The 144,179-nt window shown below is 39.9% G+C and overlaps 1 protein-coding gene across 1 annotated transcript; it reads right to left on the bottom strand.

The window, feature by feature from the left end:
- Positions 1 to 18,328: 18,328 nt before the first annotated feature.
- SLC7A11 (solute carrier family 7 member 11) lies at positions 18,329 to 93,345 on the bottom strand. The gene is made up of 12 exons (XM_084627144.1): positions 92,837 to 93,345; positions 89,720 to 89,846; positions 84,937 to 85,052; positions 75,715 to 75,840; positions 67,746 to 67,845; positions 62,347 to 62,391; positions 31,737 to 31,860; positions 30,393 to 30,496; positions 29,549 to 29,645; positions 26,350 to 26,499; positions 24,356 to 24,533; positions 18,329 to 19,712 (listed from the first exon to the last, which is right to left on the bottom strand). Exons 1-12 carry the CDS (start codon positions 93,111 to 93,113, stop codon positions 19,645 to 19,647), a joined length of 1,512 nt encoding a protein of 503 aa, XP_084483270.1. The 5' UTR covers positions 93,114 to 93,345; the 3' UTR covers positions 18,329 to 19,644.
- Positions 93,346 to 144,179: the final 50,834 nt, after the last annotated feature.

Genomic DNA, 144,179 nt, shown 5'->3' on the forward strand with positions numbered 1-144,179 from the left:
CACTTCTGAATCTGTAGCATTTTGTGATGACTCTATCAATTTTCCTATATTCCATTCCAGCACAGTGTGGAGAGGGCTAATATTTCTCATACCAAAAAGTCCCTCTTTGTACATTAGAAAGAATAACAAAAGGCACAAACAGAAATTTTCTTTAGAGGTTACCTTTCCACTGCCCAGCTGATTATATGAATTCCGTTATAATGTTTTAGTTGTATAAAATATTTAGATGATATAAAAGCTACACAAAATTAGAGGATTGCCAAGCATGACTTGTAGTAGCCAGGTGAGCAAGAATTAAAGCTTGTAAATGGAGAAGAAAATGTCACAAACATTTTTGTGTAAACTGTGTCCCCTTTTTTTCCCCTAAAAATTTCAAATGTTGATGAAAATTTTCATTCAGCCCCAGTGAATATGTACCAGGAAAAAGATGTATGGTATTGAACTCATAACTGAACATTTCCTGACTTTCTATTATTTAGAACACCTTAAACAAAAACATTTTAATAATATCCTTTTAAATTGTAGTCCATTGTTCAATCTTAACTCTGTCTGAATATATTTTTAATGTGTGATTATAATATTGCCTGTTCCAGACACATTCTACTTTGTGTGCCTAAACTGAAGAGGTCAGAATATCATCTCTCTGTGACTCTACACCAGCTCTGTCCTGTTGGGGCTTCTCCGTTTCTGTGACAGTACAACTCCATCCCATTTCTCCTGGTTGCAGCTATCCCCAGGGCCCTTGCAGTCTGGCTCAAAAGAAAAGATAATATAGCCCAGAGTTGGAAGGAAAGAAAGAGAGAAAGAGAGAAAGAAAACGGGATTTGCAAAAGCTTTTGCCATTTTTTCAAGGTTGGGCCTCTTGCCCCTAATAAATTTGAAATATTTCAACCTACTTGTCTGAAGCTATGGTATCTTATCCAGGGAGTTGCAGTAATATATGCAGCTCCCTTGGCTCTGCCCCAGCCCATTCACACCTCCCCCAGCCAAGAGAAATCCCCACTTCTCCACCTCCTCCTCCCCTGTAGATCTCCCCAATCAGGGCCTAAGTGTGAAAAATTGCCTCAAACCAAATACTGGAGTCTTAATCAGGTATGTTATTGCAAGAAGCCCATTTTAAAAGTTTTCTGTAACTAAGTCAGTTGGAAGACAAATGCAAGTTGTAGAGACCAGCATTGGGCTTCCTTTAGTTAAATATACCCAGTGAAGAGATGTTTAAAACTAGATACTCTTTTAAGGAAGCACACAGCACTGCTACACCTATGGCAGACTCTGTAGTCATGATACACAGCGTATAAAAATATAGCAAGCTTTGAGCAAACAGCTTCCACTCCAAATGAAATCAGGAACCACCCACCCAGGTGGCTCCTTTATGCTTAGACATCCATCAAAAGAGTTGTATTTTGCCATACTGAGATGCAAATCTTAGTAAATAGCAAGTTCATGCCAGATCATTAACATGCTATCAATTTTTGTAGTAGTTGACAATGTGTTTCCAAGGTAGTATACATTGTACGTTGGCTTGTCTCTGACATGTCCCACATTTCCTCGTCGCAACAACTTTCATGAAGCTGGTGCACATAGCTGGTGTGTTACTTCTTGGTTTACAGAGACCTATAGTGGCATCCAAAGAAGAGGAAAAATATCTTTATTTTCTTTGCTTTCTATTTTAAACCTATCCGGGAGGGAGGGACCTAAGTATGTTAACAGATCTGGCATAGCTTCACCTGTTCTCTGTTCCAACTGGCAGTCATACAACGTTAAGAGAAAATGCTAAAGTGATAACTATTAGAATCTTTCAGTCATAAGAAAACATGATACAATACACCATAAAAGGGTTTATACCTAGAAATAAAAAAAATAACTATTTAAACTCATCAATATTATGGGATTTTTCTTTATACTGACAAATTCGAATTCATTGCATATAACTTCTCTAGATTTCCTGAACAGGACAGGCTTTCTGTTATAAGCTGTTATGGCACAATGTCAGTTAGAATCCACAAATAATTTTGACACCAATACATTCTGCAGTGAATTGCTATGCTTTTTGCCATAGAAGCCAAAGGATTATATTGTATAGAGACATTCAGATCCAAAGAGATCTATGTATATAAAAATAACAGGGTGGGAAACTTTTAATATTAATGTTAGAGGGCTTTCCCCTCACCCTCTGCCCTGGTTCTTGTCACGCAAACAGAAAGCAGAAGAACAGAAGTCTGAGTTGCTGGCAACACGATGTTTATTGGGGTTAGTTTCCAGGAAGCATGTCCATAACTCTGACGCTGCAGAGCCTTGTTTCGCAGTGTCCCATTCTCCCCCACTCCTTAGCAGGCATAATTATTCCTGAAATGCATGCCCTCAGTCCCATCCCGTACAATTTATGGTCATGTTCCATTTTGAGGGGTTGTGAGTCTGAGGTCTTTGTCCCTCCTCTTTTGTATTCCATGGGAGGGATAAGGTTGTGCAACGGTCAGGGACAGGCATTTTTTTCGCCTTTTAGTGTTTTATACCTTCCCCCCCAAAACCCCACTTGCCCTCCCAACTGGTTGCTTGACCTTGCCATGAGATAGGAGTTGAGGCAGTCTTAAAGTGTGCACTCATAAATTATCCTCCTACTATGCTCAGTAGAACTTTAACTGTTCTTTTCTGTTCCCATTATACTAACAAACACATCTGGCTAGGCAGAAGCAACATACACAGTGTCTTTGTCCTTTGTTTACACATATGAGTTAGGATCCCTTTGTCCACACATATCAGTAAGAATATAAGTGTATCAAGAATCAAACAGGCAAACAAGACCTAAATTTCTATCTCAGGTGAAACTATAGGCCTGAATCCTACATTGTCACTAGCACGTCTAACAACTAACATACAATACATTCAACAATATTAAAAGTTCAGATTTTAACAAAGCATAATATCAAGCCCTTTCAAATTGTTAATATAAAATATTATTTTAAGAATAATAATTTGTTAAGTTAAATTTGTGTCGGGTTTAAAAACCAAGCTAGAAGACACAGAAGTTGGATTTCTCAATGAATTTTTTTCCGAAGAAGGAGTTCTTCCACTATACAGCAATACCTAAGAAAAACTTGTAGACAATACGAAAGGAGGCTACTTACTAAGCAACTTGGAATGATACTGAGAATATCTGACAGAAAGACAACTGGAAACCACACGCAGGATTTTAAACATTACCAATTGATAAACATGGAGATAATGAGGGCCAGACAAAATTGAAGAGAGAGAAAATTTCCTGGACCATCTCAGCTGAATGGGAATTGTTGCTTGGAAAACCCATTAGATGTGGCACATTATAATATATGGCAAAACCAGCAAAAACAGAGTGTGACAAAGTTCCTCCTCTACATTGGTGGGTCTTGCGCATAGTGGCAGATTTGCTCACCTCAGAGATTCAAGACAGCCCTCAGTTTGGTCGTTTTCAGTCCAGGTCAACTTCTCCTGTGTCTGACCAGGAGTTGGGAGGTTTTGGGGGAACCTGGGCCCGCCCTCTACTCCGGGTTGCAGCCCAGGGCCCTGTGGACTGCAGCTATCTAGAGTGCCTCCTGGAACAGCTGTGCGACAGCTACAATTCCCTGGGCTACTTCCCCATGGCCTCCTCCCAACACCTTCTTTATCCTCACCATAGGACCTTCCTCTTGGTGTCTGATAATGCTTGTACTCCTCAGTCCTCCAACAGTATGCATTCTCACTCTCAGCTCCTAGTGCCTCTTGCTCCCAGCTCCTCACACACGCACCACAAACTGAAGTGAGCTCCTTTTTAAACCCAGGTGCCCTGATTACCCTGCCTTAATTGATTCTAGCAGCTTCTTGATTGGCTGCAGGTGTTCTAATCAGCCTGTCTGTCTTAATTGTCTCCAGAAGGTTCCTGATTGTTTTGGAACCTTCCCTGTTACCTTACCCAGGGAAAAGGGACCTACTTAACCTGGGGCTAATATATCTGCTTTCTATTACTCTCCTGTAGCCATCCGGCCTAACCCTGTCACAAGAGTTACAGTAATCAATTCCTGAAACAACAGAAACAAACATTAAAAAAGCAGGAGTATTACGGTAGCGATCAGATCTAAGTTTTATTAATTAAGAGAAAGGAGTTTCTAGTTAATGTAAAACCTATACTTATGCCTATATCTCAGATAACTGTCTCTGTAATTATAACCTTTGGTCTACTGAACATTACCAAGGCATAAATGGTACCCAGTACACTAGTTAGAGAAAGACTAGTCTCATTTTTTTCAGTATCAAACAGAAATACTTTCCACAGATTAAACTTAGAATGACAGACTGCATCATCAAAACTTTAAAAAGTGCTGTCAGCAGACTCAGCTTTTGAGTGTGCACTTTGAGACCTTAAGCTTCATTCTGAAAAATGAGAATCTAATGCTCCACTTAAAGGTGGTGGTCCGTAGCACCACTTATAATCAGAGCCAAAATATCTGACGTTGAACACCCAAAAACAGAAGCAACCAAATTCAATGGCCATTTTTGAAAATGTAGCTTTGTTACTTCATAGTAAAATTTTAAAATTGAGATGTCATGACAAGAGCTGGATGACTCATGCAAAAACTTTGTGAATTCACTTTCTATGACCATTTGAGCAAATGTTTACAAAAAGTGGCTTACCCTCATCAACTCATGGAATAGAAACTATATCATGTGACTTATTTGACCAATCACCACTGTTCATATTTAGAATGTTTGCCATCAAATTAAAAAATTCAAAAAGATATTAAATAAATTTGAATAACAGGTAAATTCCAGGCAGCAAAAATATGTTCACAGATATTTTATGAGCAGAAAAAAAGAGATAATTCTATCAAATAATTTATTCTGAGTTATTTGCTTCCATAGCTATGATGAAACATGGCAAGGAATAAATTGGTACCATACACACTAGTACTAGACAGTGTTGCCCAAGCGTCCTTCAAAGAGTGTAGTTTCACCTGTATTCACACTGAACAGTTCATATCCTTCAAATGGAAGATCATCAGCTATAATTTGTACTTTGTTAGAGATCCTTGATGACTGGAACCAAGATTACCTCCTCATGACAACTGAGGTAGCCATGAATCTAGGAGCTGTGTCAGCAGCATCAAAGGCTGGAGAGATGTGTGGACTACAATTTAACCTTCAGCAATCAAGGATTTAGACTCTTCTCTGTTATCTTGAAGAGTCCTGCCTGCAAACTTGGATATGGAGTCCCAATTCAGATCATCACAATTTTGCCAACAGGGCCTAGTCATTGGTGATTCTTATTTGAGGACTTGATGTAGAATCATTTTTCCTTCCAAATAAATCTGGTTTCTGGGGTTCCTTGTCTCAAGGTGTTGCTTTCTGTTGGCTTTGCCTAGCTTTAGCCACTGAAACAACCATTGATCCAGGCATGGGATGAATGTAAAATTGCTTGAAGCCCTGTGATATCATTTGGTAGTAACAGTCCCCCTTTTTTTTATGTTGGTGCCAAAGAAGCAGGTGTCTGCCAAAGCAATTTACCTAGATCTTCATGGGCATTGCAAGATGCTCAGGAACAGATGTGTGAAAGATGTTCAGGAGCTTGTGTGAGTTTTTTCCTGGACCACCTCCATTTGGATCTCCAATGTGTCAGCCATTCTTCATAGTAGTGCTGGGACACTTTGTAGTCATCAGAGGTTGAGGTAGATGCTGCAGGTCTCATAACTTCATCAAGAGATAAGATGGGTGCTGGGGTTCGGTCTTCTTCTGCCTGTGATTCTTCATCAGAACCACTGTCTGGTCAGCTGGTAGTGGGGCCAATTGGGCCAGCTGTAATATCCTTTTGTAAGGTTGAAGAGAAGAGGGGGGTGGATACCAAGGAGTAGTTTCCCTTTTCAGGCTCCTGTGTCTAGGATAATAGGGATAAGCCCTCAACTGCTTCCCTAGGGTGCACTGGCCTGAATATCTAGACCCCAGAAAACAAACTGGTGATACCTTCCCTATTTCACTATTATTGTCATCTGTGTTTGCTAGATTACAGGCAGAGTGTGCCTACCTTTGCTACAATCACACCTTCTCCTGCAGTGTAGACAGACTGTGAGAGACAGTTGTGGTCACCCTGACTTTGTGCCCTCAGCTGGAAGTATGAAGGACTCTCAGGGCCCCCAACAGAATCCGAAAGAATCCAAACTTTAGTGCACTGGGTGCATATGCATCAAGAATGGGATTTTCAAAAGTGTTCAACATTGGCCTACCTTGGCTTTTCTTTGAATCCAACAGTAAGGCTCCCACTGAGAGTTGAATTAAGCCAACACTGTGCACTTTAGAAATTGCCATCATCTAATGAAAGTAAAGATCTGATCCTGTACTTTCTGAAGTCAATGGATTGATTTCAGTGGGTACAGGATTGCTGTTACTTTACATATATCATGTCCAGTTTTACCCCGTTTGTCAGGATTGGACAATCTACTCTGATTTCACTGCTGTATTAACAGCCTGCTGCTGCCCCTGCACAGACACTCAAGAAGCAGCCCAGCAGTGAAGATGTTAATATCAGAGCCTTCACTCCAAAGTTATGGCAACAAAGTTCTCTAGCTGCATTTCATTCACTATTTCCCTGTTGACAGTAGCCTACCGTTCACAATTAGTCTACCGAATGCTGATACTTGTACGTTTCCTCCACCTGTAACTCTCTCCTGTCCCACCACACACACATCCAATTTTGCTGGAGAACAAGGTTTTATATCAGCCTGGAGAACTGAGTTTTATTTTTAACTGTTTACAACAGAACTTCAGAAACATGCATGTGATCTGGCAAAAAGAATTGAATACAAAACCCATATTTCAGCTGCCTTCCTAACACTGCTGCTTACCCTACAGAAATTGATTCTGAATATTTGTAAATGAAATAAGTATTCATGAAAGAGCCCAGACTGAATAGCCTTAGAGACTGATGGCTTGATTTAGGCCCAGAACACAGTTAGCACAAGCTATGGCAAGGTAAACTCTGCAGTGCTGCCCTGCCAATGTTCCACAAAGCTTTCATGGAAAGATTGGCTTCAGCTGTAATTTGGTAGGGATTCTGGCTCTGATCTAGCAAACCAGTTACTCATGCTTAAAGTTAAGCATGTGAGAATTCCCACTGACTTCAGTAAGATTACTCACAGGCTTAAGGCTAAGCATATGCTGGATTGGGTCACGTATAGCCAGCCAGTCTCTGCTGCAACTATCATATGGATGCCACTTAGTGCCAATTGTGAAGGTAGTGTAATGACTTTCAGTTGCTGCCACCATAGTCTGGCTTCAAATCAATGATCTAGAGTCAAAAAGCTCCCTCATTATATTATCTGAACAGTTTAGTCCTTGATTTCATCCATTTTAATTTCAACTGTGAAATGAAATAAAGAAATGAGGTGTTAGCAGATGGTTGTCATACAGTATTTGCTAATGTTGAAAAATATGATAAATATTGTACACATACAGCATACAAAACTTATTGCATTGTACTACACTAGAAAAAAATGTAGACGAATATGTATATTCCTAGGGCCCTCCCAAATTCACAGCCATGAAAATCACGTCACGACAGTAAAATCTGATCTTGTGTGTGCTTTTTACCTTACACTATACAGATTTCAGGGGGGGTGGGAGGGAGACCAGCATTTCTCAAATTGGGGGTCCTAACCCAAAATGGAGTTGTGGGGGGGGTGTCACAAAGTTATTTTAGGGGGGGCTGCAGTATTCTACCCGTACTTCTGTGCTGCCTTCAGACCTGAGCGTCAGCTCTTGGCCAGCTTAGAAGTAAGAGCGCAAAAGCAGCACAGAAGTAAGAGCAGCAATATCACACCCTGCCACCCTTACTTCTGCGCTGCTGATTTCAGACCTGGGCGGCCAGAGAGCGGCGGCTGCTGACTGAGGGCCCAGGTCTGCAGGCAGCAGCGCCAAAGTAAGGGTGGCAATGCCGTACCGTGCCCTCCTTCCTTCTGTGCTGCTGCTGGCAGTGGTGCTGCCTTCAGAGCTGGGCTCCCGGCCAGCAGCTGCCGCTCTCCAGCTGCCCGGCTCTAAAGGCAGCGCCGCCGCCAGCAGCAGCGCAGAAGGAAGGAGGGCACGGTACGGTATTGCCACTCTTACTTCCGCGCTGCTGAAGTAAAGGTGACAATACTGCAACCCCCCTCCAATAACCTTGCAACACCCCGACCCCCACTCCCCAACTCCTTTTTGAGTCAGGATCCCTACAATTACAAAACGGGGACATTTCAGATTTAAATAGCAGAAATCATCAAATTTATGATTTTAAAATCTTATGACCATGAAAATGACCAAAAGTGGACCGTGACTTTGGTAGGTCCCTAAGGGCCAAATTTTCAAATGGGCCTCAGAATCTGTGAACATGCATCCACAGCTATCTATCTATCTATCTATATGAAGTAGAGTCAGGATTTCTGCATCCAGTAGTTAGGCTCACAATTACCTGATATGCAAATTAACTTTTTGAGAGTGCCTCCATTTGTATGAATAAAACACATGTGCACATTTGTGTGGTTTGAAAATTTGGCCCTAGCCATTCACACAAAAACCCACGCAACCTTTACTTCTTTTTTTCTGTAACCTTTTCAATTCTCTCTGCCATCTTGAGTCAGGTTGCACCAAGTTCAGAATCCCAGGCCTACATTTTGTGCATGATTTAGTATATTTGGTAAGTTCACCAGAAGCTGGTACAGTTCATTATCAGTAGAGATAAACAGGTGCAAACAATACCAACTGGTGTTTGTAGTATCACCAAAACTATCCACAGCCAGTGTGAACCTTCCTATGCTGTATTGTCATTGCTGGATGCTTCACTTAAAGTTAAACAAAATCATTTAGTGGAACTAAGCATAAAGTTGTTTAATCAGTTTTATTAAATATTACTGAAGAGGTAAAAGGTAGGTTTACCTGCAGGCCTTTGAACATGTACTCACCGTTGTTTTGGCTCTTTACTAGTAGTTCCCTTTTATTAAAATTATCAATACAAAGGTTGATGGGCCATTATTGCTTGCTAATTTAAGATTATAACAAGCATCCTTATGTCTAGCCATGGCCATTTTTTTCTGCAAAAACAATGGCATATTCAGTGTGGCAAAACTGGTTTAACACGGATATTTCAGTGAAAATGATCCAGTCAACCACCAACTGGATTACAAAGTCAAACCGCACAGCTGGATAGAAGACGTTAGCAAATCAATTCATTCTGCAGTGCAATATTGTGCACCTTGAATTCCTCTTCTAATGGACGAAAGTATCACAAGCCACTGATGGCCAAGAAGTACCCTTTTCTAGGGGTATCTCATTATTAACACTATTATTAGCACAGAAAAAGGAAAGGCATTTATTTTTATGATCCTTCTAGTCATGTATGAGAAAATTAGGGCCCATCTTATTTTGCCCATTTACTTTGAGGAATAGGGGATATTTAAAAAGGTATTGAGAGAAAGATTGAAGGGGGCTATCAGTGCTTTATTGTGCTGTTTTATAATGTCATTGTTAAAAGCATTTAAGTGTTTGTCTGGATTATAAATTAGTTGCAATATGCCACTGCCAACTAGGTTTGTGTCTGCTTTGTGTTGTTGGAGTGGGGCACAGAGCTTTCCAGTGATTCGGGCCTAATACCTTTTCCCCATTTTTTTTTTAAGTGGCTGGTGGTTATATGCTTTCTGCTCGTCTTTTCCTGCATATCAGGGATGGAAACTTGGATAGCGCATCAACAATGCCCCCATTCAAGCTTTGCCTTAGAAATATTATTAAAATAATGAAACCAATGCATTAAAGGATACTTTACTGATTTTTTATTAAACTTCCAACACAGAAATGCGTTTCTACATAACTAGCTTTAAACAAATTATAATTATAATTTATATATATATATATACACACACACACACACACACACATAAAACCACATATACAGTGTAAGAGGAAGCCAACTAAAAGCATTACAGAGTGAGTATACATACATTTCAAATTCTATTACATAACAAAACATGTGAGAGAGATCATATTGCACCAATCTATCATCTATATGTTGGCACGTACATAACAGTTTCCAATATGAGCACATCTACCAAATGAGCAACAGTATTACAGTTACACAAGTCACCCATACATAAACACAGGCACGAAGCCTGACACCATAGTTCCTGTTCCACCTTCTGTTGAGGGCAGTTGCTTAGCTGCAGAACCTATTATTTCAAGTATTGAAGTTTGGTGCAGACATCATTGTCAGGAGCCCACCAGCAACACAGCAAAACCTAATAATTGGGACAGCGTTGTCTAAGATATTTACTCACCGAGAAAAGTATCTCTAAATAACAGGTAGAAGGAGTGCTGGGCTTCCACCTCACTATGTAGCCAGTGGGTAATGCCATTCCATTTCTAAAAGTAGTGACATAGGTGAACATGGGTAATGGGCATTTTATCCCGCACATGTCCACTTTAGATAAAGCTTTATATTTCCCACCTACTGGATTGCTCTAAAAATTATTTTAGATTTTGGAAAAAAACTTGAAACTGTTTTTTGTTTAAAATATGGGTTAAGGAATAAAATGGGTTCAGGTAGATTCATTGTAATTCGTAAGAATTATCATGAGCTACAACCTGAAGCACTTCAGAGTTCACATATCGCCACATAAATATGGCACCAGTACAATACTGCAAGCTACCCTGCTTTTCACCACCCAGAGTGCCTTTGCATGATCTGAAGCAGAAGCCAAGCTGTATGAGGTTTTCAGTCAAACCCAGCCTTGTCAGAAAGGTAAGATAAATCATCTCTGGCAAGCTGACAGTACAGGAACTGATTTATCCTGCCTTTTTCTAATTCATATTTATTATAAAATCCCAGGTAGCTAGACTTTAGCATCAATAAAAACTGCTGCAGTTTTGTTCATTGGTGTGCTGTTGTATGTTGAACAAACATCAAATCTCATGACATTTAATGATTTATTTTTATATCTTGCACATAAATTAGCAAACAGAGCTATGAAATATGAACAGCAACCAAGGTAATTTATAAATATTGAGTTTCACTATGCAGTATGTCACCTAAAAATATAGTGAGAACTCCCTAGAAACGTCTTTCCCTGCCCCAAGCAGCCAATAGTCAGAATACCTGAAAGATTCGAAAATACTGAATGCAATGCCCCAAGTCTCAAAAAATTCTAAACCTCTTTCCTTAAAAATGAAGGGAAAATTTCTCCAATGCAGCCCATGATATTTGAAAACATGCCTGAGTCAATGCACCAAACCCTACATTTTCACATGCAAATGGTTAGCTTGGTCTAAAAGCAAGGCTGAGCCGGCTAATTGGATCTTATGCACACAACTGCCCATTTTGCATGGGCAAGTGTAATGGTATCCATGCCCAGCTTAAGAAGCTAATTTTAAAAATGTGACCATAACTATAGTTTTATCATTTACTAATTTCCTAATGCACATTTAAAAATGAATGTGTGTAAGTGGCAAAAACTAGGCTGAGGTCTATCCTTGTCCTTATATCTTTCATAAGTGAAATGGGCTAGCGTTGGTCATGAATTAGAAGTGTAGCAACACATGCAAGATACTCTTCAGAGGCTTGGAAGCCTCTGTTTGCAGTATCTAGGGAAGAGTTGTTATGGAAGTGCTTGAAATCACGTCGTTATGTGAAAGTCAGGAATATTTCAGTTTGGGAAGAAACACTATTTCAGCTGGTATCTGCTATCTGCCGCAAAATGTTTAAAACCTATAGGAGGTGGGTGCACAGGTTTAAATGAACGGCAGATCTCATAAAATGTTCACTTGCAGTAGAGTCACTAAAAGGAGATGCTTTCCCTGGCTAGATACTTGTAATCTCCAAGTGAAGTCAGGGTGCATCTTGAGAATGTAGGAGAAAGAAACAGACCACCACAGGATGTAAACAATGTAGCCTGATGCAAAGGCTCGATTTGAAAAAAATCACATAGTTTTCCAACAAAACAGCTGCTGAGATTCTTACACAGCAAGCCTGTAAATGAGTAAATAATGCCCATGACATTCAACAAAATTCATTGCTTCTACCTGGCTTTGCTCTAAATATTGAAGTGTTTCCCCCAATAAAATGATTCCATATTTACAGAAGTGGGAAAATTCTGAGTAAAATGTTTGCTGCATATTCAATGGATATCACACCCATAAAAACTTTACATATTTTTTCTTACAACGGCTGTGTCAGGTATAAAATAAGAAACATACAAAAATCCACAGTCTAAAGAACTTCACTTTGTCTATACATAGAGCACAGTTTCCAGGCTATGTCAATCTGGCACCTTTTATAAACACTGTGCTCACTTTAAATCCAAGATCTTTTTTGATACTTTTATAACCATTAAATGTGCTGAGATTGAGAAAGAGAAAGTTCACTTCAAGACTTATTCACTCATCCATACAGTTCTCCGTCTACTGTGCTATGCATATGCATTGATTAGTATCCCTAGAAGTCAGCTGGATACCACAATTAGGCAAGCAAATCTTGCTACTAGTAAATTATACAATGTACTTTAGATCCAATTACACAGTAATGACTGAGTAGCAGATAGTTACTGGCAGCTAAAACTGCCTCAAATGGCTTTCCCTGAGGCAAAGCCAATGGCATCAGAAAAAAATAAAAATTGTCCCAGAACATTTAAACCCATACTTCCCATCCCTGAGGGCGTAATACTCAAATCAATAATTTGATGGAAAAAAGTTCATCACACAAATCTGTACAGAACTTTTAAAATGCAATCATAACTGTTAGTTTTAAAAACCAATTGCATCTTAGAACTCAGGAATCTAATCCATTTTAATAGAGTTCACCGTGGGCTCAGAGATGTGTTATGGTTATGTTACTTCAGGTTCATTTACTCTACATACACCTCCAGATGTATTCATTCTAAATGATGAGACAGGGTCCTGGAACTAGGGGTGCTGGGAGTGCGATAGCTCCCCCTGGCTTGAAGTGGTTTCCATCATATACAGGGTTTATAGTTTTGTCTCAGCATCCACACTCTAAAAAGTGTTCCAACGCCACTGTGGTGAGATCCTGGCTACATTAAGCAATGGGGTTGGGTGGAAAGGGTTTTTTCCTACTTCAAAGATCTAGCTGAATTCTTGGGAGTGGAAAAAGCTCTGAAGAAATGCCTGCCAGCTGGAAAATTTTGTAGCTCTCCATGTGAGAGAGAGAATGCACAAGAAGAATGTGTTATAGGCACAGAGCACTGGCTAGTTACAGATGTTTTGGTAGCAACTTTAGATCCTCAGACTGAAAATATTAAAGACCAGTTTTTGAACATAATATTATCAGCATTCATAAAGTGTTTAAAGCGAATTGAAACTCCCTACTCTTTTGCAATATAAGCCTTTATTGAGAACTATATTTTAGCTGTTTGGGACATTTAAAAGAATCAAAAGAACCCCCACCCCATTGTGCTTGAAGGAAAAAATAACTTAAAATATTTTAGGTTAAATTCCTTTCAATAAAAAACAAGACCAAAAAATGTAAACAGGAATTGGCAAGTCAACTGTAATTATACTTTCCTGGAGTTCCTTGCCAAAAAAAAAAAAAACATAAAGCAAAATCCAGTCTTGGACTAGCAAAGTTTGGTAACAAGAGTGTCCATTGGTCAATGCAAAAATTTATAATCAAAGTCAGCACGCTACTAAATTGCACTTTAACAAAAACTAGGTGAACAGAAAATACATTCAATTATGACCCAATGTCTGCAGAGGGCTGAACCCTAACTCCGAACCACAAAGCATAAAGTCAAATGACATTATCATTCATGTTTTTCAGCTTCATGACACAATTGTCATGCCAGATATGACAGCTAAGATATCCTGCGCCAAAAGATATCCCAACATTTGAAAGAAAGAAAAAATCACAGTCCTGAACGTAAGTCAGAAATGCCAACGTCAGTTCATTAAGTCCTATCTTAACATCAGTAACAAGGTATTTAAGGCAAGGCCAACCATTACAAAGACACCATCACTACAAAAAGCTGAGAGAGAGAGAAAGCAGGGAAGTCTTCCAATAAACATATAAAGCAGAAGTGACCTTTCATTGCCCAGTGCCCAGCTCTAGCTCTCAGTTAGCTGTCCTACCCACTTCTAATCACAAGAACTGAACAAGATCAAATGTCTTCTACCTACCTCTTAAGTCCATTCCTACCCTATGTAATACTCAAATCAGTAAGTAAAGATCATTGGATACAATGTTTGACATGGACTTTTCACAAACCATGACATATTTTAGCTGGAATGTCTACTTCGTAAATACATACCACCTTATTGACCAAAGCTAGACTATATACTAATAAAATGGCTGTGTTTGCATTGCAAATTATGAAGCCATAAGATAATATGCAAAGTCCCTTTCATCTCACTGAATGTTATGAAAATTAACTACCCATCATACTAACACAAATAACTTAAAATCTTTCCCCTTAAAAAATAATACTAGAAACTTCATGGTTAAAATTAGGGATGATTTGCATTTGGAAATAAAAACAAACAAGCACATACAACCATCCAGAAGAGCTATATTTCTTTGCCTCTTTCTGAAGTTAAAAGAAATCAGAAGCTTTTTTAAAAGGTGTGGAGTTTGGGGGTGAGGGAATCACTGTTTAAAACATATTTTTCCTTTTCTAAATTCAAAACTCCATTTTTTTTCAAAATGCAAAATTTCAACATTTTTAAAATGTGAACTTGCTCCATAGTTGGTGACCAAAAAAAAAAAAAAAAAAACCAGGAGAAAGTTTCCAGGAAAAGTTCATTTAAATTTGTGTTCATTTAAAAAAAAAAAAAAGAAAGAAGAAAAAAAAAGAAATTTCATTGAAGTTACAGGTTTCAGAGTAGCAGCCATGTTAGTCTGTATTCGCAAAAAGAAAAGGAGGACTTGTGGCACCTTAAGTTGGTTAGTCTCTAAGGTGCCACTAGTACTCCTTTTTTTTTTATTGAAGTCACAAAATTCAAAAAATTTAACTGGTTCCAGTTAAAATAAACTTATGCCACATTTTGTATACAAAAATATCTACAGACTAATTACAGCCCTCAAGATTAAATATATCATGTGACGGGTAATGCCAAAATGGAGTTTATAATGGAAATGCTTTCAAATCCTTTATTATACTGTCTGTAATTATATAGTGCCTTGTTTTGAAGTTATTTCTCAGGCACAACTCCTGCTAATATCAGCTGGACCCTTAATTGATTATGTCAAATCAGATATGTATTTATATCAGATAATTGTAAATGGGTTTTGTGACTATGTATTAGTAAAAGATATTACTTGATCTGCACAAATCAAAGTAAAATATTTGGAAATCTCTGTGCATAAAGTAAATTATCTCTACATATTTACAAAAATATAGCACAGACATTTTCATTTGTCTAGTAGCACCATTGTTAGTATTTAAAAGTTTGTTCATTGAATACATGAATTATGGAAATATATACACATATACAGTATATACTATATGCTTTTGGAACTGAACATATCCATAAGCTGTGTTGCGGTCAAGATTTTGGTTGCATAAGAAGTGTTAGGTATTTGGAAAATATATAGAAATACGTTTTTACATTTATTTCAGAAAAATGCTACAATGTTGCATGTTTACATAGATAAAAATGTATCTTAACATCTTGTCAACATTTATAAACATTCACAGTCCAGTAGTAACAATATTTAGATGTGAATGAGGGATTCCATATACACATGCAAACTGATTATAAAAATATGGAAAGAATCTGTTTTTTCATTTCAAATATGGACTTACTATTTTCTGTAAAACTAGCTAATAAAAAACAATCTTTCCTGAGCCTATTCTCTATGCTGTATTAGAAGTTATAACTACTCATAGATGGTGGCAGTAGCTACATAATCTCTTTAGGAATTTATTTGGCCCTTATCTTAGAATTGTAGCACCAGTCACATACATCTCTATACTCAAACTGTAAGTTGTTTGGGGTAGGCACCGTCTTATAGTTGTGTGTTTGAACAATGCTTAGTTCAATGAGATCCTGATCCTTGACTGGGGACTTTCGGCACCTCATTATCCGGAGACAATGCCGTAACAAATAACATGCAGATATTCATAATTGACATTAACCTTCACATACTTCCTCTCCTGGTTAGTGCATCCTAAGTGACCATAAAAATGTAGGGTTGAAAGCGACCTCAAGAGGTCATCTAATCCAGCCCCCTGCACTGAGGTAGTATCAAAGAGCAGATTAAGATTTTGCAGCTGCTAGTCACAGTTTGCAATATAAGGTGATTCTTCATTGCTTGTATCCATGTAATCATTTACATCTGTGCAAAGCACTGCTGTTCTGATCTGGTTGTGATTTATACAGACTTTGCATCGGTGTAAATAAAAACACATGGTGCTCAGGCCCTAATGGTCTATTCTTGAAGGGTGAGATTATCACAACCAGTCCAGCTCCTGCATGCTGGGTGAAGGAACAGCATAAAAGGGGATCTACAAGCCCTGGATCTGAACAGGAGAGAATATCTCCAGTGCATGAATGTAGTAAGACAGTCTCAGGCTGTTATATGAGAGCCCCTTCACAAGGTCAGGTACAGACGGTGAGAGGCTAGGGATGGGAGAGACATGTCAGAGGTGGACCTGCAGCATGGAGCACTGCAGAAATTCTGGATGACACTGGTGCCCATAGGCAGCTCTGGGCAGGCTGCTGTATCTTAAACATGCCTCCAGGGCCATTTCTGCCCCCAGAAAAATCTGGAATAGAGTGGGTGCAAAGGTGGCTTACCATCACCATGGTTCCCCCTCTCCCTAGGCTGTGAGCTATATGCTGTGCCTCCATGGGATGCAACTCAATATCTCCCTTGAAGTCCTCTATGCTGAAAAAACTATCATTCTCACTGACTTCAGTGCGAGGTCTGCCTGCATAGGGAATACCAGATAGAGCCTGAAAAGACCAACACTAGAAAGAAAAAGCACATCCCATATTCCCAGCAAGAGGTGTTTTGACAGTAGCTGGTTGGTAAAGAGGTTTGAGAGTAAAAAAAGGAGGATAAAAGTTGAAGGTCCTGATTCTTATCCACACCAGTAATAGTAGGATGCAAATCCTTACCATAATACTAGTTCCATTGCTTTGAATGGGTGCATAATTGGGCCCTAAATGAGAAAAGTCACAACGTAAGTTTAGCATGCTATTTTAGGGGATCTTTCTTGAAGGACTTGAAGATGACATCTTAGAAAGGTCAAAAGCAGCATTCCAAGGATTTCTTTATATTGTCTACTTCCTTTGCTTTGTGCAGTTATACCCATTGCTTCAGGACCCAATACATGTCCTTCATTCTGACTTTTTGTAACTCAATGGACATCTGATTAAAATATTTTTGCATTAACATTGCACATATTCATGGAATTGAATCATTAATTAGAATCATAAGCACCTGTGTGCCATTTTAAAAATCATTACGTTATTTCACGTTATTTTTCTTTTAAATATACAATTGCAGTAAATTCAATGATTTCTCTTAAGACAAAGTACCTGCTTGTGTGAAACTAATGCTACTGAAAAGTAATGGCTGAAACAGGCTCTCTTAACACTTCTAAATTTCAGTCTCTGTAAGAAGAAAACAAAAATAATACTATAGTAAACTTAAAGGAACCCAGTCAACTTAAAAATCCGTCTGAAAATATTTGTCTATTGTAGTTGCAAACAATACTTAAGGTTACTATAACTGAAAGAGATCAGCGGAAAAATATTGTCCTCTCTATTTACTTTGTTCATTTGACTGCACTTAGAGGAAACAGTAATACTAACTGCACACAATCTAGTCAATTAGTGCACCTTCCCTATTTATGTGGGTCTTTCACACAAACACAGGAGAAAAAAAACTGCACAAAAAAACCCAGGAAAATGTGATTGTAAGACCACAAAAACTGGCAGGAGACCTCAGAAGCATGTGCAGTGAACAGACTTTAAACCTCTTCTTTTTAAAAATTGATTACTTCAAGTTGACAGCATCCCTTTAACTGTAGAAGTTTAGATAGTTCTAGTGTTTCCCTCCATATATATAAATTAAAAGATTTCTGTCTGTTTCATGAAGGTTTTGAAGAAACAATTTATCTTCTAATAGGCAACAGTTTTAAAAGTAGATATTTAAATATTTAATTACGGGGTTTTTTTTCTAACATATTAACAGTAACATCTTATCCTAAGGCTGGAGTAGTCTTTGAAATATAGAACCACTTTCTTGAGCATTTAAAATATTTCAGTGTTCACCTACTGTGCAAAGTATTATTAATAGGAAAGGGCAAGCTAAGTCACAACTGAGCCAAACCTTAACCCAAACCACAAACTGGAAAAAAAAACGCACCAAACTGTTTTGATTCTGAACCAAGTTTTGCCTTCAATTTTTGCAACCCAATTTCCTCCCTAATTTCTAGTTTCAGTTGAAACTGGGAACCAGGAAGTAGGTTTTGTAGGAGAACATAATTTGCTGAGATTTGCTGTGTTTAAGAAAACATCCCACGGTTTGTGTACATATCCAATTCAACGTTCCAAACCTTCTCTAATTCACCTTTCACTTAGTATGCTTATTCCAAAACAGCTGTCCTTTCTTTGACAAAATTCCCATTGATTCCATAACTGGTGGTACTTCCAATCACATCTGTTAACCAACTGTTATTGTCTTTAATGGGAGCTTTGCCTAAATGAGGACTGCAGATCCACATTTTCCTAGACTACAAATATCCATGTATGTTCAGTGGTTGAATTTCAAATGTCTCAACTGATTTGAAAGTATTTACTGGACTGAGAGATATTTCTTACATATATACTGTGGAATACCGGCAGAACCAATGATAACTTTCAGGCTTGTAGAAACTTTTCAAATGCATCAAATTATTGCCTCAAACCTAAAATTTGCCTTCCCTTTAGCAGAAAATCAATATTAAATATCAGAATCTATTTTCAATTACTCTATTGAAAAAAACTCAGGTAATTTAGCAATCCTACTAGGCCACCACAAAGGTGGGTGAAGCCACCCTGTTTGTATGTGAGGAACTGAGGTGCTGCTTCAGTTGAGACAAGAGAAGTAAGATATGGGTGAAGAATGGAGGGAGAGAAAGAACAATGTTGACCCAAACTTTTAGCTAAGGAGCTTTACCTTGCCCTGCTTTCCGGCGAAGGCTAGGTTCTTCATGAGCAGGGTGCAGGATACACTGTTCACAGTATATCTGATTACAAAAACATTTCCAGAACAAATGTTCATTGACAATGTAGTAAAATCCCCAATTTGAAGAACCTAAGGTTTGCTAAAATATAATATTATAAAAGGGAAATACTAATGAGATTTTTCATTTTTTTTCCTACTTGTCCCCACTCTCCTAGAGAGACAAGATGGGATCGATGTCCACATGAGTGCTGTGGCTTCTGTTATTTTACAGCACAGAGCAGATGTACTTTCTACATATCAACTCCTTGTACAAAAGTTTGAAAATGTAAAAAGAAATTACAGCTCTAGTAACCAATTCTTTTCCAGGCTTAATTTTAACTGTGACTTGCTCTTGTAATTCACTGAACTTCCAGGGAGGGGGAAAAACCTCCCTATCCCAATGCCCCAAGCTGAAATGGGGCACTCAGGCAACACCTGCTTCTTCATGATGTAAGTGATCACGATTTCAAGCCATCTTCCGTTGGGACAACCTCCAGGATGATTTGCAATGTTTCAGTTACCCTGTCTGCAAAGATAAAAGTAAAGAAACTGGAGATATGTGGGAAGCAATCAAGGAAGATTTTCCTAGAAGAGCTTTCAACTCACCAATTATGTGTGTTCATAAGTATTTAGATGTACCAGTCATAGCATCATAAGGTGTCTCATTTAAAGAGCCCTACCACTGTGTTCCTTTTCTAACCACATTTTGCTCAGCTCTGTGCCAAAAAGGGACAATTACTAGGTATAGAAAGGTTCTTATTTGTTGGAGAGACTTCTATTTAGACATTATCTCTAGAGAGTTGACTCTCTACAGTTGTTCAGCTCAAAACAAAATAGTTAATGTTGCAATAAAGGTCCAAATATGCTGAATGATGCACCCATATTCTGTGTCAGAATCTGCTTGACCAAAATAAAATATTAAATATGTGCATGTAACGCCTCTGCACTGGTTTAAACATGTTACAAGTCAGATACAATTTTATATTTTTCTTTGTGACCTTTGCTATTATTAAAGAGAAGAGTCATGGATTAGTGGGATTTGTCCTTTGAGTGGTGTGCCTGTTTACACTGTTGATGTGGGCACCAATCATAAATATTGAATACCAAGGAAAGATTCACTTCTTCTTCAAAGTTCATCTTAAACTAAAAGGCATCCTTGCCACTCAAGGGCCTGATTCGCCGCTGCCCAGCACCTTGTGTAGTCATTTACACCAGGGCAAAATGAGGGCACTAGGGGGGGTAACACACTACCATTCTGATTTGTTAGTGTTTCACACTCACTCTGCACTGGTAAATGACACAAGGTGCAAGACAATGGAGAATCTCTCTCTGTGCAGCTCTTCTTCTCTGCTCTTTTTATTTGGGGCGGGGAGGGGGGCGCAGAGGTTTCATACAATATTTAAGGGGAGGAGTTTTTTCAGAAGAAATACTTTGCATTGTAGCCTGGATTATGGAAGTGAGAAGCTGCAAGCACTGAAACACCCATGGTACTTTTGTGCTTTAAGCAGTGGCTAGAGATATTGGGCCTGATTCTCATTTACACTAAGGCCCTTTATACCACTCTGGCACCGCAAGTTATCTTTGTATCCATTGTAAAGCCCTTTGTGCGCTTCCAGGGCAGTTTAAAGGACCCTGAGCATAAACGAAAGTCAGGCTCATCTGGACTGCCTTCATAGGCGAGCTCGGAGTCGTTATCTATAACCACAGAATAAAGGCTGGGAATGGGAAAGAAACCTCACAGTAACAGCAGTGATTCACTGGACATGTCGATGACAGGACAAGGGGCCTGCTGCTGCTCTCTAGCATAAAGCGGAGATGAATTCCTGTGGAGCCCAACCTCATTAACTCAACAAGGAGAGCAGCACTGAACATATCATGCTACACCTTGAATGGGCACATGGCACCCTCTAATGTCTAGAAATAGCAGGTAAAGAATGGGATGGATTTTACAAGTACAGCATATCTCTACCCTGATATGAGCTCAGCCCTCAACATTCAGAGCAATTGCTGAATTTTAAATTCCTCAAAGGTTGGGGGATGCTCAGCCCATTATAAAGAGACATTGATCCAGATTTAGGGCTGTGTAACAAACACCCCCAAATTCATGTGTTTTGGCTCAGCTCCACCTCTGATTTCTGCTACATTCTTTTCATTATGAATCTACTTTTGTAGGGTGCCCCTTTTCTTGGATCTTTGGTTTCAGGTTAATTCTGTCAAAGGTAAGAAAACAGCCAGGTGCAGATATGATTTGTCCAAGCACATTGTGTAAAACTATGTCTCACAAGTGTCTGATACTAGTGAAATATTAACTGCCTGGTGCAAGATTAAAAGCCATTTGGGAGTGAGAGAGCTAGAGAGAGAAAGTGAACTCAAACATCCCTCTGGCTACCTGCATTGGCCAGGCATATTAACTTCACAGTAAGTGAAGTTATTTTTATGAAATACGGTAACTTGATAAGTAAGATGAATGCTCATGTTGCAGTCTCTGTGGGAGATCAGCTAAATGCATTATTCAGATCTCAGAGAAGCATCCTAAATAGACTTATTCTGAAACAGTACATGTGAAAAATGCTCTTTGGTCTCGACAGTGCAGCAGTATCAACTCCTGCAAAGTAATATCATTTTTAAAAAATGACTCCAGGGATATTTCTCACTGCCTACTCTGAAACAAAGCTGTTTATTTAATGAGTGGGTTATCACCTCCTCCCCACCTCAAAACTCTCAGCATCAGTTTTCTCTAACTACTATTGTTACTATAGGAATAACACAGGGAAGCTGAACAAGCTGTTTCACCCATATTGACAGGTGTCTGCTGCTTTCCCCTCTGAGCCAGTACTGTGCGTCTGTATGTGTTACACAGGCATCTGGCTTGATTTCCTGCATGAGGATCCGGTGTTCTCCAAAGGGCTAGAAGAATCAGCCACACTGTCACAGCTGGTAGAAAAAGCATAATGTATATCCAATCTCCCTTAAAGAGAATATTTTCCTTTCACCTGAGTAATGTAGTTCAACACTGGCATCCTGTGGCCGCAGAGTTTCAAGTAACTATGTTGCAAAACCTCAGAGCTTCTCACCAGAAAATGCAAACAAATATTGTTGGTTTATTAAGAAAATATTTTCTAGTTCCTAAACGTCAAGTCAAAGAAATCATAAACTAATGTGGACATCTCCGACTCAGAATAGGGCTGGTTAATTGCTGCTGGGAGGCACAAACTGGCCTGTCATTGGCAGAAGTACATGTTGCATGCACACAAGATACTTGTGCTACTTTATTAGGACAAGCTCATTTTAAAGGTCCAGTAAAGCCCAGTGGTGTGGAGTTGGGGAGAGCCCTTGATTTTTTATTTTAATAAACTGTAGTGGGGAAACCAACTTCTATTCAAATCTCTAGCTTTCACCAAGTGTCTGCAGCATAAGGTAAGCTTTTCACCCAGTTTTGTTTAACAAATTGCCCACCGTTTCTCAAATCTCTTAGGAGATCTTGCCTATATTTCTGTTTGCACTGAAACTGTCTCATGATAAAACCTCACAAAATAGGGATGAGTAACAAAAATTAAAAAGGGAGTGGGACAGCATTTTTTAAAATTAACTGTACTGTTTTTTCGTCTCTAATCAAAAGAGATTCAGACAGCTCTTCCCCAACACATCAAAAGTTTCACAGGTTTTTGAAAAAATTCCAAAAATAATATATAAACAATTTTCCTCAATTAGATTCAGATGTAAAAAAAAAGAAAAAATACAGCTAAGTTACTTCAGGAAAATATGTTGGAAGTCATTCACAGAAAAGATGTAAACAACCATCATGACAATATGTCAAACATAAAGCATTTTATCCCATAACTTTGCTTTTTAGTAACCATTAAGAATCAAAAAGAAAAGGAGGACTTGTGGCACCTTTATTTATTTGAGCATAAGCTTTCGTGAGCTACAGCTCACTTCTTCGGATGAAGCTTATGCTCATATAAATTGGTTAGTCTCTAAGGTGGCACAAGTCCTCCTTTTCTTTTTGCGAATACAGACGAACACAGCTGTTACTCTGAAACCTGTCATTAAGAATCACATCACCATCTAGGATCCGTTTTAATGAAGGATTAATTAAAGGATCCAGCACAGTTTACTTTAAACAAAGTCCTACTGCAGCCCATAGGTGTTTGGTTTGAGTAGTGAGTGTAGAATCAGACCTACATTTAGGGCAATGCTTTAGTTGTCAGAAGCTGTTGTCCTCTCAAGGAAACATTTAATCTATTAGAACAGGCAAATGACTGTAGGAGGAAGGTCAGTAACTTAACTGGGATCAGATACCTGTGTGGTAGGTGCACAGGGGTTCAGTAATCTGAAATGTCTTGTTTAAAAAATGCTTGTCTGTCTGATTGGTTTAAAGAATAAGCATGCTGCAGACATGGCCATTTAATTAGCCGGAGTTTAGTTTAATGGTTACAGCATTTGAGTGAAAAGCAAGTGGTTCTGCTGTCCCTGGAACAGAGTGGTGACAAGAATCGAAAGGCCTTTCCAGTTTGGGGCTTATCACAGTGTGGCTGACCCTTTAAGGGGAGTTGGGTCTCAGCCCCATCTGTGACATACTTAACTTGCCACCCCAGGGGAAAATGGGTCATATGACTCAATCAGGCCTCTGGAATAGATAAGGGAGAAGCCTGGATACTCAGATGCCAGAGGAGAGATGGAAAGAGAAGGGAGGCCTCCAGGAAAGAAGCAAGTCTTGGGAGCTGCTGCTCATTAGAGAGCCATCCCATAGGAGTTCAGGAAGGACTAAGAGGGAGAAACTGGAAACAGCCTGGGAACGGCTGAAAGCTGAAGTGTGTCAAGTTGTATGAGTTATTGAAATTGGACCAGACCCTAAGAAAGAAGGGGCTGGGCACTGTTTGATATTGGCAAGACGACTCTGGCTTTGTGTTTATGTTTGTACTGGTATAGCCTGGAAAGGGTGGTGTTTTTGTTAATTACTTAGCTGGAGGGCTAAATCACAGCAGCAGCCAAACTGGGCTATGGAGTTTTTGAGCAGTCTTAACAAGGGGGAGGGGGGGAGTGAGGCCCAGTGATAAGGGCCACCCCATGCTATGAGAGAGTGTTTTGGGGGTGGCAACCCCATTACAGAGATCGACTGAAAAGTTCTGAGAGAGAAGGAAGAGTCCCACATTAATGTGGACTTACCTAAGAGCCTTCTGAACCACCTTGGCTTCTTGTCCCATATGATAAAGAGGTAGTAGGCGGGGACACCAGTCAGGGTTATTGCAAAGCCTATTCCCGTATTGACAGGATCAGAGTAAAGTGACAGTGCAACCATGAAGAGGCAGGTGAAGGAAAACAAAGCTGGAATAAATAGCGGCACCTGAAACACAGGCCAAAAAAACCCCCAAAAAACGTTATTACTTTCCACTGACCTTGGTTATTGAATGACACTGGTATTTAATGTTCCATGAAATATAAATTGGATAAAACACAGCAGCACACTATGGTTCTGCAGAAATACTAGTGTTTTGGAACATGTCTTTGAAATGTGAGTAACTAAAGAATATAAATTAAATACAGTGTGACACAGTAAGTTCTACAGCAGTCTCTTAATTACACACTAAAACACCACAGCACTTTACATCCTTTAAAATGTAAGAGTCATAAATATGTTATATTACAAAAGTCCTTCCTCTAGTCCTCTCTTAGATAAGCAGCACTAACTATAGTAAAGATTTCTTCTTTGATAATTACCTATTACACTCTATTTTAAAATAAAGCAAAGCGCTCAAGTCACCAGCTGTCTTGTAAAATTATTAAGTACATACTGATATCCTTCCTAAGGTACAAAACAAAATCTGGCTGGAGGAGCGCAAGTTAAATTGTCATTTGACCACGGATAAAAGATATTTGATAGCATTAGGTAACTGACAGTTACTGAAGAAGTATTGTGCTTCTGACAGCATGACTGATTATGTTATCAATGCCATTCTGAAAGCAGAAAAAATAGCAATTAATTCTCTCAACTTTCGAGGGTGATGCTGTAAACTGTCTTTTCACCTCTTTGAAGGAGGTGCATGATGGTGCTGCTAACTAGAAGCCTACTGTAATGGAGAATTCTCAAGAGATGATCCCCTTGCCTTTAGACATTACCAATTCTCTATTGTACCCTGTCAAAGTGTTGTAAAAAAGAAATCACCGAGAAATGTGCTAAGCAGCTACCCTTCATTTATACGCCTACAAGAATGCAACAAGGCAAATTATTTTCTAAGTTAAGATAAGTTTCTTCCTCATATTTAAATAGGGATAGGTTTTTGCTACTCTTACTCATGCTAAGTACTGTCTTGCTATACAAGTAACCTCACTGGGAATATTCACATAGTAAGGTACTACTTAATATAAATAAATGTGACAGAATCAAGGCCGAAATAACTAGCAGGCCAGATGGAGCAATTTTTCTGGGTGCAATTTAGTGCTCAAAAGTAACTGTTGTGGGTACAAATACCAGTAATTTAATGTCTAATGACCTGTTTGTACCTGAAATTGGTGATTAATGCCAAATAAGGCTCTGCAGAGAGATTAGGAAAATAAAAATTAAAAAAATACCTTCTTGATGTCTAATTACCAATTTTTGTTCCTGACATTAATTCTGGTTGCAAAATGTAGATGACGTTGTTTCGGCCTGCAAACCAAAGGCCAGACTGAGGCCCAGCTGCAATGCCCCCAAAATACTGGCAGTTTGAAAGATACACAGCTGTGTACAATTAGGAGGCATCTTCAAACAGTTTGTTAGATTACAGAGCAGTCAGAACCTACTACCTTAGTTCCTCAACATGGTGTGAGCAAAATCGATCAAACACCTTCATTTTCACACACGAACCTAAATATAAATATACAACTGCTTCTCCCCAAACCCCATCAACAGTGAACAAGAAAGACTTCTTCTCTAGAGAGAAACATGGCTAGATTAATATATTTGCTCTTCATCAGAGATCTTGTAGCGAAACAAGCTGGGAATTCTAAAGTTAAACATTTAAACTACAGTAAAAGAATCAATTCTGTTAGCATCGGTTGCCTGCCAGCAGCTAACATTTTACTCCAGAAAATCTGTTCCCTTAACATCAGTCTGTGGACTAGGCAAGGGTTAAGTACAGGGAGAGAGATTTATGTAAAAACAGTCAGATTGCTGAAGTTACCTTGAAAGGACGAGGCATATCAGGACGTTTATATCTGAGATAAATCAGCCCAACAACTACCAGCCCAATAAAAAGCCACCTGGCGAAACTGAGGAAGTTCAGGAGGCTGTACAGATCCCCAGTGAAGAGCATTATCATTGTTAGAGGGTGCTGCAAAAGAAATTCAGAGCATAAGAGAGACTTAATGCACACACTTCTTTTATTTATATCATCTTGTATTTATAGTATGACTTTCGTCCCATAACCAATCACAAACTACACACATACTGCACCTCTGAAATGCAATCACCTCTGGAGTGGAGAACAGCAGCTAAATTGTCACCCAGAAGGATGTACACAGCAGGGGAAGGGGAAATTTTGGTCAACACCAGGAAAGCCCCTACTCTTATGAGAAGTGCCCTGAGATCTTTAATGTCTACATAGAGCACACAGGAACTCAGGTTATGTCTAAACTAGACTTTTGCACTTTGGCAGTTAATTAAATTTGCAGTTCCTAATATGTTTGTAAAAACTAGTGTAGAAACTCCACACACATTTGTTCTAGGCTACAAACTTTTTTTTTAATCAGAGGGATCAGCCTAGGTTAAAGAATAAACATTTATAGCCTGGATCAAATGGCTGGGGATTGTCCACACTCGCTTTTACAAGCATGTTAAGTATCACAATAATGCAAGGTAAAAATGTCTAGTGAAAACCAGCTCTCTGTTTTTATGGTCTAATTCAAAAGGCACAGCCAATTTATCCTTTTTGGAATGAAGGGCTAGGTCAACCTGGCTATAGGCTATGTGTTGACTGCCAAACAAAAAAGTAAAAAATCCTAGTGGAGACAGGCTGTGTAGTTTTTACTGAGATGTAGTGAGGCAAGGTCAACCCTGGGTGGGAGGTGGAGGCATGTAAGGCTGGCCTTGCCTAGCTAAATTGTGATAAAAACTACCTCTACCTTGTCTCCACTAGGATTTTACAGTGAGATAATTAACTTGTTTGGTTTTTCAGTGAAAAAAACTAACGCACCACACATAGATTTTTGGCAGTAAAGACCTCTTTGGGATTTGGACAGGAAGTGTAAATATTTCAAACATGGGGCTTACCCCACTGAACACCCCCTCTGACTTCCAGCCCATTATCATTTCCACAGTCCCCCAAATGTGCTAGTTTTTTTTACAAATAAAAGATACAGGATAAAATCCTCACCTCATGAAATCAATGGGAATTCAGCATTTGACTTCAGTGCGGCCAGGATTTCACCCATAGACCATGCCCCCCTAAAAATCTAACTTTAAGCATGATGCTGCAATGCAGGGAAACCAATGGTGGAGGACAGAAATAGGGGTAAGACACAAAAAAGGCTACAGATAGGATCACATGGTTACTTCAGCTTGTTATATGCACATCTTGATATTAAGAGTTCCCCTAGCCACAAATAAGCTGGCATGTAATAAGCAATATCTTCCTTTCTTCACTTTGTGTACTGAGCCTCGAGCACTGAATGTGCTCATTTTCCTCCTCTCCCCAAAACAAGCTCAGCCCTCTACATAACACACAACAGGAAAACGAAGAGATGCTAAGGGTCAGGGCAGAAAATCATCTTTGTAACAACTGCACTTATCTCTAGGATGGCATGAACAACAGGAAGAGTCTGCATAAAAGCCATCTTCATATAGAAGCATGCTGCTTCTAGAAGGAAAAGTAGTGTGTGTAACTGGTACTAACACAATAAAAGGGAACTCAGGAAAGCTGCACCGTGCCAAGTGCTAAACAGAAATGTAAGTCACAAAAGAGTCAATAAAATATTTAGCAAAACAAATGGAAGATTGCAGGGTAAACCAAATACATTAAAACATTCTCCCCCCCCCCCCCGCCCCCACTTAGGGAACCCAATTTTCAAACTTGGGCACCTAAATTTATGAATAAATGAATAAATTTAAAATTAAACATTTAGCATATGGCTCCACTGCAATTGGATGTGTGATTGCAGCACATGGAGACATATCTGAGCTAGCTTGAATCTTGCTAGGGCAGGTACCAATAACAGTGAAACCGTGGCAGCGTGGAAGCCAGCACAATATGTACCCAGCCTCCCTAGCAGGCTTGTAATCAGGTAGCTAGCCCATCCTGCTGAGCTCCGTTGCTATTAGCACTTGCGCTAGCTAGACTAAAGTTAGCTTGGGTGTGTCAGCACGTGCTATAACCACACCTGTGTCTGACTGCAGTGTAAACAGACCCTTAAACTGATATGTGCACATTTAAAGTGAGTATTTAGGCACCTATTGTAAGTGTTTATTTAGGCCCAAATCCTGCTATCTGATTGGATCAGCAGACTCCCTACACCAACATGGAGTCCCACTCAGGTCAGTGGGATTGCACATGTATACAAGGGTCAAGCCATCTGAAGCAGGGCCATTGGTTCCTCAGGGCCTGATGCTGAGAGGTGCTGAGTACCCCAATTCCCACAGAAGACTGAGTCCTAAATGGAAATTTATTTACAGACATAACGTTAGGCAACTGAGTTTGAAAATTAGGGCCTGAGTTACTGCTCTTCTTTTTTCCTAATGCTTTCCTGCATAAATTAGTCTTCAGTGTGAACACAGAGCCAACTTTTAGCTGTGAGTCTGTCTTAGGAATTGGTAACTGGCCCATCACTATACTACCTTGTGCTTTTCCTTTCTTCTCATAGCCCTTTCACAATTGTTTCTCTGTTCCCCATCTTTTCAGACACGTTCTCACAAAGATTAAAAAGCAATCACTGCACTGCTCAGGGCTCCCCCCTCCTACATTACCTTTGTGTATCATGGTTTGCATTTTTCACATTATGGTGCTCTCAGACACTACTGTTTAGCTATGCTTCCAATTAAGTGAATTTGAGTTTTATTTCTCTACTTCCTTTTTCTATGAGAATTCATGTCACTGAAAGGGGTCCAATTAATCACTTTCTTTCAACTTTCCAAATCCTTAGAAATAAAGTGTAATGAGACAGGATTTAGGTAGCAGCCACAAAGAGCTAAGTGCTACCATCAGAAACACAGAGGAGGAGGCACTAGAATAGATCACTTCAATGCCTACATTCCTCTGCCCCTCACCAAACCCCAAAATCTAAATAAATAAATGAGACTCCAGCAGTGCCCCCAAGTTCTGCTTGAATCCTCCTGTGCAAGCCTGTAATACAGAATATTGCGCAGGAACATTTGGTTATATGATTTACCAAAACAATGATAGCTGGCAGAGGAGTGTGCTTGCGGACATGAATCATGGAGAGAATTTCCGGAAGGTGACCCTCACGGGATGCAACGTAGAACATCCTGGTGAGAAGTAAATGTGGACAGACTTTAAATACACTCTATTACAAAGAGAAGTCAAAGCAGTTCACTAGAGATGCAGAACACATTCAAAGTTATCCTCAGCAGCTCTACTTATTTTTATTGAAGACATTCAGATTTTATAAGATAACAGAAGCCCATACTCAGAAACCAAAGCGAAAGGCTTATAACCATTCCCCATCCCGACATTATCAGTCTTTACCAGCAGTTAATATTAGTGTTTTCTCACATTTACCCTACCCCATAGAAATAAAGCATCAATTCATTAGGTATTACATTAAAAGGATTAATTTTAAAGCAATTCACAGGGCTTTAGCAATGTGATAGTAATGCCAAACATGATAAAAGACTATTGTAGTCAACCTCTCCTGATAGTTAAAGGAATTAATCCGGGCTTCATTTGCCCTTCTTGGTTTTGGGTCATGCCTTAACTAGTTCAAAAAAGAACAAGATAAGTTCATGGAGGATAGGTCCATCAATGGTTATTAGCCAGGATGGGTAGAGATGGTGTCCCTAGCCTGTGTTTGCCAGAAACTGGGAATGAGTGACAGGGAATGGATCACTTGATGATTCCCTGTTCTGTTCATTCCCTCTAGGGCACCTGGCAATTGGCCACTGTCAGAAGACGGGAAACTGGGCTAGATGGACCTTTGGTCTGACCCAGTATGGCTGTTCTTATGGTCTTACCCACCTCCCCCACACACTCCAATAATACCTGGATCTTCTCACCTGGAAACTGCAAAGACACCACCATTCATAGATCCAAAGCAGGAAAGGGCGACAAATATTGGAACGGCTAATGAAAAATTTCCCATTAATCGTTCAGCAAAGGTCTGGTAAAAGAGAGCAACATGAATTAACAGAAAAAATAATAGTTTCTACAAGATCCCATTCTATAACTTTCTGTGACATTGTACTGCACATTTGTCATCTTCTCTTCACTGGTGGGATCCAACTTACTGTGGACAAGTGTCTCCCACTCATACTCAGTGGGTAGCACCTTATTCAGACAGCAAAGCCTTATTTCAGTGTGGCTACTTATCAGTTAAGGTACTATTTCATGGAAGAGGGGTAGACTCTGCCCCTAATATTTGTTTTAAATACTGTCAGCTATCAACTATTCATTTACATTCTATGAAGGAGAATGGATGTCTAATCCACATTTGTCATACATATACAAACATGCATAATATTTTGTACAATGATCACCACACTGAGCTTCCAAAAAAAAAAAAAAAAGTACTTGTGGCACCTTAGAGACTAACAAATTTATCTGAGCATAAGCTTTTGTGAGCTACAGCTCACTTCATCGGAACGATGAAGCTGTAGCTCACGAAAGCTTATGCTCAGATAAATTTGTTAGTCTCTAAGGTGCCACAAGTCCTCCTTTTATTTTTGCGAATACAGACGAACACGGCTGCTACTCTGAATACTTAGCTTCCGTCATCCTACAGTCTATAATAGCCAGTCACATCTCACTCTCCTAGGTCATTACTATAAGAGTTTTGTTTCTTATCCTCATGGTTTGAAGGATCACACAGATTCTGCCCGTGATTTTCTGTGGTCCCACGAAACATTCTGCTGCTAGATTTTATAAATGTTACAGAATTAGTCATTTGAAAACAGGGTGTTCAGATTCTCCTGTTGAAAAAACCCTTAGCTGTATCAATATTGGCATGTGGTTTTACACTTGTTTATTGCAAGACAGATGCCAAAAAAATAATTGACACCACCACAGTTCAGCAAAAAACTTAAACCCGTACTTGACCTTAAGCATGCACTTAAGTCCCAGCAACTCTAAAAAGTCAACTGAATAGGGATGGGCTAATGCTATCCACAAGTTTAAATTCATCCCTATGCATCAATAAGGAATCCAATAAAGTCAATGAGACTTAAGCCCATGTTTAAGTGCTTTGCTAAATTGGGGCCTTACAAGGGTGTTTTTGTGCTTCATTATAAGTGTCCCACTTTTTTTATTCTTATTTTCAGGGGGAAATGATCATCTTTAACAGCAGCAGATCCACTTTAACTGTAGCCAGATCTATACATTTGTATTTTTCCTCCATAACTTACCACTGCCACGGCCCCTGAATTTAGCAATTCCTCAGGGCTGATTGTAGTGAAATAGGCCACATTTGTTAACACATAGCCAACTGTGACAATAACCATTGAAACGCATATTGCGAGTGGTATGTTTCTGGAATACACAAAGAAGCTCATTAGTTGCAATCTGCTAGTCATTCCCTGAAAATGAAGCAAATAAGAACATGAGAAAAAGCCATTTGGTCTTTGTATCCCTATATCTATGATTGGCATGAACAGATGAGCAGTTGGTGATCTAAAAAATTATAACTAGAAGCTACAGGTAAAAATAAATAAATTTATGTTCCATGTCTCTAATTTGAATCAACTATTCAAATAATACATAGTCGGGCATATTCTGCCCTCAGTCAGGCATGTGCAACAGTGCCCTCAAAAGCTCTACCATGTGCCAACTGGCATTCACACCCAGGAGTGAAATTTATGAAGATAACTGAAGATTGAGTTTGCCTCAGAAATAGCAGCAATAAGCATGAAAAACCTTGCTATTTTATCAATATGGGAGAAGGAACAACATGTTAATAAACAATAATAAGAGCTTTGTATTTTACAACACTTTTGATCCGAAGCTCTCAAAGGAGCCAGTGTCATTATCCTTTTTTTTATTTTTTTTTAATTAAGGGAAACCAAGGTGCAGAGGCAAAATGACATGTCCAAGGTCGTGCCAATGGCTGAGCTGGGAATAGAAATCAGGTCTCCTGAATCCCAGTCCAGTGCTCTACTCAGTAAACAACACTGCCTCCCTTAAAATGACCTCCTCTGGTTCAGACCAAGAAGGGATTCAGCTTTGAGAAATAATTAATCAATCCAAGTTAACAGGAAGCAGCATGGTAGATACAGGATATGCATTGCCTTGAGAAGGGGTTGCTCCTGCTTCTTGGCTATTCCCTTCAGTCAGGAGTAAAGCTAGGTGAAAACAGATTTTTTAAGTTCACTGGCAATTCTAAAAATCAGGGAAGAATTTGTTTTGGGTTAACCTGAAATGGAATATTTTTAAAAATTTTCAGCAAATTGAAGAAAAAATATAATTGTGTGTCCAATCAACATCCTATTGGGCTCAAAACAAAACATTTCAGTTTTGAGCTTTTTTGATTATTTTGATTTTTTAAAATTTTGAAATAAAAATTTGTTTTGAACCAAAAAACACAAACAAAAAACATTCTTTCAAAAATGGCAAAACAAAACATTTTGATCTCAACGCTTTACTTTTGATGGGATCAAAAGGTTGTTACATGTAGCAATCTTCTGTACGAAAAACAATGGACACGGTCAACTATGGGAGGAAAGAGGGAAGATCAGGAGTTCTGGATGATCCACAGAACCTGCTAGCACAAATCCCAGAAGAAATAAAATCAGCTCCCTCAAAGAGCGCCTTTGGGATTCAACACACTGACCCATTATGTGTTGTTTTTTGTCATAACTCTTGCAAACTATATTGCCACTCCTAGGTAAGAATTTAATAAGGACCTTCTTTAACATTGTAGGCTGCTGGCCTGTCTTCCACAAAGGCTCTTTTTCTCAGAGCTTAATTTATTATTCAAAACAAAAACACAAAAAAAAGTTATTCCCAGTCTTCCTATAAGCTATCCTGGAGCCCCCTCTCCAGTGCCTACCACAAGAACCCATAGGTTTGCCAATTTTGGTTGGATGTATTCCTGAAGGTTTCATCACATGACATAATCTTTAATTAAAGATTCATCTTTAATTCCTGGAGACTCCAAGACAATTCTGGAGGGTTGATAACCCTAGGAACCAACATTCTTCATGTGGTGCTGTTCCCTTGGCCCAGGGACTTCCACCTCCTCCTCCTATCACTACCACTATCACCATCACCACCCAGCTCCTGGCAGCTCTCCCACCATCTGAGCCATTTTCTGGCTCTTATAACTACCTCGTGCCCTTCCAGCTGGGTCTAAGAATCCCTTCTACCAGGCCCAAACACCTGTCCTTAAAGGGGTCTGCCTGAAAACAGGACTGGCTGGCTCTAGGCCCCCTGGCCTTTAAAGGGGCAGAGCACCTTGTTGCAGGTACCTTTACAGACCTTTCAAGTTGAAAGGAGGTTATGGAATGAGATGTTAAAAATGCAGTGGTGGTGTACACTGTTCCCCATCTTAACTACATTAGAAACCATGGTGATGAGTACTATAGAAACTAGAGAGATCATTAGGATCATGTAGCAATGATTGCAATATGATGGACATTGTGGCATTGCATAAGCCCAATGCTATTACAGGAAGAGGCCCACAGTCTCAGGTAACTATAGAAAAAGGGAACCCATCAGATTGTATATGTCACTCAATGCAAGACACAATGGCGGGGTGGATAGCACACAATACAGAATTCGAGTACTGGTGGGAAAGTCATGAAATTACTGCATTGTTACCAATATATATGTCCTCTACTTGCTGGTATAATCTCCTATTCTGACTTTCTTGAGTTCAGGCAGCCAAAATCTTCAACTACCTGAGCTAAAACTGTCTGCTCTTCATCTTGAGTACTTATCAACCCTTAAAGAACCTTAGCACTACAAGGTGCCTCTAATTCAGATCTCAATAAAATGTCCTCTAAAATAAAATGGCAGTTCAAAACCAAAGAAGTAAAAAGCACTTTAAAACCTGAGAGTATTTAGCACACTGAGTCCTGGCTTATTTATGCTGAGTACCACTAAAAACTCTGCTGATAGCAACAACAACAACAACAACAAAACATAACTAGTCAGCAAGTGCCGTTCATTACATTGCCTGAAGATTGGGAATCATCATGTTCCCAAAAGCCTTGAGCAGAATAAGAGGCTTGGTGACCTCTAAGTTCTTAGTGCTCTTATGTAAAAGTGCTTCATCTATACCTCTTTTTTCTCTCCCAACATGATCAGGCCCTTAGGGGGTTGCAATACATTATCATGTAACACCAGTGAGTGCTGCTTGTTAGATGGCTGCTTGCAATGGCAAATTTTGACAAAAATGACGATCCAGTTTCATGATTTAACTGATGAGTAATCCAGCCCTGGTTGACTTCTCATTGACGCATCAGTTCAGAATTGCATTTTGTGACTTAATCATTGTATAGCACATCAAGCCAGATTTGAACACTATGTTAAAATACTAAGTAGGAGCTTTAAAAGAGTCTTTTCTACTGGTCAAATTGGAGAGAGAATTCCCAGCCTGCAATAAGATACCTTTATTCATCTCTATCTCATAAAATTAATCCTTTCACCATTATGTGAGTAGCTATAATGCCAGAAGAAAAACTGGAGTTACGAAACAAGTGCAAGTGAGCATGCTCAATGAAGTAAATTCACTCCGGATACACTGGATCCATATTAATACTCCATATTATTGGGCATTTGTTTACACTGCATTTAACAGGACCCATTATGTACTATTTATCCATAAGGTCATATGAGAGACATAATTGTTATCTATAAGGCATTGAAAAGCTTATGAAACTTAAATCGACAAAGGAATTTACGCATATAAAATCCAAATTTAGGTACTACTGAGATCCACAAAACCCCTGTTCAGCTGTCACCAAATGCTGAAGGCACCTGAATTCATTTGTATCTACATTTTCAGGGTAAAAGTCCCTTTGGCACCTAAGTTTCTGCTTCTGGGCATGCTGCCTGGCACAGGCACCAGGACACCTATTTCACAACTAAGCCCCAGCATGATCTTCAAACCAGGTGCTTATAGGCAGGGAAACATCTATCTTGCCTATGGGGCCTGAGCCAGTAGGAGTGCTAAGAGCATGCCTGACTCCTTACAAAAGAGCCGGGGAGGAGGAGGAAGCCTCTGATACAGCCTTTAGGCCAATGGTGAGGATACAGCAGACACTCATTAGTAGCAACATAACAGTGTCCTTTTGCTATGTTGTTCCAAAGTGGCTGTTGCTGTTATGGGTAGTGTCGACAATTCACAGTAGGGAAAGTGTTCCCAGGGGATATGTTGCTTGTAAGTGGCAGTTGCTCTTACAAGGTGTGGCTGCAAACAAGTATCGATCTCACCTAGGATGTGGTACTCACTTGGTTCAATTCCTTCTCTGCTTCAGGAGTAGGGATTTGAACAGGGCTTCCCCACCTCTCAGGTGATTGCCCTAAATACTGGACTATAGTGTCACTCTCACTCTTTCTGTGGGCCAGTTAATATTTAGGGAACATTCAAACATCTGGGTGCTTATCCCAACCGAACCAAGCCTCTACACTTTTTAAGATTTACCCATGACTAGTTACTATTGAGGGGCAAATCCCACCTTCCTGCCCTACATATGGTGCAGTTCCAATGCAGGAACAGGGAAGTCTGAATTGGGGGTGTGCACACCATGTGCTCCACGGAACACAAGTGAGAGAGGCTCCCTGCATCCCAGAAGAATTAGGGGGTAGGAATGGAGTTGGTAAACCTGTAACTGTATAGATGCAAAAGTCATTCATCTTCCCTACTGTCAGAGCTCCACTACTTAGTTATGGACCGGGAGAGAATTTCTTCCTTCCTGGAGTCTGCGGACCTCCCTAGGTCACAGCCCAGTTACTCAGGCTATACACTGGGTTTAGGATTTGATCCTAAGTGTAGCAAAATCATAGCTCATCCAGCAATCTGGTCTGCTACTGCATTACTCACTGTAAATATTTTCAAGAGAAACATACAGGGAAGACACAGTAAGGAAAAGATGAGAACCTGGGGATAGGAAGAGCAACTTCAATAAGTCAGGTTATGAACATTCCCAGAGGTCTACAGCTCATATCCCAGCTTTAATGACAAGCTTTATAACAACAAACTGTCAGTGGTCAGAGCTGAGACCACTGCAGGCTGCTCTTTCCACGAAATGACAGTCATACAGTCAAAATATGCTCAACAGATTGAGCTGAGTTCACAGTCATAACATATGGTGCGTCTCCGCACACCGTATAGCTCCGCAGCCAAGCAAAAAGTCATTTCCTTGTATTCACTTTAAATGTAGATTTTACTAAAGCCTTAGCTCAGCCCACTGTCCAGGGAAAAACTCCGTACACAAAAAAGTGAGGCTACAGGCCTGCAAGAAGATGTGAAAAAGGAGCAGTTATAGATTAGCAGCTGAATAAAGGCAAAGGAGCAAATATAAAAAGCAAAGTAAGAGAAAAACTACAGTAAAACAGGCACACACAGAGAAAAAAAGTAAACAGAATATAGGAAATGCAGGATCTTAAGCAATCAATGATTTGCTCATACTCCCTTACATATCTTTGGTGGAATAGAATGCCCAGGAAAAGAGAAGAGCTCACTTATGGGCTTATCCAACCTACAGAGTTGTACTAGTTCAATTTCAGGTGGGATTTTAAACCTACTTACTGTATTTAGTTCAATTAGTGCAAAAGGCTATGTGAACCCTCTTAGTTTGGCTGAAACCAGATTTATTTCAATACAGTTTAAATTGTTTAGGAGCAAGTTTAAACTGATCTGAAGTATGTCACTCTTAAAACAGAAATAAGAATGTCCACCTCGGGGTGTGCACTGGTTCAGCTAAATCGGTTTAATTTAACTGGTGCAAATTTTAATGTGGATAACATATATGAAAGCAAAGGCAATTCTGAAATGAGATGAAGGTTTCAGTCTTCAGTAATGCATGCAACAAACAGCCATTATCTGCCAAATTCCTATCTGTCTAATGAGAGTGTATTACCCTTACACTGCAGCAATTTCATATTAAATTCATTGATAAAAGGCACAATCTCTCATAGAACTCTGCTCTCCCTTTCATATGATAAGAACATGATAAGTCAAATTTCCTACATAGTCCAGCAAAATTGCAGATTTTTACTCTTCAAAGCTAATATAAATTATGGACCTGATCCTATCACTGAAAGCAATTGGATTTGAGTTCTTGATTTTCAGGGGAGCCGGATCAGATCCATTGTTTGCAAAACATAATGCAACTCGTCCAGTGTACCAAAATAAACAAAAAACAAAGCAAATTACTTATTATCATTTGGGTAATAAATGTACTATCTTGTAATAATGGTGAAAGCAGTTAATATTACTGCTGAGTAAACCCTAATGAGCAGAAGTCTTAACTTCTTTCAACATGGCTACAAAGTTATTATGGCAGGACATGAAGTTTGGTTTTCATTATGCAGTACTGTACATACTGTTTATTTCTTTAGTGCTGAAAATTTACCATCATAGGCCATTCAGGTTCCTTTATAGGAATTACCCTTGTGCAATGATATTTCCTCAGGGAATCACTGAAGTCTTTTAAAAACAGTTCTGTAAGTGCATTGCTTCCAAATTTGGACAATTTAAAAATTGTCTATTACATGGGTAGTAGGGCCACATTCATGGTGGGAGACGTCCAGAAGACATTTGTGCTACAGGTTTCCCCCAAATAATAGTCATGGAAGAAAATAAATGCAGCACAGAAAGGGAGCAAACATGTGACTAGTGCTTGGAAAGAGTCAGGAGCTCAGAAGGAGCCAGGAACTCAGTGGAAGCACAGAGGATGCACAGGCTAGGAGTAACATCTCTGGGGTCTTAGGTCTGTATCCACAGATTTTCAGCCTATGCCTGCATGCATGAATGCATCAAATCCACAGACAGAACAAAAGGATGTGTAACATTTGCAAGTCTGCATCCACAGATCTGTTGGTATTTCCCATGAAGAATGGGGGACATACAATATAACCCATTATGGTGAAGGAGAAATCAAAATGATTCACACCTGTCCTGTAAAGTTTAAAAAGGCTGCCATCTTCATCTTCTGTAGCAGGAAAGGGGGTGGGGATGTAAAACGGACACAAAGAACTGAAAAAGAGTACCACCTCCCAGGGCAATCGAGCACAAATGGGCTTGAAGTTGTGAACTTTTTGTACTGTGTGGTTTAGAACCCCAGTTTTCACTGCTTCAGATCCTGAGTGAGCATTTTTGAAAATACTAATGGGAACATGTGCAATAATTTTTAGGTTTGTAGCCTTGAGCCATAAGTGATTATTATTTTGATTATTGTAGGGAACATTGTGTGAAGAAAATCACAGCTCTTTTCCCTTCAATGCCTGTTAATATGTTTCATTCCCAGCATCCATATGTTCTGAACTAGGATGGTTATTTATGGTCTTGCAGCTCAGACAATCTTAAATCAAGTGAGCTCTATTCATCGTCTTTTGATCATGACTTTCTGTGGAGAGAAAGGGTAGGCCATTAAGCCACAATTTCATTTGCACCACCCCATGTGCCAAAGAAGTTATTGCTAGAATGAGAGTTAAAGGACCTGATTCTCTGCTTCACTGTATTAGTTTTATGCTATTGATATCAATGGAGATACACCAGCATGACAGATGTAACAGAGTAGAGAATCAGGCCTTCTCACTTTCTGTCACCTAGCAAGGAAAGCAAAATGCTTTTAATTACTTGCTTTTTGACTCACCTCACTTGGATTATAATTTGTTTCATTTAATAAAGGGCCTGCTGCATGACTAACTGACTTGGACAGGTCAAACAATGTTAAAACAGTGGATTTAATTCACTACTCTGAATTTTTATTTATTTATTTGTTTTACAGCTGTGGCTTAAAATGCTCTCACAGCCAGAACTCAAGACCTATAATGGTACCAGCTGTAAGGGCTAAACACTGATCTCCACAGCATATTGTCCAAACCAAACATTTTAATCTCAGGACTGAGCAGAAGTAAACATGTCAAAAGCCTTTGGCAGGTTTGGTGCCAAGTGCCCCATTCACACTGGTTATTTTTAACATGGTTTAAACTTGACTACAGCCATACCATGTTCTAACCCAGTTGGCTGGCCAGGTTGCACATTAGAACACACGATTCTAAATATGTTCAAGCCCTGGCTGCCATCTAGTAAAGGTGGTATCTTCCATTAAAAAAAAAAAATTTACAGAGGAATGGAATGAACTCGTTCAGCTGAAGCTTGGTGTAACCAACTAAAGAGGGTTCATACTTTTTATTGTTTTAGACCATAGAAGGCAGTAATGATAAATTGTTCAACTTTTGACATTTTTGCACATTTACACTTTAATCGGCTTTATATCATGTTCATAATGAAATCCCTCATCTTCCTGCACAGAATGGATAAGCACTCCTGGTATTCTCAAGAAAACATCAGAAGTAAATGATATATTAAAATTTAAGGCCCAGATCCTCAGCCGTGAGTGAACAGCACACAGAACATCTTCGGAGTGCATGTGTGTAGTGGGGCAAGTGTGTAAAACTGGATTTGAACCATGTTTGTACTCCCCAGGTCCTGAGCAGACTGTGCAATAGCCTGGTCTTCCAGCCTCAGACAGACTGTCCTTAAGGCTGCCCTAAATTTCCGTATCTGCCAACAGGTCTAGAGGGAAAGCCTTGGCCATGACCCCTTTGCAACCTGGATTTTACAACCCTAGGTCTCAGTTTTATCTTCTCCTCAGCTGCTACAGGAAATGCATAGACACACACATACCAATAGAAGGCTTAAAAAAATAGAGGGGGGCAATTATATATTAAAAATGAGAGAGAAAAATATTTTATTGCACCAGGTTCTCATATGACTTCAGAATGATTGAATTTCTGAACTCCTGATTTATGAGCAGGACGTACTGCCCCCAGCCAAAATCATTTTTAGTATGAAAAGAAAATAAAGAGAAGTCTCCTGAAATTCAAGTCAGATTTAATATCAAACATAGCACATGAGTGCTGGGTGTGCTGCCGCACCCCCTGGCTTGAAATGGTTTCCATCATATACAGGGTTTACAGTTTTGTTCTATGGCTTTCAGCACCCCCCCCCCCACTATAAAAACTGTTCCAATGCCACTGACATAGCAGCAGCCATATTCAAGTGCTTTCCCATAAATCATGAAGATCACACTAGCCAATGAACTGGCAGCCACGGGCATGGAACTCAGAGGTACAAACAAGGGGATCTGAGCTGGGAAAGTAGTTGCTCTGGATGTCTGAGCCAGTTGAAACCAATTGCCGTATAACTATAATGTCATTGCCTGGGAAGAGAGATGGGGCAGGGGACGGGTAAGAGAGGAGTATCCCATTTAGCAATACATTAGCTGTCAAATCATCTGTCTTTGTCATAGTAAGGATTGGGACATCTTGACTGTGAAAGGATTTGGGAACTCACATGCACTGATCTGAATGTATATCTATTATCTATATTGAGGACACATGTTTCTGTTTTATGTAATAGCAAATTGCACACTAATACCTCAAGTAATGTAATGGAGCAGACTGGCTAGGCTCCTACCATTCTGAAAATGAACTGCTGAAGTTCAGAGTCTTGTAACAAGCAGAGTGAATACAAAACACTTCGCTCAGATGCTACCGCAGAGGTGGAGGAGAACGGTGCCCTCTGCTTCTTGCATCTGAGCTTTTTAGGAATCATCGTTGTTAGCATTTTAATAACCTCGTTTGGTAACAACAAAGGATGATATCTTAGGTTCACAAGGTAAAAAGAAAAAAGGAATCAGACTTTTCATATTCATTAAATTCTTTGACATTTAATTCTTAACAGGAGAGTTTCAACAATGACAAGGATCATAAAGGAACAATTTGCTGCTGTATGTTACCATTGATATTTCAGCATGAATTGAAATAGCACTATTCAGTGATGAAAAGAGCAGCTACTTGTAACAAAGAGCGCCATGGAAACTGGAATATAATTTACCAACAAAGGCTGTTCTATTATAGGAATTTAAAATGAGAAAAATGGTAACGCAAGTGCCTTGAGGGACATTAATTAGTTAGCACTTTTCAAAAATAAGAGAATTTTAAAGAAAATTAAAGGAAGACATCTTAACAGTATTGCACTGTGACGAATGGGCTTATCTAGCATGTAAATAACTCTCCCCCAAGAGAGCAAGGAAATGAGATCTTGCTAGATATATTGCAGCAAACTTACTATGTGCACTGCATGCTTTATGCAGCACCTAGAAATAGGTACTGTAAGAAATGATCGAGTTCTCACACAGCACACCAAAGCCAGAAAATTCCAAGTGTGGTCTGAAATATGCTCATGCATATATGGTATGATATGCCGTGCACGCTGCAGACTGACTGGAGATCCCTGAAATGAGTTTAACGGGGACTTAAGATTCATCTTTGAATTTCCTTGCTTTGACTTTTGTGTATAGATAACATCAGTTCAATACAACAGACTAAATTCTGCTCTGTTAAACTTGTACAGCTCCACTTTTCAACTGGAGTTGCATGGGTGTAATAGAGAGTAGAATATGCCCATATTTTAATGACAGGAGAAAGAGGTAGATACTGGTCTGAATTTTGAAAGGCAACCAGTGATCCTGGGTACCTCAGTTTTTGGGTGACCAAGCTGAGTGATCTTAAAGGGGTTATTTATTCTGCTTTTAACCTTTTATGAATGTCAGGCCCCTTTAATGAATCTCACATTTGGCATCCAAAAAGAGAAGACATGCCAGATCACTAGTCACTTTTGAAAGTCTTGGCCATACTGTCAGTAAGAGCCAAATGTGACCTACAGTATTTCTAAACAAAAGTTACAATCTTTTTGGGGATTGTCCACTGGTTAACCCATGTCTATGGCAAAACAAAATGATCCACAGCTCTTTCACACCAAAACTTAAACAAAAAAAAGAGTAACTCCTCTTTAAGATCCACAATATGTCATGCTATTCTGCCTCAGAACTAGCATAGATGAACACCAAAAATAAAAATCAAGTCTCTCAAAAATGTGCAAATATTTGTGAAGCCAACATACAAAGTAGTACACGAACATAGCACACATTCTAGTGCTCCATAACAAAACAGCTCTTACTCAGATAGACTTCAGGAAGCACAAGTTACACATTTGGACTTACTGGAGGGGAACGGGGAAAATGTTAAGCAGATGGAAAAGGATAAACTTTGGCTTTGATCCTACAAGCAATTTAGGTAATTGGAGTAAGTGCAGAGCAGATTGCAGAACTGGGGCCTTGGTGAGAAAAAGTGTTCCCACAGACCAAGGGCCGTTCAGTCCAGTATCTTTTCTCCAACAGTAGCCAACACAGAAGCGTCAGAGGACAGTTTAAGAAACCCTATTGTAGACAGTTACAGGATAACTGCTCTTACAGAAAAAATCCTTCTAGTTCTCAATAGATAGACATTGGCTTAAGCCCTTGAAGCATGAGGATTTATATCCATTCCAAAACATAAAAAATATATTTACTATGACGACTCTGGATATTGTTCATATCCATATGAATATCTAATCCTTTTTAGAATTGTGCTGATATATTGACTTCAGTGATATCATGTAGCAATGAGATCCATGGGCCATTTGTGTGTTGCAAAACTATTTGCTTTCTATCACTTTTGAATCTGTCACTATTCAATTTTACACAGTAGCTCTTTGTTCTCATATCTTGACACAGGGTAAATAAAATCACCTTGTCCCCTTTCTCTATACCATTCCTTATTTTATATCCTTTTATTGTGTCTCCTCCCATTTGCCTCGTCTCTAAGATAAGCCAATCCCAGTCAACAGTTCAAGCTCTATTCATTTAAGAGTTTTACATGCCCTAATTATTCTCATTGCCTCTCTTCGAACACCCTCTAATTTCCCACCCCGGCCGCCTTTTTTTTTGTTTGTTTGTTTTGTTTTTTTGCTATGTCCTTGTCAAGATAGGGTAATCAGAACTACTTTTAATACTTCTAAAAGATGAGTTAGATACTATTGTAATGCACTCAAAAAATAATGACATGATAAAGATGCAAGTAATAGTAGTACTTAACCCAAAAGTCCCATAAGTTAATGAGAATAGATACAATAGATCACAGCAGCATAACTTGCAAATACTATATTTATTTAGGTATTTTTGTAAATGCAGATTATTCACTCTATAGCTCTTCTGGAGCTGTTAAGGTCTTATATTAATCCACTTAATTCACAGTTCATGGACACAGACTGTAATGTAAGGTAATGACTTTCAGAGATAAAAATCTTATGTAATGTTAGTTAACAATAGCCCTTTGTTTAAAGTGCCTCTATCATTGTTCCTTTCTTTAAGATTCCAAAATATTGAAGTCCAAACTACCAATGTATCAGTCAAACTGTGAACTAAGAGCTTAAAAAAGGTCAGTATACAATGCATATGTAAATCTGAAAGCAGTATCTACTAATTCAAATTACATTTGTTTTGATAAGACTACAATGTAACTTAAAAATAACTTAGCTGTTGATTAAAGTAGAGTGAATAATGAACGCATCTGTTGTATATTTCATTCAGATAAAAAAAGTGAAATTAATTGATCAAGTTATTCAGCTAGCTTTACTGCTGACTCAGGTAGAATATGTGCTTCTTTTCTTCTGTATGTGTAGGGAGGCTATCCCTCACATGCAACCAGTAGGAAATAATTCCTCCACAACACACTTTGATACACTAAAATACAGATTCAACTAACACACCACCTTCCCCAACCTAGCTATCAACATACTACCATCAGAAGCAAGCGTTAACCAGGAGATAGGGATGTTTTCAATGAATCCTGGTCAAAACAGCAGCAAGGTGCTTCCCCAAGCAAGGTTCCCTAGTTGTCTGTGTGGAAAGTGTGCACTAGATCTACCCAGCATCATGCTGAACTTGCTGGGTAGATCATGTTGGGTATCACATTGAGAGTTTAATTTTATTTAAAGCCAAAGCATGAACCAACTCCATATACTTTTGTGAATCACTGCAAATCAAAGCCCCCCATTACTGTACAGGTCTGCTAAGAATAGAAACACAAACATTAATGTGAGAGAAAAGAAAAACTACCTTTTTCAGATGGAGCTATTGCAAACTCCCGTTGTCTTCCATGGACATTGGAGCGTGCCCTTTGAATGGAAGTTATGCAAATATATATTCTATAAAACCGTTCATAAATATTTGCATTTTATTACAGATAACTTGCCTGGTTCTTAGTTCAGAATGTGATCAGACACAACTGGCAATCAGATGTACACATCTGGAATTCTTTAATGTTAATATCATACTTGTTGTAGCTGCTCCACTCCACAGAAAACCATGTTGTGTGATTTCAAAAGGGGCCAAATCTTGCAGTCGTTACTCAGGCAAAACTCCCACTGATTTGACTGCATATATTACACATCTCTGAACCCATCTTAGTTTAAGTGAATTCAGTGCTTTGAAAGGTACCAAACTGATAGAGCCTTTTGGTCAAACCACATGCGCTGTGACAGATACACAGGACAAGAATGGAGCAGGGCATAAAACACTATAAAGTGTACAGAAGGCTCCAGAGGATTTCCACAGCGTCCAAGATACAAGCCATTCAACTAAGATACACTCAACACATTTGATGAAAGAATTTAGCTCCCAGTATTTACATGAGAGTTCACAATGGCCATGTTCTCTCCTATATAAAAAAAAAAATTCTCACAGTTCTGGAGCTTTAACTTTCCACCTGTCCTGCAGGAGATTTCTAGTTTTTCAGTGTAAATCCCAGTAAGAAATTCTGAGTTCCTATAAAAAAGGACACTATCTTCTTGCTCGAATGGTAACAGTATAAAGCTTGAGGATTTCACCTCAGTGAAAGATAAAACTGTGAAAATATACGAACATCTTCAACTTGTCACGGGACTTCAGGTGTCAAAGAGGCATGAATGGGGCGAGATGTAGGTATATGAAAACGTAACAGTGAAACTTTCTAGATGTTAAGTAAAATAAAGCTAAGATTGAAATCCTGACAAATACCCAGGTGGATTATGGGTAAAAGGTTTTACTTCTCTTAGCAAGGTGGATTTATTGTAACTATGCTTCACATAAGCAAACAAAAGAAAAGCAAACACACCACACACTCAGCAGATTAGCACATCAGTAGATGAAACGCTGGGGCTTGACACAAAGTAAATGGAGGCACAGTGATGCACCACATCACAATGCAAACAAAACATGAAATACAGAGATAAGCCAGAACTGTTAGCCACTGACAATTCTGACAATAAATACAAGCAACATCTCTGAGCCACTAAACCAGCATAAACTGTTCGGTGTAAACTTTTTCCCCTCAAGTGGTCCCTTTACTTCCAAACCTGGAGTTATTTTGGTCCCCACCTTTGGAGAAACTTAGAAGTTGTGGAGATCGAGGGATGGGGAAACTGAGTTTCCTTGTATTGAGTTTTTAAGAATAGTGTCCCCTCAAGGGGAAGGAGCTTGGGGCTTTATGGATTTGGCAGGGGGAAAAGCCTCCCAACACAGTGGATGTTAGGTCTTACCACTCAGAACTTCATGGATGGGCACCTGACTCATGTGGACCTGTTGGCCTTACCTTCCACCAGTAGCGTGGCACATGCTGGAATCACGCCATGATTGTCTTCAAATATTATAAAGCCTCAATGGAACTGTCATATTGAAATCAGAATGGTGTGCAAGGGACAATGCACTTCCCCCTTTCTTGTGGGCAAGGGGGATCATCCCAGAAAATAGCCATTGATTCCTGGTACTCCATCATTATCCTGACCAGAAACAGTAGTTTGGTATCTTATTACAGTTCATGCTCCTGCTTGACAACTTGTATCACTAGCCAACCAGTAGGATCATGCCTTTCTCACCTAATGGAAATTACATTTCTAAGCTTCCATGCATTGTTCTGCAAATGTATCCCTAAATAAACTGCACTGACCAGATTAGAGTTACTTTCACTTATAATTTTGAAATCTTTACATGGTTTAAATTGTTTTCAGAATCTGCTTCAGGATTTATGTGGCTCCCCGGAAGGTCAATCATTCCCGTATCCATCTCAGCTTATGCCATTTACCCTCAGCAGATGAAGATACCTAAACAGAGATGGGAACCAATTCTTGATATCTATCTTAACCACATCTTAACAAAGAGGTTTCAGAGTAACAGCCATGTTAGTCTGTATTCGCAAAAAGAAAAGGAGTACTTGTGGCACCTTAGAGACTAACCAATTTATCTGAGCATAAGCTTTCGTGAGCTACAGCTCACTTCATCCACAGTATGCATCCGATGAAGTGAGCTGTAGCTCACGAAAGCTTATGCTCAAATTGGTTAGTCTCTAAGGTGCCACAAGTCCTCCTTTTCTTTTAACAAAGAGATTGTTCTCACAGCCTGCCTCCTCTCCCAGTGTGATTATACAGATCACTTACCAGCTCATTCACAATCTCTTAACATCCTTGTGGCAATTACAATAATTACTTCTGTGGGAAAGTAATACTGAAAAAGACTTATCAGCTTCTAATGCAGTAACTGTTGCACCCTCCTTGAAAAAGAGCTAATCATGCTTTCTGCTCTTCCCGCCATACCCATTCCATCTTTTGTCTCCACCTACTCCCCTCTTCAAGCTTCTTGGCTGCCTGGTCCACTTCACCTCTTCTTCCCCTGCACATGTTCCTCACTTCTTGCTTCCCTTCTGCCCCCAGACATGTTGCCCAACCATCTGATCCTCTTCTCTCCTTGCTTCTGAAGTCATAATATCTGGCAGCCTCATTCCTTTCTTCCCTGTATATTCCTCACCAATGATAGCTGGCAGCTCATTTCCTCTGCTCCTCCTCCTCTTACGTAGCAGCAACTATGTAGGACAGGCAGTTCCTTCTGCTTAATCCAGATGCTTTTACAGGCATCCACATTCTGCTTTGCAATGAAGACCCTAGACTCCCATAGAAGCATCTGGAAACAAGGACAGCCAGCATCATGTGACCAGCCATCTCTGTGTAAACCACCACCATGTGTCATCAGTGGTTGATAGACTATAGACTGGGGCTCATTAACTCTGGTTACAGAATGAGCCACATCTGGGAGAGAGAGAGTAAGGTGATTATCCTATAAAGAGCAGCAGGAGGTTGCAATGAAGGGGAGGGGAGTTGTGGCAGAGTTTTCAGAATGAGGAAAGGCTCTGTCAGGGATGACCCTGAAACCAGGAGAGTTGTCCCAGGCAGAGAGGCCTGGGACAGACCTTGACCAAGCAAGGGAGAAATTGCAAAGGTGACAGGTGGGAGAGCCTGAAAAGAGGAGGAAGAGAAACCTTGTGTTGTGAGGACCATGCATGGACTTTGGTAATCTGAGTTTTATTTGCAATTTATGTTATATTAATAAACCTCGTCCTCAAGGAGAGGTATTTTTGACCCAGAAAAAGGCCTACACATTCCAAGAGGGGAAGCTGATGCAGGCTGCCTGCAATGTGACCGTTGGTCATGAGGGAGCAAAAGGAAAGTGGCTGGGCCTGGTTACTGTACCCCACAAACAGAAACACATACCTTGGCCAATGTCAAATACAATATCATGGCCTTCTCCCTAGCAATTCATTTGTCCCTTTCTCCTGTTCTTTTTCCCCCCAGTTACATTTGCCCTATCCCTCTTTTTCATTGGACAACCAACAGCCTTTGTTATTCCCATGCTTATACCCTTTTAAAACATCTGCATTGCTTTCCTAAAATGTGCAAACTCATAAGTCTAACAAGCTGACATGACTTATGATTGGATCCTACATCAGTCAGTTAGGAGAGAGTGAAAAAGTAATAACCAGGCTAGAACTTCTCTTTTTATTAGGATACACATATCTACAGATGTAAATACATGACAGCAACACTGATAAAAGCAACCCTGAGCCTATCACATTTATTTTTTGATATCCCTTTGTTCCTCCTTATGTGTCCACACATGGTAGGTGCCTGATGCTAAGTCTTATTGCACAGGAATAATAATTTTAACTATAAAACAATAGTTGTATCTAAACAGTCAGATAAGGTTAGGTCTTCAAAGCCCAAGGATCCAATCCTACAGTCTTTACTAATGTTTAAATGGAATTATTATGTGTGGATGGATTTCTCACACAAAGATTGTTTGACATTTTGCCCTATTATAATTGGAGAAGCGATCTAATGTTGCTATTTGATAGTGAATTGGTGCATTTAACCTATTTCACTGTAATTTTATGAGGCATCCCTGTTGTTCTACTCCATGTTAAAACATATCTCTGCAACATTTATAGAAGCCACAGATTAGATCAGCCTCGATCCTGACTGATACACTCATTCATTGATTGGCATATCAGCTGAGTCTTTGTCACAAATAGCTCTTACTGGCAGCCAATCTACTAAACAGAGCATCACACTTCTGAATTTTTACATTAAAATAGAGAGACAATGAAGTGGATATAGTAGGCAGAAGGCCAGAAAGTCATCTGATTTTAAAGTACTAGTGGGTTGTCTTCTCAGAAAACCAATTCAGAAGTCACATAGGTTTTCGGAAAACAGCCAGTGGCAGAGATTACTAATGCCTTAAGATGCAGCTAGAGATAATTTCTATTTCCCATGGCATGGGAAATGACTCTCTGTGCATGTTTCCGAACCAGCTGTAAAAATGACTTGGAAAACTGGAGGAAAAGAGAAAAGCCATGCAGAAGCGATTAACCATCACAGATGTTACAGTTTGAACTAATAATTATTGGGCTGATCAGTTTCTAAATGTGCAGTATTTAAATATACACACAAAGGGACAAATCCTGGAAAGCAGTGCACTGACCCAGCAGCTGGGGTTTTTCATGGGGTAAGGAAGAAGAATCATCCTCCACCGAACTGCAGCCTGTACTGTGGCCTGAGGCTGCAGTAGCCTTTATGCTGCCTGCACTCTACTCGAGGGGAGAAAATGACAGGGGCATTCATATAGTGATTCATTGTCCCTGCTCTCTCCCAGCACATCACCTTCAGATGGACTCATATCACTATCATGTGTATGTGTCATAATAGCCGAGGTGGAGGAATTGCTTTCCAAACCGAAAAAACTTTTTTGTACACATGTTCTGGGCCCACAGGAGTTGAACTGCATGACGCAAACTGTGCTCCCCAAATTCTGCCTCTGACCTCTCCCAAACTGGCAACACCTCAGTGCAGTGGGCTCTGCTACAGCCACAGAGCAGAAAGCAGGATTTGTCCCATAATATCAAGGCTTTGCATTAAACAGATAAAAGCAAGGGAATTCAGAGTTAGAGGGCTGAGTTTGCATCCTTAATTTATCATGTTGTAGATAATAGGTATCGTAGCTCACATTATGCCAGGCCACAAAGTGTTCTGAGAACGCTAGTCAGCTGCAATGGGCAAACGTTTGTAGCAGGAGGATTAAGATGACCAGGCAGCCCAACTCTGAATATGTCGAAAGGCATTTTTAACTGACTCAACAGAATGGAACAGACACTTTCACCAGAAAATTATTCAACTGCCTAGATGAGCATGGAACCTGAGAAATATTCCACCGATATATATTCAAGCCAGTGGGCAGATAGTTCAGCCAGGACACATAAAATAAAGCCTCAAACAATGGTTCAATTCAAGTCCCTTTCCACTGAGCTGCTTTATTAATACAAAAAGGATACTAAATAAGAACAAAGCAACTTAGAATGCAAGGCCATTCCAGCTTTCAGCCTTTTTTGCTCTTTCCTTTAGTAGCCTCCACTTACAGCTGCCCTGTTTCCCCACCTCAAATCACCCATGTGAGAGGTAGGGATGTCAAAGGTTCTTCTTAGAACTCCTCACATCTGAGCCATAAGGAGTACGGTCAGTCCTTGTCACAATTCATGCATATGGGCCGCAAATTGCAAAACACAAATCACTGTTTTTCAGCTGCTTTTTTAAAAAATGCCCCAAAGTCTTAACTGGCCTGCATTTTAAATTAACAACAGTCAGGCAATTTAGTCCAAAAATGAAAGCATTTTGAAGCTTCAGAAGCTATGGAAAGCACCTGAAATGAGTCAGGATTTTTATTTTTAATTGCACTCTCAATTTTCAAAGAGCTGAACAGATTTCCCCCCCAATCTAGGAATGAAAGGCCAAGTCTCAGAAAGGAATTTATAGGTAATTTAGGAAGACCTAAAAATTGGTCGATATAATGCAAATGCAAACATAATTTTAGCTGTATGGGGCCAGCCAACACTCTCAGCAAATGTGCAAAGGTACAGGAAAGTTCACTTTAGCAAGACAGATTCTCAGACTGGCAAACCAACTCTCCCACCTCAAGCAATCATGATAAATACCTAGTCCATGACTGAATTACATGCATGTGTCATTTCGTTGTATGCATTTTCAGAGGCTTCATCAGGAGCAAAACCAATGTTTACTTTCTAGGCAGGAAATTCCACCAGTTAAATTCATCTGCTTTGTTTGCCATGATCAGCAGATTCTCTTACTAGTTAACGAGTTACAGGTACATGAAGATTTGATTGTGAAACCATTACTTCAATTTTCCAGACTCTTCATGGATAAAATAGCATTGTAATCTTAAAGACAACAGCAGACCACCCCTTCAGCTTCTATCTCTGTTAGCAGCAAATGAGGTAGAGGTCCTACCTCTGGATATCATCTGGAGTCAGAAAGGCAGGAAGTATCTGAACCACAATTTAGTATCTCTCTCCGTTCAGAGCTCTTGGTACAGCTTAGCTCAGTATATGATTATTATGTATCATTTTTGCACAGAAGTGCCCCTTTAATGAAGCTATAGGAAGTGAGTTATGCTGCAGACTATGGATCTGATCCAAAGCTCACTGAAGTAAATTGGAGACTTTCCAGGAATCCAGGTATTTCAATGGGCATCGAATCAGGAGCAGCATCTCAAAGTTCTGCAGAAGTTGATGGGAGTTTAAGGTCCTGATCACCTTGCATTATTTATTCTAGGGCTCTACGTGAAATTTTAGAAATATAATTTCGAGAAAAACACTGCTCTGTTTTTCTGTAGAAATATTTGTTTTTTTCTCAATGATTCTGAGATAAAGACTAAAGATTCCAAAACAAAATATCACAAGACACAAAAAAGTATACTGAGGAAAAATGAAGGAAAATATAAAATTGCCCTTCAATTTTTACTTGAGGGTAGCTGGACACCTTATAAATTCACACCATCCACTGGGCTTTGTAAAGCATTTGAAAGATTAATACAGGTCACCTTTGATTACCTCATGATAAAATATTACAATATAATCCTATAATTTCTGTACCACTTATTTGGCACTTTGGCAGTACATGAACAAAGTGACTTGGAGCCAAATGTATCTGTTATGCTTATCTGAAGCAGACTAATGCAAGAAGGATTTTGATCCCAAGGAACAGTAACTGTGTTCCTCCGTGCAAGATATATTAATCTGGGTACAAACTTCCAAAGAGAGGGAAAAAAATAGAGCTGCCTAACTGCAGTTTGAGAATAGCTCTGCTGTATTTTACTAGAAAAGAAAATTGCATCCATTGCATCCACAGCCCTACGACCTGATCCTGCAAAGATTCACACATGTGGCTACATAGACTATGAGTCACCCAACTTACATCACTGAACACAAGTCTAGGATCAGGGTCTTAAAGTGCATAAAGGAGGAGCCATCTCCTTGTGAATAAACTGTATAAATTATTTGAACACAGCTTTTCAAAATCCAGACTTTTCAAACCTAGAAGTAGCAGCTAGTTTATAAATATAATGCTTTGTACTACTATTCATTTTTCATCTGAAGATCTCAAAGCACTTTACAAACATTAATGCATTAAGAGATTGATTCGATGGGCTTCAAATCAGGCTCTAAACCTTTTAAAACCTACATGAAGTAAGATATTATCCCCATTTCACAGCTCTGTAAACTGAGAAACAAAGAGCTTAAAGCCAACATTTTTAAATTGAAAAACTCCATTTTAGGTACCTCATTTTCATAGATGCTGCGCATGAACAACTCACATTGAAGTCAATTGGAATTGTGGGTGCTCCATGTAACCCAGACTTACACAGTGTTTTTATCTCTCTTTCTCTCTTGTGGTTATGCCACAGAGAGAGGTTAATGGACCTGCAACAGCTTTGCAGTAACAGCTGCATTTTCTAGCTCAAGTAGTAGAGACTCATAATTTTAGATTCAGAACTTCTGGGTTTGAACCCTGCTGCCCACAAGCCATCAAGGGTATTGACTTGTTGGTGACAGCGTGATTCAAGTTATTGACTTACATTGACATTTTGGAGCATCACACTGTGCCATGTCAAATATTAAAAGGCCACAAACCACACATGTGTTGTAATTTCACACACACATTTTTGAGACCTCTCTCGTTTCATTCATCTGTGACCATATCATACTCAGACATTTTTGAAAAATTTCCAGGACAGTTTTTCCCCTTTCAGTTTTCATTGATGCTAGGTGTGACATTCAAGTGTTAATTAATACAAATTGGATGCAGACCATATATTAATTAAACATGACACTCAAATTATTTAAACCCAATACAAAAATCAAGATTATACAAAGCATTTTGGTACCCTGCTTTTCCAAAATGACTGATAATATCAAGCCTTGGTAACTTGCTATAAGTCTACTGCTTCTTGGCTCCTTAGAAAAGAAGGAATAAATGAAGTGAAAAGAACACTGGAAAAGTCTAATAGACAAACTGACTAATCTCAGACCCCAAGGTCATAGCAAAGCAATTCATTTCTTGGCTTTTCCACAGCACAAGACATGATTTATCAATCTGAGAGCAGGCTTACAAACACTATACATCTCAATAATACATCCTTTGCACTGTGTAACTTTTTAAACAATGATAGATTGCCTGTGTTGAACCAAAGTTATATTACAAACAGAAACAAAATATTTGCAACAAAATGACCCTTAAAAAAAGAAGTATGCCAAATATAGTTAATCACAATGGCTAATTGTGCCATTTTAGAGCATAGAAGTTTCCTAATATATATGCCTCCAGGGATTTTACCAACTTCACATATTGTTACACATCAGGACACTAAACAAATGTCTTCTTTTCTTCATCATTTGATGCTGCTAATATTGGATACCATTGCAGTAGATTTGTTTTTTAAAATATAACAATAGTAACAAACAACCACGTATATTTCCAAAGAGAAAGGATGGTTTTGTGGTTAAAACTAGATTGTGACTCAGGAGATCTGGATTTAATTTTCAGCTACACCACTGTCTTCCTATTTGACCTTGAGCAAGTAGTTAATGACTGAGTCAGATTCCCATCTGTAAAATGGGAATAATACTTTCTTCTGTCTTTACTATTCATACTCTAATCTTGCACTGTGACTCGTGCAGGCTCGGCAGTCCACTTACATACATACGTAATGCAGGATTGGGGTTTTAAACTATCAACAATTCTGAACAGGGACCATCTCCCAACCTACTATCTGTTTGTGCAGTACCTGACTGAGTGGGGATCTGATCTTGATTGGGCCCTCAAGGCACAACTCTAATGCAAATACAGACTGATAATTTCTATAGCATTTTTCATCCCAAGGGCTCGTAAACGTTCTTTACAAACTAGGGTTCTGATCCTGAAATCCAATCCTTGCTGAAGGGCGACAATGAAGGGATGGATATCTGTAGTTAAGGTCTTGGCCAAAGACTATGAGGCAGTATAAGTTAGCGCAAAGCACAAAATAAACCTAAAGACCATATATGAGATTAATCTGAAGGTTCAATGTGCCCAATTTCCAGTCCTCTACATTTTACTTTCTGATACTGCTTCCTCTGTCATTTTTAAAGTAACAAGCTTGCTTGCTTTCAGAGTACCGGTTGTTAGCTCATTAACCGGTTTTTCAGTCCTGACAAGGCCTGATCCTTATCATGTATGAAAAAATGAAGAGAACACAGCTGCAGATGGCATGGTTGCATGATGTAATTTTTAATGAAGTTTTACTTTTAGGGTTATTCAAATATTTTTATCTTGAATAAGAATCCTTATTGACCCAGTACATATATGTAGAAGTTAATTTTACACTGCAGAAAAAGAAAAGATTTCACTGCAATTCCAAATATTCTTGGTTAACAAAATTATTTCAAGTTATTAAAAAATGCATAGTTGAGCAGCTGAACACTGTGACCTCAAAGTCTGCATGAAGCGATCATTAACCTCCATGTTACTTCAGGTCCCATTAGTACACTAGGGGCTTTGCTCTTTACACTTGTGCTTACAACAAATAAAGAATGAAACTCCAGGCTTGAGAATAAGGTAATTAACAGAGTTTCACTAGGAAATAAAAAACACACCTACCCTTAAATCTTTAAATGCACTTTTCAAAGTAAATAAGGGGTATATACCGTGTCTGAAGTGGGACTCAATGCTCCTCCATCCCAAGGCCAATAGTATTTTCAGTTTTAAAAAGTAAAAAAAAGGATTATCACGCATTTTCTTTTGGTTTATTTTCTCTTCCACTGTGTCTTCTGTAGCTTCAAGTATCTTTCCCCCCTCCTATTCAGCACCTGTGTATTCTCTATCACTTCTGTCTATCTGGGTTTTTACATCAACTTGGTATCCGAGTGCCTCAGGCTCAGAGGATTTAACCTATTTAAGGCCCTGATCCTGCAATTTGTTGCCCAAGTGCAGACAGCTGCCCCCTGCACAAATTCCTGCTGACTTTAAGGGGGTTTGTGTGGGTGCAGCGGGCCTAACCGTGCACAACCAATTGCAGACTGTCTCGTACACACACAGTTCCCAGCTGGAGGAGCTGTGGGGTGGCACGTTTTGGAGTTATTTGTTAATTATTACATAGAATTTTCTAATATATTTGATACACCCCAATAATGTTCCTGGTCCTGTACATGACACAGAAGAGAAGACAATCTATGACCTGAAGAGTTTATAATCTAGAAGACAATCAAGCAGCTGTCTGCATCTCCCTGTGCTCTTTAGCATGGACTCTAAAGTATTGGTCCGTTCCACTCACTTCATAATGCAGATATGGAGAGGGATTCATAGGATGAGCCATTGAAAAGGGGACTATGCACCAAATATGGGCATTTGACAGCTTTGTTATAAGGACGGTAGGTGCCCTAACATCTCCCTATTCCTAGTGATGTAATTAGTTAAATTCTCCACAAAACTCTTTAGGCACATTTTGTTGCAGGCTGGCAGAAAGCTGGTTGACACTGTTTGAGAATCAGCTGATCATTCACCCAAGTACCAGCTGCCAGTTATTTTACATGCTCTGCCACACCTAGAAATGCACAACTGTGACTGATTCTGAAGCAAACATTTACCTTGGCACATCACAACACAGAAGGAATCACCGCAAACTTCCTTGCTCCTGAAGTAATTTACATCTACAGCCATTTACAAATATATTACAAATTACACACCTGGAGGAGTCACAAATGTTAACTAGCTCAAGGCACCACCCTTAGTTTTTGTTTAAATCCCATCATGTAATACCACTCCAACACTGACATACTATGTGTGATCTTTAACATAACACTGATGGAAAGGATTCTAAGCAATGTCAGCATCACAGCTCGAAGACTTTATAAATAACAGCATGGCCTGACAAATACCCATCACCAGCTGCTGTTTAGGGGCCTGAGACTCAATGCTCATTGAAGTCAATGGAAACACTCCCGTTATTTCAGGGGCTGTTGAGTCAGCCCCTATTAATATTAGTCAAAGCTATCTTCAAAAGCCCCCCCCCCTTTTTTTTTGCCACAATAGCTAGGCAATGGTATCTTTCTACTCTATCTCTGGAGAAATTTCAGATGTAGAATTCCTCTCAGTATGCTTAACAGCAAGCAGCATCTTTACAATTCAGCCTTCATGCAGCAAGCGAATTTTAAAAAAACATCCATTGTTTAATTACTTCTGTTTCAGGACTGTTTAATGGAGTCTAAAAAGCCGCATTCAGCATAGCACGTAATAATTTGTTTAGTCCAATTGTGTTTTGATAGTTATTAAATAATGCATTGGAAACCCTTGTCTTTTTCTTATGTACTTCTACATTCATGTGGAGAATGTGCCATCAGATGCACAGTAAACATAGTAAACCTTCCTTTATCTCCCATGCAAAAAGCACCCTGACTAGGAAGAGTGATAAACTGATGCTTCAGCAGCTTTGTAGCATGGAGGAAGCAACCCTACACATGTAAAGCTGAGCCCCTTTTTCTGAAACTATCTTTTAATGGAACACATCAAATCAGCTGGACTATCAGAGTTCTGAAACAATACAGATCACCACAATTCTTTGGTCTGCTCCAGCTGTGCAAAGCAGCCACAATACCACCTTAACCAGCTCTCTAAAGATTCTCCATAACTAAGGGGAATCCCGCAATGGATGTTCCCATGAGAAAGGGGGTATACCTGGGGCAGCCTTAAAGCCACCTTCATGCTCCCCTCTTCCCAAGTTGTACTGCGTACACCTCAGCTGCAGATAAGGATCTAGCCCACTATATGTATACTCTGTTGGAGGTAATATTATTTTTATTTGTACTTTTAAAGAAAGAATAGTGTCCCTTATGTTCTAACCAGCAGAGCAGCAATATGCTCAGAAATACATAATACCTGATCTCACACTCATTTAACCCAATCGCAAAAAACTTGTGCTGACCTAAACAGAAGCAGGACAGTTCCAAAATTATCCATAACAAAAATAATTAGTAATATTGCTTAATTATAATATATTCTTCAGTGTGCAAGTAGTAATATTGCTTAATTACAATATATTCTTCAGTGTGCAAGTTCTCAAAAGGAGACCAAAGCCCTGAGGTAAGTGGGAAAGCGGGATACCGGGAGGAAGCACAGGCAGAAATGTCTGTGAGGGGAGGGCTCCTGCCTCATACTGGGAGTGAGGGGCGATCAACAGGTTATCTCAAGTGCTTATATACAAATGCACAAAGCCTTGGAAACAAGCAGGGAGAACTGGAGGTCCTGGTGATGTCAAGGAACTATGACGTGATCGGAATAACAGAGACTTGGTGGGATAACTCACATGACTGGAGTACTGTCATGGATGGTTATAAACTGTTCAGGAAGGACAGGCAGGGCAGAAAAGGTGGGGGAGTAGCCCTGTATGTAAGGGAGCAGTATGACTGCTCAGAGCTCCGGTACGAAACTGCAGAAAAACCTGAGTGTCTCTGGATTAAGTTTAGAAGTGTGTGCAACAAGAGTGATGTAGTGGTGGGAGTCTGCTATAGACCACCGGACCAGGGGGATGAGGTAGATGAGGCTTTCTTCCGGCAGCTCACGGAAGCTACTGGATCGCATGCCCTGATTCTCATGGGTGACTTTAATTTTCCTGATATCTGCTGGGAGAGCAATACAGCAGCGCATAGACAATCCAGGAAGTTTTTGGAAAGCGTAGGGGACAATTTCCTGGCGCAAGTGCTAGAGGAGCCAACTAGGGGGGGCGCTTTTCTTGACCTGCTGCTCACAAACCGGGTAGAATTAGTGGGGGAAGCAAAAGTGGATGGGAATCTGGGAGGCAGTGACCATGAGTTGGTTGAGTTCAGGATCCTGACGCAGGGAAGAAAGGTAAGCAGCAGGATACGGACCCTGGACTTCAGGAAAGCAGACTTCGATTCCCTCAGGGAACAGATGGCCAGGATCCCCTGGGGGACTAACTTGAAGGGGAAAGGAGTCCAGGAGAGCTGGCTGTATTTCAAGGAATCCCTGTTGAGGTTACAGGGACAAACCATCCCGATGAGTCGAAAGAATAGTAAATATGGCAGGCGACCAGCTTGGCTTAATGGTGAAATCCTAGCGGATCTTAAGCATAAAAAAGAAGCTTACAAGAAGTGGAAGGTTGGACATATGACCAGGGAAGAGAGTAAAAATATTGCTCGGGCATGTAGGAATGTTATCAGGAGAGCCAAATCGCACCTGGAGCTGCAGCTAGCCAGAGATGTCAAGAGTAACAAGAAGGGTTTCTTCAGGTATGTTGGCAACAAGAAGAAAGCCAAGGAAAGTGTGGGCCCCTTACTGAATGAGGGAGGCAACCTAGTGACAGAGGATGTGGAAAAAGCTAATGTACTCAATGCTTTTTTTGCCTCTGTTTTCACTAACAAGGTCAGCTCCCAGACTGCTGCGCTGGGCATCACAAAATGGGGAAGAGATGGCCAGCCCTCTGTGGAGATAGAGGTGGTTAGGGACTATTTAGAAAAGCTGGATGTGCACAAGTCCATGGGGCCGGACGAGTTGCATCCGAGAGTGCTGAAGGAATTGGCGGCTGTGATTGCAGAGCCATTGGCCATTATCTTTGAAAACTCGTGGCGAACCGGGGAAGTCCCGGATGACTGGAAAAAGGCTAATGTAGTGCCAATCTTTAAAAAAGGGAAGAAGGAGGATCCTGGGAACTACAGGCCAGTCAGCCTCACTTCAGTCCCTGGAAAAATCATGGAGCAGGTCCTCAAAGAATCAATCCTGAAGCACTTGCATGAGAGGAAAGTGATCAGGAACAGCCAGCATGGATTCACCAAGGGAAGGTCATGCCTGACTAATCTAATTGCCTTTTATGATGAGATTACTGGTTCTGTGGATGAAGGGAAAGCAGTGGATGTATTGTTTCTTGACTTTAGCAAAGCTTTTGACACGGTCTCCCACAGTATTCTTGTCAGCAAGTTAAGGAAGTATGGGCTGGATGAATGCACTACAAGGTGGGTAGAAAGCTGGCTAGATTGTCGGGCTCAACGGGTAGTGATCAATGGCTCCATATCTAGTTGGCAGCCGGTATCAAGTGGAGTACCCCAAGGGTCGGTCCTGGGGCCGGTTTTGTTCAATATCTTCATAAATGATCTGGAGGATGGTGTGGATTGCACTCTCAGCAAATTTGCGGATGATACTAAACTGGGAGGAGTGGTAGATACGCTGGAGGGGAGGGATAGGATACAGAAAGACCTAGACAAATTGGAGGATTGGGCCAAAAGAAATCTGATGAGGTTCAATAAGGATAAGTGCAGGGTCCTGCACTTAGGACGGAAGAACCCAATGCACAGCTATAGACTAGGGACCGAATGGCTAGGCAGCAGTTCTGCGGAAAAAGGACCTAGGGGTGACAGTGGACGAGAAGCTGGATATGAGTCAGCAGTGTGCCCTTGTTGCCAAGAAGGCCAATGGCATTTTGGGATGTATAAGTAGGGGCATAGCGAGCAGATCAAGGGATGTGATCGTTCCCCTCTATTCAACATTGGTGAGGCCTCATCTGGAGTACTGTGTCCAGTTTCGGGCCCCACACTTCAAGAAGGATGTGGATAAATTGGAGAGAGTCCAGCGAAGGGCAACAAAAATGATTAGGGGACTGGAACACATGAGTTATGAGGAGAGGCTGAGGGAGCTGGGATTGTTTAGCCTGCAGAAGAGAAGAATGAGGGGGGGTTTGATAGCTGCTTTCAACTACCTGAAAGGGGGTTCCAAAGAGGATAGCTCTAGACTGTTCTCAATGGTAGCAGATGACAGAACGAGGAGTAATGGTCTCAAGTTGCAGTGGGGAAGGTTTAGATTGGATATTAGGAAAAACTTTTTCACTAAGAGGGTGGTGAAACACTGGAATGCGTTACCTAGGGAGGTGGTAGAATCTCCTTCCTTAGAGGTTTTTAAGGTCAGGCTTGACAAAGCCCTGGCTGGGATGATTTAACTGGGAATTGGTCCTGCTTTGAGCAGGGGGTTGGACTAGATGACCTTCAGGGGTCCCTTCCAACCCTGATATTCTATGATTCTATGATTCAAAGAGATTTAACTGTGTGGAAAGTCTGGTGGGGATTTTGTGTGCGTGCACATGTGCATTTTTAAAAGAACACCTCATCTATATTGATAATAGCCATATAACTTACAGAGCCAGGAGAGGAATAGTGTCGAATACAAACCCTTGACCACCTCACCTGCACTCTGCCCACTAATGCATCTCCCCAGGACTTACAGTAGCATTCCAGACACTTGAACATAAGCAATAAGACTAATAAAAAAAACTGCTAGAAAAAGGTTCTTTTCCCCCACCAAACGAAATGTAGACTTCTCTCATTCTTTCTCACAAGATTATACTGTTCTGATGAATATGTGTGTGTGTTGTATGTGTATACACACATACACACACATGCACATATGTCAAGGTTCTTTCCCCACGCTGAACTCTAAGGTACAGATGTGGGGACCTGCATGAAAGACCCCCTAAGCTTATTCTTACCAGCTTAGGTTAAAAACTTCCCCAAGGTACAAACTTTGCCTTGGCCTTGAACAGTATGCTGCCACCACCAAGCGTTTTTAAACAAAGAACAGGGAAAGAAACCATTTGGAGACATCTTCCCCCAAAATATCCTCCCTCAAGCCGTACATCCCCTTTCCTGGGGAAGACTTGATAATAATCCTCACCAATTGGTACAGGTGAACACAGACCCAAACCCTTGGAGCTTAAGAACAATGAAAAATCAATCAGGTTCTTAAAAGATGAATTTTAATTAAAGAAAAGGTAAAAGAATCGCCTCTGTAAAATCAAGATGATAAATACTTTACAGAGTAATCAGATTCAAAACACAGAGAATCCCTCTAGGCAAAACCGTAAGTTACAAAAAGACACAAAAACAGGAATATACATTCCCTCCAGCACAGCTTATTTTACAAGTCATTAAACAAAAGAAAATCTAATGCATTTTCTAGCTAGATTACTTACTAACTTTCCAGGAGTTGTAAGGCTTGCATTCCTGATCTGTTCCTGGCAAAAGCATCACACAGACAGACAAAACCCTTTGCCCACCCCCTCCAGATTTGAAAGCATCTTGTCCTCTCATTGGTTATTTTGGGTCAGGTGCCAGTGAGGTTACCTTAGCTTCTTAACCCTTTACAGGTGAAAGGGTTTTGCCTCTGACCAGGAGGGATTTTATAGCACTGTATACAGAAAGGTGCTTACCCTTCCCTTTATATTTATGACAGCATACAGCCCACAAGTGTCCATTTTACCATCTTTACATAGCTTTTCCCAGGTTTTCACAGCTCAGAAGCCAAATGACTTATTTTCAGAATCTAGCCATTTTTTCTTTAAGGAGCATATTCATTTGTAATTATTAGGGGCAGACAACCAATAAGAGTCAAAAGGAAATCCATACAGTTTTTTTACAGGTGACCAGAGCGACAAGCTCATATTGGTTGTGAAAGACTGACACACGCTCACGTTGCTTGTTGTGTTACTCCGTGGATAACATTTACAGAGATAACCCTATGAGTGTCAGATCCTGGGTCTACAAACTCAGGCTTGTGGGGCTCAGACTACAGTGCTAAAAACAGCTGTGTAGAAATTGCAGTTCAAGCTGGAGACTGAAGTCCACCTCCCTCCCTAGTCTTCAGAGCCCGAGCTTCAACCCAAGCCCAAATGTCTACACAGCTATTTGTAGCGTCATAACATGAGTCCCACAAGTCCAAATCTGTAGACATGAGCTTTGAGACTCACGGCAGTGGGTTGCTACTTGCTCTGTAGATATACCCTGTGTGACTAAATCAAGTTATTCTTTTGCTGAACTGTAGAATTAGCTGTTTAGAACACTATTTAAACAACAGAAAAATTGTCACATAATATAACATTCAGAAACATTCTTGGGCCTGATTCTCCCTAGGAGGACACAAATAACTTCCACTGAATGAAACCATTGGTAGTTATTCGTATCCTGAAGGTGAGATTCAGAACTCTGGAGATCTACTTACTCTTCTGCTTTCTCTGCATATGAAAGCAGAATGCACATTGAGGTCACCAAGGGCCAGAAAGAGCAAATCTTCAAGCAACAGCAATTCAAATAGATACCAGATCCGCTGGAAAAAACAACTTGACCAGCATGCAGTTTCCAGGGATCATTGCTTTTTCTACAGCATTTTAACGTTATGATCATTTTTAAAAGGAAAGGGGGGGGAAATAAGGTACCTACTTCTCAGGATTTTCCACTTCTTCAGTAACAAAATTGAGGTAAAACCTAGAAAATGAGAGAAAAATTTTACAAAACTTTAGTGCATTTTCATCCTAGATTAATTTTCCAACAGTCATGTAGATGTTCTTAATTCATTAAACAGACCTGCCCATTATCACATTTTCTTTAGAGACCTACCTTTGCAATTATACCGAGGAAGTAAATCACACCTATTTATCCTTCTGCCTTCCTTCCATTTTGGAGGAAAAGTTGGCTTGCTAGTTATCAAGGAGAATACGACACCAGACAAAATCCTACACAATGCCAATGTGGACTGACATTGCACTTAGGGTTTTTTCCCAAGCTCACATACTGAAAAAAGTGTGGCCAAAAATCCCCCTTAAGCCACATAAATCTCAGTCTTAGGCCCTAGCCTTAAGCTTGCATTTGAGAGAATGTCTTATAAATGTTATATCAGTGACCTTGACCAGGCCTTTGGAGCAACCAGAATAGAAGCAATTTCAAAAGAATCCATCTCAGACTTTAACTACAACTTTCCAGTATTGGCTAATGTCATGTATATAGCCAGTAACCAAGGTCATTAATCCTGCGAGCTATGACACTGACCACTGCATGATCAATGAGGCCTTTGCACTCCAGTGTAAGAGCTAGACAAAGCTGTGTATCTGCATACATAAGGCTATGCAGAGGCCATAGTCCTACACACTGAGCACTAGTAAGTCTCAAACTTCTTGAGTAATTGTTCCCTAACTTGCAAATGCACAGAGTAAAAAAAGGGAGGGGGGAGTAACGTAAGGATGTTGGTTTATACCTAGTAAAGCAGTTAGCTACGTGATCATCTCTTAACTCTCATTCCAGCTGCTAGACAAAAATAATTTGGTGGCCATGCAGCAGCTCTCTCAGTAATGCAAGATCGTGTTTCCCTACATTCTTTGTTCTGCTTCTCACCCACCACTGATATACACAATACTCTGCTCCTGCACTATGCAGGATAAAATTCCAGACATAGCCAATAAAACATCCCTGCTCTTCATTTTACTACTGCCTCTTAGGGCGCATATTAAATTCAGCCAGTAACCTGGGTCACAACCATAGGCGCCAACTTTTCCTGGTGCCGGTGGGTACTCGTGCCTTCCCGCCCCCAGCCCCAACTCCACTCCTGCCCCACCCCCATTCCAACCCCTTCCCCAGAGTCCCCGCCCCAACTTCACCCCTCCCTGCCCCATTGGACTCCTTCCCCAAATCCCCGTCCTGCCCCTGCCTCTCCCCCACCTTCTCCCCGCTCCTCCTCCCCTCCCTCCCACAGCTTGTTACATCCTGAAACAGCTGCAAGCACTGGGAGGAGAAGCGGGGAAGTCGTGCTCATGGGGGGAGGTGGAGGTGAGCTTGGGTGGGGCAGGGAGCTGCTGGTGGGTGCAGAGCACACACCAATTTTTCCCCATGGTGCTCCAGCCACGGAGCACCTACGGAGTCAGCACCTATGGTCACAACACCAAATTTTGCCCTGCTTCTTCACAGTTATTTTATTGGATTAAATTAGCCACATGTGACTAACCCAGCAAGGCTAGTGTGTGACATACCTCTTAGTGCTCTGGTCTGTTCTGCTCTAAAGCTATCAGTTTGAGCTAGTGACAAAGAGAGAGAGGTAGCTTGGAAGAAGCACTGGCAAAAGTTAGATCTGATTCTGTTTACTAATTTTGTAAAGGGCAAATAAGGACCTAGGATTAAAAGTCGGTAGCTGGGAAAGGCAAGGCAAAAAGTGATTACTTTTATTTTAAATGTACGTTTTGAGGAGCTCAGTGTTTTGGTTGGGAAAGGGAGGTACCTAGGTCTAAGAGGTATAAAGATAATATTTTTAAAACCTATTTTACAGCCTCAAGGGTGAGTAATGTCCAAACAAGGGGTTTTCAAAAGTAGCAATAAAACAAAAATTATCATTAAGGGGAGTATTTTAAGCCAGAGTCCATTTCACAGGTAAATGAGAGAAAGAAATAAAGGGGGGGGAAGGGAAGAGAGATTTCATATAATCAGGAAGATTTCTTTCAGCTTTCAAAATGCCAGCTCTATTTTCTGAACCTCTTGATTCTCTAGGGTGCCCCCCACACAATTGAATGTGTTTTGTTCAGTAATTCACTGGGCATGTTTGTAATGCCCTTCTACAAAAGGGGAGTTACAGGCTGGCAGAGAATTCAAATATCTGACTCTACCCATTGCCACCCCTCCCACCTCCAAAAAAAACCAAACCCTTCTCATTCAAGCCTCATCCTCTGTATAAGGCAAAGTGTTTTGGTGCCTGTGAGCAGTGTGTAAATGGGGAAAAAAGGCTTCCAAACAGTTCTCAAAATAAACCCTGTCTGTGCATCGCAGTACTTTTTAAACTCCAGCTGCACAGTATATAGATATTGCACACTGTGGAACACCTATAGAGCATAAATAAATTATAAGGAAGAAGCTAAAAACACCAACCTGTTTCCAGCCTACAATAGTGTCATTAGTGACACGGAGAGAGAGAGAACTTGGAGGAAAGTTCTGAGTAAGATACTTTGAGCCAGATTCTGATACCATAGTTCACACCGACTAGTACTTTACTCCCACTAAAATGACGTAAGGTGCTAGTCCACAAGTGCAAAATGGTCTTATATCACTACTTTGTGACCTAGCTAAAGTTATTAATATACCCTTCTAAGCACTCAGTTTTTACTTGTCTTTTGGGCTACATTTTCTTAAAATTAGAGACCGAGGTCCAGAGGAAACACAATTCCTCTTGCAAATTGTTTAACTGCCCATATAAAACAGTATTTGTGCATGCAATTACCCATATATTTAACAAAGGGAATGTTTTTTCCTGCTTTGCTTTTAATTAAAATGGATTATGAGAATTAAAGTATAGTCCTCCTTGTTCACTTCAGCTCCATCCTGAGGCCAAAAATGTAAATCAATAATTATTTTGAGCCAGATTCGTCCATGCTTACTCACCTTACTCTGCAAAAATACTCTCTTTCCTTGATGGGGCTACCCACAGAGTAACTACTGAACATAAGTAAAACCAGCAGAATCTGTCTCTTAATACATCACGTAATTCAAACTAAGATATACATGAGGTGGTTGAATTCAGGATCCCAACAAAAGGAAGAAAGGAGAGCAGCAGAGAGTCCAGGACCCTGGACTTCAGAAAAGCAGACTTTGACTCCGTCAGGGAACTGATGGGCATGATCCCCTGAGAGGCTAATGTGAGGAGGAAAGGAGTCCAGGAGAGCTGGCTGTATTTTAAAGAAGCCTTATTGAGAGCACAGGTACAAACCATCCTAATGTGCAGAAAGAATAGCTAATATGGCAGGCGACCAATTTGGCTTAACAGAGGAATCTTCAGTGAGCTTAAACACAAAAAGGAAACTTACGAGAAGTGGAAACTTGGACAGATGACTAGGGAGGAGTATAAAAATGTTGCTCAAGCATGCAGGGGTGTAATCAGGAAGGACAAAGCACAATTGGAGTTGCAGCTAGCAAGGGATGTGAAGGGTAACAAGAAAGGTTTCCACGGGTATGTTACCAACAAGAAGAAAATCAAGGAAAGTGTGGGACCCTTACTAAATGGGGGAGGCAACCTACTGAAAGATGATGCAGAAAAAGCTGAAGTACTCAATGCTTTTATTTGCCTCAGTCTTCACAGACAAGGTCAGCTCCCAGATTGCTGCACTGGGCAGCACAGTGTGGGGAGGAGCTGAGCAGCCTCAGTGGTGAAAGAACAGGTTAAGGACTATTTAGAAAAGCTGGACATGCACAAGTCCATGGGACCAGATGCAATGCATCCTAGAGTGCTGAGGGAGTTGGCTGATGTGATTGCAGAGCCATTGGCCTTTATCTTTGAAATGGTGATCAAGGGAGGTCCCAGACAATTGTAAAAAGGCAAATATAGTGGCCATCTTTAAAAAAGGGAAGAAGGAGAATCCAGGGAACTACAAACTGTTAAGCCTCACCTCAGTCCCCGGAAAAATCATGGAGCAGGTCCTCAAGGAATCCATTTTGAAGCACTTGGAGGAGAGGAAGGTGATCAGGAACAGTCAACATGGATTCACCAAGGACAAGTCATGCCTGACCAACCTGACTGCCTTCTATGATGAGTTAACTAGCTCTGTGGGATGGGGAAAGTGGTGGATGTGACTTTAGTAAAGCTTTTGATACGGTCTCCCACAGTATTCTTGCCAGCAAGATAAAGATGTATGGATTGGATGAATGGATTATAAGGTGGATAGAAAGCTGGCTAGATCGTCGGGGTCAACAGGTAGTGATCAATGGCTCCAGGTCTAGTTCGCAGCCAGTATCCAGTGGAGTGCCCCAGGAGTCGGTCCTGGGACCGGTTTTGTTCAACATCTTCATTAATGATCTGGATGTTGGGATGGATTGCACGCTCAGCAAGTTTGCGGATGACACTAAGCTGGGGGGAAGAGGTAGATACACTGGAGGGTAGGAATAGGGTCCAGAGTGACCTAGACAAATTGAAGGATTGGGCCAAAAATAATCTGATGAGGTTCAACAAGGACAAGTGCAGAGTCCTGCACTTAGCATGGAAGAATCCCATGCACTGCTACAAGCTGGGGACTGACTGGGTAAGCGGCAGTTCTGCAGAAAAGGGCCTGGGGATTACAGTGGATGAGAAGTTGGATGAGTGGACAGTGTGCCCTTGTTGCCAAGAAGGCTAATGGCATATTGGGCTGCATTCGTAGGAGCATTGCCAGCAGACCAAGGGAAGTGATTATTCCCCTCTATTCGGCACTGGTGAGGCCACATCTAGAGTATCGCGTCCAGTATTGGGCCCCCCATTTCAGAAAGGTTGTGAACAAATTGGAGAGAGTCCAGCGGAGGACTATGAAAATTATTAGGGGCAGGGGCACGTTACTTATGAAGAATGGCTGAGGGAACAGGGCTAATTTAGTCTGCAGAAGAGAAGAGTGATGGGGATTTGATAGCAGCCTTCAACTACCTGAAGGGGGGTTCCAAAGAGGATGGAGCTAGGCTGTTCTCAGTGTTGGCTGATGACAGAACAAGAAGCAAAGGTTTCAAGTTGCCATGGGGGAGGTCTAGGTTGGATATTAGGGAAAACTATTTCACCAGAAGGGTGGTGAAGCACTGGAATGGGTTACCTTTAGGGAGGTGGTGGTATCTCCATATTTAGAGATTTTTAAGGCCTTGCTTGACAAAGCCCTGGCTGAGATGTTTTAATTGGGGTTGGTCTTGCTTTGAACAGGGGGTTGGACTAGATGACCTCCTGAGGTCTCTTCCAACCCTAATCTTCTATGATTCCATGATACAGGACATGTCAGTCATTTTTTACACTTAGATACATGGCTTTGTTACAGCATACAATCTAGAATACAAGTGGACATCTTTGGACTACTTACCAGCCTGAATAGGCATACATTCCTGAATAAAAAGCAAGAGGTAATCCCATAACACTGGCATCATTCCCTGCAAATGCATCTTTAAAGTGCTGTGTTTCTCCTGCAATAGAAATGATACTTAAATATAACCTCTGAAATATTCACTAGACAATAAAAAAAATTACCCATGACTACTGCATTGTGACCATCTACTCTCCCTTTCCCTCTTCAAAAAAAAAAATCACATCATGGAGAAGTTACTCACCCAGATAGTTCAACTGACTTCAGATTCTGCTGTTGACATCAATGGGACTATCTGGAAGGAGGCACGCCTTGGGGCCCTATTTTACCCCGGGGTGTCTGCTACTTCCCACCACCCAACACAGATGTAATGAGGTTAAGTGGTGTCCGTATAAAATAAGTAAGAACTACTAATTATTCTTTAAGAAAGGCTTTGAATGATTTTTGACTATAACAACAGCATAAGCAAAACAAGAAAAGGAAAACCAAAGACCAGCACTGAATAAGGATTAATACAAAAGGCAGATTATATTGAAGACAAGCGCAAGTACATGTAATATTGTGGACAATTTGCGAGTTCCTGAACAGTAACTTTCCATATGCTGGTCCTGGCAGGTTATAATAAAAGCCCTGAAGAGAAGCATAAGTAAAGCTCTTATTCACCATGTCAGGGTTCCTTCCCCACTCTGAACGCTGGGGTACAGATATGGGGACCTGCATGAAAACCTCCTAAGCTTACTTTTACCAGCTTAGGTTAAAACTTCCCTAAGGTACAAACTATTTTACCTTTTGCCCTTGGACTTATTGCTGCCACCACCCAGCATCTAAGGGATATAATTGGGAAAGAGCCTGTTTGGAAATGTCTTTCCCCCCAAAATCCTCCCAAATCTTATACCCCCCTTCCTGGGGAAGGTTTGATAAAAATCCTCACCAATTTGCATAGGTGAACACAGACCCAAACCCTTGGATCTTAAGAACTATGAAAAAGCATTCAGATTCTTAAAAGAAGAATTTTAATAGAAGAAAAAGTAAAAAGAATCACCTCTGTAAAATCAGGATGGTAAATACCTTACAGGGTAATCAGATTCAAAACAGAGAATCCCTCTAGGCAAAACCTTAAGTTACAAAAAGACACAAAAACAGGAATCTACATTCCATTCAGCACAGCTTCTTTTCTCAGCCATTTAAAGTAATCAGAATCTAACGCATATCTAGCTAGATTACTTACTAATCTAAGACTCCATTCCTGTTCTGTCCCCGGCAAAAGCATCACACAGACAGAGAGAGAGGCTTTGTTTTTCCCTCCCCCCAGCTTTTGAAAGCATCTTGTCTCCTCATTGGTCATTTTGGTCAGGTGCCAGTGAGGTTGTCCTAGCTTCTTAACCCTTTACAGGTGAAAGGGTTTTTCCTCTGGCCAGGAGGGATTTTAAAGGTGTTTACCCTTCCCTTTATATTTATGACACACCAGTTTTATATTCCTGGTGACAAAATATTTTAAAGGCAACAGAACTATACGTATAAGGAGCTAATGAACGACAGCACTACAGCATCTGCTTGGGTTACTTAAAAGACAAGCACAAATGCATCCAAAGCTATTATGCATTAGCCACCTACTATTGATTTTATACTACAGTATTGATACGACTGTGATCAATTTGGCTTGAGAGACCAGACTTCTATTACTCCGTAGACTTACCCTGCATTCGTCCAAAAATATGTTACCCTTCAGTCGGCCGTTTTCTGCACTGGCCGGGTACAGACAGTTGAGAAGTGCACGTCCCTTCGGTTCAGGGGGTGTGGGTCAGGTTTTCCTTATGACCGAAAATACACATACACACACAGTCCCGTGCCTTCATCCTTTTTATCTGGTCTAACGGCCGTGTTTTAGAACAGACCAACCAATTAGGGTGGGCCACATTGTTTATGTGGTTGCCCTAGTTGTATAGTTGATGTGTAATTAATTTTTATGTCCAATTGTTAGTTATTTGTATAATTTAGGCCTATTTATTTTCTGTAGCCAATTAGATTTTGAATGTGGGTAATTTGGGGTTGATAAGTACACAGGAGTCAGCATAAATTGCTATCTGGTTGCAGTTCCCCCCCTCCCTCCTCCCCCGAGCTGACACTTGCGGGAAAGAGAAGGTTCAAATTCTGGATTTGAAATGTCTGGCTCAGGCCAAATTCTGCCACTGGCTGCAGGAGGCTTTCAGAGGCTTCAATGGGAGGTCCACACAGTCATGTAACATCAGAATTTGATCTTCTGTGTTTATTCTATTTTCTTTCTTGGGCTTGATTCTGAGTGCACTCACAGTGCCTTAACTGCACTCACTTCAGTGGAGCTATTCCTGATTTACACTAACACAAATGAGAACAGAATTAGGCTCTTAATTTTTCCTAATTATTCTCTGTAATTATATGTTAAAATTTAAATCACAAAGAACACTGCCAGCATTTCACTTATAAACAGCATTTTTTGGAAAACTGAATTGATAGCTAAAATCTGTCCAGCATTTAAGCTATTAGCATCCAGTAGATTTCTACCACATAATATTCATAACCATGAGTCACATTATACTAAGCAAGAATTATACAGCTATCTATCCAAACACTTGCGGGTAAACATATTGAAAATAGTACCCAGGAGGTGACTACAGACATATCGTAATAGGCTGTGTGCTCATATTTTTCCACAGATTGTTCTAAAGATTTTCCCTACTCAATTTCCTGTACAGATTGTTTTGAATGTACTTCTGCTCATTTTAAAAAGATAATAGGGAAGGGGAGAAATTGACAAAACAAGTTCTTCCCTGTAGGCACATGTACATTCATATCTCAGGAATGCAGGGTTTTGCTACTCCCCACTTCACAAACATTCACATTTGGTAGATGCGGTGAAGAGTTTGCACACAGAAAGAAAGGTTTGCTTATAGATCCATCGATTCTATCGGGACAGGAATATTGTAACCGAATCTGCTGGGGGAAACTGGCACTGCAAATGTGTGCTGTAACTAATAGCAAGCTTTATGTGTGTATCTGTGCAATTCCCCTCAAGGAGAATTCATTCTTCTTCATTCACTCTCATTCTCTGCTATAATGTTACCAGGTTCAGTGTAGCTCTAGCCCATTGTTATGTGCTACATTTTCTAGGAAGTTGTAAGCCTACGCAGTATTCTGTTCAGTTTCCTAATTATCAAAGGGACAAATCCTGAACTCCTTACTCAGTTTTCACTCTGTCTTTATTCATTTCAAACTCCTCACTTGTCATGTTCCTGTCGCAGATATGGACTGGCTACAGCGCTTGCTTATACACACTAGATGTGTTTATACTTTAATACTCTGTCAGGTATGGCTGAGGATAGCTTTAAATAACGTATTTTCTCACACAGCGCCACCTAGTGGCTGAATGGTATAATACAGTACATGGTATAATAATTTAATAATTAGCATTCCATTACATCACTGAAGCTGATGTGAGTTTTGCCTGAGTAATGACTGAAAAAAATTGACAGCAAGATTCTGCCAGCCTCACTCACAATGAGAAGTGCCTTATTCTGTGGATAGCCTAACTAACAGCATAGGGAGGGAGAAGGTCGTAGGGCTGTGAGAGGATAGCGTGGACAGGAGTGATTCAGGGGGACACAGTTTAGCATAGCTGGTTTGATACACAAGACAAAAGCACCATGGGAAGCCAATGATGGGGGTGGGTCACATGGGGAAATCAATGGTTCTACTCAACATAAGTAAGGGTAATTGGATCTAGCCCTGAGCGAGGAGCTCAGGATTTGGTCCGCTACAAGGATATTAAGAGATGAGTATTTTTTAATGTGAAAGTGAGAGGAAGGAGGAGGAGCAGCTGTGAAGGAGAAAACAAAACACATGAGATCAGGAATCTGTCTAGTGATTAGACAGAGACCTAGAGTGGGAAACTTTTGTTTAAGAGACAGTCACTGGCTAAAGAGAATTTTAAAAAAGTGAGCCATCTATGGCCCTGAGAAAATCTGAATCCACTGCTCTGTGAGCGTGTGTGTTTGTGGTGGGGGGGAACAGTGTTGTTGAGCTCTTATAGAATGACTGTTTTACGAATGATCCACCAGTTGTGATGAATTGTTCAGATTACATTTGGGCAGGCAATGATTAGAGCACCTTTCCTAGCCCTTTCACTTGCTCGGGTGAGCACTGCTGTCCTGTAAAAGAGCTTCTCATTGACCTGGGGCATTGCTGAACATTTTTGCTGCCCAGGATTCAGGATCAAGTTCTTTATAGAATGACTACTGTGTTGATGACCCTCAACATGTTAAATCTGCTTTGGTGCACCAAGTGGAGGAAACCTCTAGGTCCAACCTCTAAAAAGGCACTGCATCATTGTATTGTGAAATACATAAGTCCTGATAAAGCACAAAAGAGGTCAATGACTATCCCCTGCATCTTATGTAGTTCCCAGTCATCGTGACCTTTTGTGTCACTGTTCTCCAACTTCAGCAGCCCAAAGAGTGTGATTGCCCATATGCAACAGACTTCTCACCTAAAAAACCTCACAAATCATTAAGAAAAAAAGTCTCCAACGATGGGTGAGTGGTGAAGTGTCAGGTGTAGCTGAACACTTGGAGTCACAATCACAAACTTTTACACAGGTGACCTGGGACTTTGGTTGCTCAGCCTTGAATCCTGGGGAGCAAGGATGTTCAGTAACATCTCTCTTGTTTTTCCTACAAAACAAGAGCTCTCTCTGTGGTTACATGGAACATATAGACCCTAATGGACAAAGATAGCCCATCAAGATTTGAAAGACGTACAGCATTACTTGCAAGAAAACCTGCTAGAAATAGCAACAACATAGCTGCCCTCAGCAAAACCAAACCTGAAGATGAAGGCTCCATAATGAACTAGAAGGTGGCTACAGCTTTTTTTGAAAAGGGAAACCAGCAGAAGATGACAATTGATGGTGCTGGTTTTGCCATTAAATATAGCCTCCTGAAATCACTGAGATACTTACCTGTGGGCAAAAAAACCCACCTAATTACTCTACAATTTTCTGTTGGAAATTCATGATATTGTGACTCTTATCAGTGCTTGTGCTCCAGCCATGAATAATTAAAAGAACAGTTCTATTCTGATTTGGATGACATAACCAAATTTATATCCAGTGAAGTCAAACTCATACATCTGGTAGACCTTAATGCCAGAGTTGGAAAAGAGAAAAATTAACAAGTGTGGTCTCCTCAGCAAGTGTACTGAACATGAGTTTGTTATTATGGACACAATCTTCAGGCAAGCTGACAAATATGAAACTTTGTTGATGCATCCAAGATCCAAGCACCTGACTGACTATGTCATTACATGGCAGAGTCATCAGGGATATCAAGATCACCACAGCAATGTGAGGAGCAAACTGTTGGACTGACCACAGTATGATCAGAACCATTTTCAATTTACACATTATTGCCCCTCATTGAAACAATACGGAATAGATCAAACCACAACTGAATATAGCAAAGTTGAGACATCCATTTCATCAAGAAAAACTAAGGGAAAACTCAAAGGAAAAAATTGATAGCATTATATCATCAGCTCTCATTTTGCTCCATCAGCTTGTCGAAATAGTGTCAGAGAAGCTTCCATCAGAGACCAAATGAGGATTTAGGTTGGGTCAGTGCACCATAGACATGATTTTTGTTGTGAGATAGATTCAGGAAAAATGCATTCAACAAAACATGGAACTGTATGTTGTCTTCATAGATCTAAAAATAGTGCTTGACAGTGTGAACAGAAATGGCCTCTGGAAAGTTCTAGAAAAGTTTGGCTGCCCAATTCATTAACACCATATGTCAATTCCATGAAGACATGTCTGATCAAGAACTCTCAGATGGTGACCTCTCTAAATCATTCCCCATATCTAACAGGGTGAAACACAGCTGCATACTGGCACCAGTACTCTGTGGTCTCTTCTTTGTAGCCATTCTGAATTATGCAAATGATAGCTGTCAAAAAGGCATATACATAAGGTACATAACTGATGGAGAACTCTTCAATCTCTGAAAACTTGCTGCAAAGACAAAAGCCCTTGAGGAACTCATTTGTGAAGCTCTCTTTTGCAGATGTTTGTGCTCTACTTAGTCACAGTGAAAGTGACCTCCAGCTCATCCTTGAGAGGTTCTCAGAAGCAACTAAACAGTTTGGACACATCATCAGCCTGGAAAAAAATGAAGTCCTCTTCCAAACAGCCCCATCAACCACTAAGCCAAACATCAGCATCACTGGTACAAAACTAAAGAATGGCAGTAACTTTACATATCTTGGCAGTAGTATCTCAGACGATCATTCCCTGGGTCAAGAAATATCAAACAGAATACAAAGGCAAGCCAGTCTTTTGGAAGACTTTCCCATAGTGTACTCAACCAGCCTACCTTCAAACTGTTGCCAGAACTGATATACAATTCTGCAGTGATAGCACCCTTTTATATGGATGTGAAACATGGACAGTTTACTACAGACACATCAAGCAACTTGGAAGCTTTTACATGCATTGTCTTTGTTCTATTCTGTAGTTCTGCTGGCAAGACAAAGTGTCAAATATCAACATCCTTGAGAGAGACGAAACAAATAGCATCAAAGTAATGATTATGAAAGCTCAGCTAGGATGGGTGGGTCACATTATCAGAATGGGTGGTAAAAGATTCCCCCAAAAGAGTTCTTTATGGTGAGCTGGAACTAGGAAAGTATAGGAAAGGCAGTCAACATAAATGCTTCAAAGATGACCTTAAGCAGAATATGAACTCATAGGTAGGTAAATATGGATGACACAGCCAACGACACACCTGAATGGAGAGTAACTATCAAAAAATATTGTAAACATTCTGAGAAAGACAGATGTGAAAAGCAGATTGAAAAAAGGGCCAAGCATCATGCCAAGTTTTTCAGCAGTATTCCTAGATCTGCTCAATACCTTGCTCCTCACAAATTAGACTATACAGCCACAAGAGAATACATGAGATGCCATGACAGATATGATGGACAGACATACTGTGGTTTTGACTCAGGTTTGAGGCTATGCAGAATATTGTAAAAGTATCCTCCTGAACTGATAGCATATGAAATTCTTGCCAGATAGGATCTACCAATGAGCTTATTAAAATCAACAGCTCTTCTGTCTCCCCTACTCTGAATGACTTTTATGAGCTTTGTTACTGTAACATGTAAACAATGACAATATGGAGAGGCTTGTGAACTCTTCAGATTTCCTTCACTGGGTTTGTATTAGCCCTGCTGTCTTGGTTTTATATTTATTCTTTCACTTGGTATCAGTAACGTGCATGTAGATGAGCATCAAATACAATCACATATGGGCAGGTCTGCTAGTTTAAATATCTGCAAAGGCCAACATCAGGAACAACATCTTTCTCCCATGCAGATTCAATGAATAATCACCACAATATTTTAAACAAGTATTTTAACATTTGGGAGCTACAGTGCACATTTTGATATGCTCATAACGTTGTGAAAATTATGAACCCTGAACATTCCTGTTGCTAATTCATAATATAGTAGTGAACAGGGCTAAGCGTTAATGCAGTTAAAAACAAATTATCTAGGCCAGACGATTCTTAATGTCCAATTTATTAAAACATTTAGAGGAACAAGACATGCCCATCTGCCATTAAAACTGATTCTGTCCTTTCTACAGAGAGTTTTCACTTCAAATAGAAGTTTGGATACTGAAAGGAGCAATTCTGTGCTTCTTAATTTAACATGCTGGATCTCGACTCAATACTCTCATTGGCATGCTGCTGTAAATACCAGTTCATCCCAGTGTAGTTCCACTTCCAATCAATTGCATGACAGTACAGAGCTCAAGTTAAACAAGCAGAGACTAATTAAGAGATTTTGCTGGTATAGGCACTATTTGGTGGCAGTGAGGGTGGGGGAAGGAAGAGAAAAATAATTTAAAAAGCATTTACTTTTCAGTTCATACCTTTAATTAGCTGCATAACTCCAGGGACTATAATTATCAAAATTGCTATGAGCTTGCAAAAGGTAAGGAAAATCTGGATGCGAGCACTCCAACTGACACTCATGCTATTCAGGACCATTATCACTGCTGCAAGAGAAGAAGAGGGGAGAGTTAAACAGAAGTGCTTATCCCACTGAAGGCATCGTAAACAAGAAACTGAACAACGCTGAACAATGGGTTCTTACACATGAAAGAAAACACAAACATCCTAATAACTTTTTCCCTCTGTTACCGCCTCACCTTTCCCCTCCCCATCCTACGCTAAATGCCTCTGCTGAACCCATCTTTCTGTCCCACTGCTCCAACCATCAATCTCTTCACTATCTGCCTAGCTCTTTCCACCTCAAATTATAGCTCATCACTTACTCAGTGTCAGAATTGTAAACTGTTGGTAATGGATGGGCTGATATAACACTGCTTTTGATTAAAAAATTAATTGCACATCCCATCGCTCTGGGCCTCAGTGTTAATGTTGGCTTGATTGTAGATTTGCATTTTTAAAACATTAATTAATAATAAAATGAAGGCTTCTCACTCTCACTTAGGCCCTGCATAAATTTGCCCCTTGCTTCATCTCTGCCTTTATTTCCACTTACTCTTCTTCTCACTATTTATCCTCTTTTAGGACCATATTACAACAGACACAAGGGGATTAGGATGCAAAGAACTTCCCAGCCATCTTTGGGAATTCTAGCACTGTTGGTGGTGCTAGGCGCACAGAGGCCTTGCAGTGCCAAGTTTGGGCCTGTGTCCAGCTCATATGCAAAGACAGAAGAAGGGGAAGGAAGGATCCTTTCATCCTCACCCCCAATTGTGTGCCCTACCCACCATAGAATATCAGGGTTGGAAGGGACCTCAGGAGGTCATCTAGTCCAACCCCCTGCTCAAAGCAGGACCAATCCCCAACTAAATCATCCCAGCCAGGGCTTTGTCAAGCCTGACCTTAAAAACTTCTAAGGAAGGAGATTCCACCACCTCCCTAGGTAATGCATTCCAGTGTTTCACCACCCTCCTAGTGAAAAAGTTTTTCCTAATATCCAACCTAAACCTCCCCCACTGCAACTTGAGACCATTATCCCTTGTTCTGTCATCAGCTACCACTGAGAACAGTCTAGATCCATCCTCTTTGGAACCCCCTTTCAGGTAGTTGAAAGCAGTATCAAATCCCCCCTCAATCTTCTCTTCCGCAGACTAAACAATCCCAGTTCCCTCAGCCTCTCCTCATAAGTCATGTGTTCCAGTCCCCTAATCATTTTTGTTGCCCTTCGCTGGACTCTTTCCAATTATTCCACATCCTTCTTGTGGTGTGGGGCCCAAAACTGGACACAGTACTCCAGATGAGGCTTCACCAATGTCGAATAGATGGGAACGATCACGTCCCTCAATCTGCTGGCAATGCCCCTACATATACATCCCAAAATGCCATTGGCCTTCTTGGCAACAAGGGCACACTGTTGACTCATATCCAGCTTCTCGTCCACTGTAACCCCTAGGTCCTTTTCTGCAGAACTGCTGCCAAGCCATTCGGTCCCTAGTCTGTAGCAGTGCATGGGATTCTTCCGTCCTAAGTGCAGGACTCTGCACTTGTCCTTGTTGAACCTCATCAGATTTCTTTTGGCCCAATCCTCCAATTTGTCTAGGGCCCTCTGTATCCTATCCCTACCCTCCAGTGTATCTACCTCTCCTCCCAGTTTAGTGTCATCTGCAGACTTGCTGAGGGTGATATCCACACCATCCTCCAGATCATTTATGAAGATATTGAACAAAACCGGCCCAAGGACTGACCCTTGGGGCACTCCACTTGATATTGGCTGCCAAATAAACATGGAGCCATCGATCACTACCCGTTGAGCCCGACAATCTAGCCAACTTTCTATCCACCTTATAGTCCATTCATCCAGCCCATACTTTAACTTTCTGTCAAGAATACTGTGGGAGACCGTGTCAAAAGCTTTGCTAAAATCAAGGAACAACACGTCATGGCAAGTACATTCTGGTTCTTAATGACTGACGCAGAAGATGAACAATGAAGCATCTAATTCTATCCCAGTTATTCTAGCTTATGTAATGATATGCCGGTAGGAAGAGAGGAGATAAAGCACTATTAGTAAATGAATAATTATAGAGCACAAATACCTATTGCTAGCCAAAAGAAGAATTCAGTTTTTAATCCCTTGCTGGAGAAAGGGGTTAATGAGACAGTGCAAGCCTATCAATTGATCCTCTCTCTGTTTCCATTTAGAGGGCCTAATGAATCAGCTTTACATCAGAATGCTTCCTTACTTCAAAGCCTTCTTAGGAGCCCTGGTTTATCTGGATTACCAAATATCTCACACACCGCTGGATTTATAAAATCACAACTCAGGAGTGGCCATCCAGAGCCTGAAACTTGGAGCTTAGCAAATATGAATGCAGGTGCTGCAGGTCTGGCCCTGTACAGACTCTCCAGATGCTAGAACTGCTGTTTCATCATGTGTCTTTACAAGTCAGCTCTAGGGCTTCAGGTGATGCTTAACCAGCAAAACGGAGCAGGGTTTTACTGTACTTCAGAACTGAGATAGTCTCTTCTGGGTTACCACAAAAACAAAAGTGTCTGACTTCTGCAAAATCTCCTTGTAGTCAGAATATTTTGTGTTTTGCTTTATAATTCTTGTGTGCATACATTGACCTGGCAACACATATAACGTGCTGGGAGACTGATTCACCTCGGTGACACTTGTCACTGATATAACTCAAAAAGAAAAGGAGTACTTGTGGCACCTTAGAGACTAACAAATCCGCAAGTACTCCTTTTCTTTTTTGCGGATACAGACTAACACGGCTGCTACTCTGAAACCTGATATAACTCAGTTGATTTAAGTGTTAAAAGTTCCTCCAGTTCTAAAGTGGAGTAACAGAGTTCTGAATCAGGCCGTAAATCCTTACATATGTTGGATTGACTTGTTTGTTGATCAAATACTCTTTTATATTGTAAATTTTCGCAGCTACCCTTAAGCATTTAATTGAAAATTCACCAAAATACATTTTAAACAGCTAATATACCTGCACTGTGTAAGTCACTAAGAAATCCAATGCCAGGAGCTATTCAGTGGTTTATTTCATATTTTCTAGAAATTTCAGCTTATATTTGTATTGTGGCTCTTGCACAAGACAAAGCACAGGCAGGGGGCACAATACAAATATAAGATGAAATGTTCAGCTCAGTATTGTAAACCTTACATTCAGCTCATGTAGAGTTCAAGTTCCATGCCAGGAACATTCAGTTACACAACTCAGCACAGAGTAAGTAACATTTTTATCAGATAGCAAACAGCTAGTAAGTACTAGAGCTGAGAGAATGATAATTTCAATTCACACATGTTATGTCTACACTGCAATAAAAGACCCGTGGTATGGCTGTGGCTGGCCCAGGTCAGCTGACTTGGGCTTGCAGGGCTCGGGCCACAGGGATACAAAGTTGCAGTGCAGACATTCACTGGGGGGGGTCTCAAGCAAGGAGGGGTTCCAAGCCTGGGTTCCAGCTAAAGGCTGAAAATCTACATTGCAACGTTATAGCCCTGTGACACCAGCCCCATGAGCTCAAGTCAGCTGACACAGGGTCTGAGGCTCAATACTGCAGATTTTTTATTGCAGTGTAGATGTACCTCCTGGTTTAGCTCATGCACAAGCCATAAATTCGTAGGTGGGTCGTGTTTTCTTGAACACAATCTCCTCTGTTTGTGGCCACATTTGAAACTCACAGATCTTTCTTGTGATCTCAGCCAAGGCAAAACCAGAAATGGGGTAGTTAGCTACTTTGTGGCTGCTTAGTTGTGGGTTTGCAGTTGAACAGGAAGAGAGAGAGAGAAAAATGCAATTAAAGACTGAACATGCATGATTCCAGTGTTGCAAGCAGATCTGTTCAGGCACAGAAGATACTTATGCTACTGCAGAGCCTGAGTGAAGTCAGTGGCAATCTGCACGAGCCTAACAGTACATCTATACTGCGGTGAGGAGGTGCGATTCTCAGCATGGACAGACAGACTCACACTAGCGTTGCTTGAGCTAGTACACTAAAAGTAGCAGTGCGGACATTGAGGCACTGGCTCGCGCTAGCCACCCAAGTCCACCTGACCCCTGGGTCTGAGCTCAGGTGACCAGTCCAAGCCGCTGCCCATGGCACAATGTCCACACTGCTATTTTTAGCATACTAGGTTTAGCAAAGCTAGCACAAGTCTGTCTACCTGTGGTTTTTGTACCTTGTTTTATAACAGCAGTGTTATTTTAGAGGAGAGAAGGGAGAAGATAGTGGAGAATAGAAGCCATGAAGGAATACCTGAGCAGGATGTGGAAGAGGATATAACAACTGTGCCAATTATCAAGATAGAAGCTGTAACAAGGGTGATTATGCAGCATCAGAGTGGTTTGCTTCCATGCATTGATCCTGCTGTCCTTTGCCACCATGACAATGAATTGCGGCCTGGGGGTTCATAGGGCATAGACACCTTGAGAAACACCACCATAAACTGTTTGCAGAGGCTATGCTACGGGACCGAGGTAATGCTAGTGAATGGCAGAAGCAGGCAGTGCCAGCCCGGGTATAGCAGGCACCTGTGGCACAGTAGGTGACCATGGAGGGTGAAAAAAATGGCATGAATATACAATCAAATGTGATGGTGACATTTGTCAGCTGTCGCTTGCCTCAATCTGATCCTTCACACTGTCATCGCTATAAAAAGTACAATAAAATAATAAAAGCCAACAGGAGAGCAGCAGTAGAGTTAGATCCTGGTCTATTTTCCACAGAGAGTAGGGAACAAAAGGGAGCCAGCTACACCAGCTTGTCAGGCTTTTATGGCCTAAGTGCTTGTGAGAGGAAACAGCCCACATTAGCCTAAATACGTTGCTATTTGCACATCTGTGTGCACCAATTGAAAAGGAGGCACAGAAGGCCTAAATCTTGATCTGGAATACAAAAGCAGCCCAGCCAAGAAAAGTCTTTATTTAAGCTGCTTATCTGCCAAAGGAACTGATTTAGTCATAACCAAGGCTGCGTGTCTGTCACAGAGATCTCAGAAGTCACAGATTCTATGTCTTTCCGTGACCTCTGCAGTGGCCAGTCCAGCTGGCTCCAGGGCTGCCCAAGTAGATCAGGCAACCCCTGGGCCAGTCACACCGGCCACTGCTGGGGCAGTTTGGATGTGGATGGGGGCTCAGGGCTGGGGGTTGGGGTGCAGAGCGGTGCTTACCTGAGGCGGGGGGAGCTCCCCAAAAGCAGCTGGCATGTCCCTCTAACTCCTAGGCGGAGGTGCCAGGGGCTCTGCATGCTGTCCCTGCCTTGAGGCACCAGCCCTGCAGCTCCCATTGGCTGCCATTCCCAGAACAATATTACTAGTGTTTAGGAAGGGGTCTATATCTGGGGTATTTGATGATGGGGCAGAACTCAAAGACAAGGGAAATTTGAGTCCTCTCTAGGGTGTCAAATACTGGGAGTAGCCCCAAAATACACATAAGCAAATTAAAAACACTTAAATCATACATGAGCAATTGATCTGTTCTCAGACTCATAGCTTTATATATCTGAAGCCTCTTTACCTGCTCATCTGATATGGAGACGAAGTGAAGTGATTGCATATACAGTGTAAACTGTGCCATTTCTACTCAGGTTACATAGTAATAATACAGTTCAATACACTTATGTAGTGTAATTTATCCCAAAGAATGCATTATATATATACATACACACACACACACACAGAGACCACTACACACTGTGTGTATATAGCATTTTCTCGCTCTCTGATTGTGCTAGAATTGAAACTGCATGTAATGTAGGCCTTTTGGCCCTGCAAAGTCTGCAGTCAAGGGACCTGTGATTTGGGGGAAATACAAACATGAAGGAGACTCTCAGCTTTCATTTAACAAGAAAAAGTGTGTTTCTAGCCCTCCTCCTTGCAAAGGTCAACATGAAAAACACAAATTGACATAAAATTATTGCTAAGTTTGAAAGGAAGAGACAGCTGGATTCCATTTCTGTAGCAGACGACTGGGGTAGAGCCAGAGAAGAATCCAAAGATTATCCCCCATACGTTCACTTTTTATGTATAATGAATTGGTTACATTTGCGGTGTTCTCCCAAAGAATTGTTTCACTAACATCACTAAAATCCTTAGGCTGGCCCTGCACATAGAGGCCTGATAATGGTGGGCAGTAATTGATTATGTTGGTAGATACAAGTAATTTGCTTCCAAAATATGCCCAAAATTGCTAAGGTTTGGTATGACTACAGGGGGTATTTTGTGTCTAGCATGCTCTTTGGAGCTATAAAATAAATAAATAAATACATAAATAATGGAATTTTAAAATTGATACGTTGTCCAGGAGCTCAGCTTTAGCTCTCATCTGAAATATGAGAACTGCAGCAGCACGGTGCCCCCAACACAATATAGGAACACAGTTTTAGTACTGCTCTAAAGGGAACTACCTCACTTTCTGAACCATTAACATAATTGTGGACTTTTCAGGGAATGTTCCCATCCAAATACTAATCCAGCCCAACCCTTATCATCTTGTAAATCTTGCTTGCTGAGAAGATCATAGAGCAAGATGGTAAAGCTACAGAACAAAATCTCTCGTATTACTAACACATAGTTCCATGATGCTTCCAATTATTTTATTCCCATCTGAGATAATAAAGATAACTTGGGTGAGCCAGAGAGCTGCAAAGAGCAGTCTTATCATTCTGCATAATCAGCCATGGCGGCAGACAGAAAGAAGAGACACAGAAGTGGGTGAGAAGGCAAGAGATAAGGTAGCTGACTTGCAGTTTGACTTTGGCTATATCAAACCCTCGAAAGGAAACAAAGACTCCAGTCTGGATAGGGAACTTTGTATACAACCATACTACTACGACTACTACTAATAAATACACTAGATAATTCTGCTCATATAAGAGTCACAGTCAGACTTTCAGATCCCTGGATATATGTGCACTATCTGATACAATACACAAAATGCTACATCATTACAGAAAAGTAAACACTAAACGCCATCCATCAGTGTTTCCCTTGACATCTTTGTTGGTCATATTTACAAGACTTTCTCCAGGAATCTCTAGTTTCAATGAGGCAGTAACTCATCCTACCTGCTCTGCACAAACTCTCTTTTGGTCACCATAGCAACAATTTGCTGTTGACTCCAAACTCCCCTCAGGGGGTCATTATTTCAGGATAACTCCACCCTCCTGCCACGCTGCTTCTTTGCTTAATTATTTTGTGAAATCCCGGCTTATCAGACAGATTTTCAATTAAATTAAAAGTAATAAAAATACGATTTTAAATTGTTCATTCTTGGTGCTAGAATTACAGGCACTTAACAAAACACTTTAATGGAGTCACCCCATAATGTTCCTTCTGTCTCAGTGACCTTGAAGTTCTTGAACATCTGTCTTACCCTTATCTTTTCCTGAAATATTTTAGGCAGATGTAATTATAAAAGAAGTCATTAACCTCAAAAACCTCAAGACCTTAATTTAATTACTCATATGGTTTCTGCATAATTAAAATAGAAGTAAATGTGGTCAGATACTGATTTTTTTTAATACTGGTGGACAAACACTTCTACAAATAACTTGTTTCTTTATACTGGAGACTGGAAGTTCAATCTATCTCCCTATATAAATAAAAAGTCATCGGATTCAATTACCTGTGCAAAACAAAAGTATCTTCCTGTGTGACTTTTTACACTGTTTTGTCTGAACTCCTTTTTCATTCCTTTTATATTGTTTGAAATATATGTGCTGCCCAAATTAAAAAGAGCACTGTTCCTAAGGAACTGCCAACCTCATTCCACCAGAAGTAAACAGAACACTGTAATGTAGGGGCTACCTATGTGCTAGCTGAATAATAGGAAAAAAGACTAAGAGGGGCTGTTCCTATTGTATTTGTGTCAGTGCTATGCATTAATACCTACACTGCTCTGCACCCACTGTGATAAGAGATGGTTGGGTTCATAGCTTACTGAAATACCGGCTAGACCTGGGCAGGAAATGCTTTTCCTGTCCCAAAAAACTTTGAGATTTCAAAAAATGTCCTGTTCCATATTGAAAGGCTACAGTTTTGTCCCAAAGTTTTTCACCAGGAAAAATGAGCTTGAGAGATCCTCCCCAGAAGAGCCAGTTGGTTACGGCACTCACCTCTGATGAGGCTTCAAGTCCCTGCTGTGTCCTGACTGCCAGGCTACTGGGTATTCTGGGGTGAGTCTCTCTCAATCTCTCCTCTTGCAGCTGTTCCAGTTTGTGTAATTAATTAAATATTCAGTGGACAGAGAGAGGGCAGGAGCGGGATCAGGTCTGTGACAGGGGGTTGGGGCATGCAGGGGTGTGGCTCAGGGCTGCAGGCTCGGGGCGGTGCTTACCTCAAGTAGCTCCCGGAAGCAGCAGCAGCATGTCCCCGCTCTGGCTCCTACGCAGAGACATGGCCAGGGAGCTCTGCTACACACTGCACCATCCACAGCTGCTGTCCCTGAAGCTCCCATTGGCCATGGTTCCTGGCCAATGGGAGCTGCTGGGGTGGCGCTTGGGGCGGGGGCACCATGCAGAGTGGAGCCCTCACGCTACCCTCTGCATAGAAGCTGGAGGGGGATATGCCGCTGCCTCCAAAAGCCGTGCAGCCACTGACATTGCACCCAGGCTGGAGCGCCAGAGCAGGGCAAGCCCCAGACTTTCCTCGCCAGCAGGAGCTTGAAGGGCGGATTAAAACGGCTGGTGGGGCAGATGTGGCCCGTGGGCCGTAGTTTGCCCACCACTGCTATAGCCTGATGGTTAGGGCACTTACCCAAGACTTGAACCTGCATCTCCCATATGCTAATAAATAGACCTGAAGTACAGCTCTGTGTGAGCTCGAAAGCTTGTTTCACTCACCAACAGAAGTTGGTCCAATAAAAGATATTACCTCTTCCACCTTGTCTCTCCAATATCCTGGGACCAACATGGCTACAACACCACTGCATACAATTAATATTTAATTATTTATACAACATGAAACAGTTCCAAGAGGAGCGACTGAGAGACCCACCCCCAGAATGCACAGTAATTCTGTAATGGTTCACATCAAGGCACTACCTATTCAATGTCTGACTTATTTTGATTATTTTCTACTTTAACATCACCTTCACCTTTCTCCAAAACTTAAATTTGATACTTACTGATGCCAACAGCTGTAATAAGCTTAATTGCTAGGTCTGGAATTTCACATTGGATAAAAAATGGTTCCAAAATATAGCGTCCAAATGCCAAGGATATCACTGCTGTGGCAGCAGGGCTAAGGTAAACAGAAAGAATCAAGAAATGATGGTTAATCTACACCAGTGGATAAACAATGTTCACACAGGATCATCTCCATTATCACAAAACTGAGATAAATTTAACTGTGGTGTGTCCTTCATAGCTGTGTAAAATCATAGTGTCTGAATATAGTGGAGGTTCTCAGGGGTATATAATCATTTATGCTTTGCTCAGGTGCTACTAAACTATCATCATGACTTTTATCAGCATGGGCTGACTTATGACTTACCTGTTGTAGCACAGTCAGAAATGACATGCACTGCAGATTTATGGACACAGTCCTTTATTCATTCTCTTTAAATCAAATTGGATCAGGTACCAGATAACTGGTATTTAAATCCAACTTTATAGAAGTTCATGTGGATAGAATTTTAACGTTTGCATGCATCTCATTCTTCACAAGAGAATTTCAAAGTTCAGAGATTCTGCTTTATTCAGATAAGCATCCTAAAAATATCCAACACTTATATCAAAGTCCTAGCGTATTTAATCGGGATGAAGCTGTGTCGCTAAATTGTAATTGTAAATAGGCTTCTGTAAATGATTTCTGCTTCCTGTCCTGGTCAAAAGCTTCAGGTCCTTTTCAACACTGGGGAATATTCCCCAAAGAAAGTGAGAGAGCACTTATTGCACAATGAAATGTGCAGAAAGAAAGTACATATTACAGAGATGGGTGAGGTGATTTCAAGAGCAGGAGATAGCTCACATCAATATATGCAAGACCAGCTTAATAAGGGATATGCCTCCTCTTCTTTTTAAGACAAGGGAGAAAGTTAACCAGAGGCCTTAGCATTAACCCAGGTTTTGACACCAGTTTGCCCTGTTACTCTAGGTTAGATGTAGTCATGTTGCCTACATAGTGGAGTTCCAGGAATTCTGTTTCCGGAAATATCATTTCTACCTGCTCAGACAGCTATTTGTGCTTCCATCACCTAGTTACAAACAATAAGGAGCTAAGGGCCAGGGATACCTTTGATCTGATTCCCCTGGAGTAAGGCCCAGCCCATACAGATTAATATTATAGTATTTTTATTTCCTCTTGTGGTCAAAACCAGGAAGTGCAAAAGTGCTTGCAAATTCAAACAAAACAAAAAGTTTTTTTATTCAAAGTTCAGTAAATGTCTGGTTCAGTCCAGGGGATAGATGAAAGTTTAGGTAATTCTGTATTTAAACTTGTTCAACAATCCTTACCAGAGTATCTTTACAGAGAGATCTTATAGAATATAACAATGGTGAAACCAACAGAAATTAAACAAGACTGTATTGAAATTGCTGTAAAAATCTCTAGAATTTAAACAGAGAATAATAGTCTGTCTATGGGATTTAAACCATCCTTTAGAATGTAATAGCTATTATCCCTGCCATAAAATTTTATGAGACAATTTAAAAATTCTATTGAGAGGTTATTATTGTCTGTTAAATTCCACAAGGGAGCTGCATCTCTGAAAAGAAAAATATTTTCTCAGTGTTGTGACTCAGACACAATATCATAGATTGTGTTGGATCAAACTGCCAGCAAGCAAATGCCAAAACTATCTTGTTAACAAAGGTTCTGTGCTGGTTAAGGGAGGGTTGCTTCTTGTACACATTTACTGCTCCAGCACCCACCCTCATACATGTGGGTTTAATGGCTTAGCAGACACTCAGGGCCTGATTCTCTTCTCATTTACATGTCACTCTATTAACTTCAACTGAGTTACTTCTAATTTACACAGGAGTAAGTTTGCATCAGGTTGTTTGTACAGCTATAGATCAACCATCAGACCAGATCTTTTGAGTATCCACACACAACTTCCTTCTTCAATTCCAGTGCTCTCTTCCAGAGCCTTACCTAATCTTTTTCACACAGACCTCTTTTTAATTCTCTTAAAGACAGAGTGAATGTTAGCTGCACCACTATAATTTTTACATCCCTGGTTTTCCTAAATTGTGCCTGCAATAAATACCGTGGCTTAATGAACATTTATATGCTCTCATTTTTCTGTGGATTGCGCTAACAGCTGCAGGCCACAAATAAGAGAGCAGAGGATCAAAGTAAGAATACACTTTGCATTGTATTGCAAATGTGAAGAAAAGTTGGCAAAGTACATACACCTTGTGCACTTCTCTTGCTTTCAGTAATAGGTAGAAAGAGAATGTATCCCTTGCAAACAAGGGATAGTAGCTGACTATGTGCGGATAGAAGTAGAAAAATTACCACTAGCGCATCCCGTAGCTCTAAATAGGTTGCAGTATGCCATTGTCCAACCTATGGTTTAAGCCCTGTTAGCAACCACCATGTTTAAACATTGTGGGTGTTACTAGCATGATTTCCCTGACCTGTGTAGAAAGTAGTATTTTTTCCTGACATGGCTTTATAACACAGGTCTAACATGGTTCTCGGGGTGGGGGGGAGGAGGGGAAAATATCCCTGAATGCACTGGTTAGAGAAAGTGCATGTGAAAGTCACATTTAAACATAACCGTTGCTAGCACAGTTTAATCCCTATCACACAGAATTGAAATGTCGCTTGGATTTGTAATACTGTGGCTGAAATGATATATGGGAGCAGGAAATGTTTATTCTTTATTGTGGCTGCTCCACTAGTCTGTGGTTTTCACAACCCTGCAGACTTTCAGAGGAAAAAGGGCACAGCTGAGGAATGTGTGTGTAACTTTTCTGACTCCTTAGAAGTCACTCCTTAGAACATAAATACATATTGGGGGACTAGTTCTTTCTACAATAACAAACAATTCGTTCACAGCCATAGGAGTCAGAAATAAAACTCTACACAGAATTTCAGCAATGTAGTTCTGATAACTACAAGTTATAACAAGTACGCCCCCATAGTTATTTCTGAGAATTCCCAATTCAAGGATGGTTTGACTTTATTCTCATGCACAGTTTATATTTATTTGGGTGTGGGACAGGCTATGACGATAATGAAAGTTCTCGTAACATCACCAGGATGTTGACACATTTTAAACAAACTTTGGGTTCAGAGTGACTTAGCATTATTATTGCTTTTAGCCAACTCAGTCTGTACTAGAATTTGGATCCTTGCCCATTTTTATGGAAGTATGGAAGTGAGATCAAATAAAGCATGTGCACTGTGATTAGCTTGCTGCATGAGAGGAAGTGAGTCTTATTAAGGCCAGGCAGATTTCAAATGACCTACATTTATTTTATGTAGGTGAATTGTCATAACTATATAGATAGATTGAGCTACTCACAGAAATAGTTCAAATAGATTTCAAGGGACTAACTTTCTATAATCAATTTGAATATGATAACTGATTTAACTGATTAAAATTGTGGGTTTGGTTTGACATAAAGACACACCCATATATATATATTATACTTTAAGGCTCCAACAGCATATACACCTGTAGCAAAAGTCACAAAACACAATAAGGCAGATTCTTGGCCCAAGTTAAGTATTTACAGACTTAAAGCTGCTTTACATGGGCAGCTGGGGAATCTCCTGTTTTAGAGTAATATCCAAGTGGTATAAAGCTGCCATAGCCAGCTCTAAATTTCCCACACCTTCACAGGGGGGAAAATGTAGGGGCATGAGCAGAGCACATGGTTCTCTGGTGAGCCACGGCCAGCTGAACAGTACTCTAGTGATATGTTTACATCACAGGGTAAGCCCAGGGGTCAAACTCAGGCTCAAGTCTAATCCCCCTTCCTTCCACACACAAATCATGCTGACCCAGGACTTGGACCCAGGGTCTCAGGATCCCACGATCCCACAGGGGTGGAACATCCCAGCCTGAGTCAAGCTGGGACCCAGCATTTAGCCCTATTGCTTTGCATTGCAGATGTAGCCCCACTGGACTCATGTTCTAGGAGTCCATCAAAAATATCTCACAATTCCACGTGCTGACTGCCTTTGTCCTCTGAACAGTCAAGTTTGGTGAAGAGTCAAGTTTTCCCAAACTGCACCATGAACAAAGGGCTAGAGTGGACACATTTTGGGATGGTAATTAGATTCGGGTTTTCAAAATGCTGGGTAGGCGCTGAAGCCTCATTTTGAGAGCCAGGGTTCAATAATTCCTAACCTGGGGTTACAAATGAGTGTAGATGCTCAGCCCCTAGGTTATCAAAACCAGGGTCTGCTACCTCAAATTCCAATAACCCTGGATTACACTGTAGTGTAGACATACCCGAGGAGACTATTCCTGTCTCTTCTCAGGGAGGTAGAAAGATAGTTTAGAACTACCTTTGCATCCCTCCTCAATTATTCCAAGACAGAGTTCACTTCCACAAATCTAAGTAGGCAGCCAACACATGACACACTGCAAGTTCAAAAGGTAGGTCCTTTAGAGTATTTTTAAATATGGTGTGTGGGTATCAGCACTATTAGTGACATCAGTGAGCCTGGCAGGCTTTGCAGAAGAATTGAAATCAAGTTGCTGAATTTTTATGAAAACCAGTCCATTTTAAATCATTTTTCTTAAAAATATCTTGAAACCAAATAATCAGTGCTGACAAACAAAATAGAACCAGTAAGTATCCTGCAGCAGAAATATTTAAAAAAAAATAACCAAAAAAACCACACCACACACATTTCTGTCCCCCTCAGATCTGAGGTTTCTCTTTGTATTTGAAACTGCATTGACAGTGGACAGAGAAGGTAAATAGAACCCTCAGCACACTTACCGTATTATAAGCAGTTCCACCCAGACTCTAACAAAAGCCGGTAATGGGCCAAACGCCTCCAGGATATAAGTGTAGTGTCCACCGGATTTCTTGATACATGTTCCCAATTCAGCATAGCACAGTGCACCTATGGAAATGTATTTAAAATTGAAATGTTGTATCATAAGACATAACCAATAATGTTTATTCAAAACTTTTGTGATACATGAGCATTAGGAACAGACTAAACAATAGAGCAAGTTATTTACTGAGTAATTATTTCTGACAAGTTTGGACATATTTCTTCAAATAAGTTATTTGTAAATACGTTTTGCATTAGTTCAGTTAGCCCTGTAAGTGGCCAAATATTTGTGTGTAATTTATTCAATTACATTTTTCTGTAACCCACTGAATAGGTAATTTGCTAATACAGTTTCTCATTACTCAACCAGCTCTAGCAAACAGACAGATGAAAGTGCTTTGTCATGCTAGCTTGTCCGGCTACCCACCAAACAATGACAAAAGGTGTGTCTACACTTGGAGAGGGGTGGGTGATTCCCAGCTCAAGGACACATACTCATACTAGGTCTCATCGAGCTAGCACGCTAAAAACAGAGTGTAGCCATGGCAGAACAAGCAATGGGAGGGAACGGGATCTTTGACAATGAGCCCCTCCCAACGTTCATTCTGCTGTGGCTACATTTGGTTGTTAGCATTCTAGCTAGTACATCTCTTGGGAATCCCCCCACAGCTTCAAAAGTAGACATACTCAAAGCCCTGTCACTAGGAAATATCATCGGTTTAGTCTCTGCTGAGATTACAAGGGCCTGGAAACTGTACTACACATTCACTGCTAGTTCTGAGGCACATTGATGGAGCAATGTCAGGAAGTGTGCACTGTTGATTCAAGACTTCACTCTCCAGGACTATTGATGTGTTGCGTACTAGTGTCACCCCCACTCCTCAAATTAAGTTGTTCAGTGCTCGCACATTACTGCATTTGTTCCTAGCTCTGGGAAGCTTCATGGGTTTCTGTATTGCCAGATGACTTCACATTTCCCTAGTAAGAGGAATCTTTCATTCTTCAATATGTTTACACTGGATCAAATAAAAAGAAAACCAGTGTTGTGTTATTACTTTAGGAGGTCTGGTCATGCAAAAGTCATTTGGTCCACTGTGGAGGGACTGCACAGCACAATGATGACCCTCAGAAAGCTCCCTGAGGTAGCCACATACACAATATGCATCCTCAGCCTTATGGAGCAGCATGCTAGAAAAACAATGGACCTGTATTAAATATTCTTAGCCATGTACCATCCCTCCAGTCTTTGTGTCTGCTGGGGTGTTTAATAGGCCATCACACAATTACAAAGCCAATAGATTCTCACCTCCATATATGGACAGCATCAGTCAAGGAGAGATTTACCAGCACTAACAAATTCAGTCAACCCATTCATTAGTGTGTGCACAGTGTTTGAGCAACCTTTGGGAATCAATGATAAAGTGATATGGTGTCTAGTGTTATGATCAATAAAATATATGCAGTTATCAATTATGTGTTCCCTAATTAATTTATGCCATTGTAATTATAAGATATAAAGCACATTTACAACATACAGCACCTTAAATGTCCAGGGTTATGCAGAGACATGCATACATCTGCTATAGCTATTGCAATACAAAAACCACCAAATAATACATCATTTAGAGATGGATTTGTAATTCAAAGGGCTTCCATTCTGTTCTTATTCTGACAGCAGCCCATTAAATCATACGTTTTAATGAAGAATATCAGGCATATCTCATTTCTTTGGTAAATAAAGTTGGGTAAATTTTATTTAAGATTATTCAGGGTACCTGATAATCTACTTAGAGTCACATTTAATGAACCCATTGGCAGATTTTCTCTTGCCAAGTGCATCTGGAGAGATACAATATAGAATCAGTCTGAGGTAACTACTGTAATGTTGTAATACATGTTTCACAGAGACCCTCACTGATCAAATAGGTGAACTTTGTATAAGATTTTATCACAGTATGTAGTGTAGGGGAAATCTCCATAATTTACTACACTTTAATCACTTGCTCATATAACACTCACCTAAATTAAAATGTACAGTGCTTTGTTGAGGCAAGTTCTATCTCTAGTTTAATCTGAAGCCCATAACTAGGTTCCAAGATATGTGTCAGCTCTCACTTCACTTGTAGAGGAGGATTTCGGTCAAGGCAGAACCTCCAAAGTTCCACAGTAGATTTTTGTTGTGCATGGGACTTTGGCATCAAAATAAGAAGTTTAGCTTCTAATCAAAATTGATCCTAACTTTCTTCAACTGTACATTTAGCTAGGGTCTTATGGTCCTTCTTAAGAGATGATGCCTCTTTTAAGTCCACAACCAGTTTACACAGGGTGACATTTACATGGTCTTAAGCAGATGTGTGTTACTCAGTGCTTGCTCTCAAGATCACCTGCCAGAAAACAAGTAGACTGCCAGAAAATCTACAGCAGCAGTCAAAACTCTCAGTCAAAACTAACACTCTTAGTAAGTGTTAGCTACTAAGTTTCATAACTTTTTGCGACATGGTCTTTCATAGTGATATTGTGAATTGGTGAATAAAGTGAAAAAAACTAACAAAGTTTTCTCTCACTCACTCTTGCCAATAAATATTTTGTCCAGCAGAAGCTATTCAATTCAGAGCTTAATCTAGTCAGTGGGGAACTGGATCAAGCTGTCTGTACATTTCACAGGTGTTCAGACTGATTGGCCCATATCCCCAAGAGCCAGCACCTTGCAAGCATGCTGTAAATGAACCATTACAGCTAGAACAAAAAGTCACAAATGAAACAAAGGATACTTCCTCTCCTATTACTTTAGGGACTCATAAGAAACATTATTTGGTCTTATAATATTTTTTAAAAGGTACAGTTTTGTGTCACAATGCTTGTGAAAGAGATAATGCCAAATGCATAGTACTGTACCATTTACAGACATTATCAAATAACAAAAAATATTGGTAGCCTTATTGGTCCTCACATATCAGATTGGTCTTTGATATCCAATAGCAGGGGGGAAAAAATCCACCAGCTGCCCCCAAGGATCAATTATAAACTTACTTTCTTACTTACTTTCATCAACTTACCAAACAGTGAGAGGATACCACACACCATCCAGAGAATCAAGGACATTCCCACACTGCCTGTGTTCTTTAGGATCCCTTTGGGAGAGATGAAGATTCCTGCTCCAATGATAGTGCCAATTATAATGGATACCCCTCTCAGAAAAGTTACTTTCTTCTTCAGCACCACTTTTTCTTCTTGAGCTGGCTCTTTACTGTCCAGAGAGGGCAACCTGCCAATAGATTGCTCCTGCAAAGAACTTCCATTAGGGATTGTGGAGAGACCAGGTTTCCTAAACATGCTACTGTGCCACCACACACTCAAGACAAACAAAATAAAAAACTTTCTGGCAAGCACTCAAAGTTTCTTCCCCTCAATCTTTGTGCTCTCTTTCTAACTGTTCTCACTCTCTTTCTCTGCCTTTTGTTACCTTTCAAGCTGCTCCTGCACACAGGTATAACACTCTGAAGTGTATTTTAATATTCACTGCTGTATAAATACTACTTAGTAACACCTGTCCTTTTATGTTGTTAGCCGGTGCTGCCCTCTCATTGGAAACCAGCTCAGCTTCCTCATGGACTTGTATTTAAGCTCCTGTCATACCAAATTAGTCTGCTGAATGATGATGCAAATTCTCCAGGTTTGCATCAGCCATAAGAAAAGGCTCTGGCATTACTCAGCATTTTCAAATAGTAACAGCATGTTGCACAACTGATTTGAGCTTCTTAGGAAGAACAAAGCTCTCACTTGAAAGAAAGTTTAACCAATCAGAAGGTAGTATATTACTGTCAACACACTCCCATATATTTAAAGGAACTCGTAGTGAGGGATGCACAAGCCTGATTTAAAACACAAAGTTCTTTAGCCAGAAAGAAAAAAAAATCAAATAGGATGTGTCACCTTTGGTTCTATTCCAATTTTTTCCTCAAAAGACTTTTAAACTAATACAGGTTTTGTGGGTTTAAACATTTCTTTTTTAGTTGGTTGGTTTCTCCCAAATCTATCCCTTACCTGGAAATGTACACAAAGACTACATACCTTTACATAAAGACTACATATAAAGCTTTTGGTACCTTGTGTTGCCTACCAACAACCAAATCAGACTAGTGAAAAATCTAGGTTATTTCCACAGTACAGTAATTATCACATGTACAGAGTTTCTGGGATATTTGTAAATAACACACAAATGAAAATACCCCTTCAAGTCAGGTAAGCACTCTTGCTCATATTTACAGCAAATTCTTTTAAGATATGATAGAATGATATCAACATTTCAGAGCACTAAATCGTCACATCACAATGTCTCAGAAACCAGAGACACCATCTGATTTGCATGTCACAATAATGTAGGCATGGCCAAACTGTGGCTCATGAGCTGCATTTGTCTCTTTTACAGTTAAAGTGTGGCTCACAGAGCCCCTCTCCCCTACAATCCCTCTATTCTCCACCTAACAGACTCAGCGAGGGGAGCTCGGGGCTTTTGTCCTGCGGCGGGGTGGTGGGACTAGGGACTTCCATACTGCAGAAAGGGGAGTCTAGCCCTCCAGGGAGGATTGTGGCTGTCAAACTTCTGAAGACTATTATATGCAGCTTGGAGGGTCAGTAAGTTTGGCCACTCCTGCAATTGTGCCTTCCTGAGTGGATGAACTAATCTGTACTTAGATTTCTTGCTAACTCAGCCTAGTTACTTGATTTCAAACCAAAACAGTAAAGTAAAATAAAAGTAAAAGAAAAAAGACGCTTTCATAAAAAAAATCAATAGTCCTTGAGCACTTACAACCTCATCACGGGACAGCCCGTACAGTATATGCCAAAGGAAAAAAATCCTGTGTAGCATAACTACTGCAGCTGCTCATGGCTTTGGGGTCAATCAGCATAATGAGCAGTAGTTATTGCCTTGCATGCTCCCTTTACTGTTATTGCTTAATTAGCTCCGAATAGGAGGGAAAGATATTAGCTAAACGTTTTGTCATTTCAGAAGGCGGCACTGAGCTCTAAGCACAACTTCTGTGCTTTTAAGTGTATTTTGGAAACAGTAAATATTAGAGTATCATAACAGCGCTTAATCATAACAGTGCTGTTTATATTGCAGTAGTAAAAGCCGAGTCAATGCTTTTAAAACCCCATATTTTCAGGGGTTATAACTTGTCTATAATAATTTGCACTGTGATAAAACTAGGCATAAAAGGCCTGACTGCTTTTAATCTACAGAGGAACAAACACAAATAGTTTTTAGCATTTGGATATATATTTGTACGGCTATAATATTTTTAAAGGGCTTATTTCTTCCTCCATACCCTTCCCTGTGTTCAACAGCAGCTCATTTGATTTCTCCTCTGGTTTATGCTTCTCTTCAGCGCACCATTGTGTGAAAGTAGAATGAATTATATTGAAATTATAATTCATTAAAGAAATGCTACTTGAAGGGTTTCTTGAAATATAGTTGTCAGGAAGAGAAACATTAAGGAGTGTGAGACAATGGGTCCTCAAACTAATTAACTTAGAGCTCCTACTGAGCTAGGAGATTGGTAAACGTTAGTATGCAAATAAGATATGTATGTATATTTGTCAATTGGATCAGGCCCCATAAGACAGCATAATGTTTCTTTGTCCAAAGAGTATTGCATGCCACTCACATATGAGCTAGAGGAATTGCTACAGAATAATTCAAGGTGTTCCCTCTTCTTGCCGTACCTGCAGTTCTCCCAGCACCTGAAGTGAGTGACCTGATCCACAAACCAAGCCAGGTCAAAGCATTAGCCACAAATCTGTGCTGGTCTGATGAACTTAAAATGAATTTTAAAAGGCTGTGTATTGAACAATCACCAGCAGAGCTAGTCAGGAATTTTTTTACGAAATGGTTTTCAGTCAGAACATGTCAACGTGCCAAATCTAAAACTTTTCTAGGGAATGCGCCAATTTCAACAAAACTTTTGTCAAGAATTGGTTTCTTAAGTCCAGGAAGGAATTTCTGATCAAAACAAGAGAGAGAGAAAGAGCACTCTGGAATAGCTAATAGCCTGATGATTAAGGCAGTCACCTAAGATGTGGAAGACTGAGGCTCAAGTCCTTGCTCTGCCAGAGTCAAACAAAGGGCAATATTTATTTGATCCTGGCTCTTCTAGCCAGTAGGAACCTAGCTACTAACATTGACTCCAGCAGTTCATAGACTCCTGCTTAGCTCAAGAGGGGTCGGCAAGGGTGGTCTTTGCACTACCCTGATACAGAGCCCATGTTGAAGGCTGATTTAAATTCTATGGGTTGTCAGTAGCCCCAAAAGAGCAATATAACTGCCAGGATTCAATGGTCATAGAAGCATTCTGGCCATGCTCCCATCTCTGACTGTACATCAATGAAGGTTCACCATTCACAGGAGTGATCATCCTGTGGCTGACATGTGAGAGTTAGGGCAGTGGTTTTCAACCTTTTTCATTTGTGGACCCCTAAACAATTCCTAACAGAGGTGCAGAACCCTTCGGAAATTCAACCTGTGATCCGTAGACCCCTACCATGGAAGAGTTAGACTGAAAACTGACTGAACAGAATTCAACTATAAATGTTGCACGTGCTCACCATGGAATTTGATGCAGCGTGAGAAAGGGCACTAAATTGTGGGCTTCTATGGTAATGACAATACTTCCAGGTATTGACCTGTAGGGGGGTATTCACATATTTTTGATTGATCAGAAAAACAGAATGCCTTTTCTGGGATCTGAAACTTTATCATCATAGTCACCTTTTGCAGACCCCTTAGGCAAAGTCTGTGAACCCCCGCCCCCCCTCCCGCCCCAGGGTTCCACGGACTACAGGTTGACAACCACTGAGTTAGGGCAATACTATACATAATTACAGCACAAAGTGGCCACATCTTCAGTTTTCACCAAAAATATATAGATACTGATTGGTTTGGGTTTATTTTTAATTAAGCTTTCAGGTGATTTTCTATTTTTCTTTACCAAAGCCTTCACTTTTGAAGATTTTCCAGTAACAGCATTTATAACCTGTGTTGAGATTGTGGTTCCCCAAATACTGTATCAGCATTTGGGGAGTTATTAGAGCCAGAGTAATTTAGAGTAGCCTATGGGATGATCTAACTGAATGCCAGTGGACCAGTCTGGTGCACAGTCAGCCCCAGAGTAGAGGAGTATTTCAAGATGTCTTAAAGTCATGTTTGCATGCTCTCCAGAGCAGTATAGTGCAGTCCTTAGCTGCAACACTCTATATTCTTATATGTCCATACCACACCTACCACATTTTGAAGGCTCCTGTTATATAAACATTAACTAACAACAACAGCACCTTAATGAGGACACACAAGGCGAAGTTTGATTTCGAGCCTCTAAATTGGCCCAGGCAGCAAACAAACCTGGGGAATCAGGAATAGGCGAACTATTCCTATGCCTATTTCATTCACATACTGTGCTTCCCAAATTTTGAAGTCCAAATTTCATTTTATATTTTTGCAGCCAATAACAAAATATACATGTCTCTTACTGCCCTTACTCTTTACAATTACATGATACATGATTGAAGGAAATACCTTTTATATTGTATTTCATCTTTTGTACTGGCCTAGTGGGTGGGGAAAAAGCTGTCAATGTGATATGTCTTGATTTTAATTAGGCTTTTGACTGAGTCCCACATGATAGTCACATAAGCAAACTAAAGAAATATGATCTAGATTAAATTAATATAAGGTTGGTGCAAAATTAGTTGAAAGGTCAGACCCAAAGAGTATGGTTCCCTCTCATACTGGGAGGACGTATCTAGTGGAGTCCTGGGTCTGGTACTGTTCAATATTATCATTAATTACTTGGATAATGGAGTGGAGAGTATGCTTATAAAATGTGCAGATGACACCAAGCTGGAAGGGGTTTCAAGCACTTTGTAGGACAGGATTAGAATTCAAAAGGACCTTGACAAATTAGAGAATTGGTCTGAGATCAAAATGAAGTTCAATAAAAATAAGTGCAAAATACTTCAAGTAGGAAAGAAAAATCAAATGCACAATTGCAAAATGTGGAATAACTGGCTAGATGGTAATACTGAAGAAAAGGATCTGGGGTTATAGTGGATCACAACATGAATATGAATCAACAATGTGATGCAGTTGCAAAAAAGGCTAATATTATTCTGGGGTGTATTAACAGGAGTGTTGTAAGTAAGACAAGGAGGGTAATTGTCCTGATCTGCTCAGAGGGAGTGCTCAGAGGGAGTATTATGCTCAGTTCTGGGCACAGCACTATAAGAAAGATAAGGACAAATTGGGGAGAGTCAAAATTATAAAAGGTTAAGAAAACCTGACCTATGAGGAATGATTAAAAAACTAGACATGTTCAGTCTTGAGAAAAGAAGACCATGGGGGGACCTGATAACAGTCATCAAATATGTTAAGGATTGTTATAAAGAGGCTGGTGATCAATTGTTCTCTATGTCCACTGAAGGTAGGACAAGCAGTAATCATCTTAATCTGCAGTGAGATTTAGGTTAGATATTAGTAAAGATTTTCTAACTATAAGAATAGTTAAACTCTGGAATAGGCTTCTAAGGGAGGTTGTGGAATCCCTGTCATTGGAGATTTTTAAGAATAGGTTAGACAAACACCTGTCAGGAATGGTCTAGGTGTATTTAGTCCTGCCACAGGAGGTCCACTCCAGCCCTATATTTCTCTGTCTCCTTCCCTGGAATCTCTGATTAACATTTACTGTTTAGGAGAGAATACACAATCAATTATTACGCTCTTGGCTTCACATTTTTCCACGTATTTGTCTTGCTTATCTTGCATTTGCTTCAGCCAAGATTGTGACTTGTGCACATGCAAAGAAGTGAGATTTAGAATCCTCCTTAAACCCTCCATAGGCTGAGAATTATTCCCTCCTGAGATGCTCCAGGGGTAATACAGCAATGTGCCATCCCTCATCATAGGCTATAGTCTGTGAGTTTGGGACACAATCTAGTCCTTTGACTAATCTTCAGTTGCATTGTTAGATAGCATAGTCAGATAATAAAAATTCTCCTACACACAGGTAAGAGTAAATATCACAGGGGCCCTTTTTAATGCTTAAGTCCTCTGACAAGCCAACTATTGAAGCTTGTAAGTGTTTCATCTAGTACATGTCACACTTCTTCAAGAATATCTGAAAATCCTGAAATGGGAATAAAGGATTACTGTTGGACACCAATTTTTCTGGAAGTTTGGATGCAGCAAACATCCTTTTCTAATGACAGGTTTCAGAGTAACAGCCGTGTTAGTCTGTATTCGCAAAAAGGATAGGAATACTTGTGGCACCTTAGAGACTAATCAATTTATTTGAGCATAAGCTTTCGTGAGCTACAGCTCACTTCATCGGATGCATACTGTGGAAAGTGTAGAAGATCTTTTATACGCACAAAGCATGAAAAAATACCTCCCCCACCCCGCTATCCTGCTGGCAATAGCTTATCTAAAGTGATCACTCTACAGAGAGTGATCACTTTAGATAAGCTATTGCCAGCAGGACCCCCCCACCCCACTATCACTCTACGGAGAGTGATCACTTTAGATAAGCTATTGCCAGCAGGATAGCGGGGTGGGGGGGAGGTATTTTTTCATGTTTTGTGTGTATAAAAGATCTTCTACACTTTCCACAGTATGCATCCAATGAAGTAAGCTGTAGCTCACGAAAGCTTATGCTCAAATAAATTGGTTAGTCTCTAAGGTGCCACAAGTATTCCTATCCTTTTCTAAATGTCTGTGCCATTTACAATACTCACATTGGGAGCTATTACATGCCCCACTTCTCACTGCTGTCCGTTATAAAAAGGAAAGAAAGTCAGCAAAATGTAGGAACACTTCTTCTTCACAATTCACACTCTGAGTACTTGAAGCTATTACCTTCATCCACTTTGGCAAACATTTGTTAGTCCTTTTTTGCAAATTTTCTGCCCCCTGAGCCTATTTTCAAGGATGGTGTCCCTAGCCTCTGTTTGGGAATGGGCGACAGGGGATGGATCACTTTATGATTTCCTGTTCTGTTCATTCCCCCTGGGGCACCTGGCATTGACCACTGTCGGAAAGCAGGATACTGGGCTAGATGGACCTTTGGTCTGACTCAGTATGGTTATTCTTATGTTCTTATGATAGCAGGAAACAGTGACAAACACATTACTACTGCCTGTTAGCTCACATTGTTCGCCAGAGCTATCCTGATTCAGATGTGGCCACCTGGAGCATCTTCTGCTGACAGTTTTCATTTGAACTGTTCTAAGTGAACCAAGGATTATGGCATCACTGCACAAACACAACACTATATGCAGCCACATTTTCCAGGGAGCTCATCTCTTTGGACTACATATGGTTTACATTGCTTATCACTCAAAACATTCACACAGCCCCTTAATTCATACAGGGATTTTTTTGTTTATTTATTTGGGTTTTAGTTTTGTTTTTTTTAAGGCAGGATCTTCATCAAGTTGCTGAAATTTTTTTACACCAATGAAACATTCTTCCAAAAGAGACATTCTGAAAATAAGAGTTCACCCCAAGTGGCAATGGGAAAGATGCACCAGCATTTTCATGTTTTCCATCGGTTTATTCCGAATGGCATATTAATTTCACATCCAAAAGTTTTAATATATAAACTAGACCAACAACATAAAGTAGTTTCCTTCTGAACCTTACCACGAACATTGAAATATTTATAAATATATCTATTTTCATTCTTTTTCAATGAGTTCTTAATCAACAGGCCTGGCAAATCCTATACGCACTTTTGCCTAAAATCTTGATTTTTGAAGATGACTAAATTAGAGTCCAATGTGGTTAGTCCTGCACTGAGCTCCTATTGACTTCAACAGGCCTTCATGAACAGAAAGATTGCATGATTTGTACGGTGCATTGTCAATTCAAACTTTAGAGGATAGTCTGTTTAAACCTGTTTTGCAGATGTACGTGCAAATGAGGCTATCTGAGTCACAGGGTTCACAAATAATGGCACACTAATAACTACACTTAAGAAACATTTACATGAATGAGACAAGCCACATATCACAAAATAAATGACCTAAAATTCAAGTCTGGACTTGTGTTTTCCCCTCTGCATGCCTATGAAAGGCAGGAAATCTGCCTAATTCCTAGGTGTAGTAGGCACACCTTGTTCCTCCTACTAGGTGATTTGTGTAACATTTTATTGCATCAAGTAAACAAAAGAGTCACTAGCCCAGCCTTTTAGGCTCAACACTGCAATTGTTACTGGTGTAATTCAGACATAAAAGGGAAGCTGAGCACATTTGAAAAGGCAAGGAAATCCCCAGTCTCTTCAATATTGGCGGTGTGGGGATAACTAAGGAAATTTTGTTTAATAAAAGATTTTCCTGTATAATTTAGAGATGTTGCAGGTTTAGATATAGTTCTCTGGGGACATGCTCACTTGATTTAAAAAAATCAGAGTAGGCAGGGCCCAATGGCTAAAAAAATTATTTTAATATTTGTTTCATATTTGTCACACTTTGTCACTTTGTCACACTTGACAACCTTGGCATTGAAATAGTCAGACTAGGCAAATGTGGGCAGACAAATTTGCTGTTGCTTTTGTCTGTCGGACTGGAACAAGTTTTTAACTTCCAAAAAAACCCTCTGAAAAATCTGAGTCTTCAACGGGAGTTGAGTGTGAATGGCACCTCTCAGGAGGTGCACAGCCCCTCAAAAGATCAGACCCTTCATTTTTTCTTTTTAAATGAAAGCTTAAAATTCATCCACAAACTCTTAGAGTTGTGGGCAGACTCTAGCACAAGAGAATCTGTTCTGTGTCCAAAACACTACAGGTATATCAACACTTCAGTTAAAAAGCTGTGGCTGCCCAGTGCCAGCTGACTCAGATTTGCAGGTCTCAGGCTAAGGGGCTGTGTAATTGCAGTGTACACATAGAGCCGAGACTCTAACACCCTGCGAGGAGGGAGCATCCAAACAAGTGACTAAATAAGTTCCTATTTAAGTACAACGTCTCCGGATTAAACTTTTGCAAAAAATTTTAAAAGACAATTATATCTAGTTTTTGATACTAACAAGACAGCAAAATAATCAAGAGAACAAATGACACACCCTTACGATTCAGAGAAATTAAAGACAGAGACAATTCAAATATTACTGCATATATTTTAAATATTCAATCTAAGTAACTTAATGCTTCAAAAAAATGCATATCCAACCAGCAGATAGAAATCTAACTCAAAGGAGCCTAGACCTCCAAGCTGGGCCACACAAAATTAGTCAACACTTCTGAAAATATGGCTTCATGTGACATTTCAAAGGTTCCAGAGAAAGACATTGGCAGAGCCAGGATTAGTACTCAGAAGTTCCTGATTTCTAGTTCAGTAGGCTTGGTTGTTTAATAACTTTTCTGTTTGCGTTTATTGTTCTTCCAGTAAAGAATCACAGGCCAATTTACACAATCAGATATAACCATGGGACATACCTACTTTACCCTCTATTTGACTTGTCCTGTAAAAACATAGGATCCATGTAAAATATATTATGGCTCAAATTCATCCCTGATGTAATCCAACTGAAGTAACTGGAGAACAGTTAATAATACTTATCCACCTCATAGACATGCTGGGAGGTTTAATTCATTCACTTTCTCAGTTCACTTACTTCTGTTATTAAAATAATCTGTTAAAAATCTGGTGCCTGTGAAAAGGGGAATTGTCAGCAGTTAAGCAAATCCTGAATTAACTGAGTCTCTATGAAAGGCAGCTATACAGATAATTGCTCTGGATCGAAAGATGTCCATTTTCTTTCTTCCCATTCCTCATTATAACTGTTAAGAAAAGGATGCCATTATTTCCCATAAAATCTATCCACCACCTACTATACATAAGTTAGGACAAATATAACATGTTATAAAAGAGGCTTGTTTTCCCTTTCTACATCACCCCTCTGGCTGGGTTACATTCTTAAAAAGCAGAAAACCACACTGACATCTCAGGTTTCAGAGTAGCAGCCGTGTTAGTCTATATTGACAAAAAGAAAAGGAGGACTTGTGGCACCTTAGAGACTAACCAATTTATTTGAGCCTAAGCTTTCGTGAGCTATAGCTCACCTCTTCGGATGCATTCAGTGGAAAATACAGTGGGGAGATTTATATACACAGAAAAAATGAAACCGGGGTGTTACCATACACACTGTAAGGAGAGTGATCACTTAAGATGAGCTAATACCAGCAGGAGAGCGGGGAGTCTTCCTTAATGCTTTCTTCTCACACTTCTCTTATTGTCCAAGTGGGGCTTCTCAACACTCAGTTCTTTTTTGGTGCATTTGACATAGCTCCTGTCTGAAGACCATGCGAGTATGGCATCATGCAAGACGCATGCACAATAAATTCATTCTGCAGTCAATGTACTGCTCACTGATCTTCTTTGAAAGACCTTCTAGTATGAGGTTGGCTGCTCTCTAGTATGCCCCTGTATCAGTGGGGATAAATCTAGTCCAATAGCTTTGATTTCTCAGCCTTAAGCAGGTGCATCCAAATATTAAATATCCTAGAGCAAGACGGGTCAATTTATTTAAAAAACCTGTTCTTCAGAGTTTTAAATAAAACTGAATAAGAATTAAACCTGATCTAGTATTCTCTCAGTTTGCCAGTCAGGTGATGCAGTTGTGGGCTCTTATTTATTTTAAATACAAGAAATTGGTATAAACATTCATGTGAACAGCAGTATATAGGCTCAGATGAGATATCATATTAGTTGTTGAGGGTATTTTTAATCGTAATTCAAATCCATTTATTTCAACCAAACAAATTTTCCTCAAAATGTTTTGGATTTTCATAAACATAAAAAATATTAAACCTCAAAAATTCTAGATGGAAACAAACAATTTTTCACAAAAAAGTTCATTTTGTCAAAAAGCAGGGTTCTGTTGAAAAAACATGTCAGTGTGAAAATTCTGACCAGCTAATTATGATCTCTTCATTCTGTATTCACTTGAAATGTCCAACATTACGCCTTTAAGTAATTGGGTAAATCACTAAAACAGTCAGTTGAGAGAAAGTGAAATATTAACTCTTTTTCTTAGCAAAAGAATTATTTACAGATTATTTAAAGCAGTGAATGCTTCTCTACCCACATATTTTTCAAGCATTGTCTGGGAGTTTAGCTAGACAAATCCAACTGAAACCGATCTTGCTTTAAGTCAGGTTGGCATAACTCCATTGATTTTCTGATTTCCCTTAGTGTGATTGAGTGAAGAACTGGGCTATTGACTTTATTCAAATCTGTTGAAATATTTGAAAAATTAAGTAACATAGGAGTTATCCTGCAAGGTACTGAGCACTTCTCAGGTGATTCCGAGTAGCCTGGACTCCTATTTAGAAGAGCAGACAGAGTGGTGTTGAGGCTGCTCATCACTTCATAGGATCAACAGGAAACAGTGGGTTGTTTTGTTTTAAATGGAAAGATCTCTTTCTTCCCCTATGAATAAGTAAGCACTGTAGTGATTTCACAGTCAAAATATTTAAAGCATGCCCAATAGATACTGCAGCCAGGTAAGAGAGAGAGTTTTTGATAAGCTGTCCTCTTCCTTTGCTAATTTATGTAGAATGAACAACATGAAACAAAATGCAAAATATTGAAAGGTCAAAGTAGTAGAGAGCTTTATTCTATTTAACAGGATGCATTTGCATTAACATTCTAATACCTATTCTCATGATAAAGGCTTTACTGAACACAATGCAGGGCACAATATGACCTCCTGACAATGACTCTGTTAAGAACTAAGAAGTGAGAAACGATGCTGTGCTGGAAGCAGAAATGCAAATTGGAATAACCTAAGTAAAAATCTGATTGTGCAGTTAGCATAGTTATATACAGTAGCTTAACTTTAAGTAACAGAGAGTGTTAGAACACCCAGGCTGACCATTGTGTCTGGCTGGGTGTGCAGTGATGAGACTGCGTGACTCAGGGTATTAATAAAAAGGTAAAAAGCCAAGTGCATTTCAGACTTCTAGTATGGAGGTGAGAAATAGCCCTTTTCAGCATGACAGACACCACCACCCAATGGCACTGAAAAGCAAAATATATCATTAAAAACGTTGACCCAGATACTGCCCTGGGGCATGGCTATTTTTTATTGAATCACTGGCAGATACTGGACCTAGAGCTGGTAGAATGGGCCACCCTCTGATAGGTGAAGAGCTGGCATAGTGGCTCGTGGGCCTGTCCCATTCCATGTTGGTGATCTACAGGGTCAAGCAATCCCTGGCTGCCCTATTGGCTACTTAATGCTGTTGGCAGCTATCTTTCTTTTTAGGTTCTCAGACCACACCCCGTCACCATGGTATCTGAACACCTCTGTGGTATCGGAACAGGTACAAATTGGTGCAACCCTTAGGCTGCTTTAAATTACACTGGGGAACAGGCCCAGCCCACAGCCAGTCTTGGACTGGGGAGCAAAAGGTGGCCTAAAGTCACCTCTCCACCTTCCCCTTTGAGTTGTCTTGTGCATGCCTCAGCTGTAGCCAAGGATTTGGACCTTTATTTTGAAAAAATGCTTCACTGTGTATTCTTGCTGAAAAGTGCTTCTTAAATGTCAAGAATTATTTGCCAGACTGAACTAAATAATTGCAGGTTTCCTTTTAACCTAGTAAACCTATGTAATGTTACACCTGATCATATTTATGTGATACTATCTTTTGAATTTGCTGCATCAATTAGAGAGTCAACTGTAATATGAAGAAACAGAATGCAAAAGTAGAGATACTCATGATTTTCAGCTATGGAATTGCTTTTGCACACTTTGACAGTCTCCTCTAATAAACTGTGTAAATGATAGCTGCACTGGCTCACTGCAATGAAAGTAATACAAAACATCCTCATCAAAATAGAGATCCAACCAGCTCAAATATGTTGCCATGTTGATTGGCACAAAGGAAAACCTGATTACTTCCAGCCAGTCTACTAACATAAGATCAATTACCAATTAATACAAATTAGGATGTGGAGTGGATTTTAAATACAAAAACAACAGAACAGAGGAAAAGATCTAAATATGGAGATGCAGGAGCTTGTTGAAACAAAATAGACTTGAATTTTGCCTTCAAAGCCAAGAGCCAGGGCTGCTGATGGAGCTTCTTTGGTTATTAGTATTATTATTTGGTGTCATCACTGTGCTCAGCACTGTATGGAACATAAAGGAAGACATGAGAGTTTTGCCACTGACTTCTATGGGGCCAGGATTTCACACCTGGTCTCTAGCCCAAGAAATTTTAAATAGATTAAAACCAGCAGTACAAGTCCAACACAAAGTGGACTGGCTGACCAGATGATGCATTGGATTGTCTGGGGATTTTTAAATTTATTTTCAGTTTGAAAAAGATCAAGTAACTAATTAGGAAATCCTTGAGGTATACACATATAGATAATAAAAATGCTTTGCAAACACATGGGCGTATGATTAGTTTAGAGTTGATTAGCTCAATAAAATTAAATTCGATTTTGTAAAGCACTAAAAGAAGATTTGGAATACGTTCACTGACAAATAAATAGGATACCCATTGCAAATGACTCCTAAAGCCCCCTTTGTGAGCACACAACACCCAAAATACAGTCGCTGTTATATGTTTCTGCTGGGGAGAGTGCTACAGAGCAGGGAGTCCACACAAGAAAACTCTGCATCCCTCCGATGCTGAGGGAGTCGCAGAATTGTGAAGAGAGGCTCTGTGCAGAACCAGATCATTTATTAGAGCTGGAGAAATAATTTATTTTTCGATTTGTTGGCAGCTCAGAAAATCAATAATTTTAAACAAAAATCGGTTTGGGTCGAACTGAATCCAAACATTACAAAACAATTTGGCACATTGAAAAAAATCCATGTCTGATTGACTGAAATGTTATGAATGACGATGAATAGTCGTGGGGCCAGGCAAAGGGACCGAGAAAGACTTTGTAGGCTGATGGTTAGGGCACCAAGTTAAAGTTCCTACTGCAGTGACTATTTATTCAAAGTGGAACAGCTTCAACTGGAAAGATTGAGCCAGTCCTACATCAGACTAGCCCTGAGGCTATAACACGGGCCTGCAATGTGAGAGCCTCAAGTTCAAATCCCTTCTCCAGATGAGGCAGGCGGAATTGAACCCAGGTCTCCCACACTCTGGGTGAGTGCTCTAACCACCAGGATAAAGTTTAGAAGACAGGCCTCCAGTAAATTTGTGTCAAATTCAGGAATAGTTTGGGGTCAACCATAACTGCATTCAGAGAATAAACGGTTTGTCTGAAAATTTTCATTCAGCTTTGTCCATTATCCCAAACCCTGTGTATAGGAGACTAAATTGGTGAGGATGCACTCTTCTTTCACACAGTGACCACTGAGCATACATCTACATTGCAATAAGACCCAAGGCATGGTCACAGCTGGCCCAGGTCAGCTGACTCGGACTTGTGGTATCAGACTGCAGGGCTCTAAAATTGCAGTGTAATCATTTGAGCTCAGGCTGGAGCCCAGGGCCCAGAGACCCACGGTAGAGTGGGGATGGTTCTCAGAGCCTGGGCTCCAGCCACAGGGTTATAACATTGCAGTGCAGATATTCACTGCAGGGGTCTCAAGTGAGGAGTGTCTCAGAGCCTGCGCTCCAGCCCAACCCTGAATGTCTACACTGCAATTTTATAGCCCTGCACAGTCTGAGACACATAAGCCTGAGTCAGCTGAACCAGGGTCTGAGACTCAGTGCTGCAGGGTTTTTAATCACTTAATTTGCTGAAGAAATTTAAATTGTTTCCATATTATCAGGGTTGCTAAATACATCGTTTCTCTTCTCTTTCTATTTATCGTAAGAACACTTTCTAAATGAATTCATATTCAAGCCTCTCACTCAGTAATTAAGAACGTAACATCAGGAACAGATTACAAACAAGTGTACATTTGAATAAATTACATGTTCAAATGCATCAGCTAAATTTGGATGCTCAATTAGACCACTAATTATGGTGAAAATACAGTTGTGTTTGTAAGTAGATGACCACACCCAGCCTGCCTAAGTGTTTCTACTATCATTGTCCCCCTTATATGTACAATAGCATTTGTTATTCAAGTTCCACCTGTTGGAATCTGAAGGTGTATGTAAGTGTAATTATACACCTATTTGTAGACATCTATCACTGGAATAAAAAATGCCCATTTCAAATACAGCTAAGAGTTTTTGACAAGAAGTGTTTCATACCATGTAAATGTTCAAGTATTATGAACATTTGTTGGCTTTCCTCTTTTCAGGGCCAGCTCTGTTGATGCATGTTCACCTTTCTGCATATGTTTTTGATCACTGTCATTTGTACACACAGATTTAAAAGTGGAAAATCAAATTCTGCTTCATTTCCAACACAAAGGGATTTTATGAGTAAATGCTATCCTTTGAGTTCACAAGGGATCAGTTGTGCAACCATCAAAAGCAGCCAGATTTATATTTATAAAATGCAGTGTTTAAAATACTGTTATACTCCCCATCCTGGCAATGGTGCGGGGATCAGGTATGGATGAATCAAGGAATATAAGAATCATTACTCAAAATTAGATTCAAGGATAGTATGTTAAGGAAATAATACTCCATCTATGATCCTGCATTACATCACCCCAAATAATTATGTAGGAAAGACCCATTCTGATTAACTTTTCTTGTTTCACTTGTTGGAGAGTTTCACCATCATTCCCATGTAGATATGCAACAAATCCCAAACTCTAATATGCAAATGAAACAAAACCCAAGTTCTAATAACTGATGAGTACCACATAGAGCTGAATGGTTTTCTAGGCATTTCCAGACTTTTTATGTATTCCAAACACAGGAAATGAATCATCAATTAAGTTAATCGATGCCAATGCATTATAAATATAGGCACAAACAGGTGGCAAAATACTCTCGAAGAAAAAATAGTAAATCTCGTATGATGAAACAGTGCAGGTTTATTCTTAGTAACATTTCATACAAAAAGTTGCCATCTATTTTTCCTCGTCAGTTGGGGTGTTTAAATATGACAGAGAAATTCACTACAGAAAAAAGTCACCTGAACATTGACTTTCCAGGCTAGCTATTAGATCTTTCTTATGAATTGTCTAAGATACAAGCTCCTTTTTAAGATGCAATATCACTGTGACACAGCTTCTGCTTACTGTCAGGCCATACATCATAATTGTTTTATAAAACTGTGTTCATAGAGCCAGTATTTCCTCCATGATCCGTTTAAGAGAACTGTCATGAAAGAAAAACCTGCATCCCCACAAAAGATAGCCACAGAAGTAACCCTCCGTCTCAATCCTTGAACATCTGATTGGAAACACCATTCCTTGAGACCTTTAAAATTAGACTGGATAACCACTAGAAAAGATAATGTCTGGGGCAAGGCAAAGGGATAGACTAAATAAACTACTGTAATAGTTCTTTTCTATTTCTTACTTCTACGGCTACAACAGAGAAGGTCTTTAAGATTGTGTCCTACTTTATTCTTTTAAGAACCTGCAGTGGTTTCCTCTGTAATAACACTGCAATCAGAATCAGAGGATTCTAGTGGTGCGTTAGAATATACTTCATAAATTTATAAATATGCCCTTAAAATGCAAAACTCAGTGTAGTTTTCTCTTTGCAAATTACATAAAAAATAATTATGTTCAATTTCTGGCGTGTAATTTTGAAGTGTTAGTCATGGTATAATAGACTATTTGAAAGATACAATAGCAGGGTTAGCATTTATCATTTACTCTTAGGTCTTCTGAGCAGAGGCAGACAGCTTATTCAGAAGATGAAACAGAGGGGTGTCAGAAAATGCTTTAAAAGTTCTTAAGAGGTTCCAGTGATTTGTCACTAAGCTTGTTTTGCTGCAACAGATTGAAAAATGTGAGAGGTTTTTCAGCTGAAGTCATGTGTGATTAGAAAGAGGATTAACATGAACAGTCTATGAGCTAACTCCAATTTCTTTTTTTCTCCTCCGCTCCCCCTCTCCCTCCTTGTTCTGGAATAAAGTCTCATTTGCATCCCGCTATAGGCATTTTCCCTTTTGGGAGCAATGCATAAAGGAAATGATGTTTTTAATAGATGCTGTTAGCACAATGTAACTGTGCACTACAAGTATGTACCGTGTAGTAAAGATAGTATTAAATTAAAGAGCTATTGCAACATCTTAAGTCACAGCTGTTCATTTACCCCATTCAGTTGCTGTGTGCTTATCTGCACATTCTGCTGACCCCAATATGTCAACAAAACTATTCAGTCAAAGGAACAAATTCAGGTTAACATCCAAGACCATTTCAAACAGAAATAAACCCGAAGTGTCTCAGGGCAATCAAACTAAACTTCAGAATCTTATCTCTACAGAACCAGAACAGGAAAACATAACTTTCTAAGATTTCTAATATACAAAATCACCTACCCAGTGCAGTCAATGGACCAATTTTTGCCTTAATTTACAATTACGCTACTTTAATATCAGCAGAATTTGGCCAAGTTTCTGTAAATATCATTCCGATCAGCTATATCATTTCACTTTTGTATAGAATAGCAACAAAATAGGAGAAATAACTATTGTCACTAGTAGTACTAACCATTTTTTCAGGATTGAATAGTTTCATTAATTAGGTTTGCACTTCATAATATACACACCTTTCATCCAAAAGTTTCTGTCCAATGCCGTCTAAATCCTTTGAAAGATGCTAAAATAAAAATTAAAGAGGTATAAACTTTTTAAAATCACTGAAAGGGGGAAATGAGTGACTAAGGGGGATTAGTAACCATTCAAATGATTTCCCTTAACTTTCTTTGATCAGAAATGTTCTGTCCATAAGAATATGGTAGAGGACCCAGTCCTGATTTCATTAATAATCGGTGGACTCTGGTTTGAGAACACTGCCCTGGATACATGATATCCTAATCCAGAGTCACTGATACTTTTCCAAAAGAAAGAATCTTTTTGTTCAGTGGTATTGCTAGGAAAGGGTCCATAAGGCTGAATTACATATCCTAAACAAATAACTTCCCAACATGCTTTACTCATGTAGAGTCCACGGTTGAAATTCTGCCTCTCCTGAAATCAATGAGGGTTTTGCCACTGGTTTCAATACATCCAGGATTTCACCCCCAATCTTTTGACTAATATAGAGGGAAGAAACTGACATAGCAAACAAAGAGCATAGCCTTTTTTAACCAGGACTTTTAGAAGAGTCAGTCCTATTCTATTCTACATACTCTCTTACTGCCCTCAGCTTCCAGAAGTGCATTAAGCAATATGACCAACAAGCTGTCATGTGTGGTTCCTTCTTTCTCTCATCCCCTCTCCAGGGGGAGAATTGTGTGTGTAGAGTTTTGTTTTGGGTGCAGAGGAGCATGGGGGAGGGGGGATAGTGTACATGTTGCTAGCTGTTTATTTTAGAGAAGACAAGGTTGAAGAAGTGTGCCTTGTATGTGGCACAGAAGGTAAGACTCTTTTACTTTGGCACATACAGGAAGAGAAGTTTCTTTTAGCATTCTTACTCCATCTTTTCTGCTTCTAGTCAGTTATTTAAAAAATATGTTATTATTGTAACTACTTTAAGAGAACAAATGTAATTCTATGGCAGGTTCTACGGGTATACTCAAAATCCCCAAACTGCAGGGCCTCTGAAAATCTGCAAAATCTATAAAGCTCCAGGGCATATGAAACTCCAAAAATCCCCAGGGCCTCCAAAAATCCCCAAAGCTCTGGGGCGTCTGAAAAGTTTTGGGATATGGTAGAAAAATTTAAAGACCAAGAGTTTTATTTATTTTTGATTTTAAACAAAACCCCACCATAATATATTTTCACAAAAGTATTTTAACACCTGCATCTGTTTAAACATCTCAGCATTTACCTTTTAATTTCTTCGGTTAAGTAGTGCTCAGATTTAATTGCTGAGCATGGGGGGAATTAATTTCTGAATGGGGCCTGTGAGAAGAGGATTGTATGCCCCATTATCATCATTACATAATAGTTTCTCCAGATGGAGATAGAGTCAAAGGTAAATGAGACCCATGGGTCTGCTATGTTGTTCATTGAAGAAAGAAGCCTTGGTAAAGCTTACACATTCTAAACTACTTCCCCCATACAACTTCAAACAAGTTTCTATTTACCTTCTTAGTAAAAGCTTCAGGAAGCACCCATTCAATAGAGCGATTGTGCCCTAGAAACAAAAACAAACATTAAAAAAAGCTGGAATGTAAAAGTACCATACTAATAATAAGCCAAAGGACTAGAGGTCTGGAGATTGACACAGCAGATAACAGCATACATTAATACAACTGTTTCACCAGCACATTTAGTAGGTGAAATTCTGCCCCCACTGCTGTGGTAGTATGAGTGTAAAGGCAGAATACCAGGGATTGGTTTATTTGGGTATTTATTGAGGTGGGGGGGGGGGCATTTCTGATAAATTGTTTTTAGCTCTAATCATGTATTAATTCTCTTTTCGTCATTTGTCATATCGTGGAGTGTAGTCTGGCTATTCCCATGGGTTCAGAATTTAGCTGTGGGATATAAGGTTCTCCAATGGACAGTTGATTTACTGTGCTTAAGGCATTAATTAACTATTCAAATGCAATTCCAATTCTCACAGAAATCCTAAATCTGCATGTGGAAAGACAGCAGTTTGTAGACACAGAAACCACTTCACCAGATTACCAGCCCAGAACCTTTCCAACCTGTTCACTGAGAAAATAGTAAAATCACACCCAGATATGTGTCATATGTCAGAAGCATTTAAGGCTGTATATGTGACAGGTTCACATTCTGGAACCAGGTACTTTGTAAATTGAAAACTACATGCTCTATTGTTGGTCACAGTATTCCAGACAAGGAACTTCGTACAGGAACAGAGAAATCTAATTAGGAACTATAAAACTAAGCTTCATTTTTGCTAAAGGCTACAAAGAGAGATTTATAGCGTGGCTAGTTACAGTCAGATGTTCAAAAGGATGTGGAACAACCTCAACCATAGGTCATCAGCAGGCATGAACCTGTGACCTTCAGCATCAATAGCACAGACCACAGCACTGACCACCTGAACTGTAGCAGTAACAGGCTCTTATTCTGTATGTGGATGAGCCATTGAAAGAGGTACCCCACATTTAGCCAGCATGTTACACTCATACCCCTAAAATCAGGCTGCATGAATGGAAGAGGGAAGCATAGTTGTGCTCATCTGCAGACCAGAGTCCCTGGGCATGTATAAATAAATGCATGATAAATTCAGTACACTCAACTACGTGAATTCTAGGATCATGTCCACGCAGATAATCATTGGTTAATCTTAGTGTCTAGCTGTGGAGTTAAGTACAGTACGAGCCATTATATTTACACATGGATATCAAGCAATTAGCTGTGCTGTACATAGATAGCAGTCCATCTCATATTGGCTGTTAGGATCAATATACTTATTTATATATAAATTGCTCTTATTGCTTGGTCCATGTCCTTAAACAATCCTATGGTTATGGCATAATTGTTTGCAGTGGAAATGGTTACAAAACATTCATTTAAAATGAACTTTTACCTATTTAGAGTATAGGTCATTTTTCTATAGAGAAATTTTAAAACTGCATTACATTTTTAAGAGTAATCAGGTGGGTGAAGTTATGTCTTTTATTGGACCAACTTCTGTTGGTGAGAGAGAAAGCTTTCGAGCACACAGAGCTCTTCTTCAGGTCACAGAGGTCACCCATCTTGTCTCTTTAACATCCTGGCACCGCCACGGCTATGACTACATTACATTTTAAGTCAATGAATAACAAATAAGAATGTCTTTTCCTTTTTATTTTTAAATGAGGAAATAATATATACCATACTTCAGGTGAATCCGGAACCGGTGGGGCTGCAGAACAGTCCCCAGCACTGCCTGCGTGACTCTCAATTCCCCTCTATTCTCATTAAAGCCACTGTCAAGGACGCCATTGCTGCAGCCGTTTACCAATCCAGCAAAGCACTTGAGCTCATGCTTAACTTTAAGCACATGAGTAGCCCCCTTGATTTTAGTGGGACTTAGACTGTAAGCTCTTTGGATCAGGGACTGACTTTAGTTATACATATGTACGTTGCCTAGTACAATGGAACCCTGATCTATCACTGAGTCTCTAGGCACTAGTAAAGTATAAATAATAAAAACAACAATAAAGACTATCACATGCTTAATGTTAGGTGTGTGCTTCACTATCTGTAGCTCCCAGAATGTCTTGATGACCTGAGAACTCCACCAAAGGCCTGAAACTCAGGCTGCTTGCCTAAGGTTAGTCAAGAATGAATGAAAACAATGTAATCCCTTAATATACTTGTGAATGCAAAGGTTAATCCAAACTAATTTATGCACTTTTACCCACTGATGGAGCAGTTTTTTATATTGCTGTGTGTCCTTAACTGTGTCCTGGACACATTTAAATATCTAAGTCTCATGATTAATAACTGGCTCACAGGATCCCATCTTGCTCTAGCTGAAGTCAGTGTCAGGAGTTTGAACCCAGAAAGGACTGAGTCTAGTATGTAAATTCCACTGTTCCTGCAGCCTGGAGTGAAAAGGGGTATGATTCTTCTCCCTAGTGCACCTTTGATGCCAGGAGGAATAAAGGTGCTCCTGTTGAAGTGCTGGTGTACCACTCTCTTAGGCAAGGGTTCATTTCCCAAGAACATGAATTATATAGACTAATGCAAGGACAAAGCTTCAGAACAGTCACCCTGTTCACCCAGCCGCCTGATTCCTGGCCATCCCAAAGCCCTTCTTCATAGATCAAATTATAGAGATCCAGTTGTGGGGAGATGAAAAGTCCCCATGGTGCACGAAGCTGCTTTGTCCAGCTTCAAATACTATTCAGAATAAAGAATCTCCTCCTGTCAGAGGAGGCTTGCAGGATGAACCATCCCAATCCCAGTAAAACTACTGCAGTTATTTAGCAGAGAGTGACATATTATTTGAAGCACTTCCTACTCTCCTCCCACTGCACTCAACTGTAGCTAGATCCATGCTACTCACACTTTTGTCTGTCATGATACGAAATGTATGGAACAAAGTGAATAGTCAGCCAGCACAAGACCCTAGTAATTATCTCCAATCCCTTCATTTCACTCTTTCCCATCAGGAACAGGCATCAAGACTGAAGAAGGAGAATTCACTAAAGTATTTCTTCTTTCAGATACATGTCTTTAAACCATGATTTGAGGACTTCAATAGCTCAGACATAGGTGAGAGGTTTATCGCAGGAGTGGGTGGGTGAGATTCTGTGGCCCGCATTGTGCAGAAGCTCAGACTAGATGATCATAATGGTCCCTTCTGATCTTAATATCTATGAATCTATGTCATCAGAGATGACCAGAGGATAGATCAACTTTGTGGACAGATACCAGAGCATGCAGAGTGGCTGTCCAGCAAGAACTGGCTCATTTTCACCACTAGCCCTTTTCGAAATTAATACAACTATGCATGAGTAATTTTTTTAAAAATTGGAAAAGATGATGCCTGAGGCAGCTGTAATTTACATGCTGACAAGTTACATGTAATGCACTGTAGTTTTGCATGGCAGATAAGCTATGTGGAATTTAATACAGCAGTTATCCCCTGTCATTTAAGATGATTACCCTAGCAGCCCTATTTAGTGTACATTTTATATAGTGTGTGTGCTTGCGTGCGCACCCGCAAACAAGAGCATAATAAGACATATTCATTCAGAATAAAAAAATATCGGATTTTATCTCACTAAGACCCCTTCACACTGCTTGGGCAAGTGAGAACGAATCACATTTACACCCACTCCAAAGCACCTTTACATTACCCAAATGGTGTAAAGAGGCGGTAGTGTAAATGAGAATCAGGCCCACCAATTCAAATAATGCACTGTACTTTAAAAAAAAAAAAAACCAAATGGTTTAGTCTGTCAAATAATATCCCAGTGATAATTTTGATGTGAAACAAATGATGAAACAGGTTGACTGCTGTTGCTGGTGGTGGAAGAAAAGTGCTTTGATAGCCCTTCTGCCACAGGAAAAAGTAGGAAACCATTAAAAGCCACAGCATTTTCCTCCCTCCTCTCTTTGTCCTTCTGATCCACCCCTGCATTCCTGCGCCTTTCAGACACATCCACAAATTCCTTCTGGGCCATAAAGGGTGCTCACGACAAAAGGTTGTGTAGACCCCTTTCTTATCAAGAATCAAGCATCCCAGCTTCAAACTCAGTGCAGCCAGATGGAGAGTCAAAGGACATTGGCGGTCACTGGTCATTTTTAAGCTCCATCTTTCTAACAGGAGCTTTTCCCATGGATGTTAAATATCACTGCAAGTAATTGTGTGTACTTTGGTGTGTGTCAAGGCTTTAGCATGCTATTGATGTAAAAACCTGACCTGTGGCAAGACTCTCATAATACACAAATGTACCGCTGTGCAATAGAATGGCACCACTGTCTAATACCAAGGGCCAGATTGTAGCAGAAGGTAGAAGGGTGCAAGACATTATCTCTCGTCCCCCCTTGCTGCATAATGGCCAGGCACAATTGCTATCCCTGTAATCAGAACTAGCCAACCTTAGGGCACAAGCCACCCAAAAGTGGTTGCAATGGAAGGAAGTCATTGGCTACATCCACACTGGGAGCTGGGGTGTGATTCCCAGCTGGAGACACCATACTCACACTCGCATTCATTGAGCCAGCCTACTAAAAATAGCGGCATGGGCATTCGTGAATGGCAGCACAAGCTGGCCACTCCAAGTACATACCCATGGTACCTGGGGGGGAGGGCTTTACTTGGGGCAGCTAGCACATGTCTACACTACTATTTTTAGTACTCTAGCTCAGTGAGACCTAATACAAGCATACCCACTTGAGCTGGGAATCACAACCCTTAGCTCCAAGTGTAGACAAAGTCATTGTTCTAACTCCCCTCTCCCTACCAGCCAACCGAGTTACAAAAAGCTGCCCCTCCTGCACCAGCTTGTTAATGAGTTAGGTCCATTAGAAAATCCTATCACAGTTGTTTTAGCACAAGCGAGTATCGTGATTTGTAAAAACAAGAGGAGGTAGTGAGAGGCAAGACGTATGATGAGATAATGAAAATAAATTCATCACTGTCAGTCCCCTATGGCAGCAAAGATTTTGTTTTTAAAGAAGGAACGTGGTTATAATGAGTAAACAAAAGTATACTCCTTTTAAATATTTAACTTATAGTGCTGTATATACATATACTGTATATATACAGTGTGAGTCTACTGTACAGTGGTAGTAAAAACAGCCATTGTATATATAAAGCTGCAGGTACTAGAAAATTATTAGAGAGTGTATAAGAAAGATCTTGCTGCAGTTCTCTTTCATCATCCAGACTACAATTATTTGGTTCTAAAGAGAAGAGAGAGGTGGCAGATAGAAAAGATTTAGATTTACAAAAGAATTTTTATGAAGCCACTCATTTGAGGCAATTAAGGAGCCTTAATAACCAAGAAGTGAGTCATAAAGTCCTATCATGAATTAAAAACTGATGAAGAGAGCACTTTTCAGCATGGAAAATTATAAGTAGTGCAGTGGCCCATGGAGTTGTAATAGGCCTGTTGTTGTTCACCATGTGTGCTAACGAACGGGGAGAAGGGGCAAACATTGAACTGGCAAAATTTGTTGATGACAAGTGAGGGGTATGGGGAAATTCCCAAGGACCTAACACTACTAGGAAATGGGGTAACATAATGCTAGATGAAATTCCATGTAAGCAAAGGCCAGCTATAACCAACACAGACAAATTCTAAGCTACTGTAGCTGCGATATCTCAGTGTAAACGAGCTCAGCATTACCAATGAGAACTTCTGCTCAACATGTAAAAGTTGCCAGGGCAAATAGGAAGTTCAAGAGTAAGCCTATGCAAAGAACATCCTTCCTGAGCAGCTCCAAAAAAAACCCACCATCCTCTCCTCTCCTTTTTCAAATTCCTCCTGAATCCCACTTCTGCAACTCCTACAAGAAGCTAAGTGACTAAATCATCTACTCAGTAATGTGATTTATTTATCCTGGGAGCAAACTGCTCCTTTATGTTGAGAGCAGGGGTACAGTATTAGGAGAATAATATGGAAATTACTATAGTGGCAGATTAGATGTATATAAAATATTATATTGGTTCCTTTGAGGGTTCAGGGAAGAATTTTTATTTCATGACACAGGCCAACCTAAAATGCATACAGAAGCTGCTACTACTGATTCTGGGCCCCTCCCATTCAGATGCCTTATAGCACCATTCCTAATAGCATGGTGTCATAAAACCTGCAGGAAAATTCAGGAAAACACTTTGGGAATGGGAAAAATTGATACAACACTCCATCTGTGTCAAGCAACCGGCATTTGTATAGACCCTGCTTTATTTCCAAGTGACCAATCCACCTCAGACCCTTCTCAGAACTGTAACTTTTTTTTTTTTTTGGCTGTGTCTGTGTCCCTTAACTAAACTGTGGCTCTGCTCTGAAAAGTAACTCTACAAAAATTGCATCATTGAGCTCCAATTTTATTGTTTCTCAGTAATTTCCAAATCAAAGTTTACACACAAAAAATACATATTTATTTCCTAATTACCATCCTTGCAAACAGCTCTTGGATCTGAAAATCAAGCAGTGTTCTTCCAACAGTTATTCTTGTGCAACCTCATTGTCCTCATATTGTGCCATCAATTATACTCATCTCCTTCAGTAGAGTTACCCAAGTATACACAGAATTTGAGACAATGGGGTTGTACAGATGGCAAGCTGAACCTTTTTTTAGTTAGGTTGATCATGAGTGACAAAAAAGCTCACTTTGCCAGAGATGTATCGCTTCTGCAAGGCTGGCAGGAGTAAAAAAAAAAAAAAATCTTATTTTATTTTTTGTCAGTAAAGATAGCACATATGACTTTGAATACACCCATAAAACTGGTGTTCTGAGTAATAAAATGCCACTTTTACCTAGTTGCTTTTCAAAGTAGATCCTCACTTTAAACCTTGGTTCCTTCTGTGTTGATGTCTAACTGTTTTGATACCCTACACTGACAATACAGCATAGTGTAGATCAGTTAGAGTGGTCACCACTTTAGGTCTACTGTGCAATGACACACTTCTATGCTGCTTCTCTGCTGGAAACTCTCTCAATCTCTAATGGATGTGTGGGAAGGAAATCGGTACAAGATCAGTGCATAACATGATACACAACTGTATACTACATTCTCTGTCATCATTTATCTTGTATCTTGTTCTTTTGGTTGGAAACTGCATATGATGGCATTATACACTCCTTTGTGCAGTCATACCCACACAGATCTGAGAGCCAAGATTAACATGGTAAGCTATTTATAACTGCTTTATAGATTGCAGTTACCAGCTCCCTGTTTGTCATATATTCAATCATATTTAAAACCAATAGCAAAATTTTACTGAATTATTGATAATGATCATGAACTGTATTAATTTAAACAATATTGATCTCTTTTCAGTCTGATTTTCTAGGCTTTCTCCACTTTATCTGTATCGTGGCTCTTCTATTTACCAATCAAGGGATAATTAATTACCAACTGCTTCTCTTTCTTTTTCATAGCATCCCCCATTCACAGTTTTGCAGCATAGCAGCTGGTCATTTTTAATACATTTGACAGGGACATACACATAGTTCTTGAGCTGCCAGGACCCAAGGGTGTGACCCTGACCTTGAAATGTGTGAGAAAGTCTCAGAATGAATGGCAAACAAAAACACAGAAGAGGAAGCCACAAAAGATGATGGATTAATTTCAGTCACTATATTGCAATTTGAGTTTCAAAGTTCAGCAATTCTAATAAGAACATAAGAATGGTCAGACCAAACGTCTATCTAGCCCAGTATCCTGTCTTCCGACAGTGGCCAGTGCTAGGTCTACAGTAATAATAAAGAAATATCCAGTATGTAAAGGACAAAGGCAAATTGGAGCATACAATGAGTGATAGACCAGGCAATCAGACTCAGTTGAATTCCATGGAAGCAGAAGTTTCCTTTCAGAAAGCTATTGAAGCACAACAATTTGTACTACTGTGCCAGAAGCACTTCTTACCCTATATATTATGGGTAGCTTTTAATTACAAAGTGTTTAGTACATTTGGTAATTTTTAGGAAATGGTTTTCTTGCTAGATAATGACATCATATAATGCTGCCACTAATACTGGTAGCCCTAGGTTACTGGGAGTCTGTCAACCAGCTTCCATCCTGCTTTGATATAGGACTTGGGTGTATTGTTAGACAGTCGATGGCAGCAGCAGTCTCACCGAGGCAAAACAATTATACAGTAGACTTTCTTTTTAAATTTGTTTCGTGGTCTATACAACTCATGAAGTTCTTCCTGCTGTGTATTTTCAAAAATCAGCACTGAACAAAACGCATAGTTTCCTTTTAAGTCCAAAGCTAAGCTTTAAGAGTTTAATTCTAATATTCATCTGGTAACAATGTAAAAAGTAATTTTTCAGATTTGCAGTTGTAATTCCATTCTAACAAGTTTTTCCAACATGGATACAAGGGAAAGGTAGTGCCTCTTTAGGGATTTAACTGAGAAAAAGAAAAAAAACAAGATTCCAAAAATTCCTAGCTGGACATACATGTGTAACTTTATTTATATGAGTATCATGGAAGATGCAAAGAACCTCCCCATGAAAATAAATAAGGGAATAAAATTATTATCTAAGGATAGCAAAATCCCAGTGGAGGATGAAAGAAACAGTGTATCTACAACAAAATGCAAATTCCTGCTATCTTACTCTAAATTAATGTGGCAGTTTGACACGTCCAGAAAAAAGTAACCTTCATGTATGCCCCTTGAACAGCTCATTAAATGATTGAACCCAGAGTTATCATGGTACCTGGTCACTATAATCTGGGCCCAGCAAGGCTTCTGTTCTTAGTGGGAAAATGGAAGCCTGTTGAAGATGAATGGGTATGTATGCTTTCATTCATTTTGCAAGGTCACGGATATGCTGATTACTGCACAGGAGCAATTTAGGAAGAAACAGTGCCTGCTTACCTGAAGAATGTGGAGAGTCATAAGAAAATCTTACTGAATTCCCACTCACTTGTGTGGTGTTAGCAATGGCACTAGCTCATTACCTCAGTGGCAGTCCCCACGTAAAACGGAGAGAAGAAAGCGTGACACATTAAAACAGAAAACTGAAACTGGCCGGCTGGTGATAAGGTCTGTGCCACACAAAGTATCCAAGCTCATCAGATTCCTTAGAAACTCCAAAAATGCCACCATCTATAATTCAGAAAAGCACACCACAAGCATTACGTACAGTAGCTTATCTTTAAAAGGTGCCATAAATCAAAGTCCTGACCAACTATAGTCTTAAAGATCCAGTGGCATTTTGTTACAGAAGCAATGTTAAACCAGTGTCCTGGCTAAAATCCTACTCAGGTAATTGCAATCCCTCCCTCCCTCTAGTTTTCAGTGGATATAATATTCTTTTTCACTTTCTGTCTGAAACTGCTGTCCAGTGTTGCTGTGCAATCTTAAACAACTACTGCACTCCATTGCAGAGACTGTTGCATTTCAGAGGAGGATAAAATTACCTTTCTAAATCCCTACTTGATACAATGCTCTGAAGCTTAATAAATTAACATTAGTCAAGGAGTTTGAGATTCTCAGATGGAAGACACTAATAATGTTTGAAGTAATATTATTAATTAACCTTAGAACTTAGTGCCCTCAACTCCCATTTGGTGTTAAGGAGCCAGTGGGAGTTGAGGTTACTCAAAGCCTCACAGGAGTGCTCAGAGCCAGAGCTGGTCAAAAAATAGAAGCATGTTTTGCAAATGTTTCATTATTATTTTTCCCATTTTTTCACTGAAAATGATTGCCCAGCTTCACTTAGAACCTTGTGGAATGGAGCCCTGAAAGTTTAATACACTGCCACATTTAGTAACACACAGTTCCCACCGCCCACCCATATGTCCTGCATAGGGAAAGAACGATTTTGTATCTAGGAGGAGGAGAGAACATTTTTACTTTGGCATAAATATTAATCAGTTTGAAAATAGATGTAATTTTACAAATAATTTTTTCTCTAACTGTCCCCATTAGAAATCAATTTGAATATTTGACACCTGCTTATTGAATAAACATAATAGTAAAATTATTTTGCTATACATATTATATATAAAGTATTATAGTTCTACAGATGATAGTCATTCACAGTCTAATTGCACTATACGTACCTATGTAGCTGCTATGACTTTTTCTGTATTGTAACCTTAATTTTTTATCAGCTGTGGCAGCCACCATTTTGTAAGGCAAATTAGATGTAGCATGTTACAAAAAAGGCAAAAACTATTGCATCTTATTTTGACTCTTTCTTGTTTGTTCATTTCCCGTCATCTCAAATAAAAGCCATTCAGTAATTTGGAAAGCATATAGTTTCTCTCTGTGTATTGAAAACAATTATAACGTATAATGTTTAAGTGCTAGCCAACAAGTACAGACCTCTTGTTTGTTGAGGACATTATGAGTTGATTTTCCATTTCTGAATATGACTAATATAACTGCAATATTCTCATGCCCCAACCCAACCCTTAGGCACTTCCACTCAAAAAAGCTACACCTAAACTGGGCCTGATAGGCCTTTTATTAAAATGAAAGAACAAGTAGATTCAAAGTACAGTTCCTCCAGTTTGTAAAGAGGGGCAGAATATGTTGTATGAAGGTGCTTAATAAAGTGGCCTGTAGACTTCCAGTTAGGAGATCATTGTCTAATTCTCAGCACTTTCCATCTGTTTGTTGTGTCTGTTCCATGCAACATATTACATTTTAAATATATATCAGTTACAGAACAACACTGTCCCTTCCACTGCAGTTATTTTGTTGTGGCCTATAGACTATTATTTTTAGATAAAGACCAGAATCTTCAAGAGGAACTTTATCCACTATCAGAACTCTTCCACATACCAGCAGTTTCTTCAGCCCTAAGTTTGAACATGCATACTATAGGTCAAATCAAAAGGTGATGTGTAAGGTGTTAATAGTTAGACTTCCTTAGCCCTACTTACATTCACTTATTTATGTGCTGTGAGTGTAAGGGAGTCTCAATTAGTTTCAATTACAAGCCCAGGAGCTCCCAGAAGATGATATTATATAAAAGTGATGAACTACTTCTACTTCGGCTTTCTTTATACCTTCTTGTTACAATGCTCTCTTTTCACCTTTCCATTGAGAGTTACACAAGCTTAGCTTCTCTCTGCACTCACTCAGGAACGGATTCCACCACCCCTACACACATTTAATAGTACCTTCTTCCATAAATTGTCTCACTGAAATTATTGTTCCAGCCCAATTAGTCACAGAGTAAGGTAATATTCAGCCTCACCAAGACTGGCAGAATCTGGCCCTTAATGCACAAGCTGTGACTATGGCAAGTCCGTGACTGTTGAAATTGCTCCATGTAGTTAAGTCCATTTTTAGACATAGCTGTCTGATCTGAACAACTTTTTTAATACTAAAATACACATGAAAGAAGAAACATGCAGTAACAAGCTCCAAGTGATCTTACAGAGGCTTAGCAGGCATCACTCCATGGAGGCTGGTCACAACAAGAAAGTTGGTTGAATTTTTTCCCCATATCTATCATTTCAGTAGAGACCCTCATTCTGATGTTATCTGCAAAATCATTGCAAAGATCAGTCTTGCAATAGTTATGGTTAGCTATTGATTACAAAAACAGTAGCTTTTTCAATTCATTATTTCAGAGAAGTTCTATGTGTGTAACTGACTTGAATAGGATTTTTTCTTAATGCTTACAGAAGTTCCAGTTCTGCTTCCTCTAGGGTGGCGGAATCCGACTGAGAATTTAAGTGATGTAAAGGACATATAGTTACCAATTCCACAAATAAATACCAGACTCATGGCCAAATTCTGTTCTCATTTACACCAGTGTAAATGAAGTAACTATGCTGACTTCAGTGGAGTTACTGTGGATTTTCACCTGAGCAAGAGATAGAAAATTTGGCCCACTTGGTACAGAAATCTCAAAAATTGCTTGGATGAAATATCTTTCACAATATACATGTCATTTTTCATTAGAATGGTCAATATTTAATCCTGCACTTGTTTCTCTCTGATATAGCACTAGAGCCCTGAATTGGGATTTGAATGAAAAACACAGTTAAACATAAAAAAGAAAGGAAATCTCATGATTTCAAAGTTTCACAGCATAGCACCTAAAACTTTGTTCCTATTCACCAGATTTCAGCTAATGTCAGAAAAGTCAAAACAGTTTGGAATTTGTTTGGCTTGGTTAAAATAAGAATCTTCTTTGAACTATCTGAAACTTTTGGGCCAGATTCTGATCTCGGTTTTATACTTCTGAATAGTCTATACCCAGAGTAATTTCAGTGAGTTCAAGTGCTCCCTCTGTCCCCAACAGTGGAGTTACTCCCGATTTATAAACAGACATCTAAATCCATCCCCTTGAGTCTACACAACTGGTTGGGAAATTTGATATTTTGAAACTGTCACTTCAAGCCAAACAGAAAGACAGAGGTGCACACTAATGGGAGATAAATTAGCCAGACTTTTTTTGACTTACAGGAAAAATGGGGTTTGAGTTATGGACACAAGGACAGGTTGGTTCTTATTATATCAAAACTGGGTAGCCCATCTCTTATTTTACTCAGTTATCAGCAGGTCCCACCACTTAGATACATGAACTACAAGAAAGGGCCACAATAACACTCACCATCCAAATTAATTTAGATTTTTAAATTAACCTACACGTAAACCATGAAACTTTAGTAGCAAAAAGCAGAGATCAGGATTCTGAAACAAAAAGAATTATGCAGCTAAACTATACGGGTGTCAGGGGACAATGGCATCTGTACTAATTACCAGCAAAGAAAGAAAAGAATTCCTCTGAATTACAAAGAGAGAGACAGACACAGACTTATTAAACCATAACGTGTTTAATTCCATTTACACCACAGAAATCACATACAGTGCTCAACACTTCTAATTTTCAGTCACATCTAACCAACCTTGGTCCCATGGTCTCTTCTAATTTTTTTCTCATGATCCCAAGCACTTACATCAGTTCACTGTTTAAACATGTTTTCATCCAATTTAAATTCCAAACGCCAAACTATGAGCTTTTATTGTAGATTTATGCATTTCTTAAATTAGATGAAAGGCATCACAAGTATTCATGCTGACTGGTCGATTAGCACTGGCATGCATTGAATATGTGTTTGAGGATGCCTCCGGTTGTTTTCCATTCAACAGGTAATCTATGTGTCTATACAGGGGGGTTAATATGAAGCTTTTTGATATGCATCACATAACGCAGAGTATGCAAGTAACAATAGCATGCATACAGAATGCCTGTTCCATTTTCAGTTTGCATTGTGTGAACCCACAGTGGCAGTTTGCTGAGAACTGAGGGACTCACATTCTCTGGGGGTAACATTCCTTTGCTTTGCAGTTGAGCAGCGTGCACTGTGGGATTGTTTTTGCTGTGAATTATGGAAATCCCATGTTTCCACTGTCTCCGCCACATACTTCCTTTTCAGGCTGACTCTCACCATTTTCAAATTGCTGTCAACCTGTGGGACCTAACAGTACTCTCTACACCACTCTATGACAAGCACAAATATGCACAGCCTGTCTTGGGCTGTATTACAGCACTCACAGCCTGACGAATTTGGCATTAGGCTTTGCCTATAACATCACCTAACAAATGATGAGGGAGCAGCAAAATATTCTACAGCAGCAGCTTCTCGGGCCGCACAAGGATACTCTGCAGCAGTGACAGCAGGATAAGATCGGAGAACAGGAGAAAACTGAGCTGTTGGATCAAGAGCTTTGGGTCCTAGATCCCTACACAGCTTTCAGCACCATTTCTGGGCCAGGAAACCAGCATGGATTGTGGGAGAGAATCATTCTGTGGAGCTGGGATGACAAGCAGTAGCTAGAGATCTTTAGGATGGGGAGGACTACCTTCTTTGAGACCTGTGCAGAAATAACCCCAGACCTTCAGCAACAAGCATACCAACATGTAGTGCCCATACCCATGGAGAAATGGGTCACTGTTGTATTTGGAAGCTGGGCACCCCAGAATTTTTCCAGTCTGTAGCCAACCAATTTGGCCTAGGGAGATAAACTGTTGGGGCCATTCTCATGCAGATCTGCTATGCCACTGATAAGGTGCTATCTAACCAGGTCATAAAGCTGGGTAATGCTCAGGAGATTATTGCTAGCTTTGCAGGCACAGGGTTCCCAAATTGTTTTGGGGAAACTACATATCATTTGCTCCTCCATCCCAGGGCACAGAATTTATAAACAGAAAAAGGTATTTCTCCCTACAAGGAGTGGTGAACAGGTTTACAAATATAAATGCAGGGTGGTCTCGGTGGGTCCATGATGCAAGAATGTTTCAGAACTCAGTACTATTTAAATCACTGGAGAAAAGACTGTTCGCCCCCAGGAGCACTGTGGACACTAATAACTGTTGGTCCAGTAATTCTGGGAATGGCTTATCTCCTGATGCCTTAGTTAATGAAATCATATGCTGGCCTCTTGGACAAAAGAAAGGAACATTTTAACTATCACCTTAGAAGCTGCAGAATAGTAGTCAAGTGTGCATGTGGCCATTAGAAAAGCAGATGTCACTGTTTATGGAAAAGGTTGGAAGCAGTAGGGAAAAAAAAGTTCCATTAATTATAACTGCATGTTGCATTTTGCATAGTATTTGAGGGAGCAAAGGAGAAGCCTTACTGATTGGTGGGAGACTGAGGTCCAGACGCTTGCTTGAAGGTTCAAGCAGCCAGTAAGGCATCTCACAGAGGACACAAACTCACAAGGGATGCTGTCAGGGATGCCTACTGTTGGTATGTTGAGTCTCATGCCTGAGCATGTTAGCCCATGAGAGGAGAGGAGGCAGACATTGCAAGCACTGGGATATCATGTTGAGGTGGTTAAAGTTTAATGTTCCTATGTGCTTTTGTGAAACCCTTTAATTACTTCAGCTTTATTTAAAAGATTACCTGTATTTCGTGAAGTGATGACTCATAATGGGTGAATATGCCTTACCTCTGGCTCTTCTTGTCCACCTGGGTTCCTGGGATGGTGTGCCATAGCACAGAATTCTCAGTGCATACAAGCACAAGCATTCCCAATACCCAAAGCCTGGATTTGAGAGGTGAATGGGAGCCATTAGGAGCACTGTTGTGGGGATGTAGCAGTTGGGGGTTGCTGCTGGTCCAAGTATCCAGCACTGTCCGTGAGCTGAAGGACATGACTGGGTCCCAAACTATGGCCTAGCAGGAGCATGTTTTGCAGGCGGGCATTCTGGCTCAGGATAGAGTCCATGAGTTGCCTCTGCATCTCTTTTTCCATGCTCTCCTTTATCATGGTGATGCTGTCCTTGGCCACAGCTACACTTTCCCTGGCCACTAAAACATTGTCCTTCTCCTGAGAGAACTGCATTTGTTTCTTCCCTTTGGTCCTCATATACCCTCTCAGCCAGCTTGGTTTACCTTTGTGACTCTTCTATGGGATCTGCAAACTTCTCTCCCCCTCAAGTTGGCTACCCTGTCAGCAATAGATAGAAGCCTTGACCTTGATTATCTGTTGCAGGTGCTGTGGGGTAGGGGGAAAAAAACAACAGTCCTTTATTATTCATATCCTAGTTAAGCCATAATAGCTTTGTTTAGTTAGACAGAGGAGAGAAAGAGAAAGAGAGAGGTAATTGGGCTGGGTGCATTAAGATTTCAGTCGACTACATCTGCTTTCATGCCTCCTGCTACAGCTTGCAAGCCCCTCCCACTCCTGCAGTGCTTCTTGGGGATCATCCTGGTGAATGACTTCACAGCATGTCTTGCTGGTCTGCCCTTTGCTTTTGAATAGGATCATTCTCTGTCTCCTAGTCACTCACTTCATTGTAATGAAATTGAGAGTCAAAAAGGGGGGGTCTAGAGGGGATTATTATCTAGCTCATCCCCCAGATCTCCCATAACCATCACTTTACTTTTCAATGCCACAGAAGCACCTCCAGTGCAACCCCCCCTCCCCGACCTCCTCCAGCAAAAACAAACTTAGAATATTCATAGATACTAAGGTCAGAAGGGACCTTATATATATAGCTCCAACCACACCATTCCTAGCAGATGTAGTCGATTGAAATCTATTGAAAATTTCAAAACTGATTTATTACCACAAAAGACAAATTACATCATGTTTATCTTTCTCAATTTTTTTAGGGAATACATTTATAATGCTATCATAATTTAGGTTCCTTTCAAGATCGTGCTTTGTTGACAGCCTCACTACGGCCAATAATGCAGTCTTGGCCAATAGTAAATTGGAGGCTGGGCTTTTTTTGAGTTTTTGTTTGTTTGCTTTTTAATCAGGGCTTAGTTACTAAAGGGAATTGGTATCAAGACAAAAAATCCTTAGAGTGACGCGAGTCTATGTGAAAACATTCTGCAGCCCTTTTTCAGAAATCTTGTTTAGCAACTTAATTGAAGTCACTTTTCAAATAGTGTCATTCTCAGCTTATTTAAAAGAAGGGTCCCTTCAGTAAAATCCTCTTCTATCAAATCTCTTGGTGGCATTTTGACAATTCTAACACTTTTGTGATCCTGGAATTGGTATCATGTGTGTTGGATTCCAAATAAATTAGAACATGCTGCTGATTTTTTCAGCTGCTTCAGATCTTCTTGTAATTTCGCAGATACGGGTGTCTAGAGCAATGTAAAGCTTTGAACTCTGTTTCTTGGTTTTCATAGTCTTACACAGTTATCCTGTCTTCTGGAGGAATGTTGTCCTCGATCTTCCTCTTTTCTTCTTCAAATCTTGTCCAAGGCCCAGACCAACTGCTAAAAGTTTGATTCATCAACAGAGGCTAAGATTCTCAAAAGCACTCAGGTTCAGTTAGAAGTGATTTCATCAGCTTTATTTCTTCATCCAGTGTAAGCTCAGAGTCCTGAAATGAATTATTTAAGTTATCAATGGCTTGTAGTTTTAAAGCAGGAAGTGGCTGGTAAAATGAATTCAAAAGACTTTAACCATTTAGGCAAACAGTCCATTTCATTTCAGAAGTCCACAGGCAGGTTAAGTTCTTCCTTCAGTTTTCTAAAGCATGTAGAATTTCCCTCGGAATCTTTGCTTGTGATTTCACTGCTTAAATTCTTGAACTTTACCAAGTCTGTAACATACTATGCAATGAAGTATTTGCAGCTTCCTCTAGATTTTCCCTTCGGGCAGGACTGGAACTGAACAAGTTGAGAATTTTTAATGTTTCCAAAGAAACTCTTCATCGCCATGCTAGACTCTGCATGCATACCATAAAAATTCAGAGCCTGTGTACACTACTCAGTGAACAGATTGTCTGAGGATTCTTCTGTAAAATTACAGCTTGCACTCCTTTAAAAGCCCAGCCATATTTGACTGGGCCTCTACCGTTTTGGAGCTTGATACCACTCTCTTGTAATACTCTGCATATCAGCTCTGAAATTCCTCTCTTTTTAATTCTTGCTATCCTCAAATGTCAAAAAACCTTTTCTAATTTCCCATAAGTTATATTGATTTTGACGAGCATATCACAAAACTAAAATAATTCACTCCGTATAAGAAGCAACAGGTGTTCCATCAATAACATTTGTTGTTATGAATGGTACCATATTGACAGCCCTAGAGATTGAAGTTCACTAGCCAAAGGACTATAAAAGCATAAGCAATGAATAGAACAGGAGTACTTGTGGCACCTTAGAGACTAACAAATTTATTGGAGCATAAGCTTTCGTAGGCTCAAACCCACTTCATCGGATGCATGCAGTGGAAAATACAGTAGGAAGATAGATACATACATACATACATACATATATATATATACACACACACACACACACACACACAGAGAATATGAAACAATGTGTGTTACCATACAAAACAATGTGTGTTATCATACACACTATAACGAGAATGATCAGTTAAGGTGAGCTATTACCAGCAGGAGAGAAAAAAAAAATCTTTTGTAGTGATAATCAAGATGGGCCATTTCCAGCAGTTGACAAGAACGTGTGAGGAACAGTAGGGGGGCAAAATAAACATGGGGAAATAGTTTTACTTTGTGTAATGACCCATCCACTCCCAGTTTTTAGTTGGGGGCTGAAGGTGATGGCTAGTGGCATTCTGTTATTTTCTTTGTTGGGCTGTCCTGTTATAGGTGACTTCTGGGTACTCTTCTGGCTCTGTCATTCTGTTTCTTCACTTCAGCAGGTGGGTACACACATTCTTGTCAACTGCTGGAAATGGCCCATCTTGATTATCACTACAAAAGGTTGTTTGTTTGTTTTTTTTCTCTCCTGCTGGTAATAGCTCACCTTAACTGATCACTCTCATTATAGTGTGTATGGTAACACACATTGTTTCATGTTCTCTGTGTATATATATATCTTCCTACTATATTTTCCACTGCATGCATCCGATGAAGCGGGTTTTAGCCCACGAAAGCTTATGCTCAAATACATTTCTTAGTCTCTAAGGTGCCACAAGTATTCCTCTTCCTTTTGCGGATACAGACTAACGTGGCTGTTACTCTGAAAACTAAGAAGTGAATGTTCAAGATTCTTCACTGTCCACCCTGTGTGACCCAACTCTAGTCTCTGAGAACCACCTCTAACAATCCTACATTCAGATTCAGTCTTTGGCCTTTCTGCTAATACTGTGGTTTCAGTGGTGATTTTATTATGTGGACTGCTGTCCACTAGAAACTGAAATGAAACTATACAAATACTGAGGGACAAGAACTGAGTCAGCTTTGGAAAGATAGCCTGGGGCTGTAACACACCATATTCCACCATCACTGGATCTCTTCAGGATTGAATTCATTGCAAACTCTGGACACTTTCAGGTATACTCCTGTGATGAAACTGGCTCATGGCAATTTTGTAATAGAAGAGCTGCACTGAGCAATACATTAGTTCCTCCTGAACAAATAAGACAAATCCTGTCTGCTCTTCTCAAAGATAACATTAGATTCCAAGTACAGTGTGGTACAGACCTGGAGCTTTACACTTTCACATGTCCTGCAGAGGAATTCCTGGCCTGTGAGGTGAATTCCATGGACTAACACTGAGTTCTGGTAATAAAGACATGGATAGGAGGAATTTTAAGGCCCCCAGACTCTATAATCTCAGGTACAAGACAAAAAGAATGTTTGATTTTCTTAAAACTCTAGAGCCTTATTCTTCTCTTACTTACATTAGTGTAAATCAAGAGTAGTTCCACTGAAATCTATAGAGTTACATAAGACTGGAGTAGTGAGAGGAGAATCAGACCCACTATCTTTTATAAACTATAACCAATGGGAAGGACTTAGGTAACCATTCAATAAACAAAAGCCTATAATCTGTTAACCAGGAAAAGATTCTGCCCTGCATAATAAAGAAAGAGTGGTTCATTTTACACCATCTTAGCATTTGTGCAAATGAGTACAGAAATCAGCAAGAAATCAAGCTCTGAGATGTTATGAAGGAATTACAGGATAAAAACTATCCATTTTTGTCTTATTTTTTTGTAAATGGATTTATATTATACATGTTTGGAGGTGAGTCTTATGGAATATACATCTGCCTCTGTGCGAGTGTTCATGCCTGCGTGTTTGCATGAGAGAGAAAGAGAAAGAGCATGTGCATGTAGCTGTAAATCTTGTGATATAAAACTCAAGCTGCAGGGTTTGCTCTTGCATATCATCAACAGAATAATACTGCTTATATTTATTATAGGCATTCAAGCAGCATATCAGTTAGTTGCAGCATATTTAAATATTGCAAATATTTATAAATATATACTGAATGTACTAAAACATACACTCTAGGAAACCATCCTACACTTGCAGAAGGATAGACTAGATAATTTGATAGGTCTTTTACATCTCAAATTACTAGGAGTATCCTGTAAAAATTAACACACACATGGCAAAGCACGTTATCCAAAACGTCTGTGCTTTGCAAAACATTTTGGACTAGGAAAATTATAAGGTGCTAGTAATAGATCATAAATTGTACCAATAAAACTGCTGTAGGACTACATCTTTATTTCAAAGTCAGGCTATTAGTTACTTGTTTTGTTATTTTTAATATGAAGCTATTTAGCCATGCAGTAGATTCCTAACTAGACCTCAAATGAAATATATAACTAGGCAGCCAGTGTTACAAACTTTTAGGGCTCCTTATTTCCCAAGGAGACAATTTCTGCTCAGGAATCAAAGCCATAATTTTCACATAGCCACATATGGCAGTTTGAACATCTCTCTCTAGCATACTTCCCTTTCTCCAGTCTTCTACAGGAAAATGAAAATACTCCTTCCAAGGCACAGATTATATGAGCTAGAGACCAGGGCAATAAAATCCATAAGTATCTGCTGAACACAGATTTTCATTAATTTGTTCACAATTCATAATTTTTCAACTAATGCTTTGTGAGAACAAATTTCAGCCTATTGATTGCTAGCAAATTGTTTACTGTGACTTATTCCTGAAGAATTCAATATCTGCAATTGTGTGATTTATCACCTAAGTCATATGGTATTGTTGCTGTTCTCTGATTGGATAACCTAATCTTTATAGATAAGAGGAATGCCGAAACAACCCTATCTGTGACAAAAGTACTGGGGCAAAGAAAGACAGGAGAAGATAATCTGGGCTAGAGAATTTTCTTTTTTCTTCTTCTTTCTTTATCCTCCTGCCCTGTCAGGGGTATAGGATGTCTACCAGTTTCAGCTATTTATTTTGATCTTGTGCTGGTCTATTCAAGCTTCTCCATGTCATGTGGTTATATTTGGCTTCTTTCACTGTTATTCTCTGTAATGTTTCTCTCACCGCCATCTTTTTCTCTTCCCAGATGCCATCTATTATAGCACTTGATGTGGAAGTCGTGTTGATGGCATCCTTAAAGCCTAAATATAGAATCATAGAATCATAGGACTGGAAGGGACCTCGAGAGGTCATCTACTCCAGTCCTCTGCACTCAAGGCAGGACTAAGTATTATCTAGACCATTCCTGACAGGTGATTGTCCAACCTTTTCTTGAAAACCTCCAATGACACAGACTCCACAACTTTCCTAGGCAATTTATTCCAGTGCTTAACCACCCTCACAGTTAGGAAATTTTTCCTAATGTCCAACCTCAAACTCCCTTGCTGCAATTTAAACCCATTGCTTTTTGTCCTATCCTCAGAGGTTAATGAGAACAATTTTCTCTCTCCTCCTTGTAACAACCTTTTATGTACTTCAAAACTGTTATCGTGTCCCCCATGGGTCTTCTTTTCTCCAGACTAAGCAAACCCAGTTTTTTAAATCTTTCTTCAGAGGTCCTGTTTTCTAGACCTTTAATCATTTTTGTTGCTCTCCTCTGGACTTCAGTGCCCATCATTGTCATCTTACTATGTTTGATGCTTTCAGTTGTTTTTTTTTCTACTTAGATTTTTTGATGTTGCAGGAAACTCTTGCTCCCGAGAAAGGTAAAGACTTATTTCTTCTAGTGATTCTCCATCTTCTCTGATGGTTGCTTTTGAGACACTAAGAGCCATATATTTCGTCTTAAAACTGACATCTGTAAATTTTAAAGGAATAATCATATAAAGGATTACATATTGTGTTGCAAATGTATCATGTTTTAGCATTTATAAAACATTGTGGGGCAGGTGCCCTAAAAATAAGCTTTGTCCTGTATTTGCAGCCAGTTGTCCTTTATTTCCTTGAAATGTAGATCACCCTAAGATGTAGTTTCAAAAATATGAACCACATGCCACTGATTTTATAACTAGTTTCATGCATTCATTTTTCTGATACAAAATGTATTTTTTTTAAATCACATTAAACTTTGGTCTTTCTTTGTTGCTGCCTTAATTTTGTGATCTTGGCCTAAGAAATTTGTATACATAAATCAATTGGCTAGCTGACACTTGTATAATGGTAGCACCTGGGATCTTTATGAATAGTGGACATTATGCCATCTCTAATCAAGAATTAAATATGCCTGTTTCTGTGGACTGCAATCCTAGAGAGCAGGGTGGATTTTGCTCATCTTTGTGCAATTAAGAATAAGGAATTCTATTTTTCTAATCACTGATTAAATAAATCTGCTTGTTACGGATGGATAAGATTATCTCAGAATTTCTGCTCATCCTCAGATATCAATATGGGGGTGGAGATGAGATTATTTGAACCTCCATCCCATCTGAGTTAGTTGGTTAGTGAGTACTGGATGTGGGAGTCTCAAATATTTCCACCCTTCAAAGAGATTTAGTTAATTTGAAAAATGATCAAAGTTTTGGCAGAGTTATTTTATCTGTCTATTTACAATAGGTAACTAAACAAAAGTGCCACCTATATGAACAGAGCATGATATCTGCATGCAAAGAGGGCTCTCAGTATCTGAGTGACAGCAGCACTGCAGTTGGTCACCCTTAAAAGAAAACACATTTTCTGTTCATGTCTGCAAGTACTCTGCTAAGAGGAATTTTCAGAGTCTGGATTATAATGATTTCAACATGCTTTATTGATCTATTTCTCTACTTTGCTGGAGTGTCACTAGAAGCAAGATGATCTATTTTATATGATGTTCTGACCTTCCCCTATGTTTGACCAAATCATAATCATAGCTGAAAATATGGCTGTCATGTAAAAAATATAGATTTTTAAAAAGACTTTTGAAAAATCTTTCTCCAGTGAAACATCATTGAAGAATAGTTAAATTACAGAGGGAACTAGAAATTAGGATTATGCACCTTTGTCTGCTTTTCAGAGTGTGAGAACACTTAATAATGCAAAGAGTTTGCAATAATTGATTAGCAGGACATTCTTTGGTGCTGCTTCTGGGATACTTCAGATATTAAGAAACCCTATAAACTTCAATGGCACTGCACAGGATATAAATCCGGGAAGAATTTGGTGTTTAGAATTTAAGACAATGTTCAAATTCAGAGAGGGGAATGGACTGCTATTGTTGTGATTGAACGGTAGTGTTTAACATGCATTTTGCTAGTGCCAGGACTTTTATTTTGACTTTGAGAGGAGGCAAAGGGACAAGAACTGAGGAAGACAATCTGTTGTCTAATTTAACACTTCTCTGGGGGAATGACTAGGGCAGTCCTTCTGAGAAGAGGACTACAAGTGCATTCAAAATAAGTAACTGTAAGGAGGACATGGTGGCATGGTGGAGGCATGGGTTAGAGGGATGAAAGTTCAAAGATAAAGGGGCAGGGACAGTGGGGTGGGGGGACCCAAAGTGAGCTGTAAAAGGGAGAAGAACCAGAGACTCCATGAAGTCCATTTGGGACTTCATAATTTCTAGCTGATTTTACATGGAAGGTGCTCAGATACCATAGTGATGTTCAGCAGTATAAAACTCATAGATAGATAAACAGATGGATAGGAAGGGGCAAAGTGAAAGAGGCAAGGGAAGCAGCAAAACCAAGAACACAGTACACACCTAAAAAGGTACACGACTGGCACCCCCACCCCCTTAGAGTAATGTTAATAGATTAAACAACTGATTGTTTCTTTATCCCTCCCCATCATCCAAAAACATCCAAAGAAATCTCATGGCACAAGCCTATGCTTATTCTCCACTCACTTTAGCCACAGCACATCTCTGTGGTACCTGAGCACCTTCCTTGTAAAATAAAGTAACAGTGACATTCCTAATGCATATTTAGTTCTTTTAATCTTTCTTCCTAACAAGCAGACTGGCCCAATAACCTGGGAATGATGAAAATATCTTAACATGTATTTTTGTCTGGCTGGGAACAACTGTTACTTTTTTGACCAGGAAAAGAGGCCATTAGTGTGTCTGCACAAGTGAGGAGGGAAAATGAGTGCTTGGAAGTTTAGACGGGGAATGATTTTACACTGAAAAGCCAGCAGCACCATTTAGGGGTTCTGAACAGATCTTTTGATGCTGGGGGCCTACAGTGACTTCAATAAAAGCCAAGGCTGAATCCAATTCTGTAACTTTAAAGATAGATATTTGTCAGGGTTAGTGGCGAGGCAAACATGACTGGAGGAGACCACCAGGGAGTACAGATCTAATACGTGGCCTTGTATTGGAATTTACTTTCCTAATGTATTCATATGAATTGGTAACCTAAAATAAAAATATTTCCTAGCAGGAAAATAATGGGGTGTGACTTCACAGCAGGAAAAACATACATTGAATTTCCGGCGGAACAAAGTTGTGATGCGGTATAAAAATGGCTTTCTCCATAACTGCTCTTCTTTGACTATTTTAAGTCTATTTGCATTTTATATTTACCCAACAGTCAGAGTGAACTGCCACCTCAGCAGGTGCCGAATGCCAGCAGCATGCCTGACCTGAGGACATGAATATTTCTTACTGCTTCACTCAAACAAGGAAGAAAGATTAAATGACTGAAAGAAGATGGGGGGGGAAGAGGTAGGGGACAGAGAAAGAAAGAAAGATAAATCATTGGTTCTGATCAGACCTTTCCTGCAGAGGTTATTCCTATTCCCCACATACCCCCTACCCTTTGCGCTGGGATCCCTAGCTCAGATCTGTGCTGCAGCACTGGGGGAGCATCCCTGTATTTTGCTTCCTACTTTTCGCACCATCTCCACCTACAGTACTTTAATGGCAGTTTAAGAGGCAGGAAAGAGTTATAGTACTTTTCTTTTTTAGAGTGGGGCTGATACTGCTGAAAGGCTGCACTGATCAGCTTACCAGTCTGAAGTCCTCTGTTTATCAACACAAGTGGACAGAGGACCTGAGCAGAGGACCTCTATGAGCCCTTCTGGATTTGGAGCTCATGGGATTTGACAAATCAGACTGTCAGGTCCATTTCATGTGATTTCACCTTCCCTTCCATTTTACTTTGAATTTCAGGTTTGTCTGAACTCAGTAAGGTGCACACATAATGGACAAATTTCATCAACCTCTGCATTGCCCGTGAGCTCCTTCAGTTTGACAGTAACTACATGAGGGACCTAAGCAGCCACTTTTGGTATGGTCTAGAGTCCAATGCAAATGACGCTAGTGCAGAGTTATGTGGTGTGGGTGCCTCTGATGTGATGTGTATTTTTGATTGAAGGTGGATGGGAAAACACAGTGTAACATCTCTCTCTCTCTTATATTTATATCTATCTATCTATTCAAAAACACAGTAAGCTTTGAGGAGAAAAGAAGAGAAAAGGAATAAGAGGCTGTTGGAGTTAAGTGAAGTAGAATGCACATTCCATCCATCTATGATGTTTCACAAAAACAGAGCACAGTTATAGAAACACCTCGCTCTTGCAACAAAATTTCAGTCAGTAATTCACCATGGCTGAAGCCTTTGAGTCTATGGCCTCAGTCCCATTGAGGACAATGGGAGATGATGGCCATTTTGAGAAGGATATCTTAACCGAAGGCAGCCTGTGGCCTCAGTCCCACTGAGAACAAGACATGGCAAGCCATTTTGAAAGAGGGCACTTCTTCAGGGAAGTCTCTTGAAAATGATGACCATTCTTCAGCCTCCATTGAAGGATTTACAAGTAAATCCTTCAAAAAAACAATGTTCAAAGAGAAAGCGTATTAATTTGAGGGGGAAGATACATTGTAATTTTTAAAATTACACCACAAAGAGCTTATCTCCCTGCTTCAAGAGCAAAATGGAACTCAATCTTAACTAGGGAGCCAGTATGGGCCCCTCCTGAATTCCGGGGTTTTGTGAGTTTCTGAGTCTAGCCGTTTTATTACTTATCTGCTCATTATATATAAAAAACAAGTCCCCTGTATATGTATCTGGACTATTTTGCTAAGCTGTTCGAAATTTGCATTGTAAGCCCATATTTAGTGCAGTAATGTTTTTTTAATTTTTATGTTAAGCAGACAACCCATAAGGTCTTTTTATCTGGAAAATACTCGTGCTGGTGTGGGATCTGGGCATGTGCTGCATTTTGCTTCAGTATGGGAGACAGAGTACCAGGTAATTGCTTAAGGAGAGAATAAGAACAAACAGGGCCATCACAGTCATTCTTCTTTCTTCTCCCTGCATTGTCTGCATCCAACCACACTTTTAACACACATTCTATCTAGGGTTGTCAATTAATCGCAGTTAATTCACACAGTTAATTTAAAAAAAATAATCGCAATTAATCCCAGTTTTAATTGTACTGTTAAACAATAGAATACCAATTGAAATTTATTAAATATTTTGGACATTTTTCTACATTTTCAATTATATTGATTTCAATTACAACACATAATACAAAGTGTAGAGTGCTCACTTATTATTTTTATTATAAATATTTGCATTGTAAAAATTATAAACAAAAAAATAGTATTTTTCAATTCACGTCATACAAGTACTGTAGTACAATCTCTTTATTGTGAAAGTGCAACTTACACATGTAGATTTTTTGTTACATAACTGCACTTAAAAACAAAACAATGTAAAACTTTAGAGCCTACAAGTCCACTCAATCCTACTTCTTGTTCAGCCAATTGTTAAAACAAACAAGTTTGTTTACATTTATGGGAGATAATGTTGCCCGCCTCTTATTTACAATGTCACCTGAAAGTGAGAACAGGCGTTCGCATGGCACGTTTATAGCCAGCATTGCAGAGTATTTTATGTGCTAGATATGCTAAATATTTGTATGCCCCTTCATGCTTCGGCCACCATTCCACAGGACGTGCTTCCATGCTGATGACGCTTGTTAAAAAAAATAATGTGCTAATTAAATTTGTGACTGAACTCCTTGGGAGAGAATTGTATGTCTCCTGTTCTGTTTTACTCACATTCTGCCACATATTTCGTGTTATAGCAGTCTCTGATGATGACCCAGAACATGTTGTTTGAATATTGAACATGTTAAGAATACTTTCACTGCAGATTTGACAAAATGCAAAGAAGGTACCAAAGTGAGATTTCTAAAGATAGCTTTAGCACTTGACCCCAGGTTTAAGAATCTGAAGTGCCTTCCAAAATCTGAGAGGGATGAGGTGTGGAGCATGCTTTCAGAAGTCTTAAAAGAGCAGCACTCCGATGTGGAAACTACAGAACCCAAACTACCAAAAAAGAAAATCCACCTTCTGCTGGTGGCATTTGACTCAGATGATGAAAATGAACATGCATCAGTCCACATTGCTTTGGATCAGTGGTCCCCAGCCTTTCTGTGGGAATAGCATATTCCTATTCCCAGATGACTGTGGTGGGCACCAGACACTCCGCCGCCGAAATGCCGCTGAGAAGCGGCAGTAGAAAGAAGCATCGTCACAGAAGCAACGGCAACACTTCTCAGCGGCATTTCAGTGGGCAGTTCTCCGGTGACCGTGCTCGGTGGTGGCATTTCGGCGGCACGGTGTCCTGCGGGTGCATGCAACTGCCCTGGTGGGCGCCATTGCGCCCACGGGTACCACGTTGGGACCCCTGCTTTGGATCATTATCAAGCAGACCTGTCATCAGCATGGACACATGTCCTCTGGAATGGTGGTTGAAGCATGAAGGGACATATGAATCTTTAGCACATCTGGCACATAAATATCTTGTGATGCCAGCTACAATAGTGCCATACAAACGCCTGTTCTCACTTTCAGGTGACATTGTGAACAAGAAGCAAGCAGCATTATCTCCTGTAAATGTAAACAGACTTGTTTGTCTGAGCAACTGGCTGAGCAAGAAGTAGGACTGAGTGGACTTATAGGCTCTAAAGTTTTACATTGTTTTATTTTTGAATGCAGTTTTTTTGGTACATAATTCTACATTTGTAAATCCAACTTTCGTGATAAAGAGATTGCACTACAGTACTTGTAATGGGGGAACTGAAAAATACTATTTATTTTGTTTTTTACAGTGCAAATATTTGTAATAAAAATAATAATAAAAAGTGAGCACTGTACACTTTGTATTCTGTGTTGTAATTGGAATCAATATATTTGAAAATGTAAAAAACATTTAAACATCCAAAAACATTTAAATAAATGGTGTTCTATTATTGTTTAACAGTGCAATTAGTCACAATTATTTTTTAATCATGCAATTTATCATGATTAATTGTTTTAATTGCTTGACAGCCCTAATTCTATCACATCCTGTTACTTGTTTGTCCTGCTCTCCAGCTCCTTAGCATGTAATTTTATCCCCCCAAACTCCCTCAGAGTCCTTCACTCAGGGTCAAATTCTGATGTGTAAGGGAGTATAAAGTTATCCATTGCTTAGTGCATGTGAGTGTAAGTGCCACATCATAAGTTGCCTAGTGGTGATTTGGTGATAGCCACAGTATCTTCATAAATCAATAACTCAGCTGAGCTGACTGATCCCTTCTTTACTGAATTATTCTTTATCCCTGTTAGAGACCTTAAGGCAAATTAAACTTGACTGCTGCAATCTTACATTTTGGGTACAGAAAGATATGGAAAGTAGAATGAAGAAGATTTTCTGCCTCTCCACCTTTTCCCCCACTTCAGTCTAGCCACCTATTCTGAGGAATGCCCTGCAAATGTTTAGACTGGGAGATGAAAAAGACGACTTCTGCTCTAGACAGCCTCCTTGAAGGTTTAAGCCACACGTCCACCTCCTCTGGGAGCCAGTCCCTTAGGTGAGAGATTAAGACAACCGCCAGAGCAGCAGGCACTGATGTTGTCTAGTTAGATAGACACTCGGGGACAGTTTATATTTAAAACAAGCAAACGAAGAAAAGCCATGGAACAAGCAGACCTCATGCTGATCTCCACCCTCATCACTTTGCTTGAATCTTTTATCCCACTCCTGTTGTCTTAAAACTGTAAGCTCTTTAGGGCAGACCCTATACATTCATGTGTTTTTGTACAGTGTCCAGTTCAGTGAGGCCCTGATCCCAGATGGAGCCTTTGGACATTACCAAAATATGTATAATAAATCATAATAATAATAAATATATGAATAGTTAATTGGTGGGTAAGAAACTTTGCCCTGAAACAACCTATTGTGCGTCCTCAGAGCCACCTGACCCAAAATAAAATATTTCCTTTACATTTTCCCAATGGAAAGTTGAAAAAATTGAGATTGTGAAAACTGCATTTTCCATAGAAGAATTAGTTCAATGGAAAATTCCTGAGCAGCTATAAATGGGACAGTCTGTGGAAAAATATTGCTCTTCAGAAGTATCTGTATGAGCTGGGAATAAAAAGTAATCTCAAACAGGGATGCGGTAGCTCTCTTCAAAAAGTGGGTGGCTTCTCGCACAGGCAGAGAACTCTTGTATTTGTATACATAACATAAGCACATGCAAAAGTCTGTGCACAACTAAGAACATTTAACTTTGAAAATCTGGTCCTTTAAGAGCTCCTAGTGTATTTGTCTGTGGACACAACACTAAGGACAGCAGTATTTATTATGTATATGCATATGCAAATTTAAGCACCTTTTAAAAGTTCCTGATATTGGTTGTAAGTTCTTTATACAACACCATATCTGTTTCTTTCATAAACATTTACTGGGTTACTGCTAAACTTATTTTTTTTCTATATTATTAAAGTGTGACTGGCCTGCTTTAGTTGTTTTTGTGACAATACTGTGTTAAATCAATCTGGCAAAAATGACAACACAGTGGGAGATATTTAAAGATTTCACCTTCTTTCCTGCAGTGTTGTTTTTTTTCTAAACCAAAAATGAAATCAAATAAAATTTCATGTCCACTAACTCAATGCCCCTGTCCTGACCATTCTCATTCTTCACATATCCCCAGCATAACAGTCACTCTAAGATCCTCTCGCTTCATAGGGAGATTGATCAAGCATCAAATCCCTGACAAAGCATTTAGGGTCTATCCAAACTCCAATTAAGTCAATGGAAAGATGCCCATTGATTTCAGTTAGTTTGGATCAGGCTAAAAATGTTTCCATTTGAAGCTCTGCTTATGTACTGTGGTTTCTGACCATGATATACCATGATATCCAGTATTATTCATTATAATTAAATGCTGGTTGGAAAGGGGCAGTAGGAGAAGCACATGGGAACAGAATATGACCAGATGGAAACCTAGGACTCTCATAACCGCACTTTCACCTGGGGATCACCAGAAGAGCAAAACAAGTATCTCTCTCTCCATTTTCCTGTCTAAGAAAAACTCTTGAAAGATTTCAAAGCAGGCTCAGGGGAAGCTTTAGGAAAGTAACAATGTCCAGCAGAACTCTCATAATCCCCAAATTATTGTTCTGATCTTGAATTCCAAGCAGGCTGACAGCAATCTTATAGGAAGGACTGATGATCATTAGGAAATGATTTAAACTTCCATCTGAAAAGAACAAAATTGAATCATCTGGTTGAGCTTATGGGATGCCGCAAACCAAGTTCTAGCTGCCATCCCTTGAACTGTAGTCTGAAGAAAGGTTTGTTGTTTGCATTTCTTTGGTGCTGTAATTTTGCTGCTGTTGTTTTGCTTCTCTTACAGCTGGGTTTGCCTCATTTGAAATTCTGATGCACAGCACTAGGACACAGCTCAACATTTCAGGGATCTGCCTTTGGCCATAATTATAGGCTCACCTTTGTGCTCTGCACTTTCAGGGTGAAAGTAGCTATAAATTACCAGGGGTGAAAAAAATATCAACAGCATTCTTGAAGGGGCACCAAAACAGGCTACAAGTTTCTCCATTGACATTTTCCTCCTGGATAACTCAGGGCAGAAGGTCAAAAAAAGTCTGACTAACATGACAGCAAGCAGGGAAAAGGCTACAAGGATGTTAACACCAGCTGTTAATAATGAAACAGAAAAGCACTATGTGGACAGCTAATGTAGGGAAAACATAGCAGAAAGAGTGAAAAGGAACTGGGGTCATTCAAGAAATGACTAGATGCTACTCAGGGAGAAACAATTAACTGGAAAGGATGCAATCTTACTGGCTAAATATCCTTCACATGCTTCAGTATGTGTCCTTTGGATGTGGAGAATGTAAATCCATTCACTTTTTCTTTTTTAGGTAAGTCTATTACTCTATTGTTTGACTGATGTTCTGTTCTTTCTCCCTAACTCCTGTTGAAGATCCCTAACGCATTCACTTGAGCCTGACAGGCCTGAGGTTGAGAATCAAGAAAGACAGATAGACATTTGTTCTTATGAATGGAGCCATATTGACAGCCCTAGAGAACAGTATTCACTACCCAAAGGACCATGAAAGCATACGCAGTGAACGTTCAGGATTCTTCACTGTCCACCCTGTGTGACTCAACTCTAGTCTCTGAGAACCATCTCTAACAATCCTACATTCAGATTCAGTCTTTGGCCTTTCTGCTGATACTTTGGTTTCAGTGATGGTTTTATGATGTGGACTGCTGTCCACCAGAAACTGAAATGAAATTATACAAATACTGATGGCCGAGAACTGAGTCAGCTTTGGAAAGATAGCCTTGGGCTGTAACACACCATATTCCACCACCATTGGATCTCTTCAGGACTGAATTCATTGCAAACTCTGGACACTTACACCATTTTATACTCCTGTGATGAAACTGGTTTGTGGCAATTTTTTAATAGAAAAGCTGCTTTCTGAGCAATACATCAGTTCCTCCTGAACAAATAAGACAAAACCTGTCTGCTCTTCTCAAAGATAGATTCCAAGTGCAGTGTGGTACAGACCTAGAGCTTTACATTTTCACATCCTGCAGAGGAATTCATGACTTCTAAGGTGAATTCCACTGAATAACACTGAGTTCCTGCAACTGAAACATGGACACGTGGAATTTTAAGGCCCCCTGACTTTTTAATCTCATAATTATATAATATAGAAAGAGTGGTTCATTTTACACCCTCTTAGCATTTGTGTATATGAGTTCAAAACTCAGTGAGGAATCAAGCTGTGAGTTGATATGAAGGAATTACAAGATAAAAAATGTCCATTGTTATTCTCTTTTATAATGTTTTGGAAATTGATTTAGATTGTACATGTATGCAGACAATTCTCATGGAATATACTGTGTGTGTGCGCGTGTGTGTGTAATGGTTATGAAGGGGAAAAGGGGCTGCATAGGTAGCTTACCTATTTGAAAATCTCGACTGCTAAGACTTAGGATCTATGCGTTAAAGTTCACAATCAGTAAAAATAATCTCATTTTACTATGTATGAAATTAAAACAGTTTCTGAAAGCACTTGTATTCTATTCTGCATTCATGCAAATATAATTATGGGGTGCTTTTATTCATATCCTTAAAAAACACTACAATAGAAACAATTTCAACCATTGCTTTTGGTGAGAACTAAGTAGAAGAAACTAATCTATACACAATCTCAGACAAGTTCTGTGGTAGAGAAGGGTTCAAACTAAAGACCCAGATTCACATACCTCCAAATCCAGATCCCAGTTTTGTGACCTGAGCCCATCTCTATTGTGTGCTATTAAAATAGGGTCCAATTTTGGTCCCATTTAGATCAATGGCAGAAGTAT

This window comes from Lepidochelys olivacea (assembly GCF_965140295.1).
Source record: "Lepidochelys olivacea isolate rLepOli2 genome assembly, chromosome: 4".
NCBI classification, from domain to species: domain Eukaryota; kingdom Metazoa; phylum Chordata; order Testudines; family Cheloniidae; genus Lepidochelys; species Lepidochelys olivacea.

What these genes read in the sequence shown, in the direction of transcription:
- SLC7A11 (XM_084627144.1), bottom strand. Translation starts at nt 93,113, where the DNA reads ATGTTTAGGAAACCTGGTCTCTCCACAATCCCTAATGGAAGTTCTTTG. An exon ending in GTGGAACTGCTTATAATACG is followed by an intron (nt 85,053 to 89,719) that starts GTAAGTGTGCTG and finishes TGTTTACCTTAG; the next exon opens with CCCTGCTGCCACAGCAGTGA. An exon ending in GTGGTTCAGAAGGCTCTTAG is followed by an intron (nt 19,713 to 24,355) that starts GTAAGTCCACAT and finishes TTATCTTTGCAG; the next exon opens with ACAGGGTAACTGAAACATTG.